Consider the following 108,912-nt stretch of genomic DNA (forward strand, 5'->3'; position numbering starts at 1 on the left):
GAGTCTATGGGTCTCTATGTAGTGAGTCTGTGGGTCTCTATGAGTGAGTCTATGGGTCTCTGTGTGGTGAGTCTATGCCTCTCTATGAGTGAGTCTGTGGGTCTCTATGAGTGAGTCTATGGGTCTCTGTGTGGTGAGTCTGTGGGTCTCTATGAGTGAGTCTGTGGGTCTCTATGAGTGAGTCTATGGGTCTCTGTGTGGTGAGTCTATGCCTCTCTATAAGTGAGTCTGTGGGTCTCTATGAGTGAGTCTATGGGTCTCTATGTAGTGAGTCTATGCCTCTCTGTGTGAGTGAGTCTATGGGTCTCTATGAGTGAGTCTGTGGGTCTCTATGAGTGAGTCTGTGGGTCTCTATGAGTGAGTCTATGGGTCTCTATGTAGTGAGTCTGTGGGTCTCTATGAGTGAGTCTATGGGTTTCTGTGTGATGAGTCTGTGGGTCTCTATAAGTGAGTCTATGGGTCTCTATGTAGTGAGTCTGTGGGTCTCTATGAGTGAGTCTATGCCTCTCTATGAGTGAGTCTGTGGGTCTCTATGTAGTGAGTCTGTGGGTCTCTGTGTGGTGACTCTATGGGTCTCTATGAGTGAGTCTGTGGGTCTCTGTGTGGTGACTCTATGGGTCTCTATGAGTGAGTCTATGCCTCTCTGTGTGGTGAGTCTACGGGTCTCTATTAGTGAGTCTGTGCCTCTCTATGAGTGAGTCTATGGGTCTCTGTGTGGTGAGTCTGTGGGTCTCTGTGTGGTGACTCTATGGGTCTCTATGAGTGAGTCTGTGGGTCTCTGTGTGGTGAGTCTGTGGGTCTCTATGTAGTGAGTCTGTGGGTCTCTGTGTGGTGAGTCTGTGGGTCTCTGTGTGGTGAGTCTATGCCTCTCTGTGTTGTGAGTCTATGGGTCTCTGTGTGGTGAGTCTGTGGGTCTGTGTGGTGAGTCTATGGGTCTCTATGAGTGAGTCTATGGGTCTCCGTGTGATGAGTCTACGGGTCTCTGTGTGGTGAGTCTATGGGTCTCTGTGTGATGAGTCTGTGGGTCTCTGTGTGGTGAGTCTGTGGGTCTCTGTGTGAGTGAGTCTACGGGTGTCTATGAGTGAGTCTATGCCTCTCTGTGTGGTGACTCTGTGGGTCTCTATGAGTGAGTCTATGGGTCTCTGTGTGGTGAGTCTACGGGTCTCTATGTAGTGAGTCTATGCCTCTCTATGAGTGAGTCTATGGGTCTCTGTGTGGTGAGTCTGTGGGTCTCTGTGTGGTGAGTCTGTGGGTCTCTATGAGTGAGTCTATGGGTCTCTGTGTGGTGACTCTATGGGTCTCTATGAGTGAGTCTGTGGGTCTCTATGTAGTGAGTATGTGGGTCTCTATGTGGTGAGTATGTGGGTCTCTATGTGGTGAGTCTATGGGTCTCTATGTAGTGAGTCTACGGGTCTCTATGAGTGAGTCTATGCCTCTCTGTGTGAGTGAGTCTACGGGTCTCTATGAGTGAGTCTGTGGGTCTCTGTGTGATGAGTCTATGCCTCTCTGTGTGAGTGAGTCTACGGGTCTTTATGAGTGAGTCTGTGGGTCTCTATGAGTGAGTCTATGGGTCTCTATGAGTGAGTCTATGCCTCTCTGTGTGAGTGAGTCTACGGGTCTCTATGAGTGAGTCTGTGGGTCTCTATGAGTGAGTCTGTGGGTCTCTATGAGTGAGTCTACGGGTCTCTATGAGTGAGTCTATGCCTCTCTGTGTTGTGACTATGGGTCTCTATGAGTGAGTCTATGGGTCTCTATGTAGTGAGTCTATGACTCTCTATGAGTGAGTCTGTGGGTCTCTATGAGTGAGTCTGTGGGTCTCTATGTAGTGAGTCTGTGGGTCTCTATGAGTGAGTCTGTGGGTCTCTGTGTGGTGAGTCTGTGGGTCTCTATGTAGTGAGTCTGTGGGTCTCTATGAGTGAGTCTGTGGGTCTCTGTGTGGTGAGTCTGTGGGTCTCTGTGTGGTGACTCTATGGGTCTCTATGAGTGAGTCTGTGCCTCTCTGTGTTGTGAGTCTATGGGTCTCTGTGTGGTGAGTCTGTGGGTCTCTGTGTGGTGAGTCTACGGGTCTCTATGAGTGAGTCTGTGCCTCTCTGTGTGGTGACTCTATGGGTCTCTATGAGTGAGTCTGTGCCTCTCTATGAGTGAGTCTATGGGTCTCTGTGTGGTGAGTCTATGCCTCTCTATGAGTGAGTCTGTGGGTCTCTATGAGTGAGTCTATGGGTCTCTATGTAGTGAGTCTATGCCTCTCTGTGTGAGTGAGTCTATGGGTCTCTGTGTGGTGACTCTATGCCGCTCTATGAGTGAGTCTATGCCTCTCTGTGTGGTGAGTCTACGGGTCTCTATGAGTGAGTCTATGCCTCTGTGTGTGGTGACTCTATGGGTCTGTGTGGTGAGTCTATGCCTCTCTATGAGTGAGTCTGTGGGTCTCTGTGTGGTGAGTCTGTGGGTCTCTGTGTGGTGAGTCTATGGGTCTCTGTGTGGTGAGTCTGTGGGTCTCTGTGTGGTGAGTCTGTGGGTCTCTGTGTGGTGAGTCTATGGGTCTCTGTGTGAGTGACTCTATGGGTCTCTATGAGTGAGTCTATGGGTCTCTATGAGTGAGTCTATGGGTCTCTATGTAGTGACTCTATGGGTCTCTATGAGTGAGTCTGTGGGTCTCTGTGTGAGTGAGTCTGTGGGTCTCTATGAGTGAGTCTATGGGTCTCTGTGTGGTGAGTCTATGCCTCTCTATGAGTGAGTCTATGGGTCTCTGTGTGGTGAGTCTGTGGGTCTTTATGAGTGAGTCTATGGGTCTCTGTGTGGTGAGGCTATGGGTCTCTGTGTGGTGAGTCTATGGGTCTCTGTGTGGTGAGTCTGTGGGTCTCTGTGTGGTGACTCTATGGGTCTCTATGAGTGAGTCTATGGGTCTCTATGTGGTGAGTCTATGCCTCTCTGTGTGAGTGAGTCTGTGGGTCTCTATGAGTGAGTCTATGCCTCTCTGTGTGGTGAGTCTATGGGTCTCTATGTAGTGAGTCTATGCCTCTCTGTGTGAGTGACTCTATGGGTCTCTATGAGTGACTCTATGGGTCTCTATGTGTGAGTCTACGGGTCTCTATGTAGTGAGTCTATGCCTCTCTGTGTTGTGAGTCTATGGGTCTCTGTGTGGTGACTCTACGGGTCTCTATGAGTGACTCTACGGGTCTCTATGAGTGACTCTATGCCTCTCTATGTAGTGAGTCTACGGGTCTCTATGAGTGAGTCTATGCCTCTCTGTGTGAGTGAGTCTATGGGTCTCTATGAGTGAGTCTATGCCTCTCTGTGTGAGTGAGTCTATGGGTCTCTATGAGTGAGTCTGTGGGTCTCTGTGTGATGAGTCTGTGGGTCTCTGTGTGATGAGTCTGTGGGTCTCTATGAGTGAGTCTATGGGTCTCTGTGTGGTGACTCTGTGGGTCTCTATGAGTGACTCTACGGGTCTCTATGAGTGACTCTACGGGTCTCTATGAGTGACTCTACGGGTCTCTATGTAGTGAGTCTATGCCTCTCTGTGTGAGTGACTCTATGGGTCTCTATGAGTGACTCTATGGGTCTCTATGTAGTGACTCTACGGGTCTCTATGAGTGACTCTACGGGTCTCTATGAGTGACTCTACGGGTCTCTATGAGTGACTCTACGGGTCTCTATGAGTGACTCTACGGGTCTCTATGAGTGAGTCTATGCCTCTCTGTGTGATGAGTCTATGGGTCTCTATGAGTGAGTCTGTGGGTCTCTGTGTGGTGACTCTATGGGTCTCTATGTGTGACTCTACGGTTCTCTATGAGTGAGTCTGTGGGTCTCTATGAGTGACTCTACGGGTCTCTATGAGTGAGTCTGTGCCTCTCTATGTAGTGACTCTACGGGTCTCTATGAGTGACTCTACGGGTCTCTATGTAGTGACTCTATGCCTCTCTATGAGTGACTCTACGGGTCTCTATGAGTGACTCTACGGGTCTCTATGAGTGACTCTACGGGTCTCTATGAGTGAGTCTATGCCTCTCTGTGTGGTGACTCTACGGGTCTCTATGAGTGAGTCTGTGCCTCTCTATGAGTGACTCTACGGGTCTCTATGAGTGAGTCTGTGCCTCTCTATGTAGTGACTCTACGGGTCTCTATGAGTGAGTCTGTGCCTCTCTATGAGTGACTCTACGGGTCTCTATGAGTGACTCTACGGGTCTCTATGAGTGAGTCTGTGCCTTTCTATGTAGTGACTCTACGGGTCTCTATGAGTGACTCTACGGGTCTCTATGTAGTGACTCTACGGGTCTCTATGAGTGACTCTACGGGTCTCTATGTAGTGAGTCTACGGGTCTCTATGAGTGACTCTACGGGTCTCTATGAGTGACTCTACGGGTCTCTATGAGTGAGTCTGTGCCTCTCTATGTAGTGACTCTACGGGTCTCTATGAGTGAGTCTGTGCCTCTCTATGTAGTGACTCTACGGGTCTCTATGAGTGAGTCTATGCCTCTCTATGTAGTGACTCTACGGGTCTCTATGAGTGAGTCTATGGGTCTCTCTATGAGTGACTCTACGGGTCTCTATGAATGACTCTACGGGTCTCTATGAGTGACTCTACGTGTCTCTATGAGTGACTCTATGCCTCTCTATGTAGTGACTCTACGGGTCTCTATGAGTGACTCTACGGGTCTCTATGAGTGAGTCTATGGGTCTCTCTATGAGTGACTCTACGGGTCTCTATGAATGACTCTACGGGTCTCTATGAGTGACTCTACGGGTCTCTATGTAGTGACTCTACGGGTCTCTATGAGTGAGTCTGTGCCTCTCTGTGCGGTGACTCTATGGGTCTCTATGTAGTGACTCTATGGGTCTCTATGAGTGAGTCTATGGGTCTCTATGTAGTGACTCTACGGGTCTCTGTGTAGTGAGTCTATGCCTCTCTATGTAGTGAGTCTATGGGTCTCTATGAGTGAGTCTGTGCCTCTCTATGTAGTGACTCTATGGGTCTCTGTATGGTGACTCTATGGGTCTCTATGTAGTGACTCTACGGGTCTCTATGAGTGACTCTACGGGTCTCTATGAGTGACTCTACGGGTCTCTATGAGTGAGTCTATGCCTCTCTGTGTGAGTGAGTCTACGGGTCTCTATGAGTGACTCTACGGGTCTCTATGAGTGAGTCTACGGGTCTCTATGAGTGAGTCTGTGGGTCTCTATGTAGTGACTCTACGGGTCTCTATGAGTGACTCTATGCCTCTCTGTGCGGTGACTCTACGGGTCTCTATGAGTGACTCTACGGGTCTCTATGTAGTGACTCTACGGGTCTCTATGAGTGAGTCTATGCCTCTCTGTGCGGTGACTCTACGGGTCTCTATGTGTGAGTCTACGGGTCTCTATGAGTGAGTCTATGCCTCTCTATGTAGTGACTCTACGGGTCTCTGTGTAGTGAGTCTATGCCTCTCTATGTAGTGAGTCTACGGGTCTCTATGAGTGAGTCTGTGCCTCTCTATGTAGTGAGTCTACGGGTCTCTATGAGTGACTCTATGCCTCTCTGTGCGGTGACTCTACGGGTCTCTATGAGTGAGTCTATGCCTCTCTATGTAGTGAGTCTACGGGTCTCTATGAGTGAGTCTGTGCCTCTCTATGTAGTGACTCTACGGGTCTCTATGAGTGAGTCTATGCCTCTCTGTGCGGTGACTCTACGGGTCTCTATGAGTGAGTCTGTGGGTCTCTGTGTGAGTGACTCTACGGGTCTCTATGAGTGAGTCTATGCCTCTCTGTGTGAGTGAGTCTACGGGTCTCTATGAGTGAGTCTATGCCTCTCTATGTAGTGACTCTACGGGTCTCTATGAGTGACTCTACGGGTCTCTATGAGTGAGTCTATGGGTCTCTCTATGAGTGACTCTACGGGTCTCTATGAATGACTCTACGGGTCTCTATGAGTGACTCTACGGGTCTCTATGTAGTGACTCTACGGGTCTCTATGAGTGAGTCTGTGCCTCTCTGTGCGGTGACTCTATGGGTCTCTATGTAGTGACTCTATGGGTCTCTATGAGTGAGTCTATGGGTCTCTATGTAGTGACTCTACGGGTCTCTGTGTAGTGAGTCTATGCCTCTCTATGTAGTGAGTCTATGGGTCTCTATGAGTGAGTCTGTGCCTCTCTATGTAGTGACTCTATGGGTCTCTGTATGGTGACTCTATGGGTCTCTATGTAGTGACTCTACGGGTCTCTATGAGTGACTCTACGGGTCTCTATGAGTGACTCTACGGGTCTCTATGAGTGAGTCTATGCCTCTCTGTGTGAGTGAGTCTACGGGTCTCTATGAGTGACTCTACGGGTCTCTATGAGTGAGTCTACGGGTCTCTATGAGTGAGTCTGTGGGTCTCTATGTAGTGACTCTACGGGTCTCTATGAGTGACTCTATGCCTCTCTGTGCGGTGACTCTACGGGTCTCTATGAGTGACTCTACGGGTCTCTATGTAGTGACTCTACGGGTCTCTATGAGTGAGTCTATGCCTCTCTGTGCGGTGACTCTACGGGTCTCTATGTGTGAGTCTACGGGTCTCTATGAGTGAGTCTATGCCTCTCTATGTAGTGACTCTACGGGTCTCTGTGTAGTGAGTCTATGCCTCTCTATGTAGTGAGTCTACGGGTCTCTATGAGTGAGTCTGTGCCTCTCTATGTAGTGAGTCTACGGGTCTCTATGAGTGACTCTATGCCTCTCTGTGCGGTGACTCTACGGGTCTCTATGAGTGAGTCTATGCCTCTCTATGTAGTGAGTCTACGGGTCTCTATGAGTGAGTCTGTGCCTCTCTATGTAGTGACTCTACGGGTCTCTATGAGTGAGTCTATGCCTCTCTGTGCGGTGACTCTACGGGTCTCTATGAGTGAGTCTATGCCTCTCTGTGCGGTGACTCTACGGGTCTCTATGAGTGAGTCTGTGGGTCTCTGTGTGAGTGACTCTACGGGTCTCTATGAGTGAGTCTATGCCTCTCTGTGTGAGTGAGTCTACGGGTCTCTATGAGTGAGTCTATGCCTCTCTATGTAGTGACTCTACGGGTCTCTATGAATGACTCTACGGGTCTCTATGTAGTGAGTCTACGGGTCTCTGTGTGGTGAGTCTGTGCCTCTCTATGTAGTGAGTCTATGGGTCTCTATGTAGTGAGTCTATGGGTCTCTATGTAGTGACTCTACGGGTCTCTATGAGTGAGTCTATGCCTCTCTGTGCGGTGAGTCTACGGGTCTCTATGAGTGAGTCTACGGGTCTCTATGAGTGAGTCTACGGGTCTCTATGAGTGACTCTACGGGTCTCTATGAGTGACTCTATGCCTCTCTGTGCGGTGACTCTACGGGTCTCTATGAGTGACTCTATGCCTCTCTGTGTGAGTGAGTCTACGGGTCTCTATGAGTGACTCTGTGCCTCTCTGTGCGGTGACTCCACCCCTCTCACCTGCACCGCCTTCCCGACACTGCCGCTGGCTTCACCGTCCCGAGCTGCCCCTCCCGCTCCCGCCCCCCTCTCCTCCTCCACCACCTCAGCGGCTCCACCCGCGGCTCCACCCGCGGCTCCACCCGCTGAGTCCGTGGCGAGCAGCTGGGCCAGGTGGAGCTGCTCAGTTTCACGGAGGGCCTCGAGGAAGGCCTCGAACGCAGCCTCACCTCGCCTGGGCAGGAGGCTCAGCAGCTCGCTGTTGCGTCGCCGGGCAACGGGGATGGCCTGGGGGTGGGGGGGGTGGGTGGGGGGAGAGACTCACCAGATCGCTCACTCACTCACTCATCTACTCACTCACTCATCCACCCACTCACCCACTCACTCACTCAACCACCAGCTCACTCACCCACTCACTCACTCACTCATCCACTCACTCACTCACTCACCCACTCAACCAGTCACTCACCCACCCACCCACCCACTCATCCACCCACTCACCCACCCACTCACCCAATTTCCCACCCACCCACCAACTCACCCACCCACCCACCCACCCACTCATCCACCCACTCACCCACCCACTCACCCAATTTCCCACCCACCCACCAACTCACCCACCCACTCACCGACCCACCCACCCACCCACTCACTCACCCACCCACCCACTCACTCACTCACCCACCCACTCACCGACCCACCCACCCACTCACCGACCCACCCACCCACTCACCCACCCACCCACTCACCCACCCACCCACTCACCCACCCACCCTCCCACCCACTCACTCACCCACCCACCCACCCACTCACCCACCCACCCACTCACCCAATCACCCACCCACCCACTCATCCACCCACCCACTCACCCACCCACCCATCCACTCACCCACCCACCCACTCACCCACCCACCCACCCACTCACCCACCCACCCACTCACCCACCCACCCACTCACTCACTCACCCACCCACCCACTCACCCAATTTCCCACCCACCCACCAACTCACCCACCCACCGACCCACCCACCCACTCACCCACCCACCCACTCACTCACTCACCCACCCACCCACTCACCGACCCACTCACCCACTCACCGACCCACCCACCCACTCACCGACCCACCCACCCACTCACCCACCCACCCATCCACTCACCCACCCACCCACTCACCCACCCACCCACCCACTCACCCACCCACTCACTCACCCAGTTTCCCACCCACCCACCAACTCACCCACCCACCGACCCACCCACCCACTCACCCACCCACCCACTCACTCACTCACCACTCACTCACTCACTCACCACTCACTCACTCACCCACCCACCCACCCACTCACCGACCCACCCAACCACTCACCCACCCACCCACTCACCCACCCACCCACTCACCCAGTTTGCCACCCACCCACCCACTCACCCACCCACCCACCCACTCACCCAGTTTGCCACCCACCCACCCACTCACCCACCCACCCACCCACTCACCCACCCACCCACTCACCCACCCACCCACCCACTCACCCACCCACCCACCCACTCACCCACCCACCCACCCACTCACCCACCCACCCACCCACTCACTCACCCACCCACTCACCCACCCACTCACCAACCCACCAACTCACTCACCCACCCACCCACCTCTATATCCTCCTTCATGCTCTGGGTCAGGATCTTCTTTGCGTACAGCACGTCCATGACATCCCCCGGAACCATCTCGTGGATCAACCGCACGTGGTTCATTCTCAGCGCCTCCCGGTGCCTCCGCTCCATCTCCCACCTGGGACGCTCCACACGGAGCGGTCATCAGCGACGGAATCAGCGACGGAATCAGCGGCGGAATCAGCGGCGGAATCAGCGGCGGAATCAGCGGCGGAATCAGCGACAGCAGCAGCAACAGCGGTGCTTTGCCTGGGGGTGTAGGTTGGCCTTATACACTACACTACTATACACTACACTATACACTACACTATACTACTATACACTATACTATACACTACATTATACACTACACTATACACTACACTATACACTACTCTACTATACACTACACTATACACTACACTATACACTACACTATACTACTATACACTACACTATACACTATACTATACACTACACTATACATTATACTATACACTACAAACTACACTATACACTATACTACTATACACTACACTATACATTATACTATACACTACAAACTACACTATACACTATACTACTATACACTACACTATACACTATACTATACACTACAAACTACACTATACACTACACTATACTACTATACACTATATTATACACTACATTATACACTACACTATACATTATACTATACACTACACTACACTATACACTACACTATACACTATACTACTATACACTATACTATACACTACATTATACACTACACTATACACTATACTATACTATTTTACACTACATTATACACTACACTACTATACACTACACTATACACTACATTATACACTACACTATACACTACACTACACTACTATACACTACACTATACACTACTATACACTACACTATACACTACACTACACTATGCACTACACACTACACTATACTATGCACTGCACTATACACTACACTACTATACACTACACTATACACTACACTACTCTACTATACACTACACTATACACTACACTTTACACTACACTATACACTACACTACTATACACTACACTTTACACTACACTATACACTACAATACACTACACTACTATACACTACACTTTACACTACACTATACACTACAATACACTACACTACTATACACTACACTATACACTACACTATTATACACTACTATGCACTACACTACTTTACACTACACTATACACTACTATATACTACACTATACACTACACACTACACTATACCAACTACACTACACACTACTATACACTATACCCACTACACGACTATACACTACACTATACACAGCTATATATTACACTATACACTACACTATACATTACACTACACTATACACTACAATACACTACACTATACACTACATTATACACTACTATACACTACACTATACATTACTATATACTACACTATACACTACACTATGCACTATACTATACACTACACACTACTATACACTACACTACTATACACTATACATTACACTACTATGCACTACACTACTATACACTACACTATACACTACACTATACACTACACTATACACTATTATACACTACTATGCACTACACTACTTTACACTACACACTACTATATACTACACTATACCCACTACACTACACACTACTATACACTATACCCACTACACGACTATACACTACACTATACACTACTATACACTACACTATACATTACACTATACACTACACACTACTATACACTACACTATACTATACACTACATTATACACTATACACTACACAATACACTACACACTACTATACACTACACTACACACTACTATACACTACACTATACACTACTATATACTACACTATACCCACTACACTACTATACACTATACCCACTACACGACTATACACTACACTATACACTACTATACACTACACTATACACACTACTATACACTACACTACACACTACTATACACTACACTATACACTACACAATACACTACACACTACTATACACTACACTACACACTACTATACACTACACACTACTATACACTACACTATACACTACATTATACACTACACTATACACTACTATATACTACACTATACCCACTACACTACAATACACTATACCCACTACACGACTATACACTACACTATACACTACACTATACACTACACACTACATTATACACTACACTATACACTACTTCCACTATACCCACTACACGACTATACACTGAGGCATCTAAATCATCATCAGCAGCTCCATCTGCTTCATCACCACCACCACCAACAACAGCCGCCATTCGCCACCAAGCGGCGGTGACGTCACCACGTGCCAGGCTAGGTGCACTTTGAGGCTATCACCTGAAGTGCCGAGGGCTCGCTGCTGACAGCAGGTAATGGGTTGACTGCTGTGCCAGGCTAGGTGCATGAGGAGGTCATGGGTCATACACTGCAGGTGCCATGGGTTGACTGCTGTGCTGGGTCTCTATAAGTATGGGTCTCTATGAGTATGGGTCTCTATGAGTATGGGTCTCTATGAGTATGGGTCTCTATGGGTCTCTGTAGGTCTCTGTGAGCCTCTATGAGTATGGGTCTCTATGGGTCTCTCTCGGTCTCTATGAGTATGGGTCTCTGTGAATCTCTATGAGTATGGGTCTCTATGGGTCTCTGTGGGTCTCTATGAGTATGGGTCTCTATGGGTCTCTGTGGGTCTCTATGAGTATGGGTCTCTGTGAATCTCTATGAGTATGGGTCTCTATGGGTCTCTATGAGTATGGGTCTCTATGGGTCTCTGTGGGTCTCTATGAGTATGGGTCTCTATGGGTCTCTGTGGGTCTCTGTGAGTCTGAGTAAAGGTCTCTGTGAATCTCTATGAGTGCCTGTGAGTCGCTGTGGGTCTCTATGAGTATGGGTCTCTATGAGTATGGGTCTCTGTGGGTCTATGTGGGTCTCTATGAGTATGGGTCTCTGTGAGTCTCTGTGGGTCTCTATGAGTATGGGTCTCTGTGGGGCTCCATGGGTCTCTGTGAGCCTCTATGAGTCTCTGTGGGTCTCTATGAGTATGGGTCTCTGTGAATCTCTATGAGTGTCTGCGAGTCTCTGTGGGTCTCTATGAGTATGGGTCTCTGTGAGCCTCTATGAGTCTCTGTGGGTCTCTATGAGTATGGGTCTCTCTGGGTCTCTATGAGTATTGGTCTCTATGGGTCTCTATGAGTATGGGTCTCTATGGGTCTCTGTGGGTCTCTATGAGTATGGGTCTCTATGGGTCTCTATGAGTATGGGTCTCTGTGAGTCTGAGTAAAGGTCTCTGTGAATCTCTATGAGTGCCTGTGAGTCTCTGTGGGTCTCTATGAGTATGGGTCTCTATGAGTATGGGTCTCTGTGGGGCTCCATGGGTCTCTGTGAGCCTCTATGAGTCTCTGTGGGTCTCTATGAGTATGGGTCTCTGTGAATCTCTGAGTATCTGCGAGTCTATGTGGGTCTCTATGGGTCTCTGTGGGTCTCTATGAGTATGGGTCTCTGTGAATCTCTATGAGTGTCTGTGAGTCTCTGTGGGTCTCTATGAGTATGGGTCTCTGTAGGTCTCTGTGGGTCTCTGTGAGTATGGGTGTCTGTGGGTCTCTGTGGGTCTCTATGAGTCTCTATGAGTATGGGTCTCTGTGAGCCTCTATGAGTCTCTGTGGGTCTCTATGAGCATGGGTCTCTGTGAATCTCTATGAGTGTCTGTGAGTCTCTGTGGGTCTCTATGAGTGTCTGTGGGTCTCTGTGGGTCTCTATGGGTATGGGTCTCTATGGGTCTCTATGAGTGTCTGTGGGTCTCTGTGGGTCTCTATGAGTGTCTGTGGGTCTCTGTGGGTCTCTATGGGTATGGGTCTCTATGAGTATGGGTCTCTGTGGGGCTCCATGGGTCTCTGTGAGCCTCTATGAGTCTCTGTGGGTCTCTATGAGTATGGGTCTCTGTGAATCTCTGAGTGTCTGCGAGTCTATGTGGGTCTCTATGGGTCTCGGTGGGTCTCTATGAGTATGGGTCTCTGTAAATCTCTATGCGTGTCTGTGAGTTTCTGTGGGTCTCTATGAGTATGGGTCTCTATGGGTATGGGTCTCTATGGGTCTCGGTGGGTCTCTATGGGTACGTGTCTCTGTGGGTCTGTATGAGTATGGGTCTCTATGGGTCTCTGTGGGTCTCTATGAGTATGGGTCTCTGTGAATCTCTATGAGTATGGGTCTCTATGGGTCTCTGTGGGTCTCTATGGGCCTCTGTGGGTCTCTATGAGTATGGGTCTCGGTGGGTCTATATTTTTCGCTGACATTCCACGTTAGGGTGACCGGGGGCAAGTACATCCATCGTACCCTTTTGGCTGTGCCGGTGTTAAAATAATAGTAACAAACACACGATAGGAGTTTGCAAAGTATAGGAAAGTTACGATAATCAGTTTAACAAAATATACATACGAATAAAAAACACACATTTAAAGCTGAATTGTAACGGATAAAAACGTTTACATTTAAAAGTGTAAGAATATGTAACTTCGTCAATTGCTCAGTCACGAAACAACGCGAGCGAACGTAAAGATGTTTAACTTTAAAGTGGGAAAAAAAACTTTAAATTGGAAGAAAGTAAAGTTACGGTCTTTCATTGGATTATACCGCCTCGGCCTGGGTCCCCCCTGCGGGGGTCAGGGGCGCCTATCGCGGCAGCGGAACTAGGACACGCGGAAGGCCTTTCAGGCTTCGCTCTGTCTCCAACGGTGACCTACAGACTCACCACACAGAGACCCACAAACTCACCCACGCACAGAGACCAATATACGCATTACACAGAGACCCATAGATTCACCGTTAAACTAAAAATAGCAAAAAAGTTACGGTCTGTATTGGATTCGCCCGCATCGGCCTGGATCCCCCCTTGCGGGGTTCTCGGGCGCCTGTCGCGGCAGCGGAACTAGGAAAAGCGGAAGGCCTATCAGGCTCCACTCTTTCTCACACGGAGATCAATAGACTCTCCACACAGAGACCCACAGACTCACCACACAGAGACCCATAGACTCACCACACAGCGACCTGTAGACTGACCACACAGAGACCCACAGACTCAACACAGAGAGACCCACAGACTCATCACACAGAGATCCATATACTCACCACACAGAGACCCACAGACTCACCACACAGAGACCCATAGACTCACCACAGAGACCCACAGACTCATCAGAGAGACCCATAGACTCACGACACAGAGACCCATAGACTCATCACAGAGACCCATAGACTCACGACACAGAGACCCATAGACTCACCACACAGAGACCCACAGACTCACCCCACAGACTCACCACACAGAGACCCACAGACTCACCACACAGAGACCCGCAGACTCACCACAGAGACCCATAGACCCACCACACAGAGACCCACAGATTCACCACACAGAGACCCATAGACTCACCACACAGAGACCCACAGACTCACCACACAAAGACCCACAGACTCACCACACAGAGACCCACAGACTCACCACACAGAGACCCATAGACTCACCACACAGAGACCCACAGACTCACCACACAGAGACTCACCACACAGAGACCCACAGACTCACCACACAGTGACCCACAGACTCACCACACAGAGACCCATAGACTCACCACACAGAGACCCACAGACTCACCACACAAAGACCCACAGACCCACCACACAGAGACCCATAGACTCATCACACAGAGACCCACAGACCCACCACACAGAGACCCATAGACTCACCACACAGAGACCCACAGACTTACCACACAGAGACCCACAGACTCACCACACAGAGACCCACAGACCCACCACACAGAGAGCCACAGACTCACCACACAGAGACCCACAGACTCACCGCACAGAGACCCACAGACCCACCACACAGAGACCCACAGACTCATCACACAGAGACCCATAGACTCACCACACAGAGACCCATAGACTCACCACACAGAGACCCACAGACTCACCACACAGAGACCCACAGACTCATCACACAGAGAGTCACCACACAGAGACCCATAGACACACCACACAGAGACCCACAGACCCATCACACAGAGACCCACAGACTCACCACACAGAGAGTCACCACACAGAGACCCATAGACACACCACACAGAGACCCACAGACCCACCACACAGAGACCCACAGACTCACCACACAGAGACCCTCAGACTCACCACACAGAGATCCACAGACTCACCACACACAGACTCACCACACAGAGACCCACAGACCCACCACACAGAGACCCATAGACTCACCACACAGAGACCCATAGACTCACCACACAGAGACCCACAGACTCACCACACAGAGACTCACCACACAGAGACCCACAGACCCACCACACAGAGACTCACCACACAGAGACCCACAGACTCACCACACAGAGACCCACAGACCCACCACACAGAGACCCATCACACAGAGACCCACCACACAGAGACTCACCACACAGAGACCCACAGACTCACCACACAGAGACCCACAGACTCACCACACAGAGACCCACAGACTCACCACTCATCACACTCCCGCCTTTTTACTCACCTACCCTTGGCAGTGCGGCGAATGAGCAGGGCTGTCTCGCGTGGAGGCAAGGTTAACGGCTTAAAGCAAACACCGCGTTCAAAATCATCACCTCGTAGCTAATGAAACCATCAACAACCATCAACAACCAAACAGCACGAACAGCAGCAGCTGTTCCTGTTGATGTTTCGAGGACCTTTTGAAATTTTCTAGCGGGGTCCACGGGTCGAAAGTTTCCCTCGCCGTCAACCGCCCCCAGGGCGCTCTCAACGCGCGCCGCTCCCACGGTGCCCCCATTGCTCCGGTGCCCCTGGGGCGTCTTGCGAACGTCGTTTAGTGATACGATTGCGTCACTGGTCGCGCGACCACGCCCCCCCACCCACCCGTCATCCACCACCCGTTCTTCTCATGAATATTCATGAGGAGAATTTTATCGCGTCACGCACGGGTCGCGCGACCACGCCTTCCCCCACCTTCTCCTCATGAATATTCATGAGGAGAACTTTTTTTTGAATTTTTTTTTGAAATTCTGCCGTGTGTGTGGGGGAGGGGGGGAGGTCACGTGGTCGGGCTGCAGTAGTCTTCGACTTACGAACGGTTTCGGTTCGATCTGGTCCTCGACTTACGACCGCAAAATGACGTTGACCTGTGGACCGGGCCGTTCGTAAGTCGAACACGCTACGTAATGAAGGCAAGTCCTCGACTTACGGAGGCAATTGGTTTATTAAATCTTGATTTGAAGCATTTAGGAACTATACGGCAATCCCATACCGTAACTATCCGTGGTGCTAAAGTTGAGGGTAAGAATCCACCCATTTTTTCGCCATATAGCATTGTGATATATAACGACTTATTGTTGGTAGCTTAGCTGATTGGAGAATATAGAGTTTATTGATAACATTAAGGTAAATTTTGATTTAAAGCTTTCGTGACTGCAGTAATTCATATTCTTAGTTTTTTCGGTAAAGTCACGTTGAAGAGAAACAACAAAATAACAAAATATATATAAAACAATAAAAAATTCTCACGACGTTTCGACCATAACTCAAACGACACACCTGATAATGACCGTTTGAGTTATGGTCGAAACGTCGTGAGAATTTTTTATTGTTTTATATATATTTTGTTATTTTGTTGTTTCTCTTCAACGTGACTTTACCGAAAAAACTAAGAATATAACATTAAGGTAATTTATATTTTAGTTTTTATTGGTTCACTATATAGTACTGTGAATAGCTCAGATGTGTAGGCCTTGACTTCAACATAGTCATTTCTGTGACCAGTCACTAGCTAATCACTCAGTTATTTCAATGCTAAATTCGCCTAGTTATTTCAATGCTAAATTCTCCTGTTTGATTTGTACTAAGTGCCTCGGTGAATGTGTATGCTCTGACTTTAACGTAGCTATTTCTGTGAGCAGTTACAAGCTAATCACTCAGCTATTTCAATGCTAAATTCTATGCTAATTCCATTGTCAAGGGGTGCCTCTGCGGATGTGTATGCTTTAACTTAGCTATTTCAATGCTAAATTATATGCTAATTCCTTTGTCAAGGGGTGCCTCTACGGATGTGTATGCTTTAACTTTTAACATAGCTATTTCTGTGACCAGTCACAAGCTAATCATTCAGCCATTTCAATGCTAAATTATATGCTAATTCCTTTGTCAAGGGGTGCCTCTGCGGATGTGTATGCTTTAACTTAGCTATTTCAATGCTAAATTCTATGCTAATTCCATTGTCAAGGGGTGCCTCTGCGGATGTGTATGCTTTAACTTTTATCATAGCTATTTCTGTGACCAGTCACAAGCTAATCACTCAGCCATTTCAATGCTAAATTCTATGCTAATTCCTTTGTCAAGGCGCTTTGTTCCTCTCACACAGCTTAAAGGCCGTGATCTGAACGTGGCTCTTTCACTCCAGCGCTGTCCTACCAGACAGTCTCGCCCCCTTCGCCTGATGAAGGCCGCTTGTGTTGTGGCCGAAACGTCGTGAGAATATTATTGTGTTATTTTATTTTATCAATTTATTATTTTACTCTCATTCTACGTGGTGGTGACTTTACCGAAAGAACCAAAGAAGATGAATCCCATACCAGTTGGTTATTTCGGTAAAGTCACGTGGGTAGACGCAACACACGAACACTGACACCTTCATTCAAGGGGCATCGTGTTTGCACTAACGACAACGCAGGCGGTCAAAAACGCAACACAAAAATAGTCAACTCTGATGATAATAATCTTCCCGAAGAAGGCCGCTTGTGTCGCGGCCGAAACGTCGTGAGAATTTTAATCGTGTGATTTCATTTCATTAATTTATTATTTTATCATTCTCATTCCACGTGGTGGTGACTTTTACCGAAAGCAACCAAAGAAGATGAATCCTTGCAGTCACGAATGCTTTAAATCGAAATTTTAAATCTGATAATAATGATAATGATATTGGCACCGTCCTTTGAAATTTGCTTGGTCCACACCAGAGAGACGGCTTTTCTTAGAGCCCTTTAGTCTCTCCACTGGTGATGGACCAGAAGACGCCACAAGGCGTACAACTCAGCGCACCATCAGAGTATTGAGGGCTCGGGGTGAGCCTTTACATTATGAGACCTCTTTTGCCAGTAACGAGATATAGGAATAGGTTTTTACCCTTTTAACTGGCACAAAAACTGACACCTTTATTCAAGGGCATCGTGTTTGCAATAACCACCACACAAGCAGTCAAAAATGCAAACAAAAAGAGACAACTCTGATAATAATAATATTGGCACCGTCCTTTGAAATTTGATTGGTCCACACCAGAGAGACGGCTTTTCTTAGAGCCCTTTAGACTCTCCACTGGTGTTGGACCAGATGACGCCAAAAGGCGTACAACTCAAAAACAGCGCACTATCAGAGTTATTGAGGGCTCGGGGTGAGCCTTTACATTATGAGACCTCCTTTGCCAGTAACGAGATATAGGAATAGGTTTTTACCCTTTTAACTGGCACAAAAACTGACACCTTTATTCAAGAGCATCATGTTTGCAATAACCACAACACAAGCAGTCAAAATGCAAACAAAAAGAGACAACTCTGATAATGATATGCACTGTCCTTGAATTTGATTGGTCCACACCAACAACAACCACAACAAGACAACTAAGATTAAGGCCATCAGTCTAACTCCGTACTACAATAAACAAAAACATGGCCAAAACAAAAAAACTTTTCGAAAATCACCAAAATAAAAGCCATAAATGCAACGTAACAGTGATCATAGGGACTGTGCCTGAAATTTTTAACAATAAACTACATAAATAAATTATAACACCAAAATCTAGAGCCATATTTTAGGCCACTGAATATCTTATATTCTTAGTTTTTTCGGTAAAGTCACGTTGAAGAGAAACAACAGAATAACAAAATATATATAAAACAATAAAAAATTCTCACGACGTTTCGACCAACGTGACTTTACCGAAAAAACTAAGAATATGAATTACTGCAGTCACGAAAGCTTTAAATCACTGAATATCTTGTTACTGGCAAAGGAGGTCTCATAATGTAAAGGCTCACCCCGAGCCCTCAATAACTCTGATGGTGCGCTGAGTTGTACGCCTTGTGGCGTCTTCTGGTTCAACACCAGTGGAGACTAAAGGGGCTCTAAGAAAAGCCGTCTCTGGTGTGGACCAATCAAATTCAAGGACGATGCCAATATTATTATAGTTATCAGAGTTGTCTCTTTTTGTTTGCATTTTGACTGCTTGTGTTGTGGTTATTGCAAACACGATGCCTTGAATGAAGGTTTCAGTTTTTTGTGCCAGTTAAAAGGGGTAAAACCTATTCCTATATCTCGTTACTGGCAAAGGAGGTCTCATAATGTAAATGCTCACCCCGAGCCCTCAATAACTCTGATAGTGCGCTGTTTTTGAGTTGTACGCCTTGTGGCGTCTTCTGGTCCAACACCAGTGGAGAGACTAAAGGGGCTCTAAGAAAAGCCGTCTCTGGTGTGGACCAATCAAATTCAAGGACAGTACCAATAATATTATTATCAGAGTTGTCTCTTTTTGTTTACATTTTTGACTGCTTGTGTTGTGGTTATTGCAGACATGATGCCTTGAATATTGATTTAAAGCTTTCGTGACTGCAGTAATTCATATTCTTAGCTCTTTCGGTAAAGTCACGTTGAAGGGAAACAATAAAATAAAGATATTTTATATATTTATTTACTTATAGAGCTAAGAATATGAATCCTTGAATAAAGGTGTCAGTTTTTGTGCCAGTTAAAAGGGTGAAAACCTATTACTAAAATAAATGAATTCACAATAAAGATTGTTTTTTTTTCGTGGGGTAGATCGCGTTATTGATCAGTGTGTGTGTGTCGTAACCCTCCACCACCCGACACGGCCAATCAGCAAAGCAAAAAAAGGTGTCACGTTGACAAAAGAACAAAATAGTTCACCGCTTTAGCCCCCACACCGGTGTCCTCGTCATTGTTGTTGTTGTTGTTGAAGAGTGAATCCACGACATTCACGGTTTGAGCAGTAGTTCGACGTTTCGCTGCTAATCACATCCCCAGCATCATCGGGAAATTCGCCAGAATGTGAGGGCTCTACCATTCTCTTCTAGATCTGAAGCTTTCGTGACTGCAGGGATCCATACTCTTTGGTTCTATTCGGTAAAGTCACGTGAAAGTATAAAACAACAACAAAAAAACCTTTAAAAATATATAAAATAAAAATAATAAATACTAACAATGAATAAAAAATGAAAAAAATAAAAAAATAAAAAATAATAACAATACATAAAAAAATGAAAAAAATAAAAATAAATTTTTTTTAAAATAAATTTTTAAAAAAAAAAATCACGCCGTTTCGGCCACAACACAAGTGGCCCTCATCAGGTGAAGGGACCCCCGGCCGCTGTCTCGAGGACAGCGCTGGAGTGCAAACAACAGCCACGCTCAGGCCGCGGAACATTTAAGCTCGTGCGAGAGCAATTGAGGTGCCTTGGCAAAGGAATTAGCATGGGAAAAAATTGAACGTTTTTTTAATTGGCGGACTTATCGCATGATGAACGGCGTAGAAAGGGGGGGGGTGGTGGTGAACATGTGCGGGTCGGCGTGGGTGGGGAACGGTGAGTTTCCCCATGTTGATGGTGTGAAAAGGGAATTTCAAGCAGCTGCGAAAGGCTTTGGGATACCACTAGTTGAAAAAAAAACAATATATATATGCCGCACCATTCTGCGCGAATTTCCCGATGATTCTGGGGATGTAATTAGCAGCGAAACGTCGAACTACTCGTCAAACCGTGAATGTCGTGGATTCACTCTTCAACAACAACAACAACGACGACGACACCGGCGTGGGGGCTAAAGCGGTGAACTATTTTGTCCTCTTGTCAACGTGGCACCTTTTTTTTCTTTTGCTGATTGGCCGTGTCGGGTGGTGGAGGGTTACGGCACACACACACACTGATCAATGACGAGATCTAACCCACCAAAAAAATAATAAAAAAATAAAATCTCTTTGTCGTGAATAATATCGGTCGCGAAAGCTTGCTATGAGCGCGTTAAACCAAAATAAACGAATTCAAACAAATATAATATGATAGCGAGTATAACGGGAAAAAATATATATATTTTTAGCTTTGGTAGTTCGTAAGTCGAAACGCAGCGTGACGAAGGCGATGTCCTCGACTTACGAACACGATTGCTTCCCTCCGAGCACGTTCGTAAGTTAACAAAAGGCGATGTCCTCGACTTACGAGCGCCACTCGATCCCACCGAGCCCGTTCGTAAGTCGAAACACAACGTAACAGAAGCGATGTCCTCGACTTACGAGCGCCATTCGATCGTTTCGAGCTGTTCGTAAGTCGAAACGCAACGTAACAAAAGCGATGTCCTCGACTTACGAGCGCTATTCGATCCCTCTGAGCCCGTTCGTAAGTCGAAACGCAACGTAACAAAAGTGGTGTCCTCGACTTACGAGCGACATTCGATCCCACTGAGCCCGTTCGTAAGTCGGAACGCAACGTAACAGAAGCGATGTCCTCGACTTACGAGCGCCATTCGATTCCTCTGAGCCCGTTCGTAAGTCGGAACGCAACGTAACAAAAGCGATGTCCTCGACTTACGAGCGCCATTCGATCGATCTGATCCGTTAGTAAGTCGAAACGCGACGTAACAAAAGCGGTGTCCTCGACTTACGAACGCACCACGATCGACCTGCGCCGTTCGTAAGTCGAAACGCTACGTTACAAATGCGATGTCCTCGACTTACGAGCGCTATTCGATCCCTCTGAGCCCGTTCGTAAGTCGAAACGCAACGTAACAAAAGTGGTGTCCTCGACTTACGAGCGACATTCGATCCCACTGAGCCCGTTCGTAAGTCGGAACGCAACGTAACAGAAGCGATGTCCTCGACTTACGAGCGCTATTAGATCCCTCTGGGCCCGTTCGTAAGTCGAAACACAACGTAAAAGGCGATGTCCTCGACTTACGAACACGATTGGTTCCCTCCGAGCACGTTCGTAAGTTAACAAAAGCGATGTCCTCGACTTACGAGCGCCAATCGATCGATCCGAGCCGTTCGTAAGTCGAAACGCAACGGTGCAAAAGCGGTGTCCTCGACTTACGAGCGCCAATCGATCGATCCGAGCCGTTCGTAAGTCGAAACGCAACGTGACAAAAGCGATGTCCTCGACTTACGAGCGCCATTCGATCGATCTGATCCGTTCGTAAGTCGAAACGCGACGTAACAAAAGCGATGTCCTTGACTTACGAGCGCCACTCGATCCCTCCGGGCCCGTTCGTAAGTCGAAACACAACGTGACAACAGCGATGTCCTCGACTTACGAGCGCCATTCGATCGATCTGAGCCGTTCGTAAGTCGAAATGCAACGTAACAAAAGCGATGTCCTCGACTTACGAGCGCCATTCGATCGATCTGAGCCGTTCGTAAGTCGAAATGCAACGTAACAAAAGCGATGTCCTCGACTTACGAGCGCCATTCGATCCCACTGAGTCAGTTCATAAGTCGATATGCAACGTAACAAAAGAGATGTCCTCGACTTACGAGCGCCATTCAATCGATCCGAGCCGTTCGTAAGTCGAAACGCAACGTGACAAATGCGATGTCCTCGACTTACGAGCGCCACTCAATTGATCTGAGCCGTTCGTAAGTCGAAACGCAACGTAACAAAAGCGATGTCCTCGACTTACGAGCCCCATTAGATCCCTCTGAGCCCGTTCGTAAGTCGAAACGCAACGTGACAAAAGCGATGTCCTCGACTTACGGGCGCCAATCGATAGATCCGAGCCGTTCGTAAGTCGAAACGCAACGTAACAAAAGCGATGTCCTCGACTTACGAGCGTCATTCGATCGTTTCGAGCTGTTCGTAAGTCGAAACGCAACGTAACAAAAGCGATGTCCTCGACTTACGAGCGCTATTCGATCCCTCTGAGCCCGTTCGTAAGTCGAAACGCAACGTAACAAAAGTGGTGTCCTCGACTTACGAGCGACATTCGATCCCACTGAGCCCGTTCGTAAGTCGGAACGCAACGTAACAGAAGCGATGTCCTCGACTTACGAGCGCCATTCGATTCCTCTGAGCCCGTTCGTAAGTCGGAACGCAACGTAACAAAAGCGATGTCCTCGACTTACGAGCGCCATTCGATCGATCTGATCCGTTAGTAAGTCGAAACGCGACGTAACAAAAGCGGTGTCCTCGACTTACGAACGCACCACGATCGACCTGCGCCGTTCGTAAGTCGAAACGCTACGTTACAAATGCGATGTCCTCGACTTACGAGCGCTATTCGATCCCTCTGGGCCCGTTCGTAAGTCGAAACGCAACGTAACAAAAGCGATGTCCTCGACTTACGAGCGCTATTCGATCCCTCTGGGCCCGTTCGTAAGTCGAAACACAACGTAAACGGCGATGTCCTCGACTTACGAACACGATTGGTTCCCTCCGAGCACGTTCGTAAGTTAACAAAAGCGATGTCCTCGACTTACGAGCGCCAATCGATCGATCCGAGCCGTTCGTAAGTCGAAACGCAACGGTGCAAAAGCGGTGTCCTCGACTTACGAGCGCCAATCGATCGATCCGAGCTGTTCGTAAGTCGAAACGCAACGTGACAAAAGCGATGTCCTCGACTTACGAGCGCCATTCGATCGATCTGATCCGTTCGTAAGTCGAAACGCGACGTAACAAAAGCGATGTCCTTGACTTACGAGCGCCACTCGATCCCTCCGGGCCCGTTCGTAAGTCGAAACACAACGTGACAACAGCGATGTCCTCGACTTACGAGCGCCATTCGATCGATCTGAGCCGTTCGTAAGTCGAAATGCAACGTAACAAAAGCGATGTCCTCGACTTACGAGCGCCATTCGATCCCACTGAGTCAGTTCATAAGTCGATATGCAACGTAACAAAAGAGATGTCCTCGACTTACGAGCGCCATTCAATCGATCCGAGCCGTTCGTAAGTCGAAACGCAACGTGACAAATGCGATGTCCTCGACTTACGAGCGCCACTCAATTGATCTGAGCCGTTCGTAAGTCGAAACGCAACGTAACAAAAGCGATGTCCTCGACTTACGAGCCCCATTAGATCCCTCTGAGCCCGTTCGTAAGTCGAAACGCAACGTGACAAAAGCGATGTCCTCGACTTACGGGCGCCAATCGATAGATCCGAGCCGTTCGTAAGTCGAAACGCAACGTAACAAAAGCGATGTCCTCGACTTACGAGCGCCAATCAATCCCTCTGTGCCGTTCGTAAGTCGAAACGCAATGTATCAACAGCGATGTCCTCGACTTACGAGCGCCATTCGATAGATCTGAGCCGTTCGTAAGTCGAAACGCAACGTAACAAAAGCAATGTCCTCGACTTACGAACGCCATTCGATCGTTTCGAGCTGTTCGTAAGTCGGAACGCAACGTAAAAAGGGATGTCCTCGACTTACGAGCGCCATCCGATCCCTCTGGGCCCGTTCGTAAGTCGAAACACAACGTAACAAAAGTGGTGTCCTCGACTTACGAACGCGCCACGATCGACCTGGGCCGTTCGTAAGTCGAAACGCTACGTTACAAAAGCGATGTCCTCGACTTACGAGCGCCAATCGATCCCTCTGTGCCGTTCGTAAGTCGAAACGCAATGTATCAACAGCGATGTCCTCGACTTACGAGCGCCATTCGATAGATCTGAGGCGTTCGTAAGTCGAAACGCAACGTAACAAAAGCAATGTCCTCGACTTACGAACGCCATTCGATCGTTTCGAGCTGTTCGTAAGTCGGAACGCAACGTAAAAAGGGATGTCCTCGACTTACGAGCGCCATCCGATCCCTCTGGGCCCGTTCGTAAGTCGAAACACAACGTAACAAAAGCGGTGTCCTCGACTTACGAACGCGCCACGATCGACCTGGGCCGTTCGTAAGTCGAAACGCTACGTTACAAAAGCGATGTCCTCGACTTACGAGCGCCATTCGATCCCTCTGGGCCCGTTCGTAAGTCGAAACGCAACGTAACAAAAGCGATGTCCTCGACTTACGAGCGCATTTCGATCGATCTGAGCCCGTTCGTAAGTCGAAACGCAACGTAACACACCACTACACCAGGTGTTATTTGAGGCCGAGTTGACCTAGAGGAGGCCCAGGACCGGTTCAGATAATCGTCACCGGTGTTGACCGTGAGTTGGAATCGAACTTGGGTCGCCGGGTTCGTAGCGCTAACCGCTCCTGCACTACCGCTCCCTCACACACACACAACAACAACCGCCAATCGCCACTGAGTGACTGTGATGTCACCACGACGCTTGTGCCAGGCCATGTGCACCTTGAGACCACGTGAAGCGTCGAACGCCTTCTGGCAGGAGGTCACGGGGCAGACCCAGGTGCCACGGGTCGACTGACTGAGATGACTGGCTGATGCACCACCTGTGCCCCCTACTGTGCCAACCTGCTGTGCTTTAGCCACCCGGCGCTCCGCTCGTTGTTGTGAGCGTCGCTCCTCCGCCCTCCATTGTTGTTGGAGGGCGACTGCCTACAACTGCCCAGTAGCATCCTTCACGAGCCTCCTCCACAGAGGCCGATCTTGACACCGCTGGTACCAGTCATCGGCCAGTCCACTCAGCTCCACGTCCTCCTGTACCACATCACTCCATCTCTTCTCTCGCCCGTGCCGCGCCCGTTTAGCCCCCTTGATCCGGCCGAACAAAAGCTGTTTCGGCATGCGGTGGCTGGGCATGTGGGCTACATGACCCAGCCATCGCAGCCTTGCCTGCCGGAGGTGCTCACCGAGGGGACCTTGCCCAGATCTTTCAAGGATTTGTAAGCTCCTCACACAATCCAGCCTGGTTAAACCCAGGATGGATCGTAGGCAGGCCAGCGTTAAGGTTTCTAACCGGCGAAGATGTTCCATTAGGGGGGTCCACGTTTCGCAAGCGTAGAGAAGGGAGGGAATGACCGTGGCCGAGAAGACCTGAAGCTTCGTGCGGAGCGAAAGACCAGGTAGCTTCCACACAGCGTTACGCAACCGATGAAAAGATAATGCTGCTTGACTGATTCGGAGTGAGACCTCTGCTGTTAAATCGGAGCCGGTCATGAGCACACTGCCCAGGTATGGGGGGAAACACTCCACTCTCTCCACAACTGCCCCATCACCGATTGGGAGTTATGGGGGTGGAGTGTCCGATGGCACAAAATACCCAGGCAGGTGCTTAGTTTTGGTGGGGCTGATGGTAAGGCCCCACCTCTTAGTGGCACGCGCCAGTTTCAGCAGCAGCGCCTCCAACTCCTCCTCTAAGTGAGCTGCAATTACCAGATCATCGGCATACATAACGTGGTTGACCAATAGGGAGCCATCCCTGGACCGCACCCGGGCATCGATCAGCCTCCCATTGTATCTGTACCAGATGGAAATTCCTCCGGTACAGCTACTGAATGCTTCACGAACTACGTGGTCGAAATTGATGTTAAAAAATGTGAGAGCCAGAGGACTCCCGGCCACGTAGTTTTACCGGGCCCGCTCACCATCATGAAGGTCCTTAATGAGCGTGAGCAGAGGGTCAGGGACTCCGAAAACACGAAGATCAACGCAGAGCCCAGGCCTACGGATGGTATCATAGGCCTTGACCAGGTCAATAAAGCAGAGATGGAGGTCTTGTTGGAATTCCCTACACCTCTGCTGTAGAAAACGGACAGAAAATATGGCATCTGTGCAGGGCCGCCCTTTCCTGAAACCGCATTGGGGCTCCGCAAGCCTCTCCTCAGCGTGCCTGGCAAGGCGATGTTGAATAATCCTTGCCAGGACCTTTCCCGGCATACCGAGGAGTGAGATGCCCCTGTAGTTGTTACAGTCTGTGCGGTCCCCCTTCTTAAAAAGGGGGACCACTAGGGCATCCTTCCAATCCTGCGGAACCCGTCCAGTGGCCCAGACTGTTGTTATGATGTCATATAGGGCAGTCTGTGCACAAACGCCACCCTCCCTCAGCATTTCGCTTGGGAGATCATCTCTGCCCGCTGCCTTTCCTGGTCTCAGACTCTGGATCGCCTTCAGTACTTCCTCAACGGATGGCATCTCAGCCAGCCACTCACAGGGGGTGACTTCCTCCTCTAATATTTGAGGCACCACACCTCAGCAGGGTTATCCCCACATTGTCCCATGATGTTTTCCAGGCTGAGGGATTCCCCCTCCCCCAGGACCTCACGGAAATGCTCAGCAAATCTGCAAACCTGTTCCTGGGCGTCAGAGATTGAATCACCGTTCTTTCTCCGAATGATGGTAATAGGTGTGGCGCTGCAGGTTACTTTTTTGATGGAGTTAAATGGAGATTTGTGATCGGGGGCCATTGAGGCAGACTCCATCTCCTCAGCAACACGCGACCACCACCCATCCTTGCAGCGCCTCACGGCTCTCCGAACCTCTGAGCGAAGGCTGCGGTAAGCCTCCACATTCTCTGACGTGGGATTCTGTAGCCAATGAGAGTGGGCCTGTCGCTTTTTCTCAACCATCCTGAACACCTCCTCTGTCAGCCAGGGTCTCTGGGGAGGTCTGGACCGCATACCCAAAGCAGCCATTGCAGCTGCATGAGTCACAGTCCTAAACCTCGCCCATTTACCCTCGACATCAGGAGGAGTGGGGGACGATGCCAACTCCAGCCGCAAGCGATGATGAAATTCTCGCTTGCAACTTTCATCAGATAACTGAGACCAGGCCACTTTAGGTTGGAATGGGGTCCTGGGTGTACACCCACCACCGGAGTGGAAGAATGGCAGGCGCATCTTACAGATGACAAGTAATTGGTCAGAGGGCAGATCAGCTCCACGGTAGGTCCTGGTATCAAGGACATGGGCTCACATCCGCTGGTCCGTCACTATGTAGTCCAGCAGATGTTCTTAACTTGGACCCGGAATGCATCCATGATGTTGTGTGGATGCGCCGATGCCGGAACAGCGTGTTGGTAATTACAAGCCCATGGGCTGCACAAAAATCTAGCAGCCTTCTACCGTTGTTATTGAGCTGATCTGGCCCATGCCTTCCAATCACTCCAACCAGGTGCCAGCATCATGACCAACTCGGGCATTGAAGTCACCCAACAAGGTGACTCTATCCCGAGGGGCCACTTTAGCCAGCACCTGTGACAGGAGGTCATAGAAGGCATCTGACTCATCGGCTTTGACTGCATCCCTCCACTGATGTTCGTCTTCGGTGTGGGCATAAGTAACCACGACCACCATTCCTCGCCTCCGGTTGATGGGAAGGCGAGCCCAAAGTAGCCTGGGGCTTACAGCTTCCCACACCTCACCGCCACGCTCCCACGCCCCCTTCATTCTTTTGTTCATAAGAAGAGCCACACCCTGTTGTTTGGCAGTCTGCTGCCCCGATTAGAGGACTGTCCACCCCTCATTGTGGCAGGAGCCAGAACCGGTCCACAGGACCTCCTGAATGCCACAGAGATCCGGGCGGTACCGGTCCAGCTCCCGACAGAGGAGTGGCAGCCTCTCCTCCGCAGTGAGCGTTCGAACATTCCACGTGGCCACACGTAGTGGCTTTTCGTTGTTTCTGGAGGAGCCCCGAGGGTAGAGATTCAATCTCCTGGCTCCGCCAATTGGGGTTTGGCCAGGAGACGTCATAGACGCCTGTCCCCCCGGGGCCTCCGGCACAAGCTTATTAGTTAGATAGTATTTCACGTGGTTTAGTGGTAAATTAATTGAAGGTGGAGGGGTTACCAGCCCCTCGCACCCGTCCAGAGCCCCCGTTTAGCCCCTGTGGTGGACACATATGCCATGAGGGGAGGAGCCAATCAAGATTGGACCTCCCCCCACAGCACTGTCCACGACAGCGTTGCCCGTCCGGCACCTCGGGGAGGTAGGGGGTTGTTTTTGCCAAACACATAGACACACACACATACACATAGACACAGACACACACACAGACACATACATAGACACACACTCACAGACACATAGACACAGACACACACACAGAAACAGACACACAGACACGTACACAGACACATAGACACACACACAGAACACACACACACAGACACGCACACAGACACATAGACACGCACACAGAAACACACACACAGACACGCACACAGACACATAGACACACAGAAACACACACACAGACACATAGACACACACACAGACACATAGACACACACACAGAAACACAGACACACACACACACACATAGACACACACACAGAGAAACACACACACAGACACGCACACAGACACACACACAGAAACACACACACAGACACATAGACACATACACATACACAGAAACACACACACAGACATGCACACAGATACATAGACATACACATACAGACAGATACACACATAGACGCACACACAGAAACACACACACAGACACGCACACAGACACACACAGAAACCCACACACAGACACATAGACATACACACAGACACATAGACACACACACAGAAACACACACACAGACACATAGACACACACACAGAAACACACACACAGACACATAGACACACACACAGACACATAGACACACACAGAAACACACACACAGACACGCACACAGACACACACACAGACACACACAGACACACACACAGACACACACACAGACACACAGACACACAGACACACACAAACACACACACACACAGACACACACACACAGACACACACACAGACACATAGACACACAAACATAAACACACAGACAGACACACACACAGACACACACACAGACACACACACAGACACACACACAGACACACAGACACACAGACACACACAAACACACACACACAGACACACACACACAGACACACACACAGACACATAGACACACAAACATAAACACACACACAGACACGCACACAGACACATAGACACACACACACAGAAACACACACAGACACGCACACAGACACATAGACACACAGAAACACACACACAGACACATAGACACACACACAGACACATAGACACACACACAGAAACACACACAGACACGCACACAGACGCATAGACGCACACACAGACACACACAGGCGCACACAGACAGTTAAACACAAAGACACACACACAGAAACACACAGACACACAGACACACACACAGACACACAGACACAGAAACACGCACACACAGACATACACATACAGACAGATACACACATAGACTCACACACAGACACACACAGGCGCACACAGAGAGTTAAACACAAAGACACACACACATACAACAATAACAACAACAACCGCCATTCGCCGCTAAGTGGCGGTGACGTCACAGGCACACACACGTGGGTAACAATCACGTGTTTTAAATTGGACTCGTCAATTGCCTTTGGGAGTTTCCCTTGGCCTGTGATGATGTGCCTTGATAATGACGCTGCTGACGATGCTGCTGCTGCTGATGATGCTGCTGATGCTGATGATGCTGCTGATGCTGATGATGATGCTGCTGATGCTTCGAATCGTGAGCCGATGATGCTCACGCAGGCAAATCTGGCTGCCCGCCTGATTTTTACTACCTCGCCTGGTCTACAGGAGGTCGTGGGTTCGATCCCGACCCTGATGAGATGTTGACTACCTCGCCTGGTCTACAGGAGGTCGTGGGTTCGATCCTGACCCTGATGAGATGTTGACTACCTCGCCTGGTATACAGGACGTCGTGGGTTCGAACCCGACCCTGATGAGATGTTAACTACCTCGCCTGGTCTACAGGAGGTCGTGGGTTCGATCCCGACCCTGATGAGATGTTAACTACCTCGCCTGGTATACAGGAGGTCGTGGGTTCGATCCCGACCCTGATGAGATGTTAACTACCTCGCCTGGTATACAGGAGGTCGTGGGTTCGATCCCGACCCTGATGAGATGTTAACTACCTCGCCTGGTATACAGGAGGTCGTGGGTTCGAACCCGACCCTGATGAGATGTTGACTACCTCGCCTGGTATCCAGGAGGTCGTGGGTTCCATCGCGACCCTGATGAGATGTTAACTACCTCGCCTGATATACAGGAGGCCGTGGGTTCGATCCCGACCCTGGCGATGCCTGCTGCTGTAAGTGAACCAATTTAGCATCAGCAGCATTACTACTGTTTTAGGGTTTACAAGCTGGGCCAGTCCAGTCCAGGCTAGCACAGTCCAGTCCAATAAGTGATCCTCAATAGCATCAGCAGCATTAGTTATGTTATAGGGGTTACAAGCTGGGCCAGTCACAGTCCAGTCCTGTAAGTGAGCCTCAATAGAATCAGCTGCACTGTCGGTTGTCGCTTTAGTATTGGAGAGTGGTTACAAGCTGGACCAGTACAGTCCAGGCTAACACAGTCCAGTCCAATAAGTGAGCCTCTTCAGCTTCAGCAGCATTATTACTGTTATAGAGGTTACAAGCTGGGCCAGTCCAGCCCAGCCAACCCAGTCCAGTCCAGTAAGTGAGCCTCTACAGCATTAGCAGCATTAGTACTGTCATAGTGTTTATAAGCTGGGCGAGCCCAGCGCAGGCCAACCCACTCCTGTCCAGTAAGTGAGCCTCTTGTGTTTAATGATCTGTTTGCGCGACGCTGCAAATAGCAGCGTGTTTAGACCGTCGTGGGCCAATTAGCGTCGGAGTTGAAAAACATCATCAGCGCCAGTAGCGTCAGTTACTAATCAGCAGCAGTAGGCATCAGCAGTAGGCATCAGCAGTAGCAGCATCAGCAGCAGTAGCATCAGCAGCAGCATCAGCAGCAGTAGGTCGCACAAGCATTGGATTAGAGCTACAAGCTGGGCCAGGTCCAGGCCAGTCCAGTCCAATAAGTGAGCCTCGATAACATCAGCAGCATTAGTTCTGTTATAGGGGTTACAAGCTGGGCCAGTCCAGCCCGGGCCAACCCAGTCCGGTCCAGTAAGTGAGCCTCTTTAGCATCAGCAGAATTATTAGAATCGGACAGGGATTCACAAGCTGGGCCAGCCCAGCGCAGGTTAGCGCAGTCCAGTCCAGTGAGTGAGCCTCTGTAGTATCGTCAGCATTATCAGTATTGGACAAGGGATTTACAAGCTGGGCCAGCTCAGCGCAGGTTAGCGCAGTCCAGTCCAGTGAGTGAGCCTCTGTAGAATCGCCATCATTATCAGTATTGGACAAGGGATTTACAAGCTGGGCCAGCACAGCGCAGGTTATCGCAGTCCAGTCCAGTGAGTGAGCCTCTGTAGAATCGTCAGCATTATCGGTATTGGAGAAGGGATTTACAAGCTGGGCCAGCACAGCGCAGGTTAGCGCAGTCCAGTCCAGTGAGTGAGCCTCTGTAGAATCGTCAGCATTATCAGTATTGGACAAGGGATTTACAAGCTGGGCCAGCACAGCGCAGGTTAGCGCAGTCCAGTCCAGTGAGTGAGCCTCTGTAGAATCGTCAGCATTATCGGTATTGGACAAGGGATTTACAAGCTGGGCCAGCTCAGCGCAGGTTAGCGCAGTCCAGTCCTGTGAGTGAGCCTCTGTAGAATCGCCATCATTATCGGGTATTGGACAAGGGATTTACAAGCTGGGCCAGCTCAGCGCAGGTTAGCGCAGTCCAGTCCAGTGAGTGAGCCTCTGTAGAATCGCCATCATTATCGGTATTGGACAAAGGGATTTACAAGCTGGGCCAGCACAGCGCAGGTTAGCGCAGTCCAGTCCAGTGAGTGAGCCTCTGTAGAATCGTCAGCATTATCGGTATTGGACAAGGGATTTACAAGCTGGGCCAGCTCAGCGCAGGTTAGCGCAGTCCAGTCCAGTGAGTGAGCCTCTGTAGAATCGTCAGCATTATCGGTATTGGACAAAGGGATTTACAAGCTGGGCCAGCACAGCGCAGGTTAGCGCAGTCCAGTCCAGTGAGTGAGCCTCTGTAGAATCGTCAGCATTATCGGTATTGGACAAGGGATTTACAAGCTGGGCCAGCACAGCGCAGGTTAGCGCAGTCCAGTCCAGTGAGTGAGCCTCTGTAGAATCGTCAGCATTATCGGGTATTGGACAAAGGGATTTACAAGCTGGGCCAGCACAGCGAAGGTTATCGCAGTCCAGTCCAGTGAGTGAGCCTCTGTAGAATCGCCATCATTATCGGTCTTGGACAAGGGATTTACAAGCTGGGCCAGCACAGCGCAGGTTATCGCAGTCCAGTCCAGTGAGTGAGCCTCTGTAGATTCGTCAGCATTATCGGTATTGGACAAGGGATTTACAAGCTGGGCCAGCACAGCGCAGGTTATCCCAGTCCAGTCCAGTGAGTGAGCCTCTGTAGAATCGTCAGCATTACCGGTATTGGGCAAAGGGATTTACAAGCTGGGCCAGCTCAGCGCAGGTTATCGCAGCCCAGTCCAGTGAGTGAGCCTCTGTAGAATCGTCAGCATTATCGGTATTGAGCAAGGGGATTTACAAGCTGGGCCGGCACGCCAGTCCAGTCCAGCGAATGAGCCTCGCGTGTTGGATGAGCCGCTGCGGGCAGCTGCTGAGAGGCGCCCGTGCCAGACTCGGTGCTACAATCAAGGGCCTCGGTCAATTCATCTCGACGAGCTTCGCGCTGCTGCGCCATCTGACGGTGAGGCCGCTCCATCGCTCCGTCTCCACGCGCGGGGAGAAACCTCGTGCTGTGGGCTGATGATGATGGTGGTGGAGGTGTTGATGGTAGTGATGGTGGTGGTGATGGTGATGGTGGTGATGGTGGTGGTGATGGTGGTGGTGATGATGGTGATGGTGGTGATGGTGGTGGTGATGGTGGTGGTGATGATGGTGGTGATGGTGGTGATGGTGGTGGTGGTGATGGTGGTGATGATAGTGGTGATGATGATGGTGATGATGGTGATGGTGGTTGATGATGATGGTGATGATGATGATGCTACCGCTGATGATGATGCTGCTGATGATGCTGATGATGTTGATGGTGATAATGGTGATAGTGATGTTGATGATGACGATGGTGATAATGGTGATGATGGTGGTGATGATGATGCTGCTGCTGATGATGCTGATGATGTTGATGGTGATAATGGTGATGATGATGATGATGGCGGTGATGGTGGTGATGATGGTGGTGATGGTGGTGATGATGATGATGGTGGTGATGATGATGATGGTGATGATGGTGATGATGGTGGTGATGGTGATGATGATGGTGGTGATGATGATGATGGTGGTGATGATGATGATGGTGATGATGGTGATGATGGTGGTGATGGTGGTGATGATGGTGGTGATGATGATGATGGTGGTGATGATGATGATGGTGGTGATGGTGGTGGTGATGATGGTGATGATGATGATGCTACCGCTGATGATGATGCTGCTGATGATGCTGATGATGTTGATGGTGATAATGGTGATAGTGATGTTGATGATGACGATGGTGATAATGGTGATGGTGATGATGGTGGTGATGATGGTGATGGTGATGATGGTGGTGATGGTGGTGATGGTGGTGGTGATGGTGATGATGCTGATGATGTTGATGGTGATAATGGTGATGGTGATGATGGTGGTGATGGTGGTGATGATGGTGGTGGTGATGGTTATAATGGTGGTGATGGTGGTGGTGATGATGGTGATGATGATGCTACCGCTGATGATGATGCTACTGCTGATGATGCTGCTGATGATGATGCTGATGATGATGATGATAATGGTGATGGTGATGATGGTGGTGATGATGGTGGTGATGGTGGTGATGGTGGTGATGATGGTGGTGATGGTGGTGGTGATGATGGTGATGATGATGCTACCGCTGATGATGATGCTACTGCTGATGATGCTGCTGATGATGCTGCTGATGATGTTGATGATGATAATGGTGATGATGATGGTGGTGATGATGGTGGTGATGATGGTGATGGTGGTGATGGTGAATGATGGTGATGCTGAATGATGATGATAGTGATAATGTTGATAATGGTGATGGTGATGATGGTGGTGATGGTGGTGATGATGGTGGTGATGTTGATGGTGATGATTATGATGGTGGTGATGGTGGTGGTATTGAGGAGGATGGTGATGATGTTGATGATGGTGGTGATGATGATGGTGGTGATGGTGGTGATGATGGTGGTGATGTTGATGGTGATAATGGTGATGGTGATGATGGTGGTGATGGTGGTGATGATGGTGGTGGTGATGGTTATGATGGTGGTGATGGTGGTGATGATGGTGGTGATGGTGGTGGTGGTGATGATGGTGATGATGATGATGCTACTGCTGCTGATGATGTAGACGATGTTAATGATGATGATGCTACTGCTGCTGCTGATGATGCTACTGCTGCTGATGATGATGCAGATGATGTTAATGATGATGATGATGCTACTGCTGCTGATGATGTAGATGACGCTACTGCAGCTGATGATGATGCTACTGCTGCTGATGATGTAGACGATGTTAATGATGACGATGATGCTACTGCTGCTGACGATGATGCTACTGCTGCTGATGATGATGCTACTGCTGCTGATGATGTTGCTACTGCTGCTGATGATGATGATGCTACTGCTGTTGATGATGTAGACGATGTTAATGATGATGACGCTACTGCTGCTGCTGATGATGCTACTGCTGCTGATGATGATGCTACTGCTGCTGATGATGCAGATGATGTTAATGATGATGATGCTACTGCTGCTGAGATTGTAGATGATGCTACTGCTGCTGATGATGATGCTACTGCTGCTGATGATGCAGATGATGTTAATGATGATGAAGATGCTACTGCTGCTGATGATGATGATGCTACTGCTGCTGACGATGATGCTACTGCTTGCTGACGATGATGCTACTGCTGCTGATGATGATGCTACTGCTGCTGATGATGACGCTACTGCTGCTGATGATGACGCTACTGCTGTTGATGATGTAGATGATGCTACTGCTGCTGCTGATGATGTTGCTACTGCTGCTGATGATGACGCTACTGCTGCTGATGATGTTGCCGATGACGATGATGTCTCAACTCACCCCCCCCCCCCCCCCCCACGTCTGTGGACAGCGAGGAGCGAGGGGGTCACTTCAACTCTGGAGTCGACTCACGCGGCTGGACAGTGGGGTCCCCATAACGGGGTCGTAGGGGGTCACTGGGAGGAGGAGATGGTGGAGGTGGTGGTGGTGGAGGTGGTGGTGGAGGGTGAGGTGGTGGTGGTGGAGGAGGGGGAGGAGGAGGAGGAGGAGGGGGAGGAGGAGGAGGACGAGGTGGAGGGGGAGATGGTGGAGATGGAGGAGGAGGAGGAGGAGGAGATGGTGGAGGTGGTGGTGGTGGTGGAGGTGGAGGGTGAGGGTGAGGTGGTGGTGGTGGAGGAGGAGGAGGAGGGTGAGGTGGAGGTGGTGGAGGTGGAGGAGGAGGAGGAGGAGGGGGAGGAGGAGGAGGACGAGGTGGAGGGTGAGGTGGTGGTGGTGGAGGAGGGGGAGGAGGAGGAGGAGGAGGGGGAGGAGGAGGACGAGGTGGAGGGGGAGATGGTGGAGGTGGTGGTGGAGGTGGTGGAGGGGGAGGTGGACGTGGTGGAGGTGGAGGAAGAGGAGGTGGAGGAAGAGGAGGAAGAGGTGGAGGAAGAGGTGGAGGTGGTGGGGGAGGAGATGGTGGAGATGGTGGAGGTGGAAGAGGAGGAGGAGGCGGAAGAGGAGGAGGAGGAGGGGGAAGAGGAGGAGGGGGAGGAGGTGGAGGAGGGGGAGGAGGAGGGGGAAGAGGAGGAGGAGGAGGAGGAGGTGGAGGTGGTGGAGATTCTGAGACAGGTCCAGGAAGACGTGAAGGAGCTGTCTGAGAAGCTGCGACGAGACGAGCGGAGAGTTCACACGGAGAGCGTGAGCACGTGGTGGTGGTGGTGGTGTTAGTGGTGGTGGTGGTGATGGTGGTGGTGGTGGTAGTGGTGGTGGTGGTGGTGGTGGTGGTAGTGGTGGTGGTGGTTGTGGTGGTTGTGGTGGTGGTGGTGGTTGTGGTGGGGGTTGTGGTGGGGGTTGTGGTGGTGGTGGTTGTGGTGGTGGTTGTGGTGGGGGTGGTGGTGGTAGTGGAGGTGGTGGTAGTGGTGGTTGTGGTGGTGGTGGTAGTGGTGGTTGTGGTGGTGGTGGTGGTAGGGGTGGTGGTGGTAGTGGTGGTTGTGGTGGTGGTGGTGGTGGTGGGGGTGGTTGTGGTGGGGGTAGTGGTGGTGGTCGTAGGAGTGGTGGTGGTGGTGGGGGTTGTGGTGGTAGGGGTGGTGGTGAGGGTGGTGTTGGAGGTTGTGGTGGTAGGGGTGGTGGTTAGGGTGGTGGTGGTGGTGGGGGTGGTGGTGGTGGTGGTGGTCTAAGACACAAGCTTATCAATATGTAACTAATAAGCTTGTGCCAGAGGCCCCGGGGGGACAGGCGTCGATGACGTCTCCTGGCCAAACCCCAATTGGCGGAGCTCATTACGGAGGAGAGGCTGCCACTCCTCTGTCGGGAGCTGGACCGGTACCGCCTGGATCTCTGTGCCATTCAGGAGGTCCGGTTGACCGGTTCTGGCTCCTGCCACCATGAGGGGTGGACAGTCCTCTACACGGGGCAGCAGACTGCCAAACAGCAGGAAGTGGCTCTTCTTTTAAACAAAAGAATGAAGGGGGCGTGGTGGTGAGGTGTGGGAAGCTGTAAGCCCCAGGCTACTTTGGGCTCGCCTTCCCATCAACTGGAGGCGAGGAGTTTTGGTCGTGGTTACTTATGCCCCCACCGAAGACGAACATCCATGGAGGGATGCAGGCAAAGCCGATGAGTCAGATGCCTTCTATGACCTCCTGTCACAGGTGCTGGCTAAAGTGGCCCCTCGGGATAGAATCATCTTGTTGGGTGACTTCAATGCCCGAGTTGGTCATGATGCTGGCACCTGATGTGGAATGATTGGAAGGCATGGGCCAGATCAGCTCAATAACAACGGTAGGAGGCTGCTAGATTTTTGTGCAGCCCATGGGCTTGTAATTACCAACACGCTGTTCCGGCATCGGCGCATCCACACAACATCATGGATGCATGCCGGGTCCAAGCAAGAACATCTGCTGGACTACATAGTGACGGAACAGCGGATGTGATCCCATGTCCATGACACCAGGACCTACCATGGGGCTGATCTGCCCACTGACCATCGACTAGTCATCTGTAAGATGCGCCTGCCATTCTTCCACTCCGGTGGTGGGTCTACACCCAGGACCCCATTCCAACCTAAAGTGGCCTGGTCTCAGCAAGCTGATGAAAGTTGCAAGCGAGAATGTCATCATCGCTTGCGGCTGAGGTTGGCATCGTCCTCCACTCCTCAAGATGTCGAGGGTAAATGGGCGAGGTTTAGGACTGTGACTCACGCAGCTGCAATGGCTGCTTTGGGTACGCGGTCCCAGACCTCCCCAGAGACCCTGACTGACAGAGGAGGTGTTCAGGATAGTTGAGAAAAAGCGACAGGCCCACTCTCATCGGCAAACAGAATCCCACGCCAGAGAATGAGGAGGCTTACCGCAGCTTTCGCTCGGAGGTTCGGAGAGCCGTGAGGCGCTGCAAGGATGGGTGGTGGTCGCGGGTTGCTGAGGAGATGGAGTCTGCCTCAGTGGCCCGCGATCACAAATCCCTATTTAACTCCATCAAAAAAATAACCTGCAGCTCCACACCTATTACCATCATTAGGGTAAAGAACGGTAATCCAATCTCTGACCCCCAGGAACAGGTTTGCAGATTTGCTGAGCATTTCTGTGAAGTCTTGGGGGAGGGGAAATCCATCAAAATGGGAAACATCGTGGCACAAAGTGAGGATGACCCTGCTGAGGCTGCGGTGCCTCAAATATTGAAATAAGTCACCCCTTGTGAGTGGCTGGCTGAAGTGGCATCTGTTGAGGAAGTACTGAAGGCGATCCAGAGCCTGAGACCAGGAAAGGCACTGGGCAGAGATGATCTCCCAAGCAAAATGCTGAGGGAGGGTGGTGTTTGTGCACAGACTGCCCTATATGACATCACAACAACAGTCTGGACCACTGGATGGGATCCGCAGGATTGAAAGGATGCCCTGGTGGTCTCCCTCTTTAAGAAGGGGGACCGCACAGACTGTAACAACTACAGGGGCATCTCACTCCTCAGTATGCCAGGAAAGGTCCTGGCAAGGATTATTCAACATTGCCTTGCTAGGCACGCTGAGGAGAGGCTTGCGGAGCCCCAATGCGGTTTCAGGAAAGGGCGGTCCTGCACAGATGCCATATTTTCTGTCCGTCTGCTACAGCAGAGGTGTAGGGAATTCCAACAAGACCTACATCTCTGCTTTATTGACCTGGTCAAGGCCTATGATACCATCAGTAGGCCTGGGCTCTGGGTTGTTCTTCGTGCTTTTGGAGTACCTGACCCTCTGCACACGATCATTAAGGACCTTCATGATGGTGAGTGGGCCCGGGTAAAACTACGTGGCCAGGAGTCAGAGCCTTTCCCTGTACACCTTGGGGTGCGACAGGGATGTCCTCTGGCTCCCACATTATTTAACATCTATTTTGACCACGTAGTTCGTGAGGCCTTCAATTGCTGTACCGGAGGAATTTCCATCTGGTACAGATATAATGGGAGGCTGATCGATGCCCAGGTGCGGTCAAGGGATGGCTCCCTATTGCTCAACCACGTTATGTATGCCGATGATCTGGTATTCGCCGCTCACTCAGAGGAGGAGTTGGAGATGCTGCTGCTGAGACTAGAGCGTGCCACTAAGAGATGGGGCCTTGCCATCGGACACTCCACCCCCAAAACTCCCAATTGGTGATGGGGCAGTTGTGGAGAGAGTGGAGAGTTTCCCATACCTTGGCAGTGTGCTCATGACCGGCTCCGGTTTAACAGCAGAGGTCTCACTCTGAATCAGTCGAGCGGCGTAACGCTGTGTGGAAGCTACCTGGTCTGTCGCTTCGCACGAAGCTTCAGGTCTTCTCGGCCACGGTCATTCCCTCCCTTCTCTACGCTTGGGAAACGTGGACCCCCTAATGGAACATCTTCGCCGGTTGGAAACATTTAGGCTGGCCTGCCTACGATCCATCCTGGGTTTAACCAGGCTGGATTGTGTGAGGAGCTCACAAATCCTTGAAAGATCTGGGCAAGGTCCCATCGGTGAGCTCCTCCGGCAGGCAAGGCTGCGTTGGCTGGGTCATGTAGCTCGCATGCCCAGCCACCGCATGCCGAAACAGCTTTTGTTCGACCGGATAGAGGGGGCTAAACGGGCGCGGCACGTGCTAGAGAAGAGATGGAGTGATTGGTACAGGAGGACGTGGAGCTGAGTGGACTTGCCGATGACCGGTACCAGCGGTGTCAAGATCGGCCTCTGTGGAGGAGGCTCGTGAAGGACGCTACTGGGCAGTTGGAGGCAGTTGCCCTCCAACAACAACGGAGGGCGGAGGAGCGACGCTCAGAACAACGAGCGGAGCGCCGGGTGGCTAAAGCACAGCAGGTTGGCACAGTAGGGGGCACAGGTGGTGCATCAGCCAATCATCTCAGTTATCTTAGTCAGTCGACCCGTGGCACCTGGGTCTGCCCCGTGACCTCCTGCCAGCGGGCGTTTGACACTTCACGTGGCCTCAAGGTGCACATGGCCTGGCACAAGCGTCATGGTGACATCACCGCCACTTAGTGGCGAATGGCGGTTGTTATTGGTGGTGGTGGAGGTGGTGGTGGTGGGGATGGTGGTAGTAACTCCACCCTTCCCACTCCACCAACTCCACTCCACCCATTACACCAACTCCACTCCACTCCACCCAATACACTCCACCCACTCCACTCCACTCCACCCACTACACTCCACCCACTCCACCAACTCCACTCCACCAACTCCACTCCTCCCACTCCACTCACTACACTCCATCAACTCCACTCCACCCACTACACTCCACCCACTCCACCCACTAAACTCCACCACTCCACCCACTAAACGCCACTCACTCCACCAACTCCACTCCACCACTCCACCCACTCCACCCACTACACTCCACCCACTCCACCCACTCCACTCCACCCACTACACCCACTAAACTCCACCCACTCCACTCCACCCACTACACTCCACCCACTCCACCCACTCCACTCCACCAACTCCACTCCACCCACTACATTCCACCCACTCCACCCACTACACTCCACCCACTCCACTCCACCCTGTCCACCCACTCCACCCACTCCCACTACACTCCACTCACTCCACCACTCCACCCACTCCACCCACTCCACTCACTACCCTCCACCAACTCCACTCCACTCCACCCACTACACTCCACCCCCTACACCCACCTACACCCCACTACACTCCACCCACTACACTCCACCCACCTACCCACTACACTCCACTCACTCCACTCCACCCACTACACTCCACCCACTCCACCCACTACACTCTACCCACTACACTCCACCCACTACACTCCAGCCACTCCACCCACTACACTCCACTCACTCCACCCACTAAACTCCACCCACTACACTCCACCCACTCAAATCCACTCCACCCACTACAACACCCACTCCACCCACTCCACCCAGTCCACCCATTACACTCCACCCACTCCACCCACTACACTCCACCCACTCCACTCACTCCACCCACTCCACTCCACGCACTCCACCCATTCCACACACTAAACTCCACTCCACCAACTCCACTCTACCCACTCCACCCACTCCACCCACTCCACCCACTCCACTCCACCCACTACACTCCACCACTCTACCCACTCCACCCACTACACTCCACCCACTCCCACCCACTCCACCCACTAAACTCCACCCACTCCACTCACTCCACCCACTCCACCCACTCTACTCCACTCCACCCACTCCACTCCACCCACTCCACCCACTCACTCCACCCACTCCACCCACTCCACCCACCCACTCCACCCACTCCACCCACTCCACTCACCCACTCCACCCACTACACACTACCCACTCCACTCCACCCACTCCACCCACTACACGCCACCCACTCCACCCACTCCACTCCACCCACTACACTCCACCCACTCCACCACTCCACCCACTACACTCCACCCACTACACTCCACCCACTACACTCCACCCCACCCACTCCACCCACTACACTCTACCCACTGCACTCCACCCCACTCCACCCACCCACCTCCACCCATTCCACACACTAAACTCCACTCCACCAACTCCACTCTACCCACGCCACCCACTCCACCCACTCCACTCCACCCACTCCACCCACTCCACCCACCCACCCACCCACTCCACCCACTCCACCAACTCCACTCCACCCAGTCCACCCCACTACACTCCACCCACTCCACCCACTCCACCCACTACACTCCACCCACTGCACTCCACCCACTCTACCCACTCCACCCACTACACTCCACCCACTCCACCCACTCCACTCCACCCACTCCACCCACTCCACCCACTCCACCAACTCCACTCCACCCAGTCCACCCACTACACTCCACCCACTCCACCCACTCCACCCACTACACTCCACCCACTGCACTCCACCCACTCTACCCACTCCACCCACTACACTCCACCCACTCCACCCACTCCACCCACTACACTCCACCCACTCCACCCACTCCACCCACTACACTCTACCCACTCCACTCCACCCACTCCACCCACTCCACTCCCACCCACTACACTCCACCCACTCTACCCACTCCACCGACTACACTCCACTCACTCCACCCACTCCACCCACTCTACTCCACTCACTCCACCCACTCCACCCACTCACTTCACCCCACTCCACCCACTCCACCCACCCACTCCACCCACTCCACCCACTCCACTCCACCCACTCAACCCACTCCACCCACTACATTCCACCCACTCCACCCACTACACTCCACCCACTCCACTCCACCCACTCCACCCACTCCACTACACTCCACTCACTCCACCTCCACCCACTCCACCCACTCCACTCACTACCCTCCACCAACTCCACTCCACTCCACCCACTACACTCCACCCACTACACCCACTACACCCACTACACTCCACCCACTACACTCCACCCACTCTACCCACTACACTCCACTCACTCCACTCCACCCACTACACTCCACCCACTCCACCCACTACTCTCCACCCACTACACTCCACCCACTACACTCCAGCCACTCCACCCACTACACTCCACCCACTCCACCCACTCCACTCCACCCACTCCACCCACTCCACCCACTCCACCAACTCCACTCCACCCAGTCCACCCACTACACTCCACCCACTCCACCCACTCCACCCCACTACACTCCACCCACTGCACTCCACCCACTCTACCCACTCCACCCACTACACTCCACCCACTCCACCCACTCCACCCACTACACTCCACCCACTCCACCCACTCCACCCACTACACTCTACCCACTCCACTCCACCCACTCCACCCACTCCACTCCACCCACTACACTCCACCCACTCTACCCACTCCACCGACTACACTCCACTCACTCCACCCACTCCACCCACTCTACTCCACTCACTCCACCCACTCCACCCACTCACTTCACCCACTCCACCCACTCCACCCACCCACTCCACCACTCCACCCACTTCACTCCACCCACTCAACCCACTCCACCCACTACACTCCACCCACTACATTCCACCCACTCCACCCACTACACTCCACCCACTCCACTCCACCCACTCCACCCACTCCACTACACTCCACTCACTCCACCACTCCACCCACTCCACCCACTCCACTCACTACCCTCCACCAACTCCACTCCACTGCACCCACTACACTCCACCCACTACACCCACTACACCCACTACACTCCACCCACTACACTCCACCCACTCTACCCACTACACTCCACTCACTCCACTCCACCCACTACACTCCACCCACTCCACCCACTACACTCCACCCACTACACTCCACCCACTACACTCCAGCCACTCCACCCACTACACTCCACTCACTCCACCCACTAAACTCCACCCACTACACTCCACTCACTCAAATCCACTCCACCCACTACAACACCCACTCCACCCACTCCACCCAGTCCACCCATTACACTCCACCCACTCCACCCACTACACTCCACCCACTCCACTCACTCCACCCACTCCACTCCACGCACTCCACCCATTCCACACACTAAACTCCACTCCACCAACTCCACTCTACCCACTCCACCCACTCCACCCACTCCACTCCACCCACTACACTCCACCCACTCTACCCACTCCACCCACTACACTCCACCCACTCCACCCACTCCACCCACTAAACTCCACCCACTCCACTCACTCCACCCACTCCACCCACTCTACTCCACTCCACCCACTCCACTCCACCCACTCCACCCACTCACTCCACCCACTCCACCCACTCCACCCACCCACTCCACCCACTCCACCCACCTCCCACTCAACCCACTCCACCCATTAACACACCCACTCCACTCCACCCATTCCACCCACTACACCCACCACTCCACCCACCCTCCCACCCACTACACTCCACCCACTCCACCCACTCCACCCACTACACTCCACCCACTACACTCCACCCACTACACTCCACCCACTCCACCCACTCCACCCACTACACTCTACCCACTACACTCCACCCACTCCACCCACCCACTCCACCCATTCCACACACTAAACTCCACTCCACCAACTCCACTCTACCCACGCCACCCACTCCACCCACTCCACTCCACCCACTCCACCCACTCCACCCACCCACCCACTCCACCAACTCCACTCCACCCAGTCCACCCACTACACTCCACCCACTCCACCCACTCCACCCACTACACTCCACCCACTGCACTCCACCCACTCTATCCACTCCACCCACTACACTCCACCCACTCCACCCACTCCACTCCACCCACTCCACCCACTCCACCCACCCACTCCACCCACTCCACCAACTCCACTCCACCCAGTCCACCCACTACACTCCACCCACTCCACCCACTCCACCCACTACACTCCACCCACTGCACTCCACCCACTCTACCCACTCCACCCACTACACTCCACCCACTCCACCCACTCCACCCACTACACTCCACCCACTCCACCCACTCCACCCACTACACTCTACCCACTCCACTCCACCCACTCCACCCACTCCACTCCACCCACTACACTCCACCCACTCTACCCACTCCACCGACTACACTCCACTCACTCCACCCACTCCACCCACTCTACTCCACTCACTCCACCCACTCCACCCACTCACTTCACCCACTCCACCCACTCCACCCACCCACTCCACCCACTCCACCCACTCCACTCCACCCACTCAACCCACTCCACCCACTACACTCCACCCACTCCACTCCACCCACTCCACCCACTACACTCCACCCACTCCACTCCACCCACTCCACCCACTACACTCCACCCACTACACTCCACCCACTCCACCCACCCACTCCACCCATGTTCACACACTAAACTCCACTCCACCAACTCCACTCTACCCACGCCCACCCACTCCCACCCACTCCACCCACTCCACCCACGCCACCCACTCCACCCAATACACTGCACCCACTCCACCCACCCACTCCACCCACTCCACCCACCCACTCCACCCACTCCACCCACTCCACTCCACCCAGTCCACCCACTAAACTCCACCCACTCCACCCACTACACTCCACCAACTCCACCCACTACACTCCACCCACTCCACCCATTCCACTCACTCCACTCCACCCACTCCACCCACTCCACTCCACCAATTCCACCCACTCCACCAACTCCACTCTACTCCACCCACTACACTCCACCCACTCCACCCACTAAACTCCACCCACTCCACTCCACTCCTCCACCAACTCCACTCCACCACTCCACTCCACTCCACCCACTCCACCCACTAAACTCCACCAACTCCACCCACTACACTCCACCCACTCCCCCAACTCCACTCCACCACTCCACTCCACTCCACTTCACCCACTCCACCCACTCCACTCCACCCACTCCACCCACTACACTCCACCCACGCCACCCACTAAACTCCACCCACTCCACCAACTCCACTCCACCACTCCACTCCACTTCACCCACTCCACCCACTCCACTCCACCCACTCCACTCACTCCACCCACTCCACCCACTCCACCCACTACACTCCACCCACTCCACCAACTACACTCCACCCACTCCACCCACTACACTCCACCCACTCCACCCACTACACTCCACCCACTCCACCCACTACACTCCACCCAGTCCACCCACTACACTCCACCCACTCCACCCACCCACCACCCACCACTCCCTCCACCCACTGCACTCCACCCACTCCACCCACTCCACCCACTACACTCCACCCACTCCACCCACTCCACCCACTACACTCTACCCACTCCACTCCACCCACTCCACCCACTCCACTCCACCCACTACATCCACCCACTCTACCCACTCCACCGACTACACTCCACTCACTCCACCCACTCCACCCACTCTACTCCACTCACTCCACCCACTCCACCCACTCACTTCACCACCCACCCACTCCACCCACCCACTCCACCCACTCCACCCACTCCACTCCACCCACTCAACCCACTCCACCCACTACACTCCACCCACTCCACCCACTACACTCCACCCACTCCACTCCACCCACTCCACCCACTACACTCCACCCACTACACTCCACCCCACTCCACCCACCCACTCCACCCATTTCACACACTAAACTCCACTCCACCAACTCCATCTACCCACGCCACCCACTCCACCCACTCCACCCACTCCACCCACGCCACCCACTCCACCCACTACACTGCACCCACTCCACTCCACCCACTCCACCCACTCCACCCACCCACTCCACCCACTCCACCCACTCCACTCCACCCAGTCCACCCACTAAATTCCACCCACTCCACCCACTACACTCCACCAACTCCACCCACTACACTCCACCCACTCCACCCATTCCACTCACTCCACTCCACCCACTCCACCCACTCCACTCCACCAATTCCACCCACTCCACCAACTCCACTCTACTCCACCCACTACACTCCACCCACTCCACCCACTAAACTCCCACCCACTCCCTCCACTCACTCCACCAACTCCACTCCACCACTCCACTCCACTCCACTCCACCCACTCCACCCACTAAACTCCACCAACCCACCCACTACACTCCACCCACTCCACCAACTCCACTCCACCACTCCACTCCACTCCACTTCACCCACTCCACCCACTCCACTCCACCCACTCCACCCACTACACTCCACCCACGCCACCCACTTATCTCCACCCACTCCACCACCCACCCACCACCCCACCCACTTCACCCACTCCACCCACTCCACTCCACCCACTCCACTCACTCCACCCACTCCACCCACTCCACCCACTACACTCCACCCCCACTCCACCCACTACACTCCACCCACTCCACCCACTACACTCCACCCACTCCACTCACCCACCCACTCCACTCACTCCCACTCCACCCACTCCACCCACTACACTCCACCCACTCCACTCCACCCACTCCACCCACTAAAACTCCACCAACTCCACCCACTACACCTCCACCCACTCCACCAACTCCCACTCCACCCCCACTCCCACCTCCACTTCACCCACTCCACCCACTCCACTCCACCCACTCCACCCACTACACTCCACCCACGCCACCCACTAAACTCCACCCACTCCACCACCCACTCCACCACTCCACTCCACTCCACTTCACCCACTCCACCCACTCCACTCCACCCACTCCACCACCCCCACCCACTCCACCCCACTCCACCCACTACACTCCACCCACTCCACCCACTACACTCCACCCACTCCACCCACTACACTCCACCCACTCCACCCACTACACCCACCCACTCCACCCACTACACTCCCACCCAGTCCACCCACTACACTCCACCCACTCCACCCACTCCACCCACTACACTCCACCCACTGCACTCCACCCACTCCACCCACTCCACCCACTACACTCCACCCACTCCCACCCACTCCACCCACTACACTCTACCCACTCCACTCCACCCACTCCCACCCACTCCACCCACCCACTACACTCCACCCACTCTACCCACTCCACCGACTACACCCACTCACTCCACCCACTCCACCCACTCTACTCCACTCACTCCACCCACTCCACCCACTCACTTCACCCACTCCACCCACTCCACCCACCCACTCCACCCACTCCACCCACTCCACTCCACCCACTCAACCCACTCCACCCACTACACTCCACCCACTCCACCCACTCCACCCACTACACTCCACCCACTCCACTCCACCCACTCCACCCACTACACTCCACCCACTACACCCACCCACTCCACCCACCCACTCCCACCCATTTCACACACTAAACTCCACTCCACCAACTCCACTCTACCCACGCCACCCACTCCACCCACTCCACCCACTCCACCCACTCCACCCACTCCACCCACAACACTGCACCCACCCACCCACCCACTCCACCCACTCCCACCCACCCACTCCACCCACTCCACCCACTCCACTCCACCCAGTCCACCCACTAAACTCCACCCACTCCACCCACTACACTCCACCAACTCCACCCACTACACTCCACCCACTCCACCCATTCCACTCACTCCACTCCACCCACTCCACCCACTCCACTCCACCAATTCCACCCACTCCACCAACTCCACTCTACTCCACCCACTACACTCCACCCACTCCACCCACTAAACTCCACCCACTCCACTCCACTCACTCCACCAACTCCACTCCACCACTCCACTCCACTCCACCCACTCCACCCACTAAACTCCACCAACTCCACCCACTACACTCCACCCACTCCACCAACTCCACTCCACCACTCCACTCCACTCCACTTCACCCACTCCACCCACTCCACTCCACCCACTCCACCCACTACACTCCACCCACGCCACCCACTTATCTCCACCCACTCCACCAACTCCACTCCACCACTCCACTCCACTTCACCCACTCCACCCACTCCACTCCACCCACTCCACTCACTCCACCCACTCCACCCACTCCACCCACTACACTCCACCCACTCCACCCACTACACTCCACCCACTCCACCCACTACACTCCACCCACTCCACTCACTCCACCCACTCCACTCACTCCACTCCACCCACTCCACCCACTACACTCCACCCACTCCACTCCACCCACTCCACCCACTCCACTCCACCCACTCCACCACTCCACTCCACTCCACCCACTAAATTCCTCTCCACCCACTCCACCCACTCCACTTCACCCACTCCACCCACTCCACTCCACCCACTCCACTCACTCCACCCACTCCACCCACTCCACCACTACACTCCACCCACTCCACCCACTACACTCCACCCACTCCACCCACTACACTCCACCCACTCCACTCACTCCACCCACTCCACTCACTCCACTCCACCCACTCCACCCACTACACTCCACCCACTCCACCCACTCCACCGACTCCACCAACTCCACTCCACCAACTCCACTCCACTCCACCCACTCCACCCACTCCACCCACTCCACTTCACCCACTCCACCCACTCCACTCCACCAATTCCACCCACTCCACCAACTCCACTCCACTCCACCAATTCCACCCACTCCACCAACTCCACTACACTCCACCCACTACACTTCACCCACTCCACCCACTCCACTCCACCCACTCCACCCCCCCCCCCCCGCTCTCTCGACCCTTAGTCCACCTTCCGCCGATGGAGCTTCCTCGCCAAGGCTGTGGTCGTCCTCCTCCTCGCGGCGGGGTTAAGGGTCACATCCCGGGAGTCCACCTCGCCCCCAGAGGTCACCCACGGAGGTCAGGTGGACGTCGCCCACAGCCAGGCAACTCCACCCGAGACGCCCGGTCGTGAGTCCACCCTGTCACTGGGATGTGTCTCTCTCTGTGTGTCTCTGTGTGTCTCTGTGTCTCTGTGTGTGTGTCTGTGTGTCTCTGTGTGTGTCTCTGTGTGTGTGTCTCTGTGTGTGTGTGTCACTGTGTCTCTGTGTGTGTGTCTCTGTGTGTCTCTGTGTCTCTGTGTGTGTGTCTGTGTGTCTCTGTTTGTGTGTCTGTGTGTGTCTGTGTCTCTGTGTGTGTCTCTGTGTGTGTGTGTCTGTGTGTGTGTGTCTGTGTGTGTGTGTGTCACTGTGTGTGTGTCTCTGTGTGTCACTGTGTGTGTCTCTGTGTCTCTGTGTGTGTGTGTCTGTGTGTCTCTGTGTGTGTCTCTGTGTGTGTGTCTGTGTGTCTCTGTTTGTGTCTCTGTGTGTGTCTGTGTCTCTGTGTGTGTCACTGTGTGTGTGTCTCTGTGTGTCACTGTGTGTGTCTCTGTGTCTCTGTGTGTGTGTGTCTGTGTGTCTCTGTGTGTGTCTCTGTGTGTGTGTCTGTGTGTCTCTATGTGTGTCTCTGTGTGTGTGTGTGTGTCACTGTGTGTGTGTGTGTCTCTGTGTGTGTGTCTGTGTGTCACTGTGTGTGTCTCTGTGTGTGTCTGTGTCTCTGTGTCTCTGTGTGTCTCTGTGTCTCTGTATGTCACTGGGATGTGTCTCTCTCTGTGTGTGTCTCTGTGTGTCTCTGTGTGTGTCTCTGTGTGTGTGTGTCACTGTGTGTGTGTGTCTCTCTCTGTGTGTGTGTCTGTGTGTCACTGTGTGTGTCTGTGTGTGTGTGTGTGTGTGTCACTGTGTGTGTGTGTCACTGGGATGTGTGTCTCTGTGTGTCACTGTGTGTGTCTCTGTGTGTGTCTCTCTATGTGTGTGTCTGTGTGTCTCTGTGTGTGTCTCTGTGTCTCTGTGTGTGTCTCTGTGTGTGTGTGTGTGTCTCTGTGTGTGTGTCTGTGTGTCTCTGTGTGTGTGTGTCTCTGTGTCTCTGTGTGTGTCTCTGTGTGTGTGTCTCTCTCTGTGTGTGTGTCTGTGTGTCACTGTGGGTGTCTCTGTGTGTGTGTGTCTCTGTGTGTCATTGTGTGTGTCTCTGTGTGTGTGTGTCTGTGTGTGTCTCTCTGTGTGTGTCTCTGTGTGTCTCTGTGTGTCTGTGTGTGTGTGTGTCTCTGTGTGTCTCTGTGTGTGTGTCACTGTGTGTGTGTCTCTCTGTGTGTCTCTCTGTGTGTGTCTGTGTCTCTGTGTGTGTGTCACTGTGTGTGTGTGTCTGTGTGTGTCTCTCTCTGTGTGTGTGTCTGTGTGTCTCTGTGTGTGTGCCTGTGTGTCTCTGTGTGTCTCTGTGTGTGTGTGTGTCGGTGTGTGTCTCATTGTGTGTCACTGTGTGTCACTGTGTGTCTCTGTGTGTGTGTGTGTCACTGTGTGTGTGTCTGTGTGTGTATCTCTCTGTGTGTGTTTCTGTGTGTGTCTCTGTGTGTCTCTGTGTCTCTCTGTGTGTCTCTGTGTGTCTCTGTGTGTCTCTCTCTGTGTGTGTGTCTCTCTCTGTGTGTCACTGGGATGTCTTTCTCTCTGTGTGTCACTGTGTGTCACTGTGTCTCTGTGTCTCTGTGTGTGACTGTGTGTGTCTCTGTGTCTCTGTGTGTGCCTCTGTGTGTGTGTGTCACTGTGTGTGTGTGTGTGTCTGTGTGTGTCTCTCTCTGTGTGTCTCTGTGTGTGTGTCTCTCTGTGTGTCTGTGTGTGTGTGTCTGTGTGTGTCACTTTGTGTGTGTGTCTGTGTGTGTCTCTCTGTGTGTCACTGTGTGTGTCTCTGTGTGTGTGTGTGTCACTGTGTGTGTGTCTGTGTGTCTCTCTGTGTGTGTGTCTGTGTGTCACTGTGTGTCTCTGTGTGTGTGTGTCACTGTGTGTGTGTGTCTGTGTGTCTCTCTGTGTGTCTCTGTGTGTGTGTGTCTGTGTGTCTCTGTGTGTGTGTCTGTGTGTCTCAGTGTCTGTGTGTGTGTGTGTCTCTGTGTGTCACTGTGTGTGTCTCTGTGTGTGTGTCTGTGTGTGTGTGTGTCTCTCTGTGTGTGTCTCTGTGTGTCTCTGTGTGTCTCTGTGTGTGTGTGTGTGTATGTGTGTGTCTCTCTGTGTGTCACTGGGATGTGTCTCTTTGTGTGTCACTGTGCGTCACTGTGTGTGTCCCTGTGTGTGTGTCTCTGTGTGTGTCTCTGTGTGTGTGTCTGTGTGTCTCTGTGTGTCTCTCTGTGTGTGTGTCCCTGGGATGTCTCTGGGATGTGTCTCTCTCTCATCAGCGGGACTGTGTGTCTCTGTGTGTCTATGTGTGTCTCTGTGTGTCTCTCTCTCTCTGTGTCTCTCTTTGTGTCTCTCTCTGTGTGTGTCTCTGGGATGTGTCTCTCTCTCATCAGCGGGACTGTGTGTCTCTGTGTGTCTATGTGTGTCTCTGGGATGTGTCTCTCTCTGTGTGTCTCTGGGATGTCTCTGGGATGTGTCTCTCTCTGTGTGTCCCTGGGATGTCTCTGGGATGTGTCTCTCTCTCTGTGTCTCTCTCTCTGTGTCTCTCTCGCTGTGTGTCTCTGGGATGTGTCTCTCTCTGTATGTCTCTCTCTGTGTGTCTCTCTGTGTGTCTCTCTGTGTGTCTCTCTCTGTGTGTCTCTGGGATGTGTCTCTCTCTGTGTGTGTCTCTCTCTCTGTGTCTCTCTCTGTGTGTCTCTGGGATGTGTCTCTCTCTCTGTGTCTCTCTCTGCGTGTCTCTCTCTGTGTCTCTCTCTGTGTGTCTCTGGGATGTCTCTGTGTGTCTCTCTCTGTGTGTCTCTGTGTCTCTCTCTCTGTGTGTCTCTGTGTGTCTCTCTCTGTGTGTCTCTGGGATGTGTCTCTCTCTGTCTGTCTCTCTGTGTGTGTCTCTCTCTTTGTCTCTCTCTCTCTGTGTCTCTGGGATGTCTCTGGGATGTATCTCTTTCTGTGTGTCTCTCTCTGTGTGTCTCTCTCTGTGTCTCTCTCTCTGTGTGTCTCTCTCTGTGTGTCTCTGGGATGTCTCTCTGTGTGTCTCTCTCTGTGTGTCTCTGGGATGTGTCTCTCTCTGTGTGTCTCTGTGTGTCTCTGGGATGTGTCCCTCTCTCTGTGTCTCTGGGATGTGTCTCTCTGTGTGTCTCTCTGTGTGTCTCTCTGTGTGTGTCTCTCTCCGTGTGTCTCTCTCTGTGTGTCTCTGGGATGTGTCTCACTCTGTGTCTCTCTGTGTGTCTCTCTCTGTGTGTCTCTCTGTGTGTCTCTCTCTGTGTGTCTCTCTCTGTGTCTCTCTGTGTGTCTCTGGGATGTGTCCCTCTCTGCGTGTGTCTCTGTGTGTCTCTGTGTGTGTCTCTCTCTCTGTGTCTCTGAGTGTCTCTCTCTGTGTGTCTCTGAGATGTGTCTCTCTCAGTGTGTGTCTCTCTCTGTGTGTCTCTGTGTGTCTCTGGGATGTGTCTCTCTGTGTGTCTCTGGGATGTGTCTCTCTCTGTCTCTCTCTGTGTCTCTGGGATGTGTCTCTGGGATGTGTCTCTCTCTGTGTGTCTCAGGGATGTGTCTCTCTCTGTGTCTCTGGGATGTGTCTCTGGGATGTGCCTCTCTCTGTGTGTCTCTGGGATGTGTCTCTCTCTGTGTGTCTCTCTCTGTGTCTCTCTCTGTGTGTCTCTGTGTTTCTCTGTGTGTCTCTTGGATATGTCTCTCTCTGTGTGTCTCTGTGTGTCTCTGTGTGTCACTGGGATGTGTCTCTCTCTGTGTGTCTCTGTGTGTCTCTCTCTGTGTGTCTTTGTGTGTCTCTGGGATGTGTCTCTCTCTGTGTGTCTCTGTTTGTCCCTGTGTGTCACTGGGATGTGTCTCTCTCTGTGTGTCTCTGGGATGTGTCTCTCTCTGTGTGTCTCTCTCTGTGTGTCTCTCTCTGTGTGTCTCTGTGTGTCTCTGTGTGTCTCTGGGATGTCTCTCTCTCTCTGTGTCTCTCTCTGTGTGTCTCTGTATGTGTCTCTCTCTGTGTCTCTCTCTCTGTGTCTGGGATGTGTCTCTCTCTGTGTCTCTCTCTGTGTCTCTCTCTCTCTGTGTCTCTGTGTGTCTCTCTCTCTGTGTGTCTGGGATATGTGTCTCTCTCTGTGTCTCTCTCTCTCTGTATGTCTCTCTCTCTCTGTGTCTCTGTGTGTCTCTCTCTGTGTGTCTGGGATGTGTCTCTCTCTGTGTGTCTGGGATGTGTCTCTCTCTGTGTGTCCCTGGGATGTCTCTGGGATGTGTCTCTCTCTCTGTGTCTCTCTCTCTGTGTCTCTCTCGCTGTGTGTCTCTGGGATGTGTCTCTCTCTGTGTGTCTCTCTCTGTGTCTCTCTCTGTGTGTCTCTGTGTTTCTCTGTGTGTCTCTTGGATATGTCTCTCTCTGTGTGTCTCTGTGTGTCTCTGTGTGTCACTGGGATGTGTCTCTCTCTGTGTGTCTCTGTGTGTCTCTCTCTGTGTGTCTTTGTGTGTCTCTGGGATGTGTCTCTCTCTGTGTGTCTCTGTTTGTCCCTGTGTGTCACTGGGATGTGTCTCTCTCTGTGTGTCTCTGGGATGTGTCTCTCTCTGTGTGTCTCTCTCTGTGTGTCTCTCTCTGTGTGTCTCTGTGTGTCTCTGTGTGTCTCTGGGGTGTCTCTCTCTCTCTGTGTCTCTCTCTGTGTGTCTCTGTATGTGTCTCTCTCTGTGTCTCTCTCTCTGTGTCTGGGATGTGTCTCTCTCTGTGTCTCTCTCTGTGTCTCTCTCTCTCTGTGTCTCTGTGTGTCTCTCTCTCTGTGTGTCTGGGATATGTGTCTCTCTCTGTGTCTCTCTCTCTGTATGTCTCTCTCTCTGTGTCTCTGTGTGTCTCTCTCTGTGTGTCTGGGATGTGTCTCTCTCTGTGTGTCTGGGATGTGTCTCTCTCTGTGTGTCCCTGGGATGTCTCTGGGATGTGTCTCTCTCTCTGTGTCTCTCTCTCTGTGTCTCTCTCGCTGTGTGTCTCTGGGATGTGTCTCTCTCTGTATGTCTCTCTCTTTGTGTCTCTCTGTGTGTCTCTCTGTGTGTCTCTCTCTGTGTGTCTCTCTCTGTGTGTCTCTGGGATGTGTCTCTCTGTGTGTGTGTCTCTCTCTCTGTCTCTCTCTGTGTGTCTCTGGGATGTGTCTCTCTCTCTGTGTCTCTCTCTGCGTGTCTCTCTCTGTGTCTCTCTCTGTGTGTCTCTGGGATGTCTCTGTGTGTCTCTCTCTGTGTGTCTCTGTGTCTCTCTCTCTCTGTGTGTCTCTGTGTGTCTCTCTCTGTGTGTCTCTGGGATGTGTCTCTCTCTGTCTGTCTCTCTGTGTGTGTCTCTCTCTTTGTCTCTCTCTCTGTGTCTCTGGGATGTCTCTGGGATGTATCTCTTTCTGTGTGTCTCTCTCTGTGTGTCTCTCTCTGTGTCTCTCTCTCTGTGTGTCTCTCTCTGTGTGTCTCTGGGATGTCTCTCCGTGTGTCTCTCTCTGTGTCTCTGGGATGTATCTCTCTGTGTGTCTCTGGGATGTGTCTCTCTCTGTGTGTCTCTGTGTGTCTCTGGGATGTGTCCCTCTCTCTGTGTCTCTGGGATGTGTCTCTCTGTGTGTGTCTCTCTCTGTGTGTCTCTCTCTGTGTCTCTCTCTCTGTGTCTCTGGGATGTGTCTCTCTGTGTGTCTCTCTGTGTGTCTCTCTGTGTGTGTCTCTCTCTGTGGGTCTCTCTCTGTGTGTCTGTGGGATGTGTCTCTCTCTGTGTCTCTCAGTGTGTCTCTCTCTGTGTGTCTCTCTGTGTGTCTCTCTCTGTGTGTCTCTCTCTGTGTCTCTCTGTGTGTCTCTGGGATGTGTCCCTCTCTGCGTGTGTCTCTGTGTGTCTCTGTGTGTGTCTCTCTCTCTGTGTCTCTGACTGTCTCTCTCTGTGTGTCTCTGAGATGTGTCTCTCTCAGTGTGTGTCTCTCTGTATGTGTCTCTGTGTGTCTCTGGGATGTGTCTCTCTGTGTGTCTCTGGGATGTGTCTCTCTCTGTCTCTCTCTGTGTCTCTGGGATGTGTCTCTCTCTGTGTTTCTCTGGGATCTGTCTCTCTCTGTGTGTCTCTGTGTGTCCCTGTGTGTCACTGGGATGTGTCTCTCTCTGTGTGTCTCTGGGATGTGTCTCTCTCTGTGTGTCTCTCTCTGTGTGTCTCTCTTTGTGTGTCTCTGTGTGTCTTTGTGTGTCTCTGGGATCTGTCTCTCTCTGTGTGTCTCTGTGTGTCACTGGGATGTGTCTCTCTCTGTGTGTCTCTGTGTGTCTCTGTGTGTCTCTCTCTGTGTGTCTCTGGGATGTCTCTCTCTCTCTGTGTGTCTCTCTCTGTGTCTCTCTCTCTCTCTGTGTGTCTCTCTCTGTGTGTCTCTGTGTGTGTCTCTCTCTCTGTGTGTCTCTCTGTGTCTCTCTCTGTGTGTCTCTGGGATGTCTCTCTCTCTGTGTGTCTCTCTCTGTGTGTCTCTGTGTGTGTCTCTCTCTCTGTGTGTCTCTCTCTCTCTGTGTCTGGGATGTGTCTCTCTCTCTCTGTGTCTCTCTCTGTGTCTCTCTCTCTCTCTGTGTCTCTGTGTGTGTCTCTCTCTGTGTGTCTGGGATGTGTGTCTCTCTCTGTGTGTCTCTCTCTGTATGTCTCTCTCTCTGTGTCTCTGTGTGTCTCTCTCTGTGTGTCTGGGATGTGTCTCTCTCTGTGTGTCTCTGTGTGTCTCTGGGATGTGTCTCTTTCTCTGTGTGTCTCTGGGATGTCTCTGGGATGTGTCTCTCTCTGTGTGTGTCTCTCTGTGTCACTGGGATGTGTCTCTCTCTGTGTGTCTCTGTGTGTCTCTCTCTGTGTGTCTCTCTCTGTGTCTCTCTCTGTGTGTCTCTGGCATGTGTCTCTCTCTGTGTGTCTCTCTCTCTGTGTGTCTCTCTCTGTGTGTCTCTCTCTGTGTGTCTCTCTTTGTGTGTCTCTGGGATATGTCTCTCTCTGTGTGTCTCTCTCTGTGTGTCTCTCTCTGTGTCTCTCTCTGTGTGTCTCTCTGTGTGTCTCTCTCTGTGTGTCTCTGGGATGTGTCTCTGGGATGTGTCTCTCTCTCTCTGTGTCTCTGTGTCTCTCTCTCTGTGTGTCTCTGTGTGTGTCTCTCTCTGTGTGTCTCTGGGATGTGTCTCTCTCTGTGTGTCTATCTCTGTGTCTCTCTCTGTGTGTCTCTCTGTGTGTGTGTCTCTCTGTGTGTCTCTGGGATGTGTCTCTCTCTGTGTGTCTCTCTCTGTGTGTCTCTGTGTGTCTCTGGGATGTCTCTCTCTCTGTGTCTCTGTGTGTCACTGGGATGTGTCTATCTCTGTGTGTCTCTCTCTGTGTGTCTCTCTCTGTGTCTCTCTCTGTGTGTCTCTCTCTGTGTGTCTCTCTCTGTGTGTCTCTCTCTGTGTGTCTCTCTCTGTGTGACTCTCTCTGTGTGTCTCTGGGATGTGTCTCTCTCTGTGTGTCTCTCTCTGTGTGTCTCTCTCTGTGTGTCTCTCTCTGTGTGTCTCTGTGTGTCTCTGTGTGTCTCTCTCTGTGTGTCTCTGGGATGTGTCTCTCTCTGTGTGTCTCTCTCTGTGTCTCTCTCTCTGTGTCTCTGTGTGTCTCTGTGTGTCTCTCTCTGTGTGTCTCTGGGATGTGTCTCTCTCTGTGTGTCTCTCTCTGTGTCTCTCTCTCTCTGTGTCTCTGGGATGTGTGTCTCTCTCTGTGTGTCTGGGATGTTTCTCTCTCTCTGTATATCTCTCTGTGTCTCGCTCTGTGTCTCTGTGTCTCTCTCTCTCTGTGTCTGGGATGTGTCTCTCTCTGTGTCTCTCTCTGTGTCTCTGTGTGTGTCTCTGTGTGTCTGTCTCTGTGTGTCTGGGATGTGTCTCTCTCTGTGTGTCTCTGTGTGTCTCTGTGTGTCTCTCTCTCTGTGTGTCTCTGGGATGTCTCTGGGATGTGTCTCTCTCTGTGTGTGTGTCTCTCTGTGTCACTGGGATGTGTCTCTCTCTGTGTGTCTCTGTGTGTCTCTCTCTGTGTGTCTCTGTGTGTGTCTATCTCTCTCTGTGTGTCTCTGGGATGTTTCTCTGGGATATGTCTCTCTCTCATCAGTGGGTCTGGGTGTCTCTGAGTCTCTGTGTGTCTCTCTCTGTGTGTCTCTCTCTGTGTCTCTCTCTGTGTGTCTCTGGGATGTGTCTCTCTGTGTGTCTCTCTCTGTGTGTCTCTCTCTGTGTGTCTCTCTCTGTGTGTCTCTCTCTGTGTGTCTCTCTCTGTGTGTCTCTGGGATGTGTCTCTCTCTGTGTGTCTCTCTCTGTGTGTCTCTCTCTGTGTGTCTCTCTCTGTGTGTCTCTGGGATGTGTGTCTCTCTCTGTGTGTCTCTCTCTGTGTGTCTCTCTCTGTGTGTCTCTCTCTGTGTCTCTCTATGTGTGTCTCTGGGATGTCTCTCTCTGTGTGTCTCTGGGATGTGTCTCTCTCTCTGTGTGTCTCTCTCTGTGTGTCTCTGGGATGTGTCTCTCTTTGTGTGTCTCTCTCTGTGTGTCTCTGGGATGTGTCTCTGGGATGTGTGTCTCTCTCTGTGTGTCTCTGTGTCTCTCTCTCTGTGTCTCTGTGTGTGTCTCTCTCTGTGTGTCTCTGGGATGTGTCTCTCTCTGTGTGTCTCTCTCTGTGTGTCTCTGGGATGTGTCTCTGGGATGTGTCTCTCTCTCTTTGTGTCTCTGTGTCTCTCTCTGTGTGTCTCTGTGTGTGTCTCTCTCTGTGTGTCTCTGGGATGTGTCTCTCTCTGTGTGTCTCTCTCTGTGTCTCTCTCTGTGTGTCTCTCTCTGTGTGTCTCTATCTGTGTGTCTCTCTGTGTCTCTCTATGTGTGTCTCTGGGATGTCTCTCTCTCTCTGTGTCTCTGGGATGTGTCTCTCTCTCTGTGTGTCTCTCTGTGTGTCTCTCTTTGTGTGTCTCTCTCTGTGTGTCTCTGGGATGTGTCTCTCTCTCTGTGTGTCACTGGGATGTGTCTCTCTTTGTGTGTCTCTCTCTGTGTGTCTCTGGGATGTGTCTCTGAGATGTGTGTCTCTCTCTGTGTGTCTCTGTGTCTCTCTCTGTGTCTCTGTGTGTGTCTCTCTCTGTGGGTCTCTGGGATGTGTCTCTCTCTGTGTGTCTCTCTGTGTGTCTCTGTGTGTGTCTCTGGGATGTGTCTCTCTCTCTGTGTGTCTCTGGGATGTGTCTCTCTCTCTGTGTCTCTCTCTGTGTCTCTGGGATGTCTCTGGGATGTGTCTCTGGGATGTCTCTCTCTCTCTCTATGTGTGTCTCTGTGTCTCTCTCTCTTTGTGTCTCTGGGATGTGTCTCTCTCTGTGTGTCTCTCTCTCTGTGTGTCTCTGTGTGTGTCTCTGGGATGTGTCTCTCACTGTGTGTGTCTCTGGGATGTGTCTCTCTCTGTGTGTCTCTCTCTGTGTGTCTCTGTGTGTGTCTCTGGGATGTGTCTCTCTCTCTGTGTGTCTCTGGGATGTGTCTCTCTCTCTGTGTCTCTCTCTGTGTCTCTGGGATGTCTCTGGGATGTGTCTCTCTGTGTGTCTCTCTCTGTGTGTGTCTGTGTGTGTCTCTGGGATGTGTCTCTCTCTGTGTGTGTCTCTGGGATGTGTCTCTCTCTCTGTGTCTCTCTCTGTGTGTCTCTGTGTGTCTCTGGGATGTGTCTCTCTCTCTGTGTGTCTCTGTGTGTCTCTCTCTAATCAGTGGGTCTGGGTGTCTCTCTCTGAGTCTCTGTGTCTCTCTCTCTCTCATCAGTGGGTCTGGGTGTCTCTCTCTGAGTTTCTGTCTCTCTCTTATCAGTGGGTCTGGGTGTCTCTCTCTGAGTCTCTGTGTGTCTCTCTGTGTCTCTCTCTGATCAGTGGGTCTTGGTGTCTCTCTCTGTGTCTCTGTGTCTCTCTAATCAGTGGGTCTGGGTGTCTCTCTCTGAGTCTCTGTGTGTCTCTCTGATCAGTGGGTCTGGGTGTCTCTCTCTGTGTCTCTGTTTGTCTCTCTCTCATCAGTGGGTCTGGGTGTCTCTCTCTGTGTCTCTGTGTCTCTCTAATCATTGGGTCTGGGTGTCTCTCTCTGAATCTCTGTGTGTCTCTCTATAATCAGTGGGTCTGGGTGTCTCTCTCTGAGTCTCTGTGTCTTTCTCTAATCAGTGGGTCTGGGTGTCTCTCTCTGAGTCTCTGTGTCTCTCTATGATCAGTGGGTCTGGGTGTCTCTCTCTGAGTCTCTGTGTCTCTCTCTGATCACTGGGTCTGGGTGTCTCTCTCTGAGTCTCTGTGTCTCTCTAATCAGTGAGTCTGGGTGTCTCTCTCTGAGTCTCTGTGTGTCTCTCTAATCAGTGGGTCTGGGTGTCTCTCTCTGAGTCTCTGTGTGTCTCTCTCTAATCAGTGGGTCAGGGTGTCTCTCTCTGTGTCTCTGTGTGTCTCTCTCTAATCAGTGGGTCAGGGTGTCTCTCTCTGTGTCTCTGTGTGTCTCTCTCTAATCAGTGGGTCTGGGTGTCTCTCTCTGTGTCTCTGTGTGTCTCTCTCTCTAATCAGTGGGTCTTGGTGTCTCTCTCTGTGTCTCTGTGTGTCTCTCTCTAATCAGTGGGTCTGGGTGTCTCTCTCTGAGTCTCTGTGTGTCTCTCTCTCTTATCAGTGGTCTGGGTGTCTCTCTCTGTGTCTCTGTGTGTCTCTCTCTTATCAGTGGGTCTGGGTGTCTCTCTCTGAGTGTCTGTGTGTGTCTCTCTCTTATCAGTGGTCTGGGTGTCTCTCTCTGAGTCTCTGTGTCTCTCTCTAATCAGTGGGTCTGTGTGTCTCTCTCTGAGTCTCTGTGTGTCTCTCTCATCAGAGTGTCTGGGTGTCTCTCTCTGAGTCTCTGCGTGTCTCTCTCTCTAATCAGTGGGTCTGGGTGTCTCTCTCTGAGTCTCTGTGTCTCTCTCTCTCATCAGTGGGTCTGGGTGTCTCTCTCTGAGTCTCTGCGTCTCTCTCTAATCTGTGGGGCTGGTTGTCTCTCTCTGAGTCTCTGTGTGTCTCTCTCTCATCAGTGGGTCTGGGTGTCTCTCTGTGTCTCTGTGTCTCTCTCTCATCAGTGGGTCTGGGTGTCTCTCTCTGTGTCTCTGTGTGTTTCTCTCTCATCAGTGGGTCTAGGTGTCTCTCTCTGAGTCTCTGTGTGTCTCTGTCTTTTCAGTGTGTCTGGGTGTCTCTCTGAGTCTCTGTGTGTCTCTCTCTAATCAGTGGGTCTGGGTGTCTCTCTCTGAGTCTCTGTGTGTCTCTGTCTTATCAGTGTGTCTGGGTGTCTCTCTCTGTGTCTCTGTGTGTCTCTCTCTCATCAGTGGGTCTGGGTGTCTCTCTCTGAGTCTCTGTGTCTCTCTCTCATCAGTGGGTCTGGGTGTCTCTCTCTGAGTCTCTGTGTCTCTCTCTTATCAGTGGGTCTGGGTGTCTCTCTCTGAGTCTCTGTGTCTCTCTCTTATCAGTGGGTCTGGGTGTCTCTCTCTGTGTCTCTGTGTCTCTCTCTAATCAGTGGATCTGGGTGTCTCTCTCTGAGTCTCTGTTTGTCTCTCTCTCATCTGTGGGTCTGGGTGTCTCTGTCTGAGTCTTTGTGTGTCTCTCTCTAATCAGTGGGTCTTGGTGTCTCTCTCTGAGTCTCTGTGTGTCTCTCTCTAATCAGTGGGTCTGGGTGTCTCTCTCTGAGTCTCTGTGTGTCTCTCTCTCATCAGTGGGTCTGGGTGTCTCTCTCTGAGTCTCTGTGTCTCTCTCTTATCAGTGGGTCTGGGTGTCTCTCTCTGAGTCTCTGTGTCTCTCTCTTATCAGTGGGTCTGGGTGTCTCTCTCTGTGTCTCTGTGTCTCTCTCTAATCAGTGGATCTGGGTGTCTCTCTCTGAGTCTCTGTTTGTCTCTCTCTCATCTGTGGGTCTGGGTGTCTCTGTCTGAGTCTTTGTGTGTCTCTCTCTAATCAGTGGGTCTTGGTGTCTCTCTCTGAGTCTCTGTGTGTCTCTCTCTCATCAGTGTGTCTGGGTGTCTCTCTCTGAGTCTCTGTGTGTCTCTCTCATCAGTGGGTCTGGGTGTCTCTCTCTGAGTCTCTGTGTGTCTCTCTCATCAGTGTGTCTGGGTGTCTCTCTCTGAGTCTCTGTGTGTCTCTCTCTAATCAGTGGGTCTGGGTGTCTCTCTCTGTGTCTCTGTGTGTCTCTCTCTAATCAGTGGGTCTGGGTGTCTCTCTCTGAGTCTCTGTCTCTCTCTCTTATCAGTGGGTCTGGGTGTCTCTCTCTGAGCCTCTGTGTGTCTCTGTCTTTTCAGTGTGTCTGGGTGTCTCTCTCTGAGTCTCTGTGTGTCTCTCTCTTATCAGTGGGTCTGGGTGTCTCTCTCTGAGTCTCTGTGTGTCTCTCTCTCTTATCAGTGGGTCTGGGTGTCTCTCTCTGTGTCTCTGTGTCTCTCTCTCAAATTAGTGGGTCTGGGTGTCTCTCTCTGAGTCTCTGTGTGTCTCTCTCTCATCAGTGGGTCTGGGTGTCTCTCTCTGAGTCTCTGTGTCTCTCTCTCATCAGTGGGTCTGGGTGTCTCTCTCTGAGTCTCTGTGTCTCTCTCTTATCAGTGGGTCTGGGTGTCTCTCTCTGAGCCTCTGTGTGTCTCTGTCTTTTCAGTGTGTCTGGGTGTCTCTCTCTGAGTCTCTGTGTCTCTCTATTATCAGTGGGTCTGGGTGTCTCTCTCTGAATCTCTGTGTCTCTCTCTAATCAGTGGATCTGGGTGTCTCTCTCTGAGTCTCTGTGTGTCTCTCTCTCATCAGTGTGTCTGGGTGTCTCTCTCTGAGTCTATGTGAGTCTCTCTCTCTTATCAGAGGGTCTGGGTGTCTCTCTCTGAGTCTCTGTGTCTCTCTCTGATCAGTGGGTCTGGGTGTCTCTCTCTGAGTCTCTGTGTCTCTCTCTGATCAGTGGGTCTGGGTGTCTCTCTCTGAGTCTCTGTGTCTCTCTCCAATCAGTGGGTCTGGGTGTCTCTCTCTGAGCCTCTGTGTGTCTCTCTCTCTAATCAGTGGGTCTGGGTGTCTCTCTCTGAGTCTCTGTGTCTCTCTATTATCAGTGTGTCTGGGTGTCTCTCTTTGAGTCTCTGTGTCTCTCTCTCTCTGATCAGTGGGTCTGGGTGTCTCTCTCTGTGTCTCTGTGTGTCTCTCTCTCATCAGTGGGTCTGGGTGTCTCTGTCTGAGTCTCTGTGTCTCTCTATTATCAGTGTGTCTGGGTGTCTCTCTCTGTGTCTCTGTGTCTCTCTCTTATCAGTGGGTCTGGGTGTCTCTCTCTGAGTCTCTGTTTGTCTCTCTCTGATCAGTGGGTCTGGGTGTCTCTCTCTGAGTCTCTGTGTCTCTCTCTCATCAGTGGGTCTGGATGTCTCTCTCTGAGTCTCTGTGTGTCTCACTCTTATCAGTGGGTCTGGGTGTCTCTCTCTGTGTCTCTGTGTCTCTCTCTAATCAGTGGGTCTGGGTGTCTCTCTCTGAGTCTCTGTCTCTCTCTTATCAGTGGTCAGGGTGTCTCTCTCTGAGTCTCTGTGTGTCTCTCTCTCATCAGTGGGTCTGGGTGTCTCTCTCTGAGTCTCTGTCTCTCTCTCTCTTATCAGTGGGTCTCGGTGTCTCTCTCTGAGTCTCTGTGTGTCTCTCTCTAATCAGTGTGTCTGGGTGTCTCTCTCTGAGTCTCTGTGTCTCTCTAATCAGTGGGTCTGGGTGTCTCTCTCTGAGTCTCTGTGTCTCTCTCTTATCAGTGTGTCTGGGTGTCTCTCTCTGAGTCTCTGTGTGTCTCTCTAATCAGTGGATCTGGGTGTCTCTCTCTGAGTCTCTGTGTGTCTCTCTCATCAGTGGGTCTGGGTGTCTCTTTCTGTGTCTCTGTGTGTCTCTGTCTTTTCAGTGTGTCTGGGTGTCTCTCTCTGAGTCTCTGTGTGTCTCTCTCTCTAATCAGTGGGTCTGGGTGTCTCTCTCTGAGTCTCTGTCTCTCTCTTATCAGTGGGTCTGGTGTCTATCTCTGTGTCTCTGTGTGTCTCTCTCTCATCAGTGGGTCTGGGTGTCTCTCTCTGTGTCTCTGTGTGTCTCTCTCTTATCAGTGGGTCTGGGTGTCTCTCTCTGAGTCTCTGTGTGTCTCTCTCTCATCAGTGGGTCTGGGTGTCTCTCTCTGAGTCTCTGTGTCTCTCTCTCATGAGTGCGTCTGGGTGTCTCTCTCTGAGTCTCTGTGTGTCTCTCTCTCAACAGTGTGTCTGGGTGTCTCTCTCTGAGTCTCTGTTTGTCTCTCTCTCATCAGTGGGTCTGGGTGTCTCTCTCTGTGTCTCTGTGTGTCTCTCTCTAATCTGTGGGGCTGGTTGTCTCTCTCTGAGTCTCTGTGTGTCTCTCTCTCATCAGTGGGTTTGGGTGTCTCTCTCTGAGTCTCTGTGTGTCTCTCTCTATTCAGTGGGTCTGGGTGTCTCTCTCTGAGTCTCTGTGTCTCTCTCTTATCAGTGGGTCTGGGTGTCTCTCTCTGTGTCTCTGTGTCTCTCTCACCAGTGTGTCTGGGTGTCTCTCTCTGAGCCTCTGTGTGTTTCTGTCTTTTCAGTGTGTCTGGGTGTCTCTCTCTGAGTCTCTGTGTGTCTCTCTCTCATCAGTGGGTCTGGGTGTCTCTCTCTGAGTCTCTGTGTGTCTCTCTCTAATCAGTGGGTCTGGGTGTCTATCTCTGAGTATCTGTGTGTCTCTCTCTCATCAGTGGGTCTGGGTGTCTCTCTGTGTCTCTGTGTCTCTCTCTCTCATCAGTGGGTCTGGGTGTCTCTCTCTGAGTCTCTGTGTCTCTCTAATCAGTGGGTCTGGTTGTCTCTCTCTGTGTCTCTGTTTGTCTCTCTCTTATCAGTGGGTCTGGGTGTCTCTCTCTGAGTCTCTGTGTGTCTCTCTCTCTAATCAGTGGGTCTGGGTGTCTCTCTCTGTGTCTATGTGTCTCTCTCTCTCATCAGTGGGTCTGGGTGTCTCTCTCTGTGTCTCTGTGTGTCTCTCTTTTATCAGTGGGTCTTGGTGTATCTCTCTGAGTCTCTGTGTCTCTCTCTGATCACTGGGTCTGGGTGTCTCTCTCTGAGTCTCTGTGTGTGTCTCTCTAATCAGTGGGTCTGGGTGTCTCTCTCTGAGGCTCTGTGTGTCTCTCTCTCTTATCAGTGGGTCTGGGTGTCTCTCTCTGAGTCTCTGTGTCTCTCTCTAATCAGTGGGTCTGGGTGTCTCTCTCTGAGTCTCTGTGTGTCTCTCTCTCTGATCAGTGGGTCTGGGTGTCTCTCTCTGAGTCTCTGTGTGTCTCTCTCTCTCATCAGTGGGTCTGGGTGTCTCTCTCTGAGGCTCTGTGTGTCTCTCTCTCTGATCAGTGGGTCTGGTTGTCTCTCTCTGAGTCTCTGTGTCTCTCTCTCTCTCATCAGTGGGTCTGAGTGTCTCTCTCTGAGTCTCTGTGTCTCTTTCTCTCTCATCAGTGGGTCTGGGTGTCTCTCTCTGAGTCTCTGTGTGTCTCTCTCTAATCAGTGGGGCTGGGTGTCTCTCTCTGAGTCTCTGTGTGTCTCTCTCTTATCAGTGGTCTGGGTGTCTCTCTCTGAGTCTCTGTGTGTCTCTCTCTTATCAGTGTGTCTGGGTGTCTCTCTCTGAGTCTCTGTGTGTCTCTCTCTGATCAGTGGGTCTGGGTGTCTCTCTCTGAGGCTCTGTGTGTCTCTCTCTCTTATCAGTGGTCTGGGTGTCTCTCTCTGAGTCTCTGTGTGTCTCTCTCTCATCAGTGGGTCTGGGTGTCTCTCTCTGAGGCTCTGTGTCTCTCTCTCATCAGTGGTCAGGGTGTCTCTCTCTGAGTCTCTGTGTCTCTCTCTCATCAGTGGGTCTGGGTGTCTCTCTCTGAGTCTCTGTGTCTCTCTCATCAGTGCGTCTGGGTGTCTCTCTCTGTGTCTCTGTTTGTCTCTCTCTCATCAGTGGGTCTGGGTGTCTCTCTCTGAGTGTCTGTGTGTGTCTCTCTCTTATCAGTGTGTCTGGGTGTCTCTCTCTGAGTCTCTGTGTGTCTCTCTAATCAGTGGGTCTGGGTGTCTCTCTCTGAGTCTCTGTCTCTCTCTAATCAGTGGGTCTGGGTGTCTCTGTCTGAGTCTCTGTGTGTCTCTCTCTTATCAGTGGGTCTGGGTGTCTCTCTCTGAGTCTCTGTCTCTCTCTAATCAGTGCGTCTGGGTGTCTCTCTCTGAGTCTCTGTGTCTCTCTCTCATCAGTGGGTCTGGGTGTCTCTCTCTGAGTCTCTGTGTGTCTCTCTGATCAGTGGGTCTGGGTGTCTCTCTCTGAGTCTCTGTGTGTCTCTCTCTCTCTCTGATCAGTGGGTCTGGGTGTCTCTCTCTGAGTCTCTGTGTCTCTCTCTAATCAGTGGGTCTGGGTGTCTCTCTCTGAGTCTCTGTGTGTCTCTCTCTGATCAGTGAGTCTGGGTGTCTCTCTCTGAGTCTCTGTGTCTCTCTCTAATCAGTGGGTCTGGGTGTCTCTCTCTGAGTCTCTGTGTGTCTCTCTCTCATCAGTGGGTCTGGGTGTCTCTCTCTGAGTCTCTGTGTGTGTCTCTCTCTTATCAGTGGGTCTGGGTGTCTCTCTCTGTGTCTCTGTGTCTCTCTCTCATCAGTGGGTCTGGGTGTCTCTCTCTGAGTCTCTGTGTCTCTCTCTCATCAGTGGGTCTGGGTGTCTCTCTCTGAGTCTCTGTGTCTCTCTCTCATCAGTGGGTCTGGGTGTCTCTCTCTGAGTCTCTGTGTGTCTCTCTCTCATCAGTGGGTCTGGGTGTCTCTCTCTGAGTCTCTGTGTGTCTCTCTCTCATCAGTGGGTCTGGGTGTCTCTCTCTGAGTCTCTGTGTGTCTCTCTCTCATCAGTGGGTCTGGGTGTCTCTCTCTGAGTCTCTGTGTGTCTCTCTCTCTTATCAGTGGGTCTTGGTGTCTGTCTCTGAGTCTCTGTGTGTCTCACTCTTATCAGTGGGTCTGGGTGTCTCTCTCTGAGTCTCTGTGTCTTTCTCTAATCAGTGAGTCTTGGTGTCTCTCTCTCTGTGTCTCTGTGTGTCTCTCTCTTATCAGCGGGTCTGGGTGTTTCTCTCTGTCTCTGTGTGTCTCTCTAATCAGTGGTCTGGGTGTCTCTCTCTGAGTCTCTGTGTGTCTCTCTCTTATCAGTGGGTCTGGGTGTCTCTCTCTGAGTCTCTGTGTGTCTCTCTCTCATCAGTGGGTCTGGGTGTCCCTCTCTGTGTCTCTGTGTGTCTCTCTCTCATCAGTGTGTCTTGGTGTCTCTCTCTGAGTCTCTGTGTGTCTCTCTCTTATCAGTGGGTCTGGGTGTCTCTCTCTGAGTCTCTGTGTCTCTCTCTTATCAGTGGGTCAGGGTGTCTCTCTCTGAGTCTCTGTGTGTCTCTCTCTCATCAGTGGGTCTGGGTGTCTCTGTCTGAGTCTTTGTGTGTCTCTCTCTTATTAGTGTGTCTGGGTGTCTCTCTCTGAGTCTCTGTGTGTCTCTCTCTTTTCAGTGGGTCTGGGTGTCTCTCTCTGAGTCTCTGTGTGTGTCTCTCTCTTATCAGTGGTCTGGGTGTCTCTCTCTGTGTCTCTGTGTGTTTCTCTCTCATCAGTGGGTCTGGGTGTCTCTCTCTGAGTCTCTGTGTCTCTCTGTCTCTCATCATTGGGTCTGGGTGTCTCTCTCTGAGTCTCTGTGTCTCTCTGTCTCTCATCATTGGGTCTGGGTGTCTCTCTCTGGCTGTGTGTCTCTCTCTAATCAGTTGGTCTGGGTGTCTCTCTCTGAGTCTCTGTGTCTCTCTCTCATCAGTGGGTCTGGGTGTCTCTCTCTGAGTCTCTGTTTGTCTCTCTCTGTCTCATTAGTGGGTGTGGGTTTCTCTCTCTCTGTGTCTCTGTTTGTCTCTCTCTCATCAGTGGGTCTGGGTGTCTCTCTCTGAGTCTGTCTCTAATCTGTGGGGCTGGTTGACTCTCTATGAGTCTCTGTTTGTCTCTTTCTCATCAGTGGGTCTGGGTGTCTCTCTCTGTGTCTCTGTGTGTCTCTCTCTCATCAGTAGGTCTGGGTGTCTCTCTCTGAGCCTCTGTGTCTCTCTATTATCAGTGTGTCTGGGTGTCTCTCTCTGAGTCTCTGTGTGTCTCTCTCTCATCAGTGGGTCTGGGTGTCTCTCTCGGAGTCTCTGTGTCTCTCTCTCATCAGTGGGTCTGGGTGTCTCTCTCTGAGTCTCTGTGTCTCTCTCTAATCAGTGGGTCTGGGTGTCTCTCTCTGTGTTTCTGTGTCTCTCTCATCAGTGGGTCTGGGTGTCTCTGTCTGAGTCTTTGTGTGACTCTCTCTTATCAGTGTGTCTGGGTGTCTCTCTCTGAGTCTCTGTGTGTCTCTCTCTCTCTTATCAGTGGGTCTGGGTGTCTCTCTCTGAGTCTCTTTGTGTCTCTCTCATCAGTGGGTCTGGGTGTCTCTCTCTGTGTCTCTGTGTCTCTCTCTCTCTGATCAGTGGGTCTGGGTGTCTCTCTCTGTGTCTCTGTGTCTCTCTCTCTCTGATCAGTGGGTCTGGGTGTCTCTCTCTGAGTCTCTGTGTCTCTCTCTAATCAGTGGGTCTGAGTGTCTCTCTCTGTGTCTCTGTGTGTCTCTCTCTTATCATTGGGTCTGGGTGTCTCTCTCTGAGTCTCTCTGTGTGTCTCTCTCTCATCAGTGGGTCTGGGTGTCTCTCTCTGAGTCTCTGTGTCTCTCTGTCTCTCATCATTGGGTCTGGGTGTCTCTCTCTGAGTCTCTGTGTCTCTCTGTCTCTCATCATTGGGTCTGGGTGTCTCTCTCTGGCTGTGTGTCTCTCTCTCATCAGTGGGTCTGGGTGTCTCTCTCTGAGTCTCTGTTTGTCCCTCTCTCATCAGTGGGTCTGGGTGTCTCTCTCTGAGTCTCTGTGTCTCTCTCTAATCAGTGGGTCTGGGTGTCTCTCTCTGTGTCTCTGTTTGTCTCTCTCTAATCAGTGGGTCTGGGTGTCTCTCTCTGTGTCTCTGTGTCTCTCTCATATCAGTGCGTCTGGGTGTCTCTCTTTGAGTCTATCTGTGTCTCTCTCTCTTATCAGTGGGTCTGGGTGTCTCTCTCTGAGTCTCTGTGTGTCTCTCTCTAATCAGTGGGTCTGGGTGTCTCTCTCTTAGTCTCTGTGTGTCTCTCTCTCATCAGTGGTTCTGGGTGTCTCTCTCTGTGTCTCTGTGTCTCTCTCTAATCAGTGGGTCTGGTTGTCTCTCTCTGAGTCTCTGTGTGTCTCTCTCTCATCAGTGGGTCTGGGTGTCTCTCTCTGAGTCTCTGTGTCTCTCTCTCTTATCAGTGGGTCTGGGTGTCTCTCTCTGAGTCTCTGTGTCTCTCTCTCTCATCAGTGGGTCTGGGTGTCTCTCTCCGTGTCTCTGTGTCTCTCTCATTAGTGTGTCTGGGTGTCTCTCTCTGAGCCGCTGTGTGTCTCTGTCTTTTCAGTGTGTCTGGGTGTCTCTCTTTGAGTCTCTGTGTCTCTCTCTAATCAGTGGGTCTGGGTGTCTCTCTCTGAGTCTCTGTGTGTCTCTCTCTCATCAGTGGGTCTGGGTGTCACTCTCTGAGTCTCTGTGTGTCTCTCTAATCTGTGGGGCTGGTTGTCTCTCTCTGAGTCTCTGTGTGTCTCTCTCTCATCAGTGGGTCTGGGTGTCTCTCTCTGAGTCTCTGTGTCTCTCTCTAATCAGTGGGTCTGGGTGTCTCTCTCTGAGTCTCTGTGTGTCTCTCTTATCAGTGGATCTGGGTGTCTCTCTCTGAGTCTCTGTGTGTCTCTCTTATCAGTGGATCTGGGTGTCTATCTCTGCGTCTCTCTCTAATCTGTGGGGCTGGTTGTCTCTCTCTGAGTCTCTGTGTCTCTCTCATCACTGGGTCTGGGTGTCTCTCTCTGAGTCTCTGTGTGTCTCTCTATTTTCAGTGGGTCTGGGTGTCTCTCTCTGTGTCTCTGTGTGTCTCTCTCTCATCAGTGGGTCTGGGTGTCTTTGTCTGAGTCTTTGTGTGTGTCTCTCTCTCATCAGTGGGTCTGGGTGTCTCTCTCTGAGTCTCTGTGTGACTCTCTAATCAGTGGATCTGGGTGTCTCTCTCTGAGTCTCTGTGTGTGTCTCTCTCTAATCAGTGGGTCTGGGTGTCTCTCTCTGAGTCTCTGTGTCTCTCTCTAATCAGTGAGTCTTGGTGTCTCTCTCTCTGTGTCTCTGTGTGTCTCTCTCTCATCAGTGGGTCTGGGTGTCTCTCTCTGAGTCTCTGTGTGTCTCTCTCACATCAGTGGGTCTGGGTGTCTCTCTCTGAGTCTCTGTGTGTCTCTCTCATCATTGGGTCTGGGTGTCTCTCTCTGAGTCTCTGTGTGTCTCTCTCTTATCAGTGGGTCTGGGTGTCTCTCTCTGAGTCTCTGTGTGTCTCTCTCTCTAATCAGTGGGTCTGGGTGTCTCTCTCTGAGTCTCTGTGTGTCTCTGTCTTTTCAGTGTGTCTGGGTGTCTCTCTCTGTGTCTCTGTGTCTCTCTCTAATCAGTGGGTCTTGGTGTCTCTCTCTGAGTCTCTGTGTGTCTCTCTCATCATTGGGTCTGGATGTCTCTCTCTGAGTCTCTGTGTGTCTCTCTCTCATCAGTGGGTCTGGGTGTCTCTCTCTGAGTCTCTGTGTGTCTCTCTGATCAGTGGATCTGGGTGTCTCTCTCTGAGTCTCTGTGTGTCTCTCTGTCATCAGTGGGTCTGGGTGTCTCTCTCTGAGTCTCTGTCTCTCTCTCTCTCTGATCAGTGGGTCTGGGTGTCTCTCTCTGAGTCTCTGTGTCTCTCTCTCTTATCAGTGGGTCTGCGTGTCTCTCTCTGAGTCTCTGTGTCTCTCTCTCTTATCAGTGGGTCAGGGTGTCTCTCTCTGAGTCTCTGTGTGTCTCTCTAATCAGTGGGTCTGGGTGTCTCTCTCTGAGTCTCTGTCTCTCTCTCTTATCAGTGGGTCTGCGTGTCTCTCTCTGTGTCTCTGTGTCTCTCTCTCTTATCAGTGGGTCTGGGTGTCTCTCTCTGAGTCTCTGTGTCTCTCTAATCAGTGGGTCTGGGTGTCTCTCTCTGAGTCTCTGTGTGTCTCTCTCTCATCAGTGGGTCTGGGTGTCTCTCTCTGAGTCTCTGTGTGTCTCTCTCTTATCAGTGGGTCTCGGTGTCTCTCTCTGAGTCTCTGTGTGTCTCTCTCTAATCAGTGCGTCTTGTTGTCTCTCTCTGTGTCTCTGTGTGTCTCTCTCTCATCAGTGGGTCTGGGTGTCTCTCTCTGAGTCTCTGTGTGTCTCTCTCTTATCAGTGGGTCTGGGTGTCTCTCTCTGAGTCTCTGTGTCTCTCTCATCAGTGTGTCTGGGTGTCTCTCTCTGAGCCGCTGTGTGTCTCTGTATTTTCAGTGTGTCTGGGTGTCTCTCTCTGAGTCTCTGTGTCTCTCTCTTATCAGTGGGTCTGGTGTCTCTCTCTGAGTCTCTGTGTCTCTCTCTCATCAGTGGGTCTGGGTGTCTCTCTCTGAGTCTCTGTGTGTCTCTCTCTAATCAGTGTGTCTGGGTGTCTCTCTCTGAGTCTCTGTGTGTCTCTTTCTTATCAGTGGGTCTGGGTGTCTCTCTCTGAGTCTCTGTGTGTCTCTCTCTTATCAGTGGGTCTTGGTGTCTCTCTCTGTGTCTCTGTGTCTCTCTAATCAGTGGGTCTGGGTGTCTCTCTCTGAGTCTCTGTGTGTCTCTCTCTCTTATCAGTGGGTCTTGGTGTCTGTCTCTGAGTCTCTGTGTGTCTCACTCTTATCAGTGGGTCTGGGTGTCTATCTCTGCGTCTCTCTCTAATCTGTGGGGCTGGTTGACTCTCTATGAGTCTCTGTTTGTCTCTTTCTCATCAGTGGGTCTGGGTGTCTCTCTCTGTGTCTCTGTGTGTCTCTCTCTTATCAGTGGGTCTGGGTGTCTCTCTCTGGGTCTCTGTGTGTCTCTCTCTCATCAGTGGGTCTGGGTGTCTCTCTCTGAGTCTCTGTGTGTCTCTCTCTAATCAGTGTGTCTGGGTGTCTCTCTCTGAGTCTCTGTGTGTCTCTTTCTTATCAGTGGGTCTGGGTGTCTCTCTCTGAGTCTCTGTGTGTCTCTCTCTTATCAGTGGGTCTTGGTGTCTCTCTCTGTGTCTCTGTGTCTCTCTAATCAGTGGGTCTGGGTGTCTCTCTCTGAGTCTCTGTGTGTCTCTCTCTCTTATCAGTGGGTCTTGGTGTCTGTCTCTGAGTCTCTGTGTGTCTCACTCTTATCAGTGGGTCTGGGTGTCTATCTCTGCGTCTCTCTCTAATCTGTGGGGCTGGTTGACTCTCTATGAGTCTCTGTTTGTCTCTTTCTCATCAGTGGGTCTGGGTGTCTCTCTCTGTGTCTCTGTGTGTCTCTCTCTTATCAGTGGGTCTGGGTGTCTCTCTCTGGGTCTCTGTGTGTCTCTCTCTCATCAGTGGGTCTGGGTGTCTCTCTCTGAGCCGCTGTCTGTCTCTGTCTTTTCAGTGTGTCTGGGTGTCTCTCTTTGAGTCTCTGTGTCTCTCTCTAATCAGTGGGTCTGGGTGTCTCTCTCTGAGTCTCTGTGTGTCTCTCTAATCAGTGGGTCTGGGTGTCTATCTCTGCGTCTCTCTCTAATCTGTGGGGCTGGTTGTCTCTCTCTGAGTCTCTGTGTGTGTCTCTCTCATCAGTGGGTCTGGGTGTCTCTCTCTGAGTCTCTGTGTGTCTCTCTAATCAGTGGGTCTGGGTGTCTCTCTCTGAGTCTCTGTGTGTCTCTCTCTAATCAGTGGATCTGGGTGTCTCTCTCTGAGTCTCTGTGTCTCTCTCTGATCAGTGGGTCTGGGTGTCTCTCTCTGAGTCTCTGTGTCTCTCTAATCAGTGAGTCTGGGTGTCTCTCTCTGAGTCTCTGTGTCTCTTTCTTATCAGTGGGTCTGGGTGTCTCTCTCTGAGTCTCTGTGTCTCTCTCTCTCATCAGTGGGTCTGGGTGTCTCTCTCTGAGTCTCTGTGTGTCTCTCTCTTATCAGTGGGTCTGGGTGTCTCTCTCCGTGTCTCTGTGTCTCTCTCATCAGTGTGTCTGGGTGTCTCTCTCTGAGCCGCTGTGTGTCTCTGTCTTTTCAGTGTGTCTGGGTGTCTCTCTTTGAGTCTCTGTGTGTCTCTCTCTAATCTGTGGGGCTGGTTGTCTCTCTCTGAGTCTCTGTCTCTCTCTCTTATCAGTGGGTCTGCGTGTCTCTCTCTGTGTCTCTGTGTCTCTCTCTCTTATCAGTGGGTCTGGGTGTCTCTCTCTGAGTCTCTGTGTCTCTCTAATCAGTGGGTCTGGGTGTCTCTCTCTGAGTCTCTGTGTGTCTCTCTCTCATCAGTGGGTCTGGGTGTCTCTCTCTGAGTCTCTGTGTGTCTCTCTCTTATCAGTGGGTCTCGGTGTCTCTCTCTGAGTCTCTGTGTGTCTCTCTCTAATCAGTGCGTCTTGTTGTCTCTCTCTGTGTCTCTGTGTGTCTCTTTCTCATCAGTGGGTCTGGGTGTCTCTCTCTGAGTCTCTGTGTGTCTCTCTCTTATCAGTGGGTCTGGGTGTCTCTCTCTGAGTCTCTGTGTCTCTCTCATCAGTGTGTCTGGGTGTCTCTCTCTGAGCCGCTGTGTGTCTCTGTATTTTCAGTGTGTCTGGGTGTCTCTCTCTGAGTCTCTGTGTCTCTCTCTTATCAGTGGGTCTGGTGTCTCTCTCTGAGTCTCTGTGTCTCTCTCTCATCAGTGGGTCTGGGTGTCTCTCTCTGAGTCTCTGTGTGTCTCTCTCTAATCAGTGTGTCTGGGTGTCTCTCTCTGAGTCTCTGTGTGTCTCTTTCTTATCAGTGGGTCTGGGTGTCTCTCTCTGAGTCTCTGTGTGTCTCTCTCTTATCAGTGGGTCTTGGTGTCTCTCTCTGTGTCTCTGTGTCTCTCTAATCAGTGGGTCTGGGTGTCTCTCTCTGAGTCTCTGTGTGTCTCTCTCTCTTATCAGTGGGTCTTGGTGTCTGTCTCTGAGTCTCTGTGTGTCTCACTCTTATCAGTGGGTCTGGGTGTCTCTCTCTGAGTCTCTGTGTCTCTCTCTCATCAGTGGGTCTGGGTGTCTCTCTCTGAGCCGCTGTGTGTCTCTGTCTTTTCAGTGTGTCTGGGTGTCTCTCTTTGAGTCTCTGTGTCTCTCTCTAATCAGTGGGTCTGGGTGTCTCTCTCTGAGTCTCTGTGTGTCTCTCTTATCAGTGGGTCTGGGTGTCTATCTCTGCGTCTCTCTCTAATCTGTGGGGCTGGTTGTCTCTCTCTGAGTCTCTGTGTGTGTCTCTCTCATCAGTGGGTCTGGGTGTCTCTCTCTGAGTCTCTGTGTGTCTCTCTCTAATCAGTGGGTCTGAGTGTCTCTCTCTGAGTCTCTGTGTGTCTCTCTAATCAGTGGGTCTGGGTGTCTCTCTCTGAGTCTCTGTGTGTCTCTCTCTAATCAGTGGATCTGGGTGTCTCTCTCTGAGTCTCTGTGTCTCTCTCTGATCAGTGGGTCTCGGTGTCTCTCTCTGAGTCTCTGTGTCTCTCTAATCAGTGAGTCTGGGTGTCTCTCTCTGAGTCTCTGTGTCTCTTTCTTATCAGTGGGTCTGGGTGTCTCTCTCTGAGTCGCTGTGTCTCTCTCTCTCATCAGTGGGTCTGGGTGTCTCTCTCTGAGTCTCTGTGTGTCTCTCTCTTATCAGTGGGTCTGGGTGTCTCTCTCCGTGTCTCTGTGTCTCTCTCATCAGTGTGTCTGGGTGTCTCTCTCTGAGCCGCTGTGTGTCTCTGTCTTTTCAGTGTGTCTGGGTGTCTCTCTTTGAGTCTCTGTGTGTCTCTCTCTAATCTGTGGGGCTGGTTGTCTCTCTCTGAGTCTCTGTGTGTCTCTCTCTCATCAGTGGGTCTGGGTGTCTCTCTCTGAGTCTCTGTGTGTCTCTCTAATCAGTGAGTCTGGGTGTCTCTCTCTGAGTCTCTGTGTGTCTCTCTAATCAGTGGGTCTGGGTGTCTCTCTCTGAGTCTCTGTGTGTCTCTCTCTAATCAGTGGATCTGGGTGTCTCTCTCTGAGTCTCTGTGTGTCTCTCTCTCTTATCAGTTGGTCTGGGTGTCTCTCTCTGAGTCTATGTGAGTCTCTCTCTCTTATCAGAGGGTCTGGGTGTCTCTCTCTGAGTCTCTGTGTCTCTCTCTTTCTTATCCGTGGGTCTGGGTGTCTCTCTCTGAGTCTCTGTGTGTCTCTCTCTTATCAGTGGGTCTGGGTGTCTCTCTCTGAGTCTCTGTGTGTCTCTCTCTTATCAGTGGGTCTTGGTGTCTCTCTCTGAGTCTCTGTGTGTCTCTCTCTTATCAGTGGGTCTGGGTGTCTCTCTCTGAGTCTCTGTGTCTCTCTCTGATCAGTGGGTCTGGGTGTCTCTCTCTGAGCCTCTGTGTGTCTCTGTCTTTTCAGTGGGTCTGGGTGTCTCTCTCTGAGTCTCTGTGTGTCTCTCTAATCAGTGGGTCTTGGTGTCTCTCTCTGAGTCTCTGTGTGTCTCTCTCTCTTATCAGTGGGTCTGGGTGTCTCTCTCTGTGTCTCTGTGTGTCTCTCTTTCTTATCAGTCGGTCTGGGTGTCTCTCTCTGAGTCTCTGTGTCTCTCTCTAATCAGTGGGTCTGGGTGTCTCTCTCTGAGTCTCTGTCTCTCTCTCTCATTAGTGGGTCTGGGTGTCTCTCTCTGAGCCTCTGTGTGTCTCTGTCTTTTCAGTGTGTCTGGGTGTCTCTCTCTGAGTCTCTGTGTGTCTCTCTAATCAGTGGGTCTTGGTGTCTCTCTCTGAGTCTCTGTGTGTCTCTCTCTCTTATCAGTGGGTCTGGGTGTCTCTCTCTGTGTCTCTGTGTGTCTCTCTTTCTTATCAGTCGGTCTGGGTGTCTCTCTCTGTGTCTCTGTGTCTCTCTCTTATCAGTGGGTCTGGGTGTCTCTGTCTGAGTCTCTGTGTGTCTCTCTCTAATCAGTGGGTCTGGGTGTCTCTCTCTGAGTCTCTGTGTCTCTCTCTCTTATCAGTGGGTCTTGGTGTCTGTCTCTGAGTCTCTGTGTCTCTCTGTCTCTCATCATTGGGTCTGGGTGTCTCTCTCTGAGTCTCTGTGTGTCTCTCTCTCATCAGTGGGTCTGGGTGTCTCTCTCTGAGTCTCTGTGTGTCTCTCTAATCAGTGGGTCTGGGTGTCTCTCTGTGTCTCTGTGTCTCTCTCTCTCATCAGTGGGTCTGGGTGTCTCTCTCTGAGTCTCTGTGTCTCTCTAATCAGTGGGTCTGGGTGTCTCTCTCTGAGTCTCTGTGTCTCTCTCTCATCAGTGGGTCTGGGTGTCTCTCTCTGAGTCTCTGTGTGTCTCTCTCATCAGTGGGTCTGGGTGTCTCTCTCTGAGTCCCTGTGTGTGTCACTCTAATCAGTGGATCTGGGTGTCTCTCTCTCTGAGTCTCTGTCTCTCTCTCTCATCAGTGGGTCTGGGTGTCTCTCTCTGAGTCTCTGTGTCTCTCTCTCTCTGATCAGTGGGTCTGGGTGTCTCTCTCTGAGTCTCTGTGTGTCTCTCTCTAATCAGTGGGTCTGGGTGTCTCTCTCTGAGTCTCTGTGTGTCTCTCTGATCAGTGGGTCTGGGTGTCTCTCTCTGAGTCTCTGTGTGTCTCTCTCTCATCAGTGGGTCTGGGTGTCTCTCTCTGAGTCTCTGTGTGTCTCTCTGATCAGTGGGTCTGGGTGTCTCTCTCTGAGTCTCTGTGTGTCTCTCTCTCATCAGTGGGTCTGGGTGTCTCTCTCTGAGTCTCTGTGTCTCTCATCAGTGGGTCTGGGTGTCTCTCTGTGTCTCTGTGTCTCTCTCTCTCATCAGTGGGTCTGGGTGTCTCTCTCTGTGTCTCTGTGTGTCTCTCTCTCATCAGTGGGTCTGGGTGTCTCTCTCTGAGTCTCTGTGTCTCTCTAATCAGTCGGTCTGGGTGTCTCTCTCTGAGTCTCTGTGTCTCTCTCTAATCAGTGGGTCTGAGTGTCTCTCTCTGAGTCTCTGTGTCTCTCTAATCAGTGGGTCTGGGTGTCTCTCTCTGAGTCTCTGTTTGTCTCTCTCTCATCAGTGGGTCTGGGTGTCTCTCTCTGAGTCTCTGTTTGTCTCTCTCTCTCTCATCAGTGGGTGTGGGTGTCTCTCTCTGTGTCTCTGTGTGTCTCTCTAATCAGTGGGTCTGGGTGTCTCTCTCTGAGGCTCTGTTTGTCTCTCTCTCATCAGTGTGTCTGGGTGTCTCTCTCTGAGTCTCTGTGTGTGTCTCTCTCTTATCAGTGGTCTGGGTGTCTCTCTCTGTGTCTCTGTGTGTGTCTCTCTCTTATCAGTGGTCTGGGTGTCTCTCTCTGAGTCTCTGTGTGTCTCTCTCTTATCAGTGGGTCTGGTGTCTCTCTCTGAGTCTCTGTGTCTCTCTATGATCAGTGGGTCTGGGTGTCTCTCTCTGAGTCTCTGTGTGTCTCTCTCTCATCAGTGGGTCTGGGTGTCTCTCTCTGAGTCTCTGTGTGTCTCTCTCTCTTATCAGTGGGACTGGGTGTCTCTCTCTGAGTCTCTGTGTGTGTCTCTCTCTTATCAGTGGTCTGGGTGTCTCTCTCTGAGTCTCTGTGTGTCTCTCTCTTATCAGTGGGTCTGGTGTCTCTCTCTGAGTCTCTGTGTCTCTCTATGATCAGTGGGTCTGGGTGTCTCTCTCTGAGTCTCTGTGTGTCTCTCTGATCAGTGGGTCTGGGTGTCTCTCTCTGTGTCTCTGTGTGTCTCTTTCTAATCAGTGGGTCTTGGTGTCTCTCTCTGAGTCTCTGTGTCTCTCTCTCATGAGTGCGTCTGGGTGTCTCTCTCTGAGTCTCTGTGTGTCTCTCTCTTATCAGTGGGTCTGGGTGTCTCTCTCTGAGTCTCTGTGTGTCTCTCTCTCATCAGTGGGTCTGGGTGTCTCTCTCTGTGTCTCTGTGTCTCTCTAATCAGTGAGTCTGGGTGTCTCTCTCTGAGTCTCTGTGTGTCTCTCTGATCAGTGGGTCTGGGTGTCTCTCTCTGTGTCTCTGTGTGTCTCTCTCTTATCAGTGTGTCTGGGTGTCTCTCTCTGTGTCTCTGTGTGTCTCTCTCTTGTCAGTGGGTCTGGGTGTCTCTCTCTGTGTCTCTGTGTGTCTCTCTCTCATCACTGGGTCTGGGTGTCTCTCTCTGTGTCTATGTGTATCTCTCTCTCATCAGTGGGTCTGGGTGTCTCTCTCTGAGTCTCTGTTTGTCTCACTCTTATCAGTGGGTCTGGGTGTCTCTCTCTGTGTCTCTGTGTGTCTCTCTCTCATCAGTGGGTCTGGGTGTCTCTCTCTGAGTCTCTGTGTGTGTCTCTCTCATGAGTGGGTCTGGGTGTCTCTCTCTGTGTCTCTGTGTGTCTCTCTCCCTAATCAGTGGGTCTGGGTGTCTCTCTCTGAGTCTCTGTGTGTCTCTCTCTCATCAGTGGGTCTGGGTGTCTCTCTCTGAGTCTCTGTGTCTCTCTCTCATCAGTGTGTCTGGGTGTCTCTCTGTGTGTCTCTGTGTGTCTCTCTCTTATGAGTGGGTATGGGTGTCACTCTCTGAGTCTCTGTGTGTCTCTCTCTCTTATCGGTGGGTCTGGGTGTCTCTCTCTGAGTCTCTGTGTCTCTCTCTCTTATCAGTGGGTCTGGGTGTCTCTCTCTGAGTCTCTGTCTCTCTCTCTTATCAGTGGGTCTGCGTGTCTCTCTCTGTGTCTCTGTGTCTCTCTCTCATCAGTGGGTGTGGGTGTCTCTCTCTGTGTCTCTGTGTGTCTCTCTCTCATCAGTGGGTCTGGGTGTCTCTCTCTGTGTCTCTGTGTGTCTCTCTCTCTTATCAGTGGGTCTGGGTGTCTCTCTCTGAGTCTCTGTGTGTGTCTCTCTCTTATCAGTGGGTCTGGGTGTCTCTCTCCGTGTCTCTGTGTCTCTCTCATCAGTGTGTCTGGGTGTCTCTCTCTGAGCCGCTGTGTGTCTCTGTCTTTTCAGTGTGTCTGGGTGTCTCTCTTTGAGTCTCTGTGTGTCTCTCTCTAATCTGTGGGGCTGGTTGTCTCTCTCTGAGTCTCTGTGTGTCTCTCTCATCAGTGGGTCTGGGTGTCTCTCTCTGAGTCTCTGTGTCTCTCTCTCATCAGTGGGTCTGGGTGTCTCTCTCTGAGTCTCTGTGTGTCTCTCTAATCAGTGAGTCTGGGTGTCTCTCTCTGAGTCTCTGTGTGTCTCTCTAATCAGTGGGTCTGGGTGTCTCTCTCTGAGTCTCTGTGTGTCTCTCTCTAATCAGTGGATCTGGGTGTCTCTCTCTGAGTCTCTGTGTGTCTCTCTCTCTTATCAGTTGGTCTGGGTGTCTCTCTCTGAGTCTATGTGAGTCTCTCTCTCTTATCAGAGGGTCTGGGTGTCTCTCTCTGAGTCTCTGTGTCTCTCTCTTTCTTATCCGTGGGTCTGGGTGTCTCTCTCTGAGTCTCTGTGTGTCTCTCTCTTATCAGTGGGTCTGGGTGTCTCTCTCTGAGTCTCTGTGTCTCTCTCTCATCAGTGGGTCTGGGTGTCTCTCTCTGAGTCTCTGTGTGTCTCTCTAATCAGTGAGTCTGGGTGTCTCTCTCTGAGTCTCTGTGTGTCTCTCTAATCAGTGGGTCTGGGTGTCTCTCTCTGAGTCTCTGTGTGTCTCTCTCTAATCAGTGGATCTGGGTGTCTCTCTCTGAGTCTCTGTGTGTGTCTCTCTCTTATCAGTTGGTCTGGGTGTCTCTCTCTGAGTCTATGTGAGTCTCTCTCTCTTATCAGAGGGTCTGGGTGTCTCTCTCTGAGTCTCTGTGTCTCTCTCTTTCTTATCCGTGGGTCTGGGTGTCTCTCTCTGTGTCTCTGTGTCTCTCTCTTATCAGTGGGTCTTGGTGTCTCTCTCTGAGTCTCTGTGTGTCTCTCTCTTATCAGTGGGTCTGGGTGTCTCTCTCTGAGTCTCTGTGTCTCTCTCTGATCAGTGGGTCTGGGTGTCTCTCTCTGAGTCTCTGTGTGTCTCACTCTTATCAGTGGGTCTGGGTGTCTCTCTCTGAGTCTCTGTGTGTCTCTCTCTGATCAGTGGGTCTGGGTGTCTCTCTCTGAGTCTCTGTGTCTCTTTCTTATCAGTGGATCTGGGTGTCTCTCTCTGAGTCTCTGTGTATCTCTCTCATCAGTGGGTCTGGGTGTCTCTCTCTGTGTCTCTGTGTCTCTCTCTCATCAGTGGGTCTGGGTGTCTCTCTCTGTGTCTCTGTGTCTCTCTCATTAGTGGGTCTGGTTGTCTCTCTCTGTGTCTCTGTGTCTTTCTCTAATCAGTGGGTCTGGGTGTCTCTCTCTGAGTCTCTGTGTGTCTCTCTCTTATCAGTGGGTCTGGGTGTCTCTCTCTGAGCCGCTGTGTGTCTCTGTCTTTTCAGTGTGTCTGGGTGTCTCTCTTTGAGTCTCTGTGTGTCTCTCTCTAATCTGTGGGGCTGGTTGTCTCTCTCTGAGTCTCTGTGTGTCTCTCTCTAATCAGTGGGTCTGGGTGTCTCTCTCTGAGTCTCTGTGTGTCTCTCTCTAATCAGTGGGTCTCGGTGTCTGTCTCTGAGTCTCTGTGTGTCTCACTCTTATCAGTGGGTCTGGGTGTCTCTCTCTCTCTGTGTCTCTGTGTGTCTCTGTCTTATCAGCGGGTCTTGTTGTCTCTCTCTGTCTCTGTGTGTCTCTCTCTTATCAGCGGGTCTTGTTGTCTCTCTCTGAGCCTCTGTGTGTCTCTCTAATCAGTGGGTCTGGGTGTCTCTCTCTGAGTCTCAGGGCAATCACGATGGACGTGTCGGAGATACTGGGATAGTCTGAGACACACAGACACACACAGACACACACAGACACACACACAGACACACACAGACACACAGACACACACAAACAAACACACACACAGACACACACACAACAACAACAACCGCCATTCGCCACTAAGTGGCGGTGACGTCACCACGACGCTTGTGCCAGGCTATGTGCACCCTGAGGCCACGTGAAGTGTCGAACGCCCGCTGGCAGGTCACGGGGCAGACCCAGGTGCCACGGGTCGACTGACTGAGATGACTGGCTGATGCACCACCTGTGCCCCCTACTGTGCCAACCCGCTGTGCTTTAGCCACCCGGCGCTCCGCTCGCTGTTGTGAGCGTCGCTCCTCCACCCTCCGTTGTTGTTGGAGGGCGACTGCCTCCAACTGCCCAGTAGCATCCTTCACGAGCCTCCTCCACAGAGGCCGATCTTGACACCGCTGGTACCAGTCATCGGCAAGTCCACTCAGCTCCACGTCCTCCTGTACCACATCACTCCATCTCTTCTCTAGCCCGTGCCGCGCCCGCTTAGCCCCCTCAATCCGGCCAAACAAAAGCTGTTTCGGCATGCGGTGGCTGGGCATGCGGGCTACATGACCCAGCCATCGCAGCCTTGCCTGCCGGAGGAGCTCACCGATGGGACCCTGCCCAGATCTTTCAAGGATTTTTGAGCTCCTCACACAATCCAGTCTGGTTAAACCCAGGATGGATCGTAGGCAGGCCAGCCTAAATGTTTCTAACCGGCGAAGATGTTCCATTCGGGGGGTCCACGTTTCTCAAGCGTAGAAAAGGGAGGGAATGACCGTGGCCGAGAAGACCTGAAGCTTAGTGCGGAGCGACAGACCAGGTAGCTTCCACACAGCGTTACGCAACCGATGAAAAGATATTGCCGCTCGACTGATTCGGAGTGAGACCTCTGCTGTTAAACTGGAGCCAGTCATAAGCACACTGCCCAGGTATGGGAAACTCTCCACTCTCTCCACAACTGCCCCATCACCGATTGGGAGTTGTGGGGGTGGAGTGTCCGATGGTACAAAATACCCAGGCAGGTGCTTAGTTTTGGTGGGGCTGATGGTAAGGCCCCACCTCTTAGTGGCACGCTCCAGTCTCAGCAGCAGACACACACACACACAGACACACACACACAGACACACACACACACACAGACACACACACAGACACACACACACAGACACACACACAGACACACACACACAGACACACACACACAGACACACACAGACACAAACACACACAGACACAAACACACACACACAGACACACACACACACAGACACACACACACAGACACACAGACACACACACACAGACACACACAGACACAGACACACACAAACAAACACAGACACACACACAGACACACAGACACACAGACACACACACAGACACACACACACACACAGACACACACACACAGACACACACACACAGACACACACACAGACACACACACACAGACACACACACAGACACACACACACACAGTCACACACACACACAGACACACAGACACACAGACACACACACAGACACACACACAGACACACACACACACAGACACACACAGACACAGACACACACAAACAAACACACACACAGACACACACACAGACACACACACACAGACACACACACACAGACACACACACACAGACACACAGACACACACACACAGACACACACAGACACACACACACAGACACACACACACACAGACGCTCTGTCTGTCTCCCTCTACACAGGTGGGGAGTGTCCCAGCCGGCGTGTGGGTCCACTTCTCTCTGCACTCAGCCGATGCGACAATCTCCTTCATCTGCATCACCCCAGGGACCTCTTGGACGCCACTCAGCTGGAGGTGAGTGGTGGTGCAGTGGTTAGCGCACTGTGTGAATGTGGGGAGTGTTGGTGCAGTGGTTAGCGCACTGTGTGAGTGTGTGTGGGGAGTGGTGGTGCAGTGGTTAGCGCACTGTGTGTGTGTTAGTGGGGAGTGGTGGTGCAGTGGTTAGCGCACTGTGTGTGTGAGTGGGGAGCGGTGGTGCAGTGGTTAGCGCACTGTGTGGGGAGTGGTGGTTCAGTGGTTAGCGCACTGTGTGTGAGTGTGGGGAGTGGTGGTGCAGTGGTTAGCGCACTGTGTGTGTGTGTGAGGGGAGTGGTGGTGCAGTGGTTAGCGCACTGTGTGTGTGTTAGTAGGGAGTGGTGGTGCAGTGGTTGGCGCACTGTGTGTATGGGGAGTGGTGGTGCAGTGGTTAGCGCACTCTGTGTGTGGGGAGTGGTGGTGCAGTGGTTAGCGCACTGTGTGGGTGTGGGGAGTGGTGGTGCAGTGGTTAGCGCACTCTGTGTATGGGGAGTGGTGGTGCAGTGGTTAGCGCACTGTGTGTGTGTGAGTGTGGGGAGTGGTGGTGCAGTGGTTAGCGCACTGTGTGTGTGTGTGTGTGGGGAGTGGTGGTGCAGTGGTTAGCGCACTGTGTGTGTGTGTGAGTGGGGAGTGGTGGTGCAGTGGTTAGCGCACTGTGTGTGTGAGTGGGGAGTGGTGGTGCAGTGGTTAGCGCACTGTGTGTGTGTGAGTGGAGAGTGGTGGTGCAGTGGTTAGCGCACTGTGTGTGTGGGGAGTGGTGGTGCAGTGGTTAGCGCACTGTGTGTGTGTGTGGGGAGTGGTGGTGCAGTGGTTAGCGCACTGTGTGAGTGTGAGTGGGGAGTGGTGGTGCAGTGGTTAGCGCACTGTGTGTGTGTGGGGAGTGGTGGTGCAGTGGTTAGCGCACTGTGTGTGTGAGTGTGGGGAGTGGTGGTGCAGTGGTTAGCGCACTGTGTGTGTGGGGGGAGTGGTGGTGCAGTGGTTAGCGCAGTGTGTGTGTGAGTGTAGGGAGTGGTGGTGCAGTGGTTAGCGCACTGTGTGTGTGTGTGGAGTGGTGGTGCAGTGGTTAGCGCACTGTGTGTGTGTTAGTAGGGAGTGGTGGTGCAGTGGTTAGCGCACTGTGTGTGTGTGTGAGTGGGGAGTGGTGGTGCAGTGGTTAGCGCACTGTGTGTGTGTGAGTGTGGGGAGTGGTGGTGCAGTGGTTAGCGCACTGTGTGTGTGTGTGTGTGGGGAGTGGTGGTGCAGTGGTTAGCGCACTGTGTGTGTGTGAGTGTGGGGAGTGGTGGTGCAGTGGTTAGCGCAGTGTGTGTGTGAGTGTAGGGAGTGGTGGTGCAGTGGTTAGCGCACTGTGTGTGTGTGTGTGGAGTGGTGGTGCAGTGGTTATGGCACTGTGTGTGTGTTAGTAGGGAGTGGTGGTGCAGTGGTTAGCGCACTGTGTGTGTGTGTGTGGGGGGAGTGGTGGTGCAGTGGTTAGCGCACTGTGTGTGTGTGTGGGGAGTGGTGGTGCAGTGGTTAGCGCACTGTGTGTGTGTGAGTGGGGAGTGGTGGTGCAGTGGTTAGCGCACTGTGTGAGTGTGAGTGGGGAGTGGTGGTGCAGTGGTTAGCGCACTGTGTGTGTGTGAGTGGGGAGTGGTGGTGCAGTGGTTAGCGCACTATGTTGTGGGGAGTGGGGAGTGGTGGTGCAGTGGTTAGCGCACTGTGTGTGTGAGTGGAGAGTGGTGGTGCAGTGGTTAGCGCACTGTGTGTGAGTGAGGGGAGTGGTGGTGCAGTGGTTAGCGCACTGTGTGTGTGTGTGGGGAGTGGTGGTGCAGTGGTTAGCGCACTGTGTGTGTGTGTGTGGGGAGTGGTGGTGCAGTGGTTAGCGCACTGTGTGTGTGTGTGGAGTGGTGGTGCAGTGGTTAGCGCACTGTGTGTGTGTGTGTTAGTAGGGAGTGGTGGTGCAGTGGTTAGCGCACTGTGTGTGTGTGTGAGTGGAGTGGTGGTGCAGTGGTTAGCGCACTGTGTGTGTGAGTGGGGAGTGGTGGTGCAGTGGTTAGCGCACTGTGTGTGTGTGTGTGAGTGGGGAGTGGTGGTGCAGTGGTTAGCGCACTGTGTGTGTGTGAGTGGAGTGGTGGTGCAGTGGTTAGCGCACTGTGTGTGTGAGAGTGTGGGGAGTGGTGGTGCAATGATTAGCGCACTGTGTGTGTGTGGGGAGTGGTGGTGCAGTGGTTAGCGCACTGTGTGTGTGTGTGGGGAGTGGTGGTGCAGTGGTTAGCGCACTGTGTGTGTGTGTGGGGAGTGGTGGTGCAGTGGTTAGCGCACTGTGTGTGTGTGTGTGAGGAGTGGTGGTGCAGTGGTTAGCGCACTGTGTGTGTGTGTGTAGGGAGTGGTGGTGCAGTGGTTAGCGCACTGTGTGTGTGTGTGTGTGAGGAGTGGTGGTGCAGTGGTTAGCGCGCTGTGTGTGTGAGAGTGTGGGGAGTGGTGGTGCAATGATTAGCGCACTGTGTGTGTGTGTGTGTGGGGAGTGGTGGTGCAGTGGTTAGCGCACTGTGTGTGTGTGTGTGGGGAGTGGTGGTGCAATGATTAGCGCACTGTGTGTGTGTGTGTGTGGGGAGTGGTGGTGCAATGATTAGCGCACTGTGTGTGTGTGTTGTGGGGCTCTCACCCTCCACCCCCTCCCCCCAGGCTGCGGGTGAGGCTGTGGAGCTGTGTGTGGGACAGCTGCTGGAGGCGATGGTGGAGACATCGGCCTGGACAGTCGCTCGACTCTGGCAGCGCTTCGCCCCCGTGGGGCTACCCCTGGGGGCCAGCCCCAGGGCCAGCCCCGGGGCGAGCCCCAGGGCCAGCCCCAGGGCCAGCCCCGGGGCCAGCCCCAGGGCCAGCCCCAGGGCCAGCCCCGGGGCCAGCCCCAGGGCCAGCCCCAGGGCCAGCCCCGGGGCCAGCCCCAGGGCCAGCCCCAGGGCCAGCCCCGGGGTAGCCCCAGGGGCGTCTCTCGCTGCCCCTGGGGCGTCTCTCACAGCCCCTGTCTCTCAAGATGCCCCAGGGGCGTCTAGCGATGCCCCAGGGGCGTCTAGCGATGCCCCAGGGGCGTCTCTCGCTGCCCCAGTCTCTCAAGATGCCCCAGGGGCGTCTCTCGCTGCCCCAGGGGCGTCTCTCGCTGCCCCAGGGGCGTCTCTCGCTGCCTCTGTCTCTCAAGATGCCCCAGGGGCGTCTCTCGATGCCCCAGGGGCGTCTCTCGCTGCCTCTGTCTCTCAAGATGCCCCAGGGGCGTCTCTCGATGCCCCAGGGGCGTCTCTCGCTGCCCCAGGGGCGTCTCTCGCTGCCCCTGCCTCTCAAGATGCCTGAATCACTGAACACTGAACTCCTAACACTGAACCCCTAACACTGAACTCGTGTCACTTAACACTGAACACGTGTCACTTAACACGTGTCACTGAACCCGTGTCACCTAACACTGAACCCCTAACACTGAACCCGTGCCACTTAACCCGTGTCACTTAACACTGAACCCCTAACACTGAACACGTGTCACTTAACACTGAACCCCTAACACTGAACACGTGTCACTTAACACTGAACACGTGCCACGCAACACTGAACCCCTAACACTGAACACGTGTCACTGAACCCCTAACACTGAACACGTGCCACGTAACACTGAACCCCTAACACTGAACACGTGTCACTTAACACTGAACACGTGCCACGTAACACTGAACCCCTAACACTGATCACGTGTCACTTAACCCTGAACACGTGTCACTGAACACGTGTCACTTAACACTGAACACGTGCCACGTAACACTGAACCTCTAACACTGAACACGTGTCACTGAACCCCTAACACTGAACCCCTAACACTGAACACGTGTCACTGAACCCCTAACACTGAACACGTGTCACTGAACCCCTAACACTGAACACGTGTCACTGAACCCCTAACACTGAACACGTGTCACTGAACACTGAACCCCGAATAAATGTCGACATCACCCCCTGAGTTTTTTTGAATATTTTTTTGTCTCTGTGTAGTTGTGGCTAATGGCCACGAGAGGGCGATAACCATCCAAAGATCCCCCAGGTAGCCTCTAGCAGGCTGTAGGGGCAAGTGCTGTGAGTAGTATCAGCACCTACACACAGACAAAGATCCCCCAGGTAGCCTCTAGCAGGCTGTAGGGGCAAGTGCTGTCAGTAATAGCAGCACCTACACACAGACAAAGATCCCCCGTGTAGCCTCTAGCAGGCTGTAGGGGCAAGTGCTGTCAGTAGTAGCAGCACCTACACACAGACAAAGATCCCACGTGTAGCCTCTAGCAGGCTGTAGGGGCAAGTGCTGTCAGTAGTAGCGAGTAGCAGCACCTACACACAGACAAAAGTCCCCCGTGTAGCCTCTAGCAGACTGTAGGGGCAAGTGCTGTCAGGAGTAGCAGCACCTACACACAGACAAAGATCCCCCGTGTAGCCTCTAGCAGGCTGTAGGGGCAAGTGCTGTCAGTAATAGCGAGTAGCAGCACCTACACACAGACAAAGATCCCCCATGTAGCCTGTAACAGGCTGTAGGGCAAGTGCTGTCAGTACTAGCAGCACCTACACACAGACAAAGATCCCTCGTGTAGCCTCTAGCAGGCTGTAGGGGCAAGTGCTGTCAGTAGTAGCAGCAGCGCCTACACAGAGACAAAGATCCCCCGTGTAGCCTGTAGCAGGATGTAGGGGCAAGTGCTGTTAGTAGTATCGAGTAGCAGCACCTACACACAGACAAAGATCCCCCGTGTAGCCTCTAGCAGGCTGTAGGGGCAAGTGCTGTCAGTAGTAGCAGCACTTACACACAGACAAAGATCCCCCGTGTAGCCTCTAGCAGGCTGTAGGGGCAAGTGCTGTCAGTAGTAGCGAGTAGCAGCACCTACACACAGACAAAGATCCCCCAGGTAGCCTCTAGCAGGCTGTAGGGGCAAGTGCTGTTAGTCATTTCACCTATTCACAGACCGCAGAATCGGTTCGGATAATCGCCACTGATGTTGGTCGTGTGCGGGAATCGAACTCGGGCCTCTAGGATGTCGAGCGGTGCGCTAACCGCTGCACCACCGCTCCCCACAGAGACAAAGACAAAGGTGGCCCGTATAGCCTTGACGGAAGTTTGGGGCATGTACACTCAGAGACACTGACACACTCACTCAGACACTCACCCACTCAACAACTCACTCATTTACTCACTCACTCAGTCACTCACCCTCTCACTCACTCATTTACTCATTCACTCACTCACCCACTGAGTCACTCACTCATTTGCTCACTCACCCACTCACTCACTCAATCACTCAACCACTCACTCACCCACTCACTCACTCAACAACTCACTCACTCAGTTACTCACCCACTCACTCACTCACTCATTTACTAACTTACTCACCCAGTCAGTCTCTCATTCACTCACTCACTCACCCACTCACTCACTCACTCACCCACTCACTCAGGCACTCACTCACTCAACAACTCACTCAACAACTCACTCACTCATTCACCCACTCACTCAGTCACCCACTCACTCAGTCACTCACCCACTCACTCACTCATTTACTAACTTACTCACTCACCCAGTCAGTCTCTCATTCACTCACTCACTCACCCACTCACTCACTCACTCACCCACTCACTCACTCACTCCCTAATTCACTCACTCACTCAGCCAATCACTCACTCAACCACTAACTCACCCACTCAGTCGCTCATTCACCCACTCACTCACTAACTCACCCACTCACTCACTCACCCACTCACTCATTCACTCACTCACTAACTCACCCACTCAGTCGCTCACTCACCCACTCACTCATTCATTCACTCACTCACCCACTCACTCACCCACTCATTCACTCACTCACCTACTCACTTATTCACCCACTCATTCACTCATTCCCTCACTCACTCACCCACTCACTCATTCATTCACTCACTCACCCACTCATTCACTCACTCACCTACTCACTCATTCACCCACTCATTCACTCATTCCCTCACTCACTCTCCCACTCACTCACTCACCCACTCACGCACTCACTCACTCACCCACTCACTCACCCGCTCACTCACCCACTCACCCGCTCACTCACCCACTCATTCACTCACTCACTAATCCACTCATCCACTCACTCACCCACTCACCCACTCACTCACCCACTCACTCACTCACCCACTCACTCACCCACCCACTCACTCACTCCCCCCACTCCCCCCACTCCCACGTGACAAGATGCCCTTATCTGATCGCTGTCAGAAGTTGCCACGTGACGCTGACGTTTGAAGGTGTGGGGAGCGGTGGTGCAGTGGTTAGCACACTGTGTGTGTGAGTAGGGAGTGGTGGTGCAGTGGTTAGCACACTGTGTGTGTGTGGGGAGCGGTGGTGCAGTGGTTAGCGCACTGTGTGTGTGTGTGAGTGGTGGTGCAGTGGTTAGCGCACTGTGTGTGTGTGGGGAGTGGTGGTGCAGTGGTTAGCGCACTCTGTGTGTGTGTGGGGAGTGGTGGTGCAGTGGTTAGCGCACTGTGTGTGTGTGAATGGGGAGTGGTGGTGCAGTGGTTAGCGCACTGTGTGTGTCTGGTCTACCTGGAGGAGCTTTGTGTCTGAGTGGATGAGTGACTGGGTGATGGAGTGAGTGAGTGGGTGAGTGAGTAAAAGTGTGTAGGAGTGAGTGGGTGAGTGAATCAGTGGGTGGGTGAGTGAGTGGGTGAATGAGTGACTGGGTGAGTGAGTGAGTGGGTCAGTGAATGAGTAGGTGAACGAGTGAGTGGGTGGGCGAGTGAGTGGCTGGTTGAGTGAGTGAGTGGGTGAGTGGGTGAGTGAGTGAGTGGGCGGGTGAGTGGGTGAGTTTGTGGGTGTGTGGGTGGGTGAGTGAGTGAGTTGGTGAGTCGGTGAGAATGTGGGTGAGTGAGTGAGTGGGTGAGTAGGTGTGTAGGTGAGTGGGTGAGTGAGTTGGTGAGTCAGTGGGTGAGTGAGTGGGTGAGTGGGTGTGTGGGTGGGTGAGTGAGTGAGTTGGTGAGTCGGTGAGAGAGTGGGTGAGTGAGTGAGTGGGTGAGTAGGTGTGTAGGTGAGTGGGTGGGTGAATTGGTGAGTGAGTGGGTGTGTGGGTGGGTGGGTGCTGCTACTCGCTACTGACAGCACTTGCCTCTACAGCACTGTGTGTATTGGCTACCTGGGGGAGCTTTGTGTGTGGGTGGATGAGTGAGTTGGTGAATCAGTGGGTGAGTGGGTGAGTGAGTGATTGGGTGAGTGGGTGAGTGAGTGGGTGAGTAAGTAGGTAGGTGAGTGAGTGGACGAGTGAGTGATTGGGTGAGTGATTGAGTGAGTCATGGGGTGAGTGAGTGTGTGAGTGATTGAGTGAGTGATGGAGTGAGTGGGTGAGTTGCTGAGTGATTGAATGAGTAATGGGGTGAGTGAGTGGCTGGGTGGGTGAGTGAATGGGTGAGTGATTGAGTGAATTATGGAGTGAGTGGGTGAGTGGGTGAGTGACTGGGTGGGTGAGTGGGTGAATGGCTGAGTGAGTGAGTGGGTGAATGGCTGAATAAGTGAGTGAGTGGGTGAATGGCTGAGTGAGTGAGTGGGTGAATGGCTGAGTGAGTGAGTGGATGTATGGCTGAGTGAGTGGGTGGGTGAATGGCTGAGTGAGTGAGTGGGTGAATGGCTGAGTGAGTGGATGTATGGCTGAGTGAGTGGGTGGGTGAATGGCTGAGCGAGTGAGTGGGTGAATGGCTGAGTGAGTGAGTGGGTGAATGGCTGAGTGAGTGAGTGGGTGAATGGCTGAGTGAGTGAGTGGGTGAATGGCTGAGTGAGTGAGTGGGTGAATGGCTGAGTGAGTGGGTGAATGGCTGAGTGAATGAGTGGGTGAATGCTGAGTGAGTGAGTGGGTGAATGGCTGAGTGAGTGGGTGAATGGCTGAGTGAATGAGTGGGTGAATGGCTGAGTGAGTGAGTGGGTGAATGGCTGAGTGAGTGGGTGAATGGCTGAGTGATTGGGTGAATGGCTGAGTGAGTGATTGGGTGAATAGCTGAGTGAGTGAGTGGGTGAATGGCTGACTGAGTGAGTGGGTGAATGGCTGAGTGAGTGATTGGGTGAATGGCTGAGTGAGTGAGTGGGTGAATGGCTGAGTGAGTGAGTGGGTGAATGGCTGAGTGAGTGGGTGAATGGCTGAGTGAGTGAGTGGGTGAATGGCTGAGTGAATGAGTGGGTGAATGGCTGAGTGAGTGAGTGGATGTATGGCTGAGTGAGTGGGTGGGTGAATGGCTGAGCGAGTGAGTGGGTGAATGGCTGAGTGAGTGAGTGGGTGAATGGCTGAGTGAGTGGGTGAATGGCTGAGTGAATGAGTGGGTGAATGCTGAGTGAGTGGGTGGGTGAATGGCTGAGTGATTGGGTGAATGGCTGAGTGAGTGGGTGGGTGAGTGGCTGAGTGAGTGAGTGGGTGAGTGGCTGAGTGAATGATTGGGTGAATGGCTGAGTGAGTGGGTGGGTGAATGGCAGAGTGAGTGAGTTGGTCAATGGCTGAGTGAGTGGGTGAATGGCTGACTGAGTTAGTGGGTGAATGGCTGAGTGGGTGAGTGGGTGAATGGCTGAGTGAGTGAGTGGGTGAATGGCTGAGTGAGTGGGTGAATGGCTGAGTGAGTGGGTGGGTGAATGGCTGAGTGAATGAGTGGGTGAATGGCTGAGTGAGTGAGTGGGTGAATGGCTGAGTGAGTGGGTGAATGGCTGAGTGAGTGAGTGGGTGAATGGCTGAGTGAATGAGTGGGTGAATGGCTGAGTGAGTGAGTGGGTGAATGGCTGACTGAGTGAGTGGGTGAATGGCTGAGTGAATGAGTGGGTGAATGGCTGAGTGAGTGGGTGGGTGAATGGCTGAGTGAGTGAGTGAGTGGATGAATGGCTGAGTGGGTGGGTGAATGGCTGAGTGAGTGGGTGAATGGCTGAGTGAGTGAGTGGGTGAATGGCTGAGTGAGTGAGTGGATGAATGGCTGAGTGGGTGAGTGGGTGAATGGCTGAGTGAGTGAGTGGATGTCTGGCTGAGTGAGTGGGTGAATGGCTGAGTGAGTGGGTGAATGGCTGAGTGAGTTAGTGGGTGAATGGCTGAGTGAGTGAGTGGATGAATGGCTGAGTGAGTGGGTGAATGGCTGAGTGAGTGAGTGGGTGAATGGCTGAGTGAGTGAGTGGGTGAATGGCTGAGTGAAGGAGTGGGTGAATGGCTGAGTGAAGGAGTGGGTGAATAGCTGAGTGAGTGATTGGGTGAATCACTGAGTAAGTGAGTGGGTGAATGGCTGAGTGAATAAGTGGGTGTGTAAAATGCTCACAGCACTTGCCCCTACAGCCCTGTGTGCTTGCGTGTGGCCTACCTGGGGGACCTTTGTTAGGGGGGGCGGGGTGATAAGAAAGCCCTTCCCCTCCCCCCCACCCCTTCCGAGATGACTAATTAATTAATAAATTAGCTAATTAATTATTTAACTCGTCACGACCACCGGTGACGAGTTATCCGAACCGCTCCCTTCACCTCCCCTAGGTGGTCAACTCCTAACAGCACTTGCCCCTACAGCCTGCTAGAGGCTACACGGGGGATCTTTGTCTGTGTGTAGGTGCTGCTACTACTGACAGCACTTGCCCCTACAGCCTGCTAGAGGCTACACGGGGGATCTTTGTCTGTGTGTAGGTGCTGATACTCGCTACTACTGACAGCACTTGCCCCTACAGCCTGCTAGAGGCTACACGGGGGATCTTTGTCTGTGTGTAGATGCTGCTACTACTAACAGCACTTGCCCCTACAGCCTGCAAGAGGCTACACGGGGGATCTTTGTCTGTGTGTAGGTGCTGCTACTCGCTACTACTGACAGCACTTGCCCCTACAGCCTGCTAGAGGCTACACGGGGGATCTTTGTCTGTGTGTAGGTGCTGCTACTACTGACAGCACTTGCCCCTACAGCCTGCTAGAGGCTACACGGGGGATCTTTGTCTGTGTGTAGGTGCTGCTACTACTGACAGCACTTGCCCCTACAGCCTGTTACAGGCTACACGGGGGATCTTTGTCTGTGTGTAGGTGCTGCTACTCGCTACCACTGACAGCACTTGCCCCTACAGCCTGCTAGAGGCTACACGGGGGACCTTTGTGTTTGTTTGGTGGTGTTGGTGGTGGTTGTGGTGGTGATTGTGGTGGTAGTGATAGTGGTGAAAGTGTAGTTGTCGAAGTTGTGGTAGTTGTGGTAGTTGTTGTGGTGGTGTTGTGGTGGTAGTGGTGGTGGTGGTAGTGGTTGTGGTGGTGGTTGTGGTTGTTGTTGTGGTGGTGGTAGTTGTGGTGTTGTGGTGCTGGTAGTAGTTGTGGTAGTTGTGGTGGTTGTGGTGATAGTTGTGGTAGCTGTGGTGGTGGTGTTTCCGTAGTAGTTGTGGCGGTAATTTTGTGGTGTTGTGGTGGTGGTGGTAGTAGTTGTGGTGGTGGTGTCGTGGTGGTTGTGGTAGTGTTGTGGCGGTAGTGTTGGTGTGGTGGTGGTGGTAGTAGTTGTGGTGGTGGTGTTGTGGTGGTTGTGGTGGTGTTGTGGTGGTGGTAATGGTGGTGTGGTGGTGGTAGTAGTAGTTGTGGTAGTAGTTGTGGTGTTGTGGTGGTTGTGGTGGTGTTGTGGTGGTGGTAGTGGTGGTGTGGTGGTGGTAGTAGTGGTTGTGGTAGTAGTTGTGGTGGTGGTGTTGTGGTGGTTGTCGTAGTAATTGTGGTGGTAGTTTTGGTAATTGTGGTGGTGTTGTTGTGGTGGTGGCGGTAGTAGTTGTGGTCGTGGTGGTGGTCGTGGTGGTGGTAGTTGCTGTGGTTGTAGTGTAGTCGTGGTAGTGTTGTGGTGGTGTTGTGGTGGTGTTGTGATGGTAATGGTAGTAGTTGTGGTGGTAGTTGTGGTAATTGTGGTGGTGGTGTTGTGATGGTTGTGGTGGTAGTTGTGGTGGTAGTTGTGGTAATTGTGGTGGTGGTGGTTGTGATGGTGGTGGTAGTAGTTGTGGTGGTAGTTGTGGTAATTGTGGTGGTGGTGTTGTGATGGTGGTGGTAGTAGTTGTGGTGGTAGTTGTGGTAATTGTGGTGGTGGTGTTGTGATGGTGGTGGTAGTAGTTGTGGTGGTAGTTGTGGTAATTGTTGTGGTGGTGGTTGTGATGGTGGTGGTAGTAGTTGTGGTGGTAGTTGTGGTAATTGTGGTGGTGGTGGTTGTGATGGTGGTGGTAGTAGTTGTGGTGGTAGTTGTAGTAATTGTGGTGGTGGTGGTTGTGATGGTGGTGGTAGTAGTTGTGGTGGTAGTTGTGGTAATTTTGGTGGTGGTGGTTGTGATGGTGGTGGTAGTAGTTGTGGTGGTAGTTGTGGTAATTGTGGTGGTGGTGATGGTGGTGGTGGTAGTATTTGTGGTGGTAGTTGTGGTAATTGTGGTGGTGGTTGTGATGGTGGTGGTAGTAGTTGTGGTGGTAGTTGTGGTAATTGTGGTGGTGGTGGTTGTGATGGTGGTGGTAGTAGTTGTGGTGGTAGTTGTGGTAATTGTGGTGGTGGTGATGGTGGTGGTAGTAGTTGTGGTGGTAGTTGTGGTAATTGTGGTGGTTGTGATGGTGATGGTAGTGGTGGTGGTAGTAGTTGTGGTGGTGGTTGTGGTGGTGTTTGTGATGGTGGTGATTGTGATTGTGGTAGTAGTTGTGGTGGTAGTTGTGGTGGTAGTTGTGGTAATTGTGATGGTGGTGGTGGTAGTTGTGGTGGTAGTTGTGGTGTTGTGGTTGTGATGGTGATGGTGGTGGTGGTGGTTGTGGTGGTGGTGATTGTGATGGTGGTGGTGGTAGTTGTGGTGGTAGTTGTGGTGTTGTGGTTGTGATGGTGATGGTGGTGGTGGTGGTTGTGGTGGTGGTGATTGTGATGGTGGTAGTTGTGGTGGTAGTTGTGGTGGTAGTTCTGGTGGTAGTTGTGGTGGTAGTTGTGGTGGTGGTGATTGTGATGGTGGTGGTAGTTGTGGTGGTAGTTGTGGTGGTAGTTGTGGTGGTAGTTGTGGTGGTGGTTGTGGTGGTTTCAGACCGCGCGTGTCCCGTTCGGAATTCGGGGAATCCGTGGCAGTTGAAGTGGAGTAGCGATAAAGCCTCTACACGTAGCTACATGGAGAACACGTGGTGGTGGTGGTGATGTGGTGTGGTGGTGATGTGGTGTGGTGGTGGTGTAGTGATGTGGTAGTGGTGGTGGTGTAGTTGTGTGGTGGTGATGTGGTGTGGTGGTGGTGTAGTGGTGGTGGTGTAGTGGTGGTGGTGGTGTAGTTGTGTGGTGGTGGTGGTGGTGGTAGTGATTCGTGCGGTGATGGTAATGGTGGTTGAGGAAGAGGAGAATTTGGTGACTATGTTGTTACGTCATCGCCTCCACCACCTCCACCACCTCCACCACCACCACACCACCACCACCACCACCACTACCACCACCACCATCACCACCACCACCACCACTACCACCACCACCATCACCACCACCACAACACCACCACCACCATCACCACACCACCACCACTACACCACCACTACCACACCACATTACCACCACCACCACCACCACACCACCACCACTACACCACCACCACCCCACCACCACACAAATACACCACCACCACTACACCACCACTACCACACAACTACACCACCACCACCACACCACCACATCACCACCACCACCACCACGTGTTCTCCATGTAGCTACGTGTAGAGGCTTTATCGCTACTCCACTTCAACTGCCACGGATTCCCCGAATTCCGAACGGGACACGCGCGGTCTGAAACCACCACAACTACCACCACAACTACCACCACAACCACCACCACAACTACCACCACAACTACCACCACAGCTACTACCACATCTACCACCACAGCTACTACCACAACTACCACCACAACTACCACCACAACTACCACCACAACTACCACCACAACAACCACCACAACTACCACCACAACTACCACCACACCTACTACCACAACTACCACCACCATCACATCCACCACCACCACCACCATCACCACAACTACCACCACAACTACTACCACCACCATCACAACCACCACCACCACAACCACCACCATCACCACAACTACTACCACAACTACTGCCACCACCACCATCACCACCACAATTACCACAACTACCACCACAACTACTATCACCACCATCACAACCACCACCACAATTACCACAACTACCACCACAACTACCACGACTACTCAACAACCACAGCCATTACCACCACCACAACTACCACCACAACTACCACAACTACACCACTACACTACCTCGTCTGCCACAACTAACCACCACCAGAGATGCTGGGTTCGAGCCCTGGTTGTGGGTGTCTCTCTCTGTGTCTCTCTGACTCAGGATGTCCTCAATGGCCATGTCAGAGACATTGAGATGCTGGGTTCGAGCCCTGTCTGGGTGTCTCTCAATCTCTCAGGGTGTCCTCAATGGCCGTGTCAGAGACATTGAGAATCTGGGTTCGAGCCCTGGGTCTGGGTGTATCTCTCTCTCTCTCTCTGTGTCTCTCTGACTCAGGGGGTTCACAGTGGCCTTGTCAGAGACATTGAGAATCTGGGTTCGAGACCTGGGTCTGGGTGTCTCTCTCTCTCTCTCTGTGTCTCTCTGACTCAGGGGGTTCACAGTGGTCGTGTCAGAGACATTGAGATGCTGGGTTCGAGCCCTGGGTCTGGGTGTCTCTCTCTGTGTCTCTCTCTCTCAGGGTGTCCTCAATGGTCGTGTGAGAGACATTGAGATGCTGGGTTCGAGCCCTGGATCTGGGTGTCTCTCTCTCTCTCAGGGTGTCCTCAATGGCCGTGTCAGAGACATTCAGATGCTGGGTTCAATCCCTGGGTCTGGGTGTCTCTCTCTCTCTCAGGGTGTCCTCAATGGCGGTGTCAGAGACATTGAGACTCTGGGTTCGAGCCCTGGGTCTGGGTGTCTCTCTCTCTCTCTGTGTCTCTCTGACTCAGGGGGTTCACAGTGACCGTGTCAGAGACATTGAGAATCTGGGTTCAATCCCTGGGTCTGGGTGTCTCTCAATCTCTCAAGGTGTGCTCAATGGCCATGTCAAAGACATTGAGATGCTGGGCTCGAGCCCTGGGTCTGGGTGTCTCTCTCTCTCAGGGTGTCCTCAATGGACGTGTCAGAGACATTGAGAATCTGGGTTCGAGCCCTGTCTGGGTGTCTCTCTCTCTCTCTCAGGGTGTCCTCAATGGCCGTGTCAGAGACATTGAGACTCTGGGTTCGAGCCCTGGGTCTGGGTGTCTCTCGCTCTCTCTCAGGGTGTCCTCAATGGCCATGTCAGAGACATTGAGACGCTGGGTTTGAGCCCTGGGTCTGGGTGTCTCTCTCTGTGTCTCTCTCTCTCAGGGTGTCCTCAATGGTCGTGTCAGAGACATTGAGATGCTGGGTTCGAGCCCTGGGTCTGGGTGTGTCTCTCTCTCTCAGAGTGTCCTCAATGGCCGTGTCAGAGACATTGAGATGCTGGGTTTTAGCCCTGGGTCTGGGTGTCTCTCGCTCTCTCTCAGGGTGTCCTCAATGGCCATGTCAGAGACATTGAGACGCTGGGTTTGAGCCCTGGGTCTGGGTGTCTCTCTCTGTGTCTCTCTCTCTCAGGGTGTCCTCAATGGTCGTGTCAGAGACATTGAGATGCTGGGTTCGAGCCCTGGGTCTGGGTGTCTCTCTCTCTCAGGGTGTCCTCAATGGCCGTGTCAGAGACATTGAGAATCTGGGTTCGAGCCTTGGGTCTGGGTGTCTCTCTCTCTCTCAGGGTGTCCTCAATAGCCCTGTCAGAGACATTTAGAGGCTGGGTTCAATCCCTGGGTCTGGGTGTCTCTCAATCTCTCAAGGTGTGCTCAATGGCCTTGTCAGAGACATTGAGATGCTGGGTTCGAGCTCTGGGTCTGGGTGTGTCTCTCTCTCTCAGGGTGTCCTCAATGGCCATGTCAGAGACATTGAGATGCTGGGTTCGAGCCCTGGGTCTGGGTGTCTCTCTCTCTCTCTCAGGGTGTCCTCAATGGCCGTGTCAGAGACATTGAGAATCTGGGTTCGAGCCCTGGGTCTGGGTGTCTCTCTCTCTCAGGGTGTCCTCAATGGCCATGTCAGAGACATTGAGATGCTGGGTTCGAGCCCTGGGTCTGGGTGTCTCTCTCTCTCAGGGTGTCCTCAATGGACGTGTCAGAGACATTGAGATTCTGGGTTCAATCCCTGGGTCTGGGTGAGTGTCTCTCTCTCTCAGGGTGTCCTCAATGGCCATGTCAGAAACATTGAGATGCTGGGTTCAATCCCTGGGTCTGGGTGTCTCCCTCTCTCAGGGTGTCCTCAATGGCCGTGTCAGAGACATTGAGATGCTGGGTTCGAGCCCTGGGTCTGGGTGTCTCCCTCTCTCAGGGTGTCCTCAATGGCCGTGTCAGAGACATTGAGACTCTGGGTTCGAGCCCTGTCTGGGTGTCTCTCTCTCTCTCTCTCAGGGTGTCCTCAATAGCCCTGTCAGAGACATTTAGAGGCTGGGTTCAATCCCTGGGTCTGGGTGTCTCTCAATCTCTCAAGGTGTGCTCAATGGCCTTGTCAGAGACATTGAGATGCTGGGTTCGAGCCCTGGGTCTGGGTGTGTCTCTCTCTCTCAGGGTGTCATCAATGGCCATGTCAGAGACATTGAGATGCTGGGTTCGAGCCCTGGGTCTGGGTGTCTCTCTCCCTCTCTCAGGGTGTCCTCAATGGCCGTGTCAGAGACATTGAGAAGCTGGGTTTGAGCCCTGGGTCTGGGTGTCTCTCTCTCTCAGGGTGTCCTCAATGGCCGTGTCAGAGACATTGAGAATCTGGGTTCAATCCCTGGGTCTGGGTGTCTCTCTCTGTCAGCGTGTCCTCAATGGCCATATCAGAGACATTGAGATGCTGGGTTCGAGCCCTGGGTCTGGGTGTCTCTCTCTCTCTCTCAGGGTGTCCTTAATGGCCGTGTCAGAGACATTGAGACGCTGGGTTCAATCCCTGGGTCTGGGTGTCTCTCTCTCTCTTTCTCAGGGTGTCTTCAATAGCCCTGTCAGAGACATTTAGCGGCTGGGTTCAATCCCTTGGTCTGGGTGTCTCTCAATCTCTCAAGGTGTGCTCAATGGCCTTGTCAGAGACATTGAGATGCTGGGTTCGAGCCCTGGGTCTGGGTGTGTCTCTCTCTCTCAGGGTGTCCTCAATGGCCATGTCAGAGACATTGAGATGCTGGGTTCGAGCCCTGTCTGGGTGTCTCTCTCTCTCTATCAGGGTGTCCTCAATGGCCGTGTCAGAGACATTGAGAATCTGGGTTCGAGCCCTGGGTCTGGGTGTCTCTCTCTCTCTCTCAGGGTGTCCTCAATGGCCGTGTCAGAGACATTGAGATGCTGGGTTCAATCCCTGGGTCTGGGTGTCTCTCTCTCTCAGGGTGTCCTCAATGGCCATATCAGAGACATTGAGACTCTGGGTTCGAGCCCTGGGTCTGGGTGTCTCTCTCTCTCTCTCAGGGTGTCCTCAATGGCCTTGTCAGAGACATTGAGACGCTGGGTTCAATCCCTGGGTCTGGGTGTGTATCTCTCTCTCTCAGGGTGTCCTCAATGGCCGTGTCAGAGACATTGAGAAGCTGGGTTCGAGCCCTGGATCTGGGTGTCTCTCTCTCTCAGGGTGTCCTCAATGTCCGTGTTAGAGACATTGAGAATGTGGGTTCAATCCCTGGGTCTGGGTGTCTCTCTCTCTCTCTCTCAGGGTGTCCTCAATGGCCGTGTCAGAGACATTGAGATGCTGGGTTCGAGCCCTGGGTCTGGGTGTCTCTCCCTCTCTCAGGGTGTCCTTAATGGCCATATCAGAGACATTGAGATGCTGGGTTCAATCCCTGGGTCTGGGTGTGTATCTCTCTCTCTCAGGGTGTCCTCAATGGCCGTGTCAGAGACATTGAGAATCTGAGTTCGAGCCCTGGGTCTGGGTGTCTCTCTCTCTCTCTCTCAGGGTGTCCTCAATGGCCATGTCAGAGACATTGAGTTGCTGGGTTCGAGCCCTGGGTCTGGGTGTCTCTCTCTGAGGGTGTTCTCAATGGCCGTGTCAGAGACATTGAGACGCTGGGTTTGAGCCCTGGGTCTGGGTGTCTCTCTCTCAGGGTGTCCTCAATGGCCATATCAGAGACATTGAGATGCTGGGTTCAATCCCTGGGTCTGGGTGTCTCTCTCTCTCTCAGGGTGTCCTCAATGGCCTTGTCAAAGACATTGAGAATCTGGGTTCGAGCCCTGTGTCTGGGTGTCTCTCTCTCTCTCTCAGGGTGTCCTCAATAGCCCTGTCAGAGACATTTAGAGGCTGGGTTCAATCCCTGGGTCTGGGTGTCTCTCAATCTCTCAAGGTGTGCTCAATGGCCTTGTCAGAGACATTGAGATGCTGGGTTCGAGCCCTGGGTCTGGGTGTCTCTCTCTCTCAGGGTGTCATCAATGGCCATGTCAGAGACATTGAGATGCTGGGTTCGAGCCCTGTCTGGGTGTCTCTCTCTCTCTCTCTCAGGGTGTCCTCAATGGCCGTGTCAGAGACATTGAGACTCTGGGTTCGAGCCCTGGGTCTGGGTGTCTCTCTCTCTCTCAGGGTGTCCTCAATGGCCGTGTCAGAGACATTGAGAATCTGGGTTCGAGCCCTGGGTCTGGGTGTCTCTCTCTCTCTCTCAGGGTGTCCTCAATGGCCGTGTCAGAGACATTGAGACTCTGGGTTCGAGCCCTGTCTGGGTGTCTCTCTCCCTCTCTCAGGGTGTCCTCAATAGCCCTGTCAGAGACATTTAGAGGCTGGGTTCAATCCCTGGATCTGGGTGTGTCTCTCTCTCTCAGGGCGTCCTCAATGGCCGTGTCAGAGACATTTAGAGGCTGGGTTCAATCCCTGGGTCTGGGTCTCTCTCTCTCTCTCTCAGGGCGTCCTCAATGGCCATGTCAGAAACATTGAGATGCTGGGCTCGAGCCCTGGGTCTGGGTGTGTGTCTCTCTCTCAGGGTGTCCTCAATGGCCTTGTCAGAGACATTGAGATGCTGGGTTCGAGCCCTGGGTCTGGGTGTGTCTCTCTCTCTCAGGGTGTCATCAATGGCCATGTCAGAGACATTGAGATGCTGGGTTCGAGCCCTGTCTGGGTGTCTCTCTCTCTCTATCAGGGTGTCCTCAATGGCCGTGTCAGAGACATTGAGAATCTGGGTTCGAGCCCTGGGTCTGGGTGTCTCTCTCTCTTTCTCAGGGTGTCCTTAATAGCCCTGTCAGAGACATTGAGACGCTGGGTTCGAGCCCTGGGTCTGGGTGAGTGTCTCTCTCTCTCTGAGGGTGTCCTCAATGGCCGTGTCAGAGACATTGAGATGCTGGGTTCGAGCCCTGGGTCTGGGTGTGTCTCTCTCTCTCAGGGTGTCATCAATGGCCATGTCAGAGACATTGAGATGCTGGGTTCGAGCCCTGGGTCTGGGTGTGTCTCTCTCTCTCAGGGTGTCCTCAATGGCCATGTCAGAAACATTGAGATGCTGGGCTCGAGCCCTGGGTCTGGGTGTGTCTCTCTCTCTCAGGGTGTCCTCAATGGCCTTGTCAGAGACATTGAGATGCTGGGTTCGAGCCCTGGGTCTGGGTGTGTCTCTCTCTCTCAGGGTGTCATCAATGGCCATGTCAGAGACATTGAGATGCTGGGTTCGAGCCCTGTCTGGGTGTCTCTCTCTCTCTATCAGGGTGTCCTCAATGGCCGTGTCAGAGACATTGAGAATCTGGGTTCGAGCCCTGGGTCTGGGTGTCTCTCTCTCTTTCTCAGGGTGTCCTTAATAGCCCTGTCAGAGACATTGAGACGCTGGGTTCGAGCCCTGGGTCTGGGTGAGTGTCTCTCTCTCTCTGAGGGTGTCCTCAATGGCCGTGTCAGAGACATTGAGAAGCTGGGTTCGAGCCCTGGATCTGGGTGTCTCTCTCTCTCTCAGGGTGTCCTCAATGTCCGTGTCAGAGACATTGAGATGCTGGGTTCGAGCCCTGGGTCTGGGTGAGTGTCTCTCTCTCTCAGGGTGTCCTCAATGGCCATGTCAGAGACATTGAGACGCTGGGTTCGAGCCCTGGGTCTGGGTGTCTCTCTCTCTCAGGGTGTCCTCAATGGCCTTGTCAGAGACATTGAGACGCTGGGTTCGAGCCCTGGGTCTGGGTGTCTCTCTCTCTCTCTCTCTCAGGGTCTCCTCAATGTTCATATCAGAGACATTGAGATTCTGGGTTCAATCCCTGGGTCTGGGTGAGTGTCTCTCTCTCTCAGGGTGTCCTCAATGGCCGTGTCAGAGACATTGAGAATCTGAGTTCGAGCCTTGGATCTGGGTCTCTCTCTCTCTCTCTCTCTCAGGGTGTCCTCAATGGCCGTGTCAGAGACATTGAGACGCTGGATTCAATCCCTGGGTCTGGGTGTCTCTCTCTCTCTCTCAGGGTGTCCTCAATGGCCGTGTCAGAGACATTGAGATGCTGGGTTCAATCCCTGGATCTGGGTGTCTCTCTCTCTCTCAGGGTGTCCTCAATGGCCATGTCAGAAACATTGAGATGCTGGGCTCGAGCCCTGGGTCTGGGTGTCTCTCTCTCTCAGGGTGTCCTCAATGGCCGTGTCAGAGGCATTGAGACGCTGGGTTCGAGCCCTGGGTCTGTGTGTCTCTCTCTCTCAGGGTGTCCTCAATGGCCTTGTCAAAGACATTGAGACGCTGGGTTCGAGCCCTGGGTCTGGGTGTCTCTCTCTCTTTCTCAGGGTGTCCTCAATAGCCCTGTCAGAGACATTTAGAGGCTGGGTTCAATCCCTGGGTCTGGGTGTCTCTCAATCTCTCAAGGTGTGCTCAATGGCCTTGTCAGAGACATTGAGAGGCTGGGTTCGAGCCCTGGGTCTGGGTGTCTCTCTCTCTCAGGGTGTCCTCAATGGACGTGTCAGAGACATTGAGAATCTGGGTTCGAGCCCTGGGTCTGGGTGTGTCTCTCTCTCTCAGGGTGTCATCAATGGCCATGTCAGAGACATTGAGATGCTGGGTTCGAGCCCTGTCTGGGTGTCTCTCTCTCTCTATCAGGGTGTCCTCAATGGCCGTGTCAGAGACATTGAGACTCTGGGTTCGAGCCCTGGGTCTGGGTGTCTCTCTCTCTCAGGGTGTCCTCAATGGACGTGTCAGAGACATTGAGAATCTGGGTTCGAGCCCTGTGTCTGGGTGTGTCTCTCTCTCTCTCAGGGCGTCCTCAATGGCCATGTCAGAAACATTGAGATGCTGGGCTCGAGCCCTGGGTCTGGGTGTCTCTCTCTCTCAGGGTGTCCTCAATGGACGTGTCAGAGACATTGAGAGGCTGGGTTCGAGCCTTGGGTCTGGACATCTCTCAGCGGTGGAGGTGGTGCGATTGGAGTTGTAGCCGGGGCGGTTTGGGTTTGGTGGTTGAATTGTGCGTGGGGTTGCCCGTGGCAACACCCGTCACAACAACCTTCATCCGTTACACAACGGGGCCGATTTTAAAACAACGCAAGGTTAGTCAATTATTCAAAAATGCCACGGTGAACGTCTCCCGGGGCCTAGCGGTAGGCAGTGCATGGGGGGGTTTAAGGTTTAATCCTCCAGGCCCCAGGTCTGTCTTTGTCTCTGTACCAACGCTAGACGTTGCCATCGCTGGCCAAGCCATCGGCGATGCCACTCGCTCCCACAGGGGCTCAGTGTTGATCGCTGCGGGTATACGGAGTCAGACTAAGGCTCACTCCCGTAGGGTTCAGTGTCGATCACTGGGGGGCTCACAGAGCCAGACTAAAGCTCACTCCCATAGTGTTCAGTGTCGATCGCTGTGACTCACAGAGCCAGACTAAGGCTCACTCACACAGGGTTCAGTGTTGATCACTGGGGGGCTCACAGAGCCAGACTAAGGCTCACTCCCGTAGGGTTCAGTGTTGATCACTGGGGGTTTACAGAGCCAGACTAAGGCTCACTCCCATAGGGTTCAGTGTTGATCACTGGGGTGCTCACAGAGCCAGACTAAGGCTCACTCCCAGAGGGTTCAGTGGTAATCACTGGGGGTTTACAGAGCCAGACTAAGGCTCACTCCCATAGGGTTCAGTGTTGATCACTGGGGGGCTCACAGAGCCAGACTAAAGCTCACTCCCAAAGAGTTCAGTGTCGATCGCTGTGACTCACAGAGCCAGACTAAGGCTCACTCACACAGGGTTCAGTGTTGATCACTGGGGGGCTCACAGAGCCAGACTAAGGCTCACTCCCGTAGGGTTCAGTCTTGATCACTGGGGGGCTCACAGAGCCAGACTAAGGCGCACTCGCATAGGGTTCAGTGGTAATCACTGGGGGCTCACAGAGCCAGACTAAGGCTCACTCCCACATAGTTCAGTGTTAATCGCTGTGACTCACAGAGCCAGACTAAGGCTCACTCCCACAGGGTTCAGTGTTAATCACTGGGGGCTCACAGAGCCAGACTAAGGCTCACTCCCACAGGGTTCAGTGTTAATCACTGTGACTCACATAGCCAGACTAAGGCTCACTCCCACAGGGTTCAGTGTTAATCACTAGGGGCTCACAGAGCCAGACTAAGGCTCACGCCCATTGGATTCAATGTTAATCGCTGTGACTCACAGAGCCAGACCAAGGTTCACTCCTATAGGGTTCAGTGTTGATCACTGGGGGCTCACAGAGCCAGACTAAGGCTCACTCCAACAGGGTTCAGTGTTAATCCCTGTGACTCACAGAGCCAGACTAAGGCACACTCCCACAGGGTTCAGTGTTGATCACTGGGGGCTCTATGTGTCTCTATGGGTCTGGGTGTCTCTAATCGATGGGTCTCTATGAGTCTCTATGGGTCTGGGTGTCTCTAATCTATGGGTCTCTATGGGTCTGGGTGTTTATGGGTCTCTGTGGGTCTCTATGGGTCTGGGTGTCTATGGGATTCTGTGGGTCTCTGTGAGTCTCTATGGGTCTGGGTGTATCTAATCTATGGGTCTCTATGAGTCTCTATGGGTCTCAATGGGTCTCTATGAGTCTCTATGTGTCTGGGTGTCTATGAGTCTCTGTGGGTCTCTATGGGTCTGGGTGTCTATGGGTCTCTATAGGTCTCTATGGGTCTGGGTGTCTGTGGGTCTGTGGGTCTCTATGGGTCTGGGTGTCTATGGGTCTCTGTGGGTCTCTGTGAGTCTGGGTCTCTGTGAGTCTCTATGGGTCTGGGTGTCTCTAATCTATGGGTCTCTATGGTTCTGGGTATATGTGGGTCTCTGTGGGGCTCTGCGAGTCTCTATGGGTCTGGGTGTCTCTAATCTATGGGTCTCTATAGGTCTGGGTGTCTATGGGTCTCTGTGGTGCTCTTTGGGTCTCTATGGGTCTGGGTGTCTATGGGTCTCTGTGGGTCTCTGTGGGGCTCTATGAGTCTCTATGGGTCTCTGTGGGTCTCTATGGGTCTGGGAATCTGTGGGTCTCTGTGGATCTCTATGGGTCTGGGTCTCTATGGGTCTCTATGGGTCTCTATGGGTCTGGGTGTCTATGGGTCTCTGTGGATCTCTATGGGTCTGGGTCTCTATGGGTCTCTATGGGTCTGGGTGTCTGTGGGTCTCTGAGTCTCTATAGGTCTGGGTGTCTAGGGGTCTCTGTGGGGCTCTGTGAGTCTTTGTGGGTCCTGGTGTCTATGGTTCTCTGTGGGTCTCTGTGGGGCTCTATGAGTCTCTATGGGTCTCTGTGGGTCTCTATGGGTCTGGGTCTCTGTGGGTTTCTGTGGGGCTCTGTGAGTCTGGGTGTCTATGGGTCTCTGTGGGGATCTATGGGTCTCTGCGACTCTCTTTGGGTCTATGAGTCTCTATGGGTCTGGGTGTCTCTAATCTATGGGTCACTATGAGTCTCTATGGGTCTCTATGGGTCTCAATGAGTCTTTATGGGTCTGGGTGCCTATGGGTCTCTATGGTTCTGGGTGTCTATGGTTCTCTGTGGGTCTCTGTAGGTCTCTATGGGTCCTGGTGTCTATGGGTCTCTGTGGATCTCTATGGGTCTATGAGTGTCTATGGGTCTGGGCGTCTATGGGTCTCTATGGGTCTGGGTGTCTGTGGGTCTCTGTGGGTCTCTATGGGTCTTGGTGTCTGTGGGTCTCTATGGGTCTGGGTGTCTATGGGTCTCTGTGGGTCTCTATGGGTCTGTGTGTCTATGGGTCTCTGTGGGTCTCTATGGGTCTGGGTGTCTATGGGTCTCTGTGGATCTCTATGGGTCTGGGTGTCTGTGGGTCTCTATGGGTCTGGGTGTCTATGGGTCTCTGTGGGTCTCTATGGGTCTGGGTGTCTATGGGTCTCTGTGAGTCTCTATGAGTCTGGGTGTCTGTGGGTCTCTATAGGTCTGGGTGTCTATGGGTCTCTGTGGGTCTCTATGGGTCTGGGTGTCTGTGGGTCTCTATGGGTCTGTGTGTCTGTGTGTCTCTGTGGGTCTCTATGGGTCTGGGTGTCTGTGTGTCTCTGTGGGTCTCTATGGGTCTGGGTGTCTATGGGTCTTTGTGAGTCTCTATGGGTCTGGTTGTCTATGGGTCTATGAGTCTCTATGGGTCTGGGTGTCTATGGGTCTCTCTGAGTCTCTATGGGTCTGGGTGTCTGTGGGTCTCTATGGGTCTGGGTGTCTATGGGTCTCTATGATTCTCTATGGGTCTGGGTGTCTGTGGGTCTCTATGATTCTCTATCGGTCTGGGTGTCTGTGGGTCTCTATGGGTCTGGGTGTCTATGGGTCTCTGTGAGTCTCTATGGGTCTGGGTGTCTATGGGTCTCTGTGTGTCTCTATGGGTCTGGGTGTCTGTGGGTCGTTGTGGGTCTCTATGGGTCTGGGTGTCTATGGGTCTCTCTGAGTCTCTATGGGTCTGGGTGTCTGTGGGTCTCTATGGGTCTGGGTGTCTATGGGTCTCTATGATTCTCTATGGGTCTGGGTGTCTGTGGGTCTCTATGAGTCTCTATTGGTCTGGGTGTCTGTGGGTCTCTGGGGGTCTCTATGGGTCTGGGTGTCTATGGGTCTCTATAGGTCTCTATGGGTCTGGGTGTCTGTGTGTCTCTATAGGTCTCTATGGGTCTGGGTGTCTGTGGGTCTGTGGGTCTCTATGGGTCTGGGTGTCTATGGGTCTCTGGGGGTCTCTATGGGTCTGGGTGTCTATGGGTCTCTATGATTCTCTATGGGTCTGGGTGTCTGTGGGTCTCTATGAGTCTCTATTGGTCTGGGTGTCTATGGGTCTCTGTGGGTCTCTATGGGTCTGGGTGTCGATGGGTCTCTGTGGGTCTCTATGAGTCTGGGTGTCTGTGGGTCTCTGTGAGTCTCTATTGGTCTGGGTGTCTATGGGTGTCTATGGGTCTGGGTGTCTATGGGTCTCTGTGGGTCTCTATGGGTCTGGGTGTCTATGGGTCTATGAGTCTCTATGGGTCTGGGTGTCTATGGGTCTCTGTGAGTCTCTATTGGTCTGGGTGTCTATGGGTCTCTATGGGTCTGGGTGTCTATGGGTCTCTGTGGGTCTCTATGGGTCTGGGTGTCTATGGGTCTATGAGTCTCTATGGGTCTGGGTGTCTATGGGTCTCTGTGAGTCTCTATGGGTCTGGGTGTCTGTGGGTCTCTGTGAGTCTCTATTGGTCTGGGTGTCTATGGGTCTCTATGGGTCTGGGTGTCTATGGGTCTCGGTGAGTCTCTATGGGTCTGGGTCTCTGTGGGTCTCTGTGTGTCTCTATGGGTCTGGTTGTCTGTGGGTCTCTGTGAGTCTCTATGGGTCTGGTTGTCTGTGGGTCTCTGTGAGTCTCTATGGGTCTGGGTCTCTGTGGGTCTCTGTGAGTCTCTATGGGTCTGGTTGTCTATGGGTCTCTGTGAGTCTCTATGGGTCTGGTTGTCTGTGGGTCTCTGTGAGTCTCTATGGGTCTGGTTGTCTATGGGTCTCTGTGGATCTCTATGGGTCTGGGTGTCTGTGGGTCTCTATGGGTCTGGGTGTCTTTGGGTCTCTGTGGATCTCTATGGGTCTGGGTGTCTGTGGGTCTCTATGGGTCTGGGTGTCTTTGGGTCTCTGTGGGTCTCTATGGGTCTGGGTGTCTATGGGTCTATGAGTCTCTATGGGTCTGGGTGTCTATGGGTCTCTATGGGTCTGGGTGTCTATGGGTCTCTATAGGTCTGGGTGTCTATGGGTCTCTATGGGTCTGGGTGTCTGTGGGTCTCTATGGGTCTGGGTGTCTATGGGTCTCTGTGGATCTCTATGGGTCTGGGTGTCTATGGGTCTCTATGGGTCTGGGTCTCTATGGGTCTGGGTGTCTGTGGGTCTCTATGGGTCTGGGCGTCTGTGGGTCTCTGTGAGTCTCTATGGGTCTGGGTGTCTATGGGTCTCTGTGGGTCTCTATGGGTCTGGGTGTCTATGGGTCTCTGTGGGTCTCTATGGGTCTGGGTGTCTGTGGGTCTCTGTGGGTCTCTATGGGTCTGGGTGTCTATGGGTCTCTATGAGTCTCTATTGGTCTGGGTGTCTTTGGGTCTCTATGGGTCTCTATGGGTCTGGGTGTCTGTGGGTCTCTGTGAGTCTCTATGGGTCTGGGTGTCTCTAATCTATGGGTCTCTATTGGTCTGGGTGTCGATGGGTCTCTATGGGTCTGGGTGTCTATGGATCTCTGTGGATCTCTATGGGTCTGGGTGTCTATGGGTCTGGGTGTCTATGGGTCTCTGGGGGTCTCTATGGGTCTGGGTCTCTGTGGGTCTCTATGGGTCTGGGTGTCTATGGGTCTCTGTGGATCTCTATGGGTCTGGTTGTCTGTGGGTCTCTATGGGTCTCTATGGGTCTGGGTGTCTATGGGTCTCTTTGGGTCTCTATGAGTCTGGGTGTCTGTGGGTCTATGTGGGTCTCTATGGGTCTGGGTGTCTATGGGTCTCTGTGTGTCTCTATGGGTCTGGGTCTCTGTGGGTCTCTATGGGTCTCTATGGGTCTGGGTGTCTATGGGTCTCTTTGGGTCTCTATGAGTCTGGGTGTCTGTGGGTCTATGTGGGTCTCTATGGGTCTGGGTGTCTGTGGGTCTCTGTGGGTCTCTATGGGTCTGGTTGTCTGTGGGTCTCTATGGGTCTCTATGGGTCTGGGTGTCTATGGGTCTCTGTGGATCTCTATGGGTCTGGGTGTCTGTGGGTCTCTGTGGATCTCTATGGGTCTGGGTGTCTCTAATCTATGGGTCTCTATGGGTCTGGGTGTCTATGGATCTCTGTGGATCTCTATGGTCTGGGTGTCTGTGGGTCTCTGTGATTCTGTCTACGTGGAGGCTATTACCTGTGCCTCTAATAATAAAAATAATTTCATATTATTTATTATATCTTATTTATTATTTTATATTTCCTCCTATCTGCATGGTTACAGCTGCCTTGTTACTAAGCCACTTTCCCCCCACCCTCCCCCCACCCTCCCCCCACCCTCTCCCCCCACCCTCCCCCCACTCCCTCCACTCTCCCCCCACTCTCCCCCCACTCCCCTACTCTCCCCCACTCTCCCTCCACTCTCCCCCCA

The 108,912-nt window shown here is 52.4% G+C and overlaps 1 protein-coding gene and 1 long non-coding RNA gene across 3 annotated transcripts in view; one reads left to right on the forward strand and one right to left on the reverse strand.

Annotated features, from left to right (window-relative positions):
- Positions 1–15,876, reverse strand: part of LOC116958310 (caspase-2) — a 78,798-nt gene extending 62,922 nt beyond the window's left edge. Inside the window, exons 1-3 of one of the 2 annotated variants that reach the window (XM_076056354.1) lie at positions 15,656–15,876; positions 9,043–9,181; positions 7,417–7,683 (exon numbers count right to left, since the gene is read on the reverse strand). In XM_076056354.1, coding sequence (XP_075912469.1) covers positions 7,417–7,683; positions 9,043–9,174 — 399 coding nt within the window. In that variant the 5' untranslated portion in view covers positions 9,175–9,181; positions 15,656–15,876. Of the gene's footprint in view, positions 1–7,416; positions 7,684–9,042; positions 9,182–15,651 lie in introns of both variants that reach the window. The other variant, XM_076056353.1, reaches the window with a different exon arrangement.
- Positions 15,877–49,416: 33,540 nt separating this feature from the next.
- Positions 49,417–85,212, forward strand: LOC142907156 (uncharacterized). Its single transcript, XR_012930848.1, has 3 exons — positions 49,417–49,948; positions 82,343–82,455; positions 85,117–85,212. It is a non-coding gene; the product is annotated as an uncharacterized LOC142907156 (long non-coding RNA).
- Positions 85,213–108,912: the final 23,700 nt, after the last annotated feature.

This window comes from Petromyzon marinus, chromosome 75 (assembly GCF_048934315.1).
Source record: "Petromyzon marinus isolate PM22_M1 ecotype Great Lakes invasive population chromosome 75, UKy_Petmar_22M1.pri1.0, whole genome shotgun sequence".
Classification (NCBI taxonomy): Eukaryota; Metazoa; Chordata; class Hyperoartia; order Petromyzontiformes; family Petromyzontidae; genus Petromyzon; species Petromyzon marinus.